This window comes from Mustela nigripes, chromosome 7, assembly GCF_022355385.1.
Source record: "Mustela nigripes isolate SB6536 chromosome 7, MUSNIG.SB6536, whole genome shotgun sequence".
Taxonomy (NCBI): domain Eukaryota; kingdom Metazoa; phylum Chordata; class Mammalia; order Carnivora; family Mustelidae; genus Mustela; species Mustela nigripes.
The window spans coordinates 72778570-72922748 of record NC_081563.1 but is presented as its reverse complement, the minus strand read 5'-3'; the positions used below and the strand labels follow the sequence as shown (position 1 = coordinate 72922748).

The following is a 144179-nucleotide window of genomic DNA, read 5'->3' as shown; positions in this document are numbered from 1 at the left end:
TACAAAATTATTTACCAAACATAGGCATTCGGGACTCATGTATTTATTCCTTAAGAATTATTCTCGTTTTTGGTAGGGTCTTTGCCTGGTTTGGGGATCAGGGTAATGCTGGCTTCATAGAGAGAATCTGGAAGTTTTCCTTCTGCTTCAATTTTTTGAAACAGCTTCAGGAGAATAGGTGTTATTTCTTCTTTGAAAGTTTGATAGAATTCCCCAGGGAATCCATCAGGTCCTGGGCTCTTGTTTTTTGGGAGGTTTTTGATCTTCAATCTCGTTACTAGATACCGGTCTATTCAGGTTGTCAATTTCTTCCTGGTTCAATTTTGGGAGTTTATAGTTTTCCAGGAATGCATCCATTTCATCTAGGTTGCTTAGCTTATTGGCATATAACTATTGATAATAACTTCTGCTGATTGTTTCTACTTCCTTGGTGTTAGTTGTGATCGCTCCCTTTTCATTCATAAAAATAGAACTTCCCTGTGACCCTGCAATTGCACTACTGGGTATTTACCCCAAAGATACAGATGTAGTGAAAAGAAGGGCCATCTGTACCCCAATGTTTATAGCAGCAATGGCCACGGTCGCCAAACTGTGGAAAGAACCAAGATGCCCTTCAACGGACAAATGGATAAGGAAGATGTGGTCCATATACACTATGAAGTATTATGCCTCCATCAGAAAGGACAAATACCCAACTTTTGTAGCAACATGGATGGGACTGGAAGAGATTATGCTGAGTGAAATAAGTCAAGCAGAGAGAGTCAATTACATATGGTTTCATTTATTTGTGGAGCATAACAAATAGCATGGAGGACATGGGGAGTTAGGAGAAGGGAGTTGGGGTAAATTGGAAGGGGAGGTGAACCATGAGAGACTATGGACTCTGAAAAACAATCTGAGGGTGTTGAAGGGGCAGGGGATGGGAGGTTGGGGTACCAGGTGGTGGGTATTATAGAGGGCACAGATTTCATGGAGCACTGGGTGTGGTGCAAAAATAACGAATTTTGTTATGCTGAAAATAAATAAAAAATAATTTTAAAAAGTTATTCTCGGGGCACCTGGGTGGCTCAGTTGTTAAGTGTCTGCCTTCGGCTCAGGTCATGATCCCAGGGTCTTGGGATCAAGCCCCAGAAGTGGGGGGGCCTCCTCCTCCATGGGAAGCCTGCTTCTCCTTCTTCCACTCCCCCTGCTTATGTTCCTCTCTCACTGTGTCTCTGTCTGTCAAATAAATTAATTCTTAAAAAAAAAAAAAAAAGTATTCTCACTATTGCATTCATCTAGCTCATACTAGTTCTGAAGGGGAAAGAAATATATGCCATTTTTAGAAAAATGACTTTTTACTTAAAAATGGGTTAAAACATCTAGTCTTTCCCTCAAGAATTTTGGGACATGCTGATTTGACAGGTTAAAAAAACAAACAAAAGCTAGAAATAAAGATCTCAAAAACTGTGCAAAAATTTAGATGTGAAACTGTTGAAAATCTTTAAGAATGAAAACAATTATTAATCTTAGTAACTGTTATTATGTATCATGAAATTATAGAGAACTGTTAAAAGCTGTCAACTAAAAATTGAAATAGCCATGTGCTACACATGTGTTTGATAGTTTGTGTTCCAAAAGTTTGTTTACAAATATATTCTTGGAGGAGGCATTTTTCAGTGAACTCAAGGCAAGTCGTGAAGCCTTATTTACCTCAGAATGTAGTGGATAAAAACAATCCTTTTTTAACTAAAGTGATTCTTATACAAAATTTTTGTAGAAGTGGATTTACTTCCTTATAGAACTTTCCTCAACCTTGAGATTTTGGTTCAAGTAAATACTTATAAATATCTTGTGGGGACAGTGTAATAAAAGCAGAAACCAGGAATTGGACAGAAAGGAGACCCTGCAAAGAATAGTAATGTATGGGAGATTTCAGAACCTGAAACACAATTATCTAATGGTTATGGATTTTTTTTTTTAAAGATTTTATTTACTGTAGAAGGGGCACAGAGGCATGGTGCTCCAGGCAGGGCTTGGTCCCAGGACCTCAAGACCATGGACCTGAGCCAAAACCAAAAGTTGATTGGCTCAACCAACTGAGCCACCCAGGCATTGGTGGTATAGGGGTGAGCATAGCTGCCTTCCAATTGAGCCACCCAGGTGCCCCTAGTGGTTGAAAAAATTTTTGTAAGTTTTTATTTACTTATTTATTTGAGAGAGTGCAGGGTGAGGGGGTGCTGGGCAGAGGGAGAGAATCCATGCTGAGAACAGTGCAGTCCAAGACTCCATCCCACAGCCTGAGCCCAAACCAAGCGTCCAACAGTTAGCTAACTAAGGCATACAGATGCCCCAGTTGTTGAGAATTCTTAAGTAGAAACTGCAGCCAGCATAAAGTAATCTGCATTATAACTAAATTTATATGATAATCTTGTATATCAGGAAAGGAGTTGGGAAAAAATTCCACATCCTTGGTAAACTGAGCACTCTTTCTTTCTTTCTTTCTTTCTTTTTTTTTTTCTTCTGTGCATTGACTTAGTATCCTTCCACATTACTGAATTGGGGTATGAGTACTAGCAGTTTAGGGGTGGAGACTTTCAGGTTTTCCATATAAAGTATCATGTCATCTGCAAAGAGAGAGTTTGACTTCTTCATTGACAATTTGAATACCTTTTATTTCTCTTTGTTGTCTGATTGCTGTTGCTAGGACTTCTAATACTATGTTGAACAAGAGTGGTGAGAGTGGGCATCCTTGTCTTGTTCCTGATCTCAACAGGAAGGCTGTGAGGTTTTTCCCATTGAGGATGATATTTGCTGTGGGTTTTTCATAGATAGATTTGATGAAGTTGAGGAATGTTCCCTCTATCCCTATACTTGAAGCGTTTTAATCAGGAACAGATGCTGGATTTTGTCAAATGCTTTTTATGCATCAATTGAGATGACCGTATGATTCTTCTCTCTTACTGATTTGTTCTATTACATTGATTGATTTGCGAATGTTGAATCATCCTTGAAACCCAGGGATGAATCCCACCTGGTCATGGTGGATAACCTTTTTTTTTTTTTTTTTTAAGATTTTTTTATTTATTTATTTGACAGAGAGAGATCACAAGTAGGCAGAGAGGCAGGCAGAGAGAGAGAGGAGGAAGCAGGCTCCCTGCTGAGCAGAGAGCCCGATGCGGGACTCGATCCCAGGACCCTGAGATCATGACCTGAGTCGAAGGCAGCGGCTTAACCCACTGAGCCACCCAGGCGCCCCGGTGGATAACCTTTTTAATGTGCTGTTGGATCCTATTTGCTAGGATCTTGTTGAGAATCTTAGCATCCATATTCATCAGGGATATTGGTCTGAAATTCTCCTTTTTGGTGGGGTCTTTTCCTGGTTTGGCGATGAGGGTAATGCTGGCTTCATAAAAAGAGTCTGTAAGTTTGCTTTCCACTTCAATTTTTTGAAACAGTTAACTGAGCAGTTTTTCAATGAGGTATTTCAATGCCTAATCCCAAGCATTGAGTTTTAATTGTTGGATATCCAGTGTGCACTAAGAAGTAAAAATAGACATCCCTCTTCCCCCAAAATGTAAAGGCAATTATGAATTGTGATGATTGTCATGAAAGAAAAGAATAGGGAGCTATGAAAACACAATATGTTATCTGGGGTTTTAAGAGAGGCTACCATGAAGAATATGATTTAAGCTGCGATCTGAAAGAAACAGGTATTGGAACTAAAAGCATAGCTTATTGTTGGGGCAAGGACAAAAGCAATCACTGAGATCCTGGGTTAAGAGAAAACAGGAGATTTGGGGTGGATTAAAAGGGCAACAGTGTGGCCACACAACAAAACAGCTGGTGCCAGGTCTTCCAAAGCCATGTGAGTCAAAGATTTGGGCTTCTGTTATAAGAACTTAGGGAAACCATTGAGGAGATAGGTAGTTTAAGAAATCATCCTCATACTTTGACTTGCATCAATAATTGACAGGACCAGACTTAAGCTCCTCTGTAAACAACCAGAAAATTAGACAGTATATGGCGGGGGAGCGGGGGGGAGTATGAAACATTTTCTGACAAGATCAGTAAGAGTGATATAACTCTAGCCAGATTAATTAATGGGAAAAAATGAGGACCCAAATTAGCAAAATCAGAGATGAAAGAAGACATAAGGACAGATTCTATAGATATTAAAAGTACAACAAAACATTAAGAACTTTATGCCAATAAATTCAACAATTTAGATGAAATTAACAAATTTCTTAAAAGACATAAATTACCAAACTTAAATCGAGAAGAAATAGAAATCTAAATAATCTTATACCTATCTGTAATTAAATTAATAGTTATTAGTAATTAAAACCTTACAACAAGATGCAACAGCAAAAGCACAAGCAATGAAAGAAAAAATTGGTAAGTTGGACTTAACTAAAATTAAAAACTTAGGTTCTGTGAAAGTTACTGTTAAGAAAATGGAAAGACGGAGTGCCTGGGTGGCTCAGCCATTGAGGGTCTGCCTTCGGCTCAGGTCATGATCCCAGGGTCCTAGGATCAAGCCCCACATTGGGCTCCCTGTTCTGCAGGAAGCCAGCTTCTCCCTCTCCCACTCCGCCTGGTTGTGTTCTCTCTCTATATATATATATCTTGGTGTCAAATAAATAAATAAATCTTAAAAAAGAAGAAGAAGAAGAAGAAGAAGAAGAAGAAGAAGAAGAAGAAGAAGAAGGAAAATGGAAAGACAAGCAACAGCCTGGAAGAAAGTATTTGTAAAACATCTATAATAAAGAACTGGTATCAAAAATACATAAAATACTCTTAAAAATTAACAATAAGAAAACAATTCAAAAATGAGCAAAATAGGGGTACCTGAACGGCTCAGTGGGTTAAAACCTCTGCCTTCGGTTCAAGTCATGATCTCAGGGTCCTGGGATGAAGCCCTGCATCAGGCTTTCTACTCAGTGGGGAGCCTGCTTCTCCCTCTCTCTCTGTCTTCTTCTCTGCCTATCAAATAAATAAATAAATTCAAAATATCTGGACACTTAAAGAAGATAAACAGATGGCAAATAAATATATTCAAAGACAGTTCAACATCATGTCATGAGGGAAATGAAAATAAAATTAAGGGGCACCTGGTGGCTCAGTCAGTTAAGCATCTGCCTTTGGCTCAGGTCATGATCTCAGGGTCCTGGGATTGGGCCCCATGTTGGGCTCCCAGCTCAGTGGGGGAATCTGCTTCTCCCTCTACCCCTGCTTGTGTGCTCTCTCTCTTGCTTCGATAAATAAATAAAATCTTAAAAAAAAATTGTGTAAAGGTTTTTCTGTGGACATATTTTCAACTCATTTGGGGAAATAAAATGGAAATTAATTGCTGGATCATACAGTACAAATGATTATTTTGTGGGAAGCCACTGACCTTTCTTCCAAAGTGGCAAGTGTCTTGCATTCCCAGAAGAAATGAATGAGTTCCTATTGTTCCACATTCTTGTCAGCATTTGGTGTTGTCAGTATTTTGCATTTTAGTCATTTTAGTAGGTGTATAGTGATATCTTAATGTTGTTGTTGTTTTTTTTAAGATTCTTTTTTATTTTTCATTTGAGAGAGAGGCAGAGACAGAGAGCACAAGCAGGGCTATACCCAAAAGAAGTAAAAGCAAGGTCTCAAAGAAATATATGTATACCATCTTCATAGCACCATTACAATAACATAAAGGAAGCACCTCAGGTGTCCACTGACAGATGAATGGCTAAACAAAATGTGGTATTATACATATAATGAAATATTATTCAGCCTTTAAAAGGAAGGAAATTTTGATAGGTAACACAGAAGAAACTTGAGGGTATTATTTTAAGTTACCATAACAGTGGATCCATGTCATTATACATGTGCTGAAACCCACAGAATGTACGAGATAAAGAGCGACCCCCTAGTGTGAACTATGCATTTCAGTTAATAATAACATATTGATATTGACAATTGTCACAAATACACCACACTAATGTAAGAGGTTCATAGTAGGAGAAACTTGGGGTAGGGAAAAATAGGGCTGGAAGCAAGTATATCAGAACTCTCTGTACTTTCTACTCTATTTCTCTGTAACCTAAAACTTCTCTAAAAAGTAAAGTCTATTAATTTAAAACAGAGTGAAAGAAAAACAAAACAACCCCCCTCCCCAGCTAACTGCCAGCTGCAAGAGCTCCCAATGGTCAAAACTGGAACCATTTAAGCAACAAAATACACAAAATAGTGTTGGTTTATAGCCCAAAATATAAAATAAATATCCATGAGTACACATTGTTACAAATAATGATTGAATAAATTAAGAAATGAGGGAAAAGAGACAAATGTCCCATACAGAAGGATTCCCAATAAATGGTGCAGATACTCCACTTATAAGGAGGGGGAACTTAACTTTTCCTTTTCCTAAGTGGGGGCTTCACACAATACTTCCTTCCAAAGTCCAAGTATGGTCCGGACTGGGAGTGGGGGAGGAGGTGGGTAACTTTGCAGTGGAGAAGCCTGACAATCACTACTTTAGCGCAGTGACCTTGGTCAATGTCAACTGTCAAAAATCGGTCTCCACAAATTTGCCTACTCTAGGTGCCTCCTAAAAGTGGAATCATACAGTACTTGTCTTCTTTTATCTGACTTATTTTAACTTGGAGTAATGTTTTCTAGGTTCTTACATGTGGTAGCATGTATCAGAATTCCATTTCTTTTTAAGCTTGAATAATATGCATTGTGTATATATGTATATATCCATACAATGATTTATATACCGTATTTTGTTTACTCATTCACCTGTTGATGAACATTTGGGTTTTTTCTATCTTTGGGTTCTTGAGAATGACAATGTTATGAACATTGGTGTACAGCTATCTCTTAAATCTCTGTGGTCAATTCTTTTGGGTATATACTTAGAAGTAGAATTGTTGGATCAGATGATCATAGCTTTAATATTTATTTATTTATTTATTCATTTATTTATTTAAAATAACCATCATACTATTTTTACAGTGGCTGAACATTTTGCATTCCCACCAGCAACACACAAATGTTCCAAATTTTCCATAATCCTCTCCAACATTTGTTCTTTTTTTTCCTTTTTTTCTTTTTATAATAACAGTAAAATCCTAATGGAGGTGAAGTAGGGTGTCTCACATTTTTTCATGTCTTGCAAACAGGCACACTGACAGTCTTTTCTTCTTGACTACATTTTTAAGGATGATTGTATGGTGAACAGCCATGGATGAATAGGGAGTGTGTCTCCTTCAAGAGCAGAGAACTGGTTTGGTTGCTGTCTGGTATAATAAAGAAAATGGCTCGCTTTGGCAAGGGTCAGACATATTTGCCTACATCTTTTATAAAATATTTGGGTTTCTCATGAAGCATCCACCTGGGCTGTTCTGCAGAGCTCCCAGACATAATGAGAACTCATGCGACTGTGAAGCTCATGTTGCTTGATGTGCTGTAAGCAATCAATTCCTTTGTCTCTGACGCAGGACTCTCTTATTTGTTGCAAGCATCCATGAAGATGTAGCAGACTAACCTATTAAAAATACTTTTAAAAGTTCACATCCTTCACAGTTCTTGACATTCTTCTGTCTGATAAAAGGTATCTATGGGGTCGCCCGGGTGGTTCAGTCATTAAGCGTCTGCCTTTGGCTCAGGTCATGCTCCCAGGGTCCTGGGATTGAGTTCCGCATTGGGCTCCTTTCTCAGCGGGAGCCTGCTCCTCTCTCTGCCTCTCTGCCTACTTGTGATCTCTCTCTCTCTCTCTCTCTCTGACAAATAAATAAATAAATCTTAAAAAAAAAAAAAAAGGTGTCTATGAAAACCCTACAGCTAATGCCATACTGAATGGTGAGGGGTTGACTTCTCCCCCCCACCTCCATTATGAATAAACCGAGGGTATCCCCTCTCACCACTTCTATTTAGTATTATCTAACCAGATGAGTAAGGCCAAAATAATAATAATAATAATAAAATAGAAGGAGAAGAAGGGGGATAACAAAAGGACATACTCCTTGGAAAGGAAGAAATCACTTTTATTTATAGACAACATGACTGTGTCAATAAAAAAAAAACAACCCTAAAGAATCTACAAAAGGCAACTAGAACTAATAAATAAATTTATCAAGACTTCAGGGTACTAAGTCAGTATTTTCAAAATCACTTATACTTCAATATATTAACAATAAACTTGGAACATGAAATTAAAAAAAGAATACCATTTGCAGAAGTATACAAAAAATGAAATACAGAGGACCAAATTTAAAAATCCAGTTGTTGCAAAATATGTGCCAGACCTGTGCAATGAAAACTATAAAACATTGCTGAAGAATATAAGAAGATCTAAATAAATGAACAGGTACACTGTGTATGAGGATTCAAAGACTTAAATATTTTTAAGATGTCACTTCTCTCCTGATTGATCCATACATTCAGTTCAGTCCCAACCAAAATGTAAAAGGCTTCTTTGAGGAAATTGGCAGGCTTAAAATTTATATGGAAATGCAAATGGCTTAGAATAGCTTAAATAATTGCCAAAAAAAAAAAAAAAAGGTTAAATGTCTTGTGCTACCTGATTTCAAAATTTATTATACAGCTATACTAATTAAACAGTATGGTATTTGACATAAGTTTAAATATAAAGATGGATGAAACAGCATAGTCTGGAAATAAAATCTACACATGCATGAGCAATTGATTTTTGCCAAATGTCCCACATTAACTCAAGGATTTAAGGGTAATTTTTTTTTTTTAACAAATGGTGTTGGAACCGCTGGATATACATGTGGGGAATGACAGACCTTGACTTTAACCTCTCAGAATACATAAAAATATACTGGAAATCAATTATAGACCTAAATGTTAAAATTAACATTGGAAGACTTTTAGAAGAAAACTGAAGAAAATCTTTTTGACCTCAGAGTAAGCAAAGATTTAATACACAAAGCATAATCCATAAGAGAAAAAAAGTACAAAGTGATCTTCATCAAAATTAAAAACTCCTACTCTTTAAAAGACACCATTAAGAAAATGAAAAGGCAAACAACACATTGGGGAAAAAATCTTCACAACACATATCTCTGATAAGCAGTTGTATATAGAAACATATAAAGAGCTTCTACAAGTCAATATCAAAGAGACACAAACCCAGTTCAGAAACAGTAAGATTGAGACAGACCATTGACCAAAGAAGTTATATGAATGGCTAATAAGAGCATGGAAAGATGCTCAACACCATTAGTCATCAGGGAAGAGTATACTGAAACCCCAATGAGTAGCTTCTACACATCCAAGGGTAAGTCTGAAATTAAGTGTTAAAAGACAATTAAAAGTCAATACCAATTTTTTTTTTTAATGTGGAGCAATCATGAATCTCATATATTGCTGGTGAGAATGGAAAATGGCACAATTACTTTGGAAAATGGTTTGGCAGTTTCTTAGGAAGTTAAGCATGCAGTTGTCATAGAGCCCAATGTATTAGTTTGCTGGGGCTACTATGATGAAATACCACTGACCCGGTGGCTTAAAAACCAGGAATCTATTTTCTCAGAGTTGTAGAGGCTAGATGCCCAAGATAAGGTGTCTGGCAGGTTTGGGTTTCTCCTGAGACTTTGTTTCTTGGCTTCAAGAAGGCTGTCTAGCTCTGCCTTCACGTGACCTTTCCTTTGTGATTGTGCACCCGTAGCATCTCTTTTGTGCCTCTTTTCTGTCCAAGTTCTTTCTTCTCATAAGGACAACCAGTCAGATTGAGTTAAGATCCACTCTTAATGGCCTAATTTTGACCTCAGTTCCTCTTTAAAGGCCCTATCTCAGAACAGTCACATTTTGAGATCCTGGGGGTTATGCCTTCAAGATCCAAATTTGGGGGAGGGGCTAGACAGATCAGTCCAGAACACCCAGCAATTCCACTCTCAGGTATTTGCCTGGGAGAAATGAAAGATTTGTGCTTTAATGTTCACAGCAGCCATATTCAAGATGACTCCAAAATGGAAACAATATAACTTCTATCTCCAGGGGAATAAATACATTATGGTGAATTCTGAGAAGACAGCCCTATTCAAAAGTAAAAAGAAACAAACTGCTGATGCTAGTAACAATGTAAATAAAATCAGTCTTAAAAGAATACCCACCATGGGACTCCATTTATGTGGAATTTTAGAATAGACAAATGGAATCTATAGAGACAGAAAGCAGATCAATCCACCGCCCAGGGCTGGGGTGTATGAATGTGGAGGGAGGTGAGGGCCAAGAACTGTCCACCTACAGAGAAGAGTCAAGCTCCTTGGGATTCAAATTTCTTTTTTACAAAACAAAAATAACGTGTCCTGTTTTGAACGACAGAATCAGGAAGATAATAAAAATGTGTTAGCAACAGATGAGAAGGTGAAATACATTTGACAGCTCTGTTACTGTCAGAGCTCAGAGCTGAATAAAAAACTTTGGTGTTGGCTCAGGTTGTGATTTCAGGGTCCTAGGATAAAGCTCTGCTTCAGGCTCCACACTGAGTGTGTAGTCTGTTTGGGATTCTCTCTCCCTTTGCCCCTCCCACTTGTGCTCTCTCTCTCTAAAAATAAACAAATAAATCTTTGGAAAACAAAAACAAGCAAATTAATGAAAATCTTGAAGTCAGACCAAGGGCTGCCACATAGACTCTGAGACACACTGGAGAGAGAGATATCTTAAAGAGTTTTTGGGGAGGTTTGGGGAGGTGTGGGGACCAGCTGCTAGAAGTTCAATGGTTCTTTTTATAAAATTAAATGTAGACCTACCTGAAGCTGATTTAGCAATCTGTGATGGGTCTGATCTGGAATATTCTAACAACTACTTACTGAGTGTTTTCTGCTCAACCGCATGGTGAGCACTAAGCCAAGCATTTGGATTTTGCTTGTTACCTCATTTACTCTTCACATGAACTCTCTGAACTTAATGAGGTAAATTTGTAGATGAAAAAAATCCACACTTTAAAAAAATCCTCCACTTTAAGGAGCTTAAAGTGCCAGTGTTTACATGCACCAGTAAATGGTTAAAAAACCAAGTCTGATTCTTAAATGTCTGCCTACGTCACCAGGTGTTACTGGCTCTGGTTTACAGGAATATCCAGGCACAAGAATGCTTGACCTTTTATTCTTTGATTCCACAAATCATCTCTGAGCACTTGTGAGATGCACATCACTGGGATAGGCCCCGGTGGTTTGGCAGTAGACAAAACAGATGGAAGTCTCTGCCCTCATGGACCTTACATTCTTGTGGGAGGAGACTGTCAAGACAAAAATTTGAAATTAAATTTCAGAAGTGGTAAGTGCTCTGAAAAGAACCAAGGCGAGGAATGGGAGGGAGAAGGGTGACAGCTGCTATTTTAGAAAGGGTGGACGGGAAAGATCACTCAACTAGGTAGCTTTGAGCAGAGGTTAGAGTTAGAGTGATGCGCAGAAGGGAGACAAACCAACACCCTGGGGAAGGGCCGTGCAGGTTGGGAACAGGGACGGCTGTGGAATAGGGAGAGGCTGCAGCCTTGGGATGTTTTTGCAGCCTTAGCAAGAGGCATAGATAGGTGTCTGGATTATTGTCCCCAAAGGAAAGGCTGGAGGAGATGACCTGAGCAGGGGCCTTGCCAGACAGAGCTCTGTGAATGCCAAGGTAGGAAATGAGTTTCTAAGGCTGGGGGTAATCGAATCATATGTGCATATTCAAAGAATCACCATTACACCTAGAGATTTGGAGATTGTTCACTGCAAATCTTAAATACACATTCTTAATCAAATACCTTCAGACAAAATACTGTCCCCTGTAACCAGATACTGTTACCCTTCAAGCCAAAATCTTCCAACCCCAAGAAGTGGATAGGAAGTTAAGAGAGAAGGGATCGTTTTCTCTAACCTGGTATATATACACTAGCAAGGTGTTTCAGAGGATAAAAACCTTACTGCTTTTTATTAGTGTAAAGGTCAGCATACATTATTGAAAAGTCTACTAAAATAAATATTTGTTACTTTTTAAAATGTAATTGGATCTAAGCCTTCCAAGTTTTTTAGGGCATTAAGGGAATAGAGAAGAATAATTTTATAATTAGCCCTCTGACAGGTTTCATTAAGTAATTCAAGCATTCCCTTTAAGATCTTGTTTATAGTATTAAATCTCTTAATATGTAGAGTAAAAGAAAGGATAACACTGAGGGCACCTAGCTGGCTCAGTCAGGTAAGCTCTGCCTTGGCTCAGGTCTTGATCCCAGGGGTCCTAGGATGGAGCCCCACGTGTTGGGCTCCCCGCTCAGTGGGGAGTCTGTTTCTTTCTCTGCTTCCCCCACCTCCACTCACCTTCTCTCTCACTCGAGCTCTCTCTCTTGAATAAATAAATAAAATCTTAAAAGAAAAAAGAAAATATAAAACTGAATCTTGATCAAATTATAGTAGTTCTATATCATCATAATTTACTGCTATGAAGCAAACACTTGAAGAAGACAGATGTTTGCTTTCTTTTCAAATGAGCAAGAACCAAGCCAGCAGCAGAACTTTCCTTCACGTGTATCAAGATTTCACTTTCTGCTTTCGTTTGCACACCAATCTCAATTCTTAAACGAAATTATTTATGAAATTGATTTTTCCTAAGTGTGTTTGATGATTATTCTGAGAATGTTTCCTTGTAACTTATTTCTGTGTCAATACTATCTTTCCTTTTTTTTAGATGAATTTTCCCCAGGAAATGTTTGGTCAGCTTTAATTCACTTTAAGAACAATGTTGGTTATTTGAATGAGAAATTACAATATAAATTTGCCGCCAGCTCTTGGGAGAGGCAGTGGTGTACTTACACATTTCAGCTGACATACTACAGGTTCCTTATCAGTGGAGGTAAAAGCAGGGCCATATATAATTTATTAGTACTCTCTCTCTCTCTCTCTAATTGCTTTCCAGTAGGAAGGAATTCGCTCTCTCCTGTTTCCCCGGGGGGATTGCCTTTGTTACAGCTCAACTATAAGCTTTATATGGAGTTGTAGCTTTCAAAATAGAGCATTAATTGAAAGCAATTATCCAATTATACCAGCTGTGACTATGCTGTATACTGAATATTTACCAGGAAAAGAACGCATTTAACAGATGATTTAATATAGCAGCCTGGCATAATGAATCTGCAACTGACACTTCAAACCCATAGCTAATGTTGTCAGTGGCTAAGATAGTCAAGAGAGCACAAGTAGCTCAAGTCAGTGCAAAAAAATAAAATAAAGACTATCAGGCTTGATTTTCAAAACCGTGCAAATGTGTGAGATGTGAATTTCAAAAGTAATCAAAGAACTTATATTTATTATCTACAATGCGTGAGATCTCTCTAACTGCTCGATTTTAAAAGCAGATGTGCATTCAACTTTAATCAAAAAAAAATTTTTTTTAACTCTTTTGATGCCTTATGTAGGTGCCCTGAAATCTTTGAGGACTGTCCTTAAAACCGATGCTTTGGAACCACTCTAGGTAATTCTTAGATAAGCACCCAGAAGAACCTGCCCTGTGTGAAATTCCACTCTGCAACCCACAGTGTGATAATGAGCTGTGGGATAGTCTTTTTCTGTCTGTAATCTATTCAGCTTCTCAAGTGCTCACCAAGTGCTAGGAGGGAAAAGGCTTTGGCTGGGCTGGCCGTTGATTAAATGGACTTGGGGATAATCCATATTACCAAGGAATATTTTTATGGGCAAAAAAATCCACGACTAACCCTTGCAAAAGGGGCTCTGTAAGAAATGAAGACAATGTTTCCCTAAATGTGTTAGCTCTATATTAAAGAAACAAAACAAAGGAACCACAACACTTTGCTACCAACTCTGGAGTCATCTTATTGGTGCTGTCTTGACAAAGGGATGCCGTTCCTCTATGTGCTATGATGTCACCTTTGTCCAATCATAACCTTCCTTATGAGAAGGGGGGAGAACTCTCTGGAGACAAGGTGAGTGACAGCAGCAGGCAATGTAGCAGTCACTAGGCAACAAGATCCAGCCTTTGGTGGAAGAGAATTCTAAAACATTTAACCCTCACGCTGTCAGGGCTTTCTGTTGCTGGCGTGGCAATAATCTGTGGACAAAAGGCCTAATACGAATACTACCACTTTTTTCTAAAGCTGTGCTCCTAAAGGCAATTTGAGGACACTTCCTACTTAGACCAAGGACATTATTCAGTTTGACAAGATTGGTCAAGGTAGATATGTTTACAATCTCCTTTTCACAAGGTTACAGTTTAAGACCTACATGATTATCTCCTCAGTAAGTTGGGACCAGTTAGTCGATTGTTCCCTGCAAGCTGGGCTGTCACACAGGCATGTAGTCTGTGCTCTGTGCAAAGTCCTATCATAACAGGGGAGTGAGTGGAGCCGAAATCAGCCTGTGCTCCATTTGTCAAGATGCACCCTCGTTCAGGCACAGCCTGTGCTTTATTCGTCAAGATGCACCCTCATTCAGGCAATCTTCAGAAAGGTCCTTTATCAAATGTGTTGACTTGATGAGGCTCCATGTTGTAATTTGTCTGCTGGGAGGGGTTGCTTTTCCCAGTTTGCACAAGGTTGCTGATGAGCTCTTGGGTGGGGGTGTGGCTACAAGTACCTCTTATTTTTCCAACTAGTCAGAAAGTTCTGCAAGATTGTCCGTCCTCTTTCACTTGAGTCTGTTAGAAAACTTAGCACAGGTGTGGACAGACCCAGGTGTGGCCCAGTTGTATTGTTTCCACACTGGATTTCTATCATTTCCTTCAGATGCTTTTGGTTTGTTTTGAGAAAAAAATTAGAATTTTTCTCATAAAGCTAATTTTTTATTGATTTGAAAGATCTAATAGTTTAACATTTTTTTTGTACCCCAACAGTTATGTAGTATAATGATTTCCTCAGGAAGAAAAATCCTTTTAATTATTTCTTTAGCCAGATAATAAATGACTAAGTACACAGTTTTTGGGTTGGTTTGAGGGGATGCAGTATAGTTTATTATTTAACTTTTTGTGTTTTGTTTTTGGTTTCGTTTGAGGACAGTCGATGCACAATGCTGCATTCGTTTCAGGTGTACAAAATAGTGATTCAACATCTCTATACGTTGTGCCATGCTCCCCACAAAAATAGCTAACTTCTGTCACCATACAACGCTATTACAATACTGTTGACTATACTCCCTATGCTGTACCTTTTATTCCTGTGCCAGAGGGGCAGAAGTGGACCGATGGGCCAGATGGGTGAAGGGGAGTGGGATACACAGTCTCCCAGTTTTAGAAGGAAGAAGTCATTGGAATAAAAGCTACAGCAGACACTTTGAGAGAGCTTCTTAAGGACATCGGGTACCGTGTTTTCTCTAACAGTGCTTGGCACGTAGTAAGTGCACACATATCTTCCCATGAATGAGTTAATTGTTTAATTAATTGATTAGCTAATGGTATTCACTTCTGGGGGGATTCCAACAGGAGAATTATATATGTTTAGATTGTCAGACATCTGGGGCGCCTGAATGGCTCAGATGGTTGGGCATCTGCCTTCGGCTCGGGTCATAATCCCAGGTTCCTGGAATCGAGCCCCGCATCCTGCTCCCTGCTCAGCGGAGAGTCTGCTTTCTTTTCTTCCTCTCTCCCCTTCTCGTGCTCTCTTTCTCTGTCAAATGAACAAGTAAAAATATTTTTTAAAAAAATCATCAGATACGTTCCATGTTATCTAGTACAACACTTATTTTGAAGTTCAGTACACCGAGACCCAAATAACTAACTAGTCAATATATCTAGTCAAAATCATGGGCAGGTTTCCATTTCCCTTTAATTAGGTCAATGAGGAGACTAATTTAGATGTTAAATAATTAAAAGAATAAAATAAATACACATCTATTAAAATACAAAAATGTTGATCTGTGTGCCACCTAAAATAGTATTAAGGTTTCAGTGATAATTGTAGCACTCTTTGGAAAATATTACATGTTTTTAGATGAGCAATGACATTAAATACAATGAAACTCTAAACAATGCTGTGGATTGCCCAAAAGAGGAAAAGTCAGGGCTGACTGCAGCTGATTTAAACTGATTCTAACAAACCCTTCATGTAATTATATTAGATATTACAGTCTTGTGTTCAAATTTAGCTACTGGTTTGAGCCTTGCTCCTAAATGGTGTACCTTGTACTGGTCTATAACCTCATCAGATTGGATTAGATGAACTCAGAAGGCCAGCATTCTATGAGCTAAAATCATCTGCATTCCTTATTACTCCACCAATTAGAAGAGCTCTGCATACAGGGAGATCTATATAATGTAATGGAAACAGTGACCACAGTAAATGTGAACATATTAAATTCCTTATTGGAGACTTTCAAATGATTTTTTTTAAAAGGGCAAAATTATGTATGTTAATGAGACATCCTTAATTTGATTTTTTTTTAAAGATTTTATTTATTTATTTGACAAACAGAGATCACAAGCAGGCAGAGAGGCAGGCAGAGAGAGAGGCAGAGAGAGAGGAGGAAGCAGGCTCCCCGATGAGCAGAGAGCCCAATGCGGGGCTCGATCCCAGAACGCTGAGATCATGACCTGAGCTGAAGGCAGAGGCTTTAACCCACTGAGCCACCCAGGCACCCCTGAATTTTATTTTATTATTTTTTTTAATGTAAGCTCCATGCCCAGTGTGGGGCTTGAATTCACAACCCTGAGTTTGAGAGTCATATGCTGTACTGACTGAACCAACCAGGTGTCCCAATAAAACATCCTTAAAAACAAAAACACTGGGGTTTCTGTGTGGCTCAGTCAGTTGAGCATCCAACTCTTGGTTTCAGCTCAGGTCTTTATTTCAGGATCATGAGTTCAAGCTCCATATTGAAAAACAAACACCACACAAACTAAAAATAAAGAGCTGGGGGTGCTTGGGTGGCTCAGTTGTTAAGCGTCTGCCTTCTGCTCAGGTCATGATACCAGGGTTCTGGGATCCAGCTCCACTTTCGGCTCTCTGCTTGAGATGGGGAGAGCCTGCTTCTCCCTCTCCTGCTGCTCCCCTGCGTGTGTTCACTCTCTTGCTGTGTCTCTCTCCATCAAATAAATAAATAAAATCTTAAAAATAAATAAAAATAAAGAGCTGGATGAACATATGAAACAAGAAAGAAAAAAGTGGCAAAATTAGTATCAGATAAGATAGAGTTTGAGGCAAAAAGGTAAGATAAAGGGGAATATTTTTTATTTACAAATGCATAGTTACACATACAGTTATAATTGCAATAGTTGCAAGTATTTGTGGACAAAATAAAGTAAAAATTGGTGGAAATATATAATTTGACAAAATCACAGCTATAATGAAAATTTTAATAAATATCACTCTGGATTTATACAATAGAAAGAACAAAATTGAGATAAAGTTTGGCTAAAATATAGTTAGAAAGCTTGAATTAATAGATACATGTAGGACTTCATATGCAACAAAAATCTTTTTCCTTATTAAGTAGGTATTTGAAAGGTAAGAATTATACAGTCATTTTCTGACCACAATGAAATAAAACGAGAATTATTAAGAAAAAACTTTCTTCACATCAAATTAAACTATTCAGAATTATTCATGCAAATTGAAATCAAAGAGGAAATCAAAACTGAAATTATAGATAATTGATACATTAATATGTGAAAATACACAGTAAAAGATGTATTCAGGGGAAAGTCATAAGATTAAATGCCTTTATTAATAAACATGAAATGTTGAAATATAGAAAGTAGAAAGAACAACAAAATAATATGAAGGCAAAAGCAAGAATTAATAAAAAAAATAAAAGCAGAATCTAATTTATTAGAAAAAATTAAAAATAGGTTTAATATATAAAAACAAGAGATTACTTTGAAGGTCAATAAAACAGAAACTTCTTGCAAGTCTGATTATAGAAATAAGTGAAACTACAAATATAAAACACTAGAAGTATAAAAGGGAGACAACTAGAGGCACAAAAAAATTTTTTATAAGAATACATGCAGTTTTATACCAGTTAATCTGGACATTTAGAGGGGTACCTGGCTAATTCAGTCAATAGAGCATATGACTCTTGTTCTTGGGGTAGTGAGTTCAAGCCCCACATTGGGCATGGAGCCTACTTAAAGAAAAAAAAATCTGAATATTTAGATAAAATGAAGAAAATTTAACAGGAAAATTGATAATCCAAAAAGACCAATGTACCAGAAATTAATAGAAAAGTTTATTGAACACCTCCCCACCTCCATTCTTCAAAAGAGTACCAGTCTGATGGTTTACCAGATGAATTTTACCAGTCTTTCAAGAAGCAGATAATTTCTTATTTCAGCTGTTTCAAACAATAGGGAAAGGAGAGAAGGAAACTGTCTTAATTATTTTACAAAGTTATAAAGCCCTGAAACCAAAACCAGCAAAATGTCACGAAACTGCCATAGATCAATCTTCAGAATAGTAATAAAACTGGTAAAATTTTACAAGGCTGATGTAACTCGAGATTGGCTTGGTGTTAATAGGTACAAACATTGGCATAACCTTTATGGAGAGCTCTCATTACAACTCAATGTTCCTATTTAATCTGGAAATTGAATTTTAAGGAATTTATTCCAAAAAAATAATAGGATAAGTGTACAAAGATGTATAAGTATTTTTAAAAGTTCATTACGACATAGTTTACAATTGAGGAAATTTGGAAATAACTCTAATGGCCATCAACTGGGAATGTTAAGATCAATTATATTGATTACAATAAAATACTATGAGATTTTCAATTGGGATCAAAGATATGTATTGTCTTGGAAAAACATCCGTGGTGTATTATTAAGTGCAAAAAGGAGATTATAGAACAGAATGTGTAGCACTTATTTTTTTTAATGTAAATTATATGTGTGCATAAATACATTCAAAGAAGTCTAAAGGATTCCTAAAAAAAATTTGAGAGGTTATCTCGTGAGTGTGAGTTTAATTGACAAGAAGCTACTTTATGTGGTTATGTATTGTTTGAACTTTGCTCTGAGTATAAAGAAGTAAACATAAGATCACCACTTTTGTAAACAGGTAAGTAGATAGGTAGGTAAGTAGGTAGGCAAGTAGGTAAAAAAAAAAAAAAAAAAAGAATATATAAATAGATAAATAAAGGTATTAGATAAAGTGTTCCTATCTTTCTTGCTCTTACCCCTTGAGATCAAATATAACTTTTGACTTTATAATTTCCACTATTATCATTATACCACTATCCTTGCTTTTTCTATTCCTTTTCTTGATTCTTCTTCTTAGGGACAGAAAGGAAGAAGAAATAGCTCATCTGATGGCTCAATTCTGAGACGTGATCCTCAAACTTCTTCCTGGAATTTCTTTCTGTTTCTTCAGTTTCCCAATTATTTTAAAGTCATTTAATACCCTGTAATACATACTTTTTGTTTCAGCCATTAGAATGGATTCTATTTCTTACAACAAAACCCTGAACAGTGCTGAGGGTTATTAACACACACAACAAAAATAATGGTTCGCAAGCTGGACTTCTTTTGTAGGTATGTTCACAGTTGCATCACCACAAACAATAACCGAAAAAACAAAATTGACTTATTTTACACTATGTGAAATTTGCTACACTAACAATGAATTTTCAGAGCTGGATGAACATGGTTGCTTGTTGGGATTGAGTTATGAGATTTGTAGAGTATGTGTATCCGTGGAAATTATGAAAACAGTAGTTAAAAAAATAATGTTAGCAGTCTTTCCTTGTGGAGAAAATTCACGGATCAGTTAGTTGTTCCTAGAGACATGAAAGAGTCCAACCAAGGATTCAGGAACTCTTTGGGTCTGTCATGAAACATAGGTGTATGAGGCAAAAAATGCCTTCCCAAAGACGTCTCTGTTCTGATCCCTGGAACCTGTTGTTACCATCAGATGAGAAAAAGTAATTAAGTTTGCTAATCAGCTGACATCAAACTATGATTATCCTGGGTTATCCAGGTGGGCCGAATGTAATTACCAGGTCTTTATACGGAAGAGGAAGACAGAAGAATCTGCGTCAGAATGGTGAGATGGGAGAAGGGCTTGCTGGTTGTTGGCTTTGCAGAAGGATGGGGGCCAGTGAGCCAAGGAATGCAGCAGTCTGTCCAAGGTGGAAAGGGCAAGGTAAGGGACTCTCCAGAGCTGCCAGCAGGTAAACAGCTCTGTCTGTGGATACTTTGATTTTAGCCCAGGGAGACCACTTTTTTTTTTTTTTTAATTTTATTTATTTGACTGAGATCACAAGTAGGCAAAGAGGCAGGCAGAGAGAGAGGGAGGAAACAGGCTCCCTGCTGCGCAGAGAAAACCCCCCCCCCCCAATGTGGGGCTTGATCCCAGGACCCTGAGATCATGATTTGAGCCGAATGCAGAGGCTTTAACCCACTGAGCCACCCAGGTGCCCGGGAGACCTCTTTTAAACTTATGAATCACCAGATAATAAATTAGTGTGAAGTCATTAAGTTTGTGGTAATTTGTTGTAACAGTGATGGAAATGAATAATAATAGATCATTTGATCTATCGGTAAGAAAACACCATTTTCTTTCTTTTTTCCTTTTTGAAGATTTTATTTATTTGAGAAAGAGCACAAGTAGGGTGAGCAGCAGAGGTGTGAGGGAGAAGCAGACTCCTCTCAGAGCAAGGAGCTCGATATGGGGCTCAATCCCAGGACCCACGGATTCATGACCTGAGCCCAAGACAGACCCTTACCCAAATGAACCACACAGGGGTCCCCAAAATGCATTTTTCTGTGGCTCAGTAGGTAAAGCGTTTGCCTTTGGCTCAGTTCATGGTCTCAGGGTCCTGGGATGGAGCCCCATATTGGGCTCTCTGCTCAGCAGGAAACTGCTTCCCCCTCTCTCTGCCTGCCTCTCTGCTACTTGTGATCTCTCTCTCTCTGTCAAATAAATAAATAAATACTCTTTTTCTTTTTTTTTAAATGCACTTTTTTTTTTTGACAGACAGAGATCACAAGTAGGCAGAGAGAGTAGAGGAAGCAGGCTCCCTGCTGAGCAGAGAGCCCAATGCGGGGCTTGATCCCAGGACCCTAAGATCATGACCTGAGCTAAAGGCAGAGGCTTAACCCACTGAGCCAACGAGGTGCCCCTAAAAATGCATTTTCTAAGACAGACCTCAAGAGTAGTCTGAAAGTATGGGACAGGATGACTTCCTTAGTGATACTCTAAGCATTTCCTCAGCAAAGACTAAATTGCATCTCATCTGTAATAATCTATTTCTGTGAGTCTGGCCTTTAAAACATATTACAGCATCAAGGAAAATTACTTGCATGTTGAACATCCTCAGTTTTTCCTGAATTTCTGAAATGAATAACTCCTGCATCAGCATCTTGCCCATTAACCAATGGCAGGGTGCAGATCCCCTCCCCTTGCCAGGTGGTAAATGTAACCCCAGTGCTGTCTGTCTGGATGTCCTTCAGTCACTCAGTTTTTCTGAGATCATCTTATTTTGGTAAAGTTGTTAGTGCTGAAGTAGAATTGGGCTCACTTCTTCGGAAATACCTGATGGGAAATCAACATCCTTGCAAAGACTTCCAGAGATGCCGAATCCACCATATGTTGTAAAGGAATGCTCTCGTTGCTAGAAATACCCATCTCCAAATTTCTACTGACCTTTCTTAATCTCCACTTTGCATTTTACCTCCCACAGCCGTCCCCTATTTTATATACCATGGGACCGAGCTAGATATTTTCTTTCCAACCCCTTCATTCTCCCAAATATTATCATGACTCAAGGCAATGGCCAGAGCAGTCTTTTTTAATAGTTTGGAGCAAAGGAGGGGTTGCACAGACAACCACTTAATGCTGAATATTAGAATTCCTGATCTTTAAATGCATATTGGCCCGTTTTCAAGACTGTGGAACATCTCCTCACTTTTGCTTGTCCTTCTGTGATTCAGGGTTTCCTCTCTTCTTCCTTGATCCTCTTTATTTTTAAAGCTTTATTTATTTAAGAGAGTGCACTGGTGGGGATGGCTCCACACCCTGCTCAGAGCCCGACATGGGGCTCGATCTCACAACCCTGAGGTTATGACCTGAGCCCAAATCAAGAGTTGGATGCTTACCCGATTGAGCCACCCAGGTGCTTCTCTTTTTCCTCTTTAATTCAAAAGCTCCCAAGCCCCAAACCTACTGCCCAGTTTTCCTGGAGAGTGGTTTTCCTATGTCTCTGCCCCTGTGGGGCCATGCAGCTACCCTAGAAGAGCCTTGTCTTTTTAACCATACTGTGCCAGGCAGGGGCATGCCAGGATAAGACCGATCTCTCTGGCTGAGAGGAACTCTTTTGTCAGCTTGCTGCAACACTTGTTTTCTCTCCCGTCCAAGTAATTTACAACTTTCTCATTTAAAATAAATGTCAATTTAGCCAACTATAAAATCCATCTGAATGTTTGAAGTAAAACAGTAAACTCAAATATCTTTATTGTATTGGAGGTCCTTTGCACCATATCTTCCACATTCTCCTGGGGCACGAGTACTGTTGCTTTCCTTTGCGTTCTGAGGTACACACGTGGAAGTTTAAGAAGCACTGGTCTTCAACTTCACTTTTTTCATAATAAAAATTTTCAAGCAAACACAAAAATAAGGCACAAAAAAAGAGGATAACGAATTTTCATATATTTATAACCCAGCTTCAATAATTATCAACATATGGCAAATCTTTTTTTTAAGGGATTTTATTTATTAGAGAGAGCACAAGCAAGGGGAGGAACAGGAAGAAGCAGACTCGCCACTGAGCAAGGAGCTTCATGTGGGGCTCAGTCCCTGAACCCTGAGATCATGACGTGAGCCAAGTCAGACATTTAACTGGTGCCCCTCATCATATGCTAATCTGGTCTCCGATATATCCCCATCATTCTCAGCTATACCACCCCCTCCCACACTGGATTATTTTTGAATGAATTGCATACATCCTATTCTATCCATAAATGATGTCATTATGTGTATCTAAAAGATAAGGACAATTATCAAGACAGTGTTCAAATGTCCCCAGGCGCCTCACAGAAGCCTTTTTACAGTTGAGAAGCGCTGGGTCCAAACCTTGTCCCTGTTACAATCCACAAATGCATGTACCTCTCAAGTGCTTGCATGAGAGTACTTGCCACTTGGTAAGGAAAAGGACACATTGTTTCTGGGCACCTGGGTGGCTCAGTGGTTAAGCGTCTGCCTTCCACTCAAGTTGTGATCTGGGTCCAATGGTTGAGCTCTCTGCTCACCGGGGAGTCTACTTCTGTCTCCCTCTCCCTCTGGCCCTCCCCAGTGCTTGTTCTCTCTCTCTCTCAAATAAATAAAATCTTAAAAAAAAAAAAAAAAAAGAGGGACGCCTGGGTGGTTTGGTCGGTTAGGTGACTGCCTTCGGCTCAGATCATGATCCCAGAGTCCTGAATTGGGCTCCTTGCTCAGCAGGAAGCCTGCTTCTGTCTGCTCTGCCTGCTGCTCCCCCTGCTTGTGCTCTCTCTGACAAATAAATAAATAAAATATTAAAAAAAAAAAAAAGAAAGATTGTTTCAAGACTAGTCCAGCTTTGGTTTTCTTTTCGTTTTTAGGTTTTTTCTTATTTCTGAAGTAAGACATCTCTAGAATGGTGTTCTGTTCTCCAGGCTAGTTGAATGGCATTTTTGGTTTGCTCCATAAGCGGGCTCATCCTTACAAGCAACTAACCAATGAACAACTTAATCCTATACAAGACCTTCTGGCCTGGGCCATCTGTCACTCAACAGCAGGGAAAGAACTTTGAACTCTTAGAAAATCTGTGCCTTTAGGAGGCAAAAAGCTGTGCAAAGATGGCCAATGGAACCAGCTGTCTTCAGAGAAGGCTGGCCACCAGGTTGAGGCTACTTTATCTCCTACAAAACTGGCCAGATGCAGCACATGGGAAGTCGAAGCAGCCCTGCTGAGTGGAACACACCCACTGTTTGCTGGGAGCTCCTGCAGATACTGTCACGTTAACGCTGTGTCTGTCATGACTAGCCCAACAATAGCACACAGCAGACTCTTGAGAAGGTGGAGAGGCTCCAAAGGCAGACCAATGCCCTCCTGCAACGGGGCAGGGATCCTGTGCACTGGAGGAATTGGGGGCTGGGGTGGAGGTGTGAGAGGTGGTAACAAGGGTGGGCAACTTGAATTGGGCAGGACCGGGGATCCGGGCATGGGGGTGCTCTGGGCTCCAGCTCTTTGGGGCGAGGCCCTTAGAGGTAAGATAGAGATGCTAAGAGGATGACCAAAAAGATCCAATGACAAAGTCTGCTTATTTTTAAAATGTACCCTGCTTTGGCTGAGCCTGCAACCAGATCCCCGTGGTCAGAATCCTGGAACATAAAGCCGCACAACCCGTACTTGCGTTATGTACTTTAACCTGTGGTGAAATGGGCTCTTGTGGGAAGCCCCCAGACCTGTCAGGATCAGGATTAGGGGTTTGGGAAGGTGGGTCAGATTAGGCAAGGTGAAGACTGGGATTCTAAGACAGACACACACAGGTAGTTAGTGGAGAGATGAACAGATTATGGTAGTGTGTCTGCCAATTCACTCAAATGAGATTAGTAATTAGTTAACTTACAGGCAGAATTAATAAGCTACAAGGATCATCCAAATTGTCCTCTGAGGACTAACTTTGTTCAAGGCTGTGCTCCCCCTTTACTCATCCTCACAAAGAGGTGCAGGTCCAGATGAGGACTGAGAGTCTACCCTCGCTGAATCAGGAGCAGTAGTTGGTTGGTAGGGGATCAACAGGCAAGCAATCTGCCACTAAATATATCAGGAGGAAAACACCAAGGTGAATCAGAAGCTTGATTTACAAGGGATTATGGCAGAGCTGTGGCTGAAGAGCTGTGCCTTCATCAGACAAGGACTAGGTCACAAGAAAACATGGAGTACAAAATGAAAGAAGAGAAAGCTTCCAGGCCTGTTCCACACTGAATCAGTCAGCCTCAGACCAGGGCTCCTGGTTGTCATGCTTTGGCCTTCGATGCTTGGATGTGGAGCATAGAATGGAGATGGTGGGAATGAACCCGTAGGCAGGAGTTCCAGAGGTTATAGGATGAAGGTAGAAGTCCTGCAAGGTCAGGAATTTCAGTGCATCAAATGATGTGAGTTCTCAAATGGCCTGTATGTTTCTTTCTTTTTTTTTTTTAAACATATAATGTATTATTTTCCCCAAGGGTACAGGTCTGTGAATCATCTACACATTTCACAGCACACACCATAGCACATACCCTCCCCAATGTCCATACCCCAACCACCCTATCCCTACCCCCTCCCAGCAACCCTCAATTTGTTTAATGAGATTAAGAGTCTCTTATGGTTTATCTCCCTCCTGATCCCATCTTGTTTCATTTTTTTCCCTCCCTACACCCCATGACCCCCTGCACTGCCTCTCAAATTCCTTAGAGAGATTATATGATAATTGTCTTTCTCTGATTGACTTATTTCACTCAGCATAATACCCTCTAGTTCCATCCATGTTGTTGCAAATGGCAAGATTTCATTTCTTTCTTTCTTTCTTTTTTTTTTTTTTAAGATTTTATTTATTTGACAGACAGATCACCAGTAGGCAGAGAGAGGAAGGGAAACAGGCTCCCTCTTGAGCAGAAAGCCCCATGCGGGGCTCGATCCCAGGACCCTGGGATCATGACCTGAGCTGAAGGCAGAGGGTTTAACCCACTGAACCACCCAGGCACCCCAAGATTTCATTTCTTTTGATGGCTACATAGTATTCCATTGCATATATATACACAACATCTTCTTTATCCATTCATATGTTGATAGATGGTTCTTTCCATAGTTGGCTATTCTGTACATTGCTGCTATAAACAGTCAGGTGCATGTGCCCCTTCAGATCACTACATTTGTATCTTTAGGGTAAATACCCAGTAGTGTGATTGCTGGGTCGTAGGGTAGCTCTATTTTCAATTTTTTGAGAAACCTCCATACTGCATCAGCTTGCATTCCAACCAACAGTATAGGAGGGTCCCCCTCTCTCCGCATCCTCGCCAACATCTGTCATTTCCTGACTGGTTAATTTTAGTTATTCTGACTGGTGTGAGGTGGTATCTTAATGTGGTTTTGATTTGTATTTCCCTGATGCCCAGTGATATTGAGCACTTTTTTCATGTGTCTGTTGGCCATTTGGATGTCTCCTTTGCAGAAATGTCTGTTCCTATCTTCTGCCCATTTCTTGATTGGATTATTTGTCCTTTCGGTGTTGAGTTTGCTAAGCTCTTTATATATTTTGGATACTATTCCTTTATCTGATGTTATTTGTGAATACCTTCTCCCATTCTGTCAGTTGTCTTTTGGTTTTTTTGACTGTTTACTTTGCTGTGCAAAAGCTCTTGATGAAGTCCCAATTGTTCATTTTTGCCCTTGCTTCCCTCACTTTTGGTGATATTTCTAGGAAAAAGTTGCTGCGGCTGAGGTCAAATAGGTTGCTGCTTGTGTTCTCAAGGATTTTGATGGATTCCTGTCTCACATTGAGATCTGTTATCCATTTTTGGGTCTATTTGTGTGTATGGTGTAAAGAAATGGTCCAGTTTCATTCTTCTGCATGTGGCTGTCCAATTTTCCCAACACCATTTGTTGAAGAGACTGTCTTTTTTCCACTGGACAGTCTTTCCTACTTTGTTGAAAATTAGTTGACCACAGAGTTGAGGGTCCATTCCTGTGTTCTATTCTGTTCCATTGATCTATGTGTCTGTTTTTGTGCCAGTACCATACTGTCTTGATGATGACAGCTTTGTGATAGAGCTTAAAGTCTAGAGTTGTGATGCTGCCAACTTTGGTTTTCTTTTTCAACATCCTTCTGGCTATTTGGGGTCTTTTCTGGTTCCACGTAAATTTTGGGATTATTTGTTCCATTTCTCTGAAAACAACTGATGGTATTTTGATAGGGATTGCATTAAATGTGTACATTGCTTTAGGTAGCATAGACATTTTCACAATATTTGTTCTTCCAATCCATGAGCATGGAACATTTTTCCATTTCTTAGTGTCTTCCTCAATTTCTTTCATGGGTACCTTATAGTTTTCTGAGTATAAATTCTTTGCCTCTTTGGTTAGGTTTATTCCTAGGTATCTTCTGGTTTTTGGGTGCAATTGTAAATGGGATCAACTCCTTAATTTCTCTTTCTTCTGTCTTGTTGCTGGTGTATAGATATGCAACTGATTTCTGTGCATTGATTTTATATCCTGACACTTTACTGAATTCCTGTCTGAGTTCTAGCAGTTTTGGAGTGGAGTCTTTTGGGTTTTCCACATAAAGTATCATATCATCTGCAAAGAGAGAGAGTTTGACTTCTTTGCTGATTCAGATGCCTTTTATTTCTTTTTGTTGTCTGATTGCTGAGACTAGGACTTCTAGTATTATGTTGAAAAGCATTGGTGATAGTGGACATCCCTGCCATTTCCTGACCTTAGGGGGAAAGCTCTGTTTTTTCCCATTGAGAATAATATTTGCTGTGGGGTTTGATGGCTTTGATATTGAGGTATGTATCCTCTATTCCTACACTTTGAAGAGTTTTGATCAAGGAAGGATGCTGTATTTTGTCAAATGCTTTTTCAACATCTATTGAGAATATCATATGGTTCTTGTTCTTTCTTTTATTAATGTATTTTATCACATTGATTGATTTGCAGATGTTGAACCAACCTTGCAGCCCAGGGATAAATGCCACTTGGTCGTGGTGAATAATCCTTTTCATGGACTGTTGGATATTATTGGCTAGCATTTTGGCGAGAATTTTTGTATCCATGTTCATCGTAATTCTCCTTTTTGATGGGGTCTTTGTCTGGTTTTGGGGTTCAGGTAATGCTGGCCTCATGAAATGAGTTTGGAAGTTTCCTTTCCATTTCTAATTTTTCGAATGGTTTCAGGAGAATAGGTATTAATTCTTTAACTGTTTGGTAGATTTTCCCTGGGAAGCCATTTGGCCCTGGGCTCTTGTTTGTTGGGAGATTTTTTTTTTTTTTTTTTTTTTTTTTTGGTGACTGTATATTTATTTATTTATTTTTAAATTTTTTAAAATTTATTTTCAGTGTAACAGTATTCATTGTTTTTGCACCACACCCAGTGCCAACTGCTTCAATCTCCTTACTGGTTATTGGTCTGTTCAGGTTTTCTATTTTGTCCTGGTTCAGTTTTGGTAGTTTATATATCTCTAGAATGCATCCATTACTTCAGGATTGTCAAATTTGCTAGTGAATGGTTGCTCATAATATGCTATTATCATTGTTTATATTTCTTTGGTGGTGTTGTTTGTGATCTCTCCTCTTTGATTCATGATTTTTATTAATTTGGTTCTTTTCTCTTTTCTTTTTGATAAGTCTTTATTAATTCTTTCTAAGAACCAGCTCCTAGTTTCATTGGTTTTTTTCTACTGTTCTTTTAGTTTCTATTTCATTGATTTCTGCTCTCATCTTAATTATTTCTCTTCTCCTGCTAGGTTTAGGCTTTTTTTGCTGTTCTTTTTCCAGCTCCTTTAGGTGTAGGGTTAGGTTGTATACTTGAGACCTGTCTTGTTTCTTTTGAAAGTCTTGTATTGCTATATGCTTTTCTCTCAGGACTGTCTTTGCTGTGTCCCAAAGATTTTGAACAGTTGTGCTTTCATTTGCATTTGTTTCCATGAATTTTTTTAGTTCTTTAATTTCCTGGCTGACCCATCCATTCTTTAACAGGATGCTCTTTAGTCTCCATGTATTTAAGTTCTTTCCAACTTTCCTCTTGTGATTGAGTTCTAACTTCAGACCACTGTGGTCTAAAAATATGTACGGAATGATCCCAATCTTTGTTACCAGTTGAGATCTAATTTGTGAATGAGGATGTAATCTATTCTGGAAAATGTTCTATGTGTACTAGAGAAGAATGTGTATTTTGTTGCTTTGGGATGGAATGTTCTAAATATATCTGTGATGTCCATCTGGTCCAGTCATTTAAAGCCTTTATTCCCTTATTGATTTTTTGCTTACATGATCTGTCCATTTTGGGGGGGGGGTGTGCTAAAGTCCCCTACTATTATTATATTAGTAGTTGATGTGTTTCTTTCATTTTGCTATAGATTGGTTTATATATTGGCTGCTCCCATGTTATGGGCATAGATATTTAAAATTGTTAGATCTTCTTGTTGGACAGACCCTTTAAGTATGATGTGGTGTCCTTCCTCATCTCTTACAATGGTCTTTGGCTTAAAATCTAATTTATCTGATATAAGGATGGCCATCCCAGCTTTCTTTTGATGTCCATTAGCATGGGAAATTGTTTTCCACCCCCCCATGTTAAATTTGAAGGTATCTTTGGGTCTAAAATGAGTTTCTTGCAGACAGCATATCAATGGGTCTTGTTTTTGTTTGTTTGTTTTTTAAATCCATTCTGATACTGCATGTTTTCTGATTGGGGCTTTTTAGCCCATTTACATTCAGGGTAACTATTGAAAGATATGAATTTGCTGCCATTTTATTGCCTGTAAGGTGACTGTTACCATATATTGTCTCTGTTCCTTTCAGGTCTGTTACTTTGAGGCTCTCTCTTTGCTTAGAGGACCACTTCCGACATTTCCTGTAGGGCTGGTTTGGTGTTTGGAAATTCTTTTAATTTTTGTTTGTCCTGGAAGGTTTTTATCCCTCCTTCTATTTTCAATGACAGCCTAGCTGGATATAGTATTCTTGGCTGCATATTTTTCTCATTTGGCGCTTTGAATATATCATGCCAGTCTATGGCCAGCCAGGTCTCTGTGGATAGAAGTATATGTTACAGACCTCTTGTATGTTATAAACCTCTTGTTCCAAGCTGCTTTCAGGATTTTCTCTGAGTCACTGATACTTGTAAGTTTTATTATTAGATGATGGGGTGTGGACCTATTTTTACTGATTTTTGAGGAGGATTCTCTGTGCCTCCTGGACTTTGATGCTTGTTCCCTTTGCCAAATTAAGGAAATTCTCTCCTATAAATTGCTCCAATATATCTTCTGCCCCCTCTCTCTTTCTTCTTCTTCTGGGATCCCAATTATTGTAATATTGTTTCTTCTTATGGTATCACTTATCTCTTGAATTCTCCCCTCATGGTCCAGTAGTTGTCTCTCTTTTTCTCAGCTTCTTTATTCTCCATCATTTGGTCTTCTATATCATTAATTCTCTCTTCTGCCTCATTTATCCTAATATAAGAGCCTCCATTTTTTAATTGTACCTCATTAATAGCTTATTTAAAAAATTTCAACAAGGGACACCTGGGTGGCTCAGTTGGTTAAGCAGCTGCTTTTGGCTCAGGTCATGATCCCAGTGTCCTGGGATCGAGTCCCAGGGCTCTTAGCTTGGCAGGAAGCCTGCTTCTCCCTCTGCCTCTGCCTCCTGCTCTGTCTGCCTGTGCTTGCTTGCGCTGTCTCTCTCTCTCTCTCTGACAAGAAAATAAATAAAATCCTAAAATAAATAAATAAATAAATAAATAAATAGAAAATAAAAATTTCAACAAGGTTAGATTTTAGTTCTTTTAGTTCCCCAGAAAAGGATTTTATTTCTCCAGAAAGGGATTCTCTAATATCTTCCATGCTTTTTTCAAGCCAGCTAGAACCTTGATAATCGTCATTCTGAATTTGTTTTTTGTTTTTTTTTAAGATTTCATTTATTTATTTGACAGAGATCACAAGTAGGTAGAGAGGCAGGCAGAGAGAAAGGAAGGGAAGCAGGCTCCCTGCTGAGCAGAGAGCCCTATGCAGGGCTCGATCCCAGGACCCTGGGATCATGACCCAAGCTGAAAGCAGAGGCTTTAACCCTCTGAGCCACCTAGGCGCCCCGATATTTGTCATTCTGAACTCTAGTTCTGGCATATTACTAATGTCCATATTGATTAGGTCCCTACCTATTGATACTGCCTCTTGTTCTTTTGTTTTTTTCCTTTCTTCTTCTTCTTCTTCTTCTTTTTTTTTTTTTTGTGATGAGTTTTTCTACCTTGTCATTTTATCCAGATAAAAGTAGATGAATGAGAGAACAAAATACTAAAAGGGTAGCAATGATCCCAGAAAAATATCCACTACCCAAGCCAGAAGAGACCCAAAACCAGGGGGAGAAGATAGGGGACAAAAAAGGAAAGAAAAAAAAATCTATTAGACTGGTGACTAGAACAGAGCCACACACTTGATTTTGGATGTATTTTTGTCTGTTAGAAGAAACTACCTCCCAAAATTTTAAAGAAAGAGAAACTTACATATATAAAAAAATAAGGGTAACATGATGAAGGGATGAAGTATGACTGTAAAGATGAAACTTAAAAAGATTCTTAAAAAGGAATTGATAAGGGGCGCCTGGGTGGCTCAGTGGGTTAAGCCGCTGCCTTCGGCTCAGGTCATGATCCCAGAGTCCTGGGATCGAGTCCCGCATCGGGCTCTCTGCTCAGCAGGGAGCCTGCTTCCTCCTCTCTCTGCCTGCCTCTCTGCCTACTTGTGATCTCTCTCTGTCAAATAAATAAAATCTTTAAAAAAAAAAAAAAAAAAAAAAAGGGAATTGAAAAAAGGTGGTTTAAAAAAAAAAAAAAAGAGAGGAAAGAATGTGATCAGGCTGGAGACTAGAACAAAGCCATGTGCTAGATTTAGGGTATATTTTGATATATTAGAAGAAATTGTATCCCAAAATTTTTAAAAAATAGTTTTATTTTGTATTTATTTATTTATTTTTTAAAAGATTTTATTTATTTATTTGACAGAAAGAGACACAATGAGAGAGGAAGCACAAGCAGTGGGAGTGGGAGAAGGAGAAGCAGACTTCCCGTGGAGCAGGAATCTGATGCAGGGTTCAATCCCAGGACCCCAGGATCATGAGCTGAGCCAAAGGCAGACACTTAAGGACTGAGACACTTAGGCATCCCTGTATCCCAAAATTTTAAAGAAAAAAAAAACCCTATATGTATACAAAAAAGTAAGGTTAAATATGACTATAAAAATGGAAATTTTAAAAGATTTTTTAAAAAGGTATTGATAAGATGAAATAGTTTTAAAATGTCAAAATAGGAAAGGAAAAATTTTAAAAATGGAATGAGAAAAAAATAAAATTAAAAAAATTTAAATTTGAAAGATTGAAGGATTATGGGAAAAAAGCCATGAATTCTATGTGTTGCTTTCCCCTAGCTTTGGAGTTCTGCCGTTCTCACTGATCAGTAAACTTGGTCTTGGCTGGGTGTTCTTGCTGATCTTCTGGGGGAGGGGCCTATTTGTGAGATTCTCAGTTGTCTTTGCCCAAGGCAGAATTGCACTGCCTTTGCCTGGGGCAAGTCTAAGTAATCTGCACAGTTTCGGTCTTGGGAGTTTTGTTCCCTGAACGCTTTCTGTACAGCTTTGTAGATGGAAGTGAAAATGGTGGCCTCCCCATCTCCAGTTCCATAGGAACCGAGCGCTCAGTGCCCTGCTGTTCAGAGAGCCCTCAGAGAAAAGTAGTTAATCCCTCCTGTCTTCCTCACCTCCAGCCGCAGTTCGTGCCTACCCAGCCTGTGACCGAGAATTTCTATCCCTGCTGCATGGTCCGTTTGGAGTCTCCAAGCCCAGCAGATTCCTACCACGTACTCCTGCACCATTCCTCCCCAAGGAGTAAGGTGAGTCTCCCCAGATCTGCTACTTGTGGGGACCCTGCTCAAAGTGCAGTGTCCTGACTGTGCCTTATATCACAGTTTAAGGTAACCCTGAGCTGAGAGCCCACTGCTCTGCTCTGTCTCTGCAGGTGGCTTCCCTCTTTCAATACCTGGGAGCTCTGTCACACTCAACAACCCTGGTCTTTCTGGGACCCCATGGGTTCTGAGGGCACACTGTCACCATGAGGGCTCCACTCCCTACCCCCAGCCTCTGGAGTGACATCCCTCAGTCATAGGAAGGAGACCTCCCCCGTGATCTCTCTTCCCGTATATTGCTTCAGATTCACTACTTTGCATGTCCTACCTTCTAGAAACTGGTTGATTTTTCTGTTCCTAGAATTGCTGTTCTTCTTCTCTTCTGTCTCCTTTTGAGCTTGTAAGTGTTCAGAATGGTTTGATAACTATCTAGCTGAACTCCTGGGACCAGATGATATTTAGATCTACTCCTCTGCCATCCTGCTCCTCCTCAAATGGCCTGTATATTTCTTAGACAAGTCCAGTTGCTGAACGGAGCTTTGTTCTCTGGATGATGCTTTTTGTGGCACATGGGAGGGTGCTGCACAGCTCTGGCCTCTTCCAGGGGCTGGCTTCCAAGTAACATTCAGATATCAGGAGATTTTATTTCCTCTCTGACCCCAGAACTCTACCTACATGTCCCTGGCATGTGCTTCCTTAGCCTGTGGACATGGCATTATCACAGTGTGATGTAGTGGCCCATTTCCTGGTCCGCGTGCTCCCCTGGTTGAATTTAACTGTTGTGAATTGGTGTACCCAATGGGTCTGAATGTGATGTTCTTTGTATAGCTGTATAGTGTTGAGATTACTTATAAAATACCTAATGAAACTTTTCACCCTTGAATAGCCAAAGAAAGTATTATGTGGAAAACAACTGACAAATTGTCTAACTTGGTTTGGTGTGAAGCAACACTCAATGTTCAAACCAATCCCAAGGGGAACCTGGACAACCCAAACACCATGACAGGATAGGACTGCCAAAGGGGAGATTTATTTATTTATTTATTTTAAAGATTATATTTATTTGACACAGAGAGAGAGAGATCACAACTAGGCAGAGAGGCAGACAAAGAGAGGGCATGAAGCAGGCTTCCTGCTGAGCAGAGCCCGACGTGAGACTCGATCCCAGGACCCTGAGATCATGACCTGAGCTGAAGGCAGAGGCTAAATCTTTACACTGAGCCACCCAGGTGCCCAAAGCTACGTTTTTTTTTTTTTTTTAAGGTTTTATTTATTTTGTGGATATAGAGAGACACAGTGAGAGAGGGAACAGAAGCAGGGGGAGTGGGAGAGGGAGAAGCAGGCTTCCCACTGATCAGGGAGTCCCATGCAGGGCTTGATCCCTGGACCCTGGGATCATGACCTGAGGCAAAGACAGACACTTCACAACTGAGCCACCCAGGCACCCCCAAAGGGGAAATTTATAGCTAAATGCCTATATTAGTTAAGAAGGAAGATCTCAAATCAATTACCTAAACTTTCACTTTAAGAAAGTAAGAGAGGAAAAAGGAACTAAGCCCAACAGAAGCAGAAGATAAAATCATAAAGATTTGAGTGGAAATAAAGTAGAAATCCAATAGAAAAATGTAACAAATGAAACACTGCTTTTTTTTGAAAAGATCAAGAAAATAGACAGACTTATAGCTTGACTGGCCAAGACTGGGAAAAAAAAAAAAGAAAAGACACAAATTATTGAAATCAGGAATAAAATAGGAACATTATTACCAACTTTACAGAAATGAAAAGAATTATAAGGAAATACTTGAACAACAGTATGCCAATAAATTAGTTAACCCAGATGAAATGGAAACTTCCTTAGAGAGACATGAATTACTGAAACTCACTCAAGAAGAAAACAGAAAGGGGTCCCTGGGTGGCTCAGATGGTTAAGCATCTGCTTTTGGCTCAGGTCATGATCCCAGTGTCCTGGGATCAAGCCCCACATCAAGCTCCCTGCTCAGCCAGAAGTCTGATTTTTCCTCTCCCTCTTCCTCCTACTCTATTTGTATGTTCTCTCTCTCTCCCTCTGGCAAATGAATAAATACAATCTTTTTTAAAAAAGAGAAGAATATAGAAAATAAATGTGTGTACATTAACATTTTTTTGGGGGGAGAATATTTTTTAGAGCAGTTTTAGGTTAACAGCAAAATAGAGAGGAAGGGCCAGAGACTTCCCACATACCCTCTGTCCCTACACATGCTTCCCCTATCATTGACATTCCCCCAGAGTGGGACATTTGTGAGAACTGATGAGCTTACACTAACATGTCATAATCACCCAAAATATGTAGTTTATGTTATCAGTCTTGGAGTTGTACATTCTCTAGGGTTGGACAAATTAATAGCGATATGTATCCATCATGATACTATCATGCAGAGTATCTTCACTGTCCCCAAATCCTCTGTGGTCTGCTTAATAATCTCTTTATTTCACACTGACCTTCAGTAACATTGATTTTTTTTTTTTTTACAATTTATTTATTTGAGAGAGAGAGAGAGAGCTGGAGGAGAAGCAGAGAGAGAGAGGGAGAGAATCCTCAAGCAGACTCCCTTTTGAGTGTAGAACCCAATGGGGTTTCCATCCCAGGACCCTGGGATCATGACCCGAGCTGAAGGCAGAGGCTTTAACCCATTAAACCACCAGGCGTCCCCTTGATTAGATTTTTAGAGCTACCCACAGACTTTAAGGGTAGGGCAAGGGGAAGAAAAAGGTAGATTCTTTCTCAGTAGCCTCTTTACTTGTATTTCTCACGTTCTCACTACCCAAGTGTAGACATCCAGGGCTTGCCCCTGTCCTGCCTCTTCTGGGTCAAGTCATACGGGCTTGGGAATTTATGTATCCCCAGCGTATTGGCAGTGGCTCTCCACTCAAACAAAGTTCCAGGGGTTTGGTTATTCTGTTTTTATTTCTCTTGATCTTTTTGCAGCTTCTCTAGAGTCTCATGGTTCATGGCCCTTGCCAGGCAGGCCAACAAGCTTGATGAGGAAACATTGTTATCTCTGAGTTCACCATCCCCACCCATCTCTACTGTAAAACTGCCAGCCTTCCTTCACGGGAGCCATGCAGTGACCAATGGCACCTTGGCCTCCCTACCATGGGCTGCCCCACACCCTTGCAGGTGATGAACTTGAAAGGTACTGGTACTCTCTATCAGGCAAACATGTTCTCGTTGTCCAGAGAGCATTGGACTGTCAGGTGCAGCCTTTGGAGGTAGAGGTAACCTGTGGAGGTAACCACCACCCAGTGCCAAGATGGCAAAACTGCCTTCTGTGAACTCAGGAGCTTTAGTAGAAGGTCACCAATGGCACTCAAGTATTGAGGTTCTCGTCTTCCTTTTGGCACGGTGGTGTCCTTTCAACAAATCTAAGCATGGGCTTTTGAGGAATGGAAGCATCCTCAAAAATTGGGAGCAGGAGCAGCAGCATTAGGCCAGTGCTGCTGGGCAGGGCTGCCCCCAGATCAGACAGCGGTGCTCACAGGAATGGTGCCCTGGCATAAGCCAGCAGCCACTGCATGGCCACGTGGGTCAGAGTGGCTGCAGCCGCCTCCACCATGGAAGAGGGTGGTGCCCCTAGATCCACACTGGCATCCCCCCAAGACTGCTGGTATTACGGTGATTTAATATGCATTTTCTGGGGTGCCTGGGTGGCTCAGTCAGTTAAGCAGTTGCCTTAGGCGCAGGTCATGATCCCTGGGTCCTGGGATTGAGCCCCATGTGGGGCTCCCTGCTCTGCAGGGAACTTGCTTCTCCTCTCCCCTGCTCGTGTTCTCTCTCTCGTTCTCAAATAAATAAATAAAATTTAAAAAAAAATGAATTGCTATTCTCTTTAAAAAATAATAATTTGCATTTCCCGATGACCTATGGATGTTGAGCATCTTTTCATATGCTTCTTTGCTACCTTCTTAGATGAGGTATCTCTTAAGGTCTTTGGCCCATTTTTTTAATCAGTTGTTTTCTTACTGAGTCTTAAAAATTTTCTGTGTATTTTGGATAATAGTCCTTTATCAGGGGTGTCTTTTGCCATTGTTTTCTCTCTCTCTGTGGCTGGTCTTCTCATTCTCTTGAAGTCGTCTTTTGCAGAGCAGACGGTGTTCATTTTAGTGAAGTCCAGCTTGTCAGTTATTTCTTTCACTGATCACGGCTTTGGGGTTGTATCCAAAAGTCATCACGGTCCCCAAGGCCACCCACATCCTCTCCTGTGTTTTCTTCTAGCAGCTTTACAGTTTTGTGTTTCACATTTAGACCTGTGACCCATTTTGAGTTTATTTTTTGTGAAGGGTGTGGTATCTGTGTCTAGATTGTTTTGTTTTGTTTCACACATGGAAGAATATTTTCCTTTTAAGAAGAGTTTTTCTTTTAAAATGTGTTCAGTGCTGGTACAGACAAGCACTGATAGCACAAAAGAAGAAAACAACCCTTTGACCCGAAGATAATGGATACGGTTTTGCTGTGAAACCTTCAGACATGTGCATGTCTGCAGGAATATCATAGGAGGTTAAAATGGGGCTCCTTGTGCACACTTCTGTCTGAAGCCCTAAAAGTCGATTACACTACAATAAGTAGCCAAGGACCCCATGTCCCAAATATCCTAATTAAGGTGTTATGACTTCTATTCAACGGACACAGGGGAAACTGAGAGATTATGAAACAGGCTCTGCCAGCTTGGAGCAATCCCCCTCTAGTCTCACAGTGAGGTCTGAAGAGCAGTGAGAGAAAATTCTGCCAAGAACATTGTTGATGGGCTGGATCCCATGCCACCTCCCAGTGGGAGAGGAGGGCGGTCCCTAACCCCAAGGCAAGTGAGGGACCCTTGAGGATCAGAGAACAGTGAGAATGTGTGCCTCCTAGAGTTTGGGGATTGGTACCTGCCTTTTGCCAAGAGATGCCCACAGGTGAGAGACTGTAGCTGTGCCTCAGTCTGCCCAACAACAAGGAGAAAGAAGGACTGCCCTCCTCAGTGGAGGGCAAAGATGTATAATCTTTACCAGAGGCCATGGGACTCTGAGGAGGGAGCCGGCCTGGGTTGCTGGAAAGGGGAACCACACTACAGGACTCCTGAGTGGGAGGACAAAGGGCCCAAAGGAGAAAGTCAGCATAAGGGAGAATGCTGGAGACCACATGGGCTGAGAAAAGAATGGGATGCTTCCAGCTATGAGAGGGACAACATTGTCCACAGAAAATCTTGGGAGCAGCCTGCAAAAGCACCTGTCAGATAAAAGAGGCTGCAAAGGTCTGTGTGGCCAACCACAGGAGCCAATGATGGTCTAGGACTCTGCCTGCTATTGAAGGCTGCCCTTCCCCAATCTCACCTCAGGCTCCACCTCCCTACCCCCACCCCCCACCACGGAGGGGTCAAAGGCAAAGGGAAGAGGAGCAGCTCTGAGAAGAAACCCTTCCACGATTCTGAGCTCATAGCAGTTCAGCCTGAAGGAGAAGACTCCCCTTCGAATAGAGAGAAGTTCAGATTGGACTAGATGTTTTAATTCTCAAAGTAAGACTGCCTACCTGACTGCAAGAGACCGGAAATACTGAGAACTGCCCGAGATTTCATCCACGGTCCTCAGAAGGACAAATCCGCAGATCGGGTTTCACGGAAATGTGGGAGAAGAAAACAGTTGCTTTATTATTGCACTTGTGCCTGTGTTGGTCAACAAAATGGTAATGAATATAAAAATTATTTTTAAACAAGCATTGGGTCATATTAGGATCTTATATCAATAAAATGACTAATGTATGTAAAGCTCCTAAGTGCCTTAGTTTGTTATCTACTAAGTGCCTTAGTGTGTTATTGACTATTATCATCATCATTATTAATGATTTTGTAACCAACCTTTTTTCATTTAATGATCTATCCTAAATGTATTTTCATGTCAATAAATACAATTAAAGTGCACAGTCAGAATGTGAGATCCACACTGTCTGTTTATGCAGTAATGTATCCTCCTATTTACAACAGGGCCTGGCATATAGTAAGTAATTGATACATAATTGTTAAATGAATAATTTCAAATGGATGCCGTGTTGTTGTGTGGAATGTACTGTAGTCACTGATCTTTTATTATTGGTTAGAAAACATTGCAAATAGCCACATCTAGGTGCTTTCATGGTTATAAATCAGCCTCTAAAAATACCCTTGTTTTGTACCTTTGTGTATGTCCTTAATAATTTTCTTGGTATAGTGTAAACCTGGCGATTCACAGACCTGTACCCGTGGGGATAAAAATACATGTCTATAAAAAATAAATAAATAAATAAATAAATAAATAAAATAAAATAAAAATAATTTTCTTGGTATAATTTCCTAGAAGAAGAATTGCAGGGTCAAAGGGTATAAACGTTTCATCAAAACTGAAAATTCCTGCCAAATTGCCCTCTGGTGGGATTTTGAGGCTAAGGAAGAACTAGGAATTTCCAAGTATAGAGATGATGATTATTTTTTTTTTATCTTTGCATATCTCTAGATATTTCCCAGTTCCAAGAGTTTTGACATGGCTTCAATGCAAGAAGGTTTTCTGCAAGGTTGAAAATAAAAACATATTTCAAGAACTTATTCTAGGGCATAGTTGACTGAGTGAAATGGAAGGAAAAATAGAACATTTGGTAATAGAAGTGTGGTGAGTAACTCCTGAGCCCAGTCAGCTTCGAAGAGCATGGATTCATCTCCAAGCATCACAAAGAAGATAACAGGTCAAAATGTCACTATTTATTGAGCACCTAAGTATGGCACTGCACTAACCACTTTGGAGTGTAGTGGCCTGTGGCTGCCATCCTCCCACTGCTCCCCATGTCCAGGCTGTCAGCTCTCCAGGGAAGAGCCATTGTTGGCTTCAACTTGCATCCCTGGCATGCAGCAGGAGAAAGGCTGTAGATGTAATAATACATGTTTGTAAGATGGAACAAAACTCTTCTAGGAAAATTCCAGGGGGGTTGGCACAAACTCTGGAAAACAAACACACATACATTCATTCGAATGATGAATATCAAATGTGAGAAACCAAACCACTGTCATCTTGAGCTCTCACACTGGAAGCTCTGGCAGATTTGGGGTCTTGAGCCCCTTCTCAGATTGGTCCGCTGTCGCCAAATTTGTTCAGCACAAGCATCTAGTCAGAACTGATCATTGTGGAGAGCCTGGGTAGCTCAATGGGTTAAAGCCTTGGCCTTCATCTCAGGTCATTGTCCCAGGGTCCTGGGATTGAGCCCCGCATTGGGCTCTCTGCTCCGAGGAGAGCCTGCTTCCTCCTTTCTCTATCTGCCTACTTGTGATCTCTGTCAAATAAATAAAAATTAAAAAAAAAAAAAGAACTGCTCATTGTAATGAGTCTTCACTGTGCTCCCTTGGGTGAAATGGCAGATGAGAATGGAAGCCATCAGAAGCTTGAGACCTTGAGCCAAAGAACTCAAAACGTTGAAAGCCTCTTGTAGGATCTGTGTGTTGAATCTGCCTTTGGGGTTTTGGCAGGTTCCCTGGATCTTGTTGGTGGGTGAGAGAAACAGTATGCCAGGTGTTGTTGACTGTCTACCCAATGTCTGTTCACTCCGGCTTCTTTACTATAGAACCCAATATTATTATTAGAGACAGCAAAGCATCTAACTAAAAAATTTTATTTCCAGGCCTGCTTTGAGCATGGATAAAAAGGGAGTTGTTGGATGGGACTTCCAGAAACATTCCTAAAGGAGATTTATCCATCTTCCTGACTTCCTCTCTTCTTTCTTCTTCATACCCAGATCATAGACACAAATAGCTGGAGCTCCAGCAGCCACTTTGCAGCCATGAACTTGAGGTTGAAAATCAATACTAGGGATGTAAAGCAGAAAGAATAGGAGACTTGAACAAAGCAGCCCAACATTGCCTGCTTTCAGCTTTAGTTTACTTGAGAGAGAAACAAACCCCTATTTGTTTAACTACTGTCACTTAAGGACCCTGTTACTAGAGGCTGAAGGTAATTGCTAAGGGAATGATGACCTATGGGGTGAAGGGCCCAGTAGCACCCACAGGAGCATTTTGCAAATTTTGGCGAGGTGGGGTATATTTTTTGTTGCCACAGTATATGGCACTGCTTGTGTTTAGCTGACAGGAGTCTGAGATGTCTTGTCCCAGATATTCATGTAGATTTAAAACAACAGTGAAATGTTTATAATGACCTGTGCCTTCAGCATAATTATATTTTACGAATAAATTGAATGTATTTTTTGCATGGCTTCAGACACACCTAATTTTCCAGGAAGGTGACTGCCATGTAAAACAAAAATTTGGGGGGCTCCTGGGTTGCTCAGTTGGTTAAGCGTCTGCCTTCAGCTCATGTCATGTTCTCACTTTCCTGGGACTGAGCCCCACGTCAGGCTCCCTGCTCAGCAGAGAGTCTGCTTCTCCCTGGTCTGTGTTCTCTTTCTCTCTCAAATGGATAGGCAAAAATCTCCAAAAAAAAATTTTTTTTAACTCTTTTTTGGAACTCTACAAAGATTTGCTCACTATTTGAAAAATTATGTCACCAATGACAACACTAGTTGTATGCAGTGCAACTCACTGTACTGATTTAAGTTTATGAATAATTACAGCACCGGCTCCTTTGTTTTATCTTCTGTTGTAGTTGGGCCTGAGCAGTTCCATGTCGAAATACATATTACTTTATTACAAATCACCAGCCTTTTATTTCTTCTTTGAATCCTTCCTGTCAAGGCATTATGCTGATTTTATTTTTGAGAAAGTATGTACAGGTAGGTTATCTTATATGTATATTATATATTATATTATTATTATATTGTTATATTATATGTATATTCCACATCAGGATCATAAAATGTGTCCCATTAAGCAGGGAGGAGGGCATTGGTCTTGACAGTACCTGTCGTCCTAACCAATGCGACTCATATATACTCAGCCTCTATCTGCCTTGTTTGCTTTAGTGCGAAGAGGCAGAAAGAACTGGCAGTAGAGTGAGTTTTTGGGGTCTGCCCGTCAAGCAAAAAAGATGTTTTTTGTTTTGTTCTGCTTTTTTACATTTATCTGTGGCAAGCCTGGCTTTAGGCATAAGAGCAGAAGACACATCATGAGCAATGCCGTTTGAGAGCTGATCATCTCCGGGAGAGCAGAGTGTTAATCCATGATCCACCACCGACAACTCTGTACACATTAGTTTTTCAGAGGACACAGAATTAGGACAGAACTCTGTGTTGACAGAGGGGGAGGGAGAGTAAGACACAGTTCTGGAACTCCAGGGACTGAGAAAGGAGAGAGAGGGGAGGTAAAGAAACGACAGCGGCCATCTGGGGGTAGGGGAAGGGTGCCAGGGGAAACAGCACGGCCAGGACCGCTGAGGGGACCTGTAGCCAGCATGGCCAGCCCATCATTCGCCTCAGTCACCCCTCCAGAGCGACTGAATTAACCACATCTCACACTCCTTAATTGGAGCAGATAATTGGCGAGCTGGCTTTGTGCACAGGAAGTGTGTGCAGTTAGATTTGGCAGAGTGGAACAGGAAGAATGGGGACCACCTGATTTTGTCTTGTGCCAAGGAGGGCGACACAAAGCGGCAGTGTCTCCTATGGAGCTTGGCCCGGACAAAGCCGGGGGACAGAGAGCTCTGTGCAAACTGGTGGGTGAATAGGGTCTTCCTGGGAAGATTGCTAGAGCAGATGACAGTCAGGAGCTCTAGGACTGGTGATTAAGCTGTGATTAGGCTGCTTTGTGACCTTGGGAAAGTGACTTAACCTCTCTGTGTCTGTTTCCTCAGCTGTAAAACAATTGAGGAAATGAAAATCCCCCTTAAAATCCCGTCACTCCATTCCATCTGATCCTCAGATGTGGCTTGAATGTCTTCTCTGTGGGTAGAACTGTGCCAACTGTGCAGGGGGCTATGCCTGCTTCCTTGACACCCGGGCACTCCCCCCTTACCCCTCCTCATTTCCTTCCCCACACCTGCCCACAGCAGTATGGAGGGTGTGAAACAAACAAATATGAACAATCCTTGTGTGTCTGTGGGGGATTAAATCTTTACCTTCTCCCCAGATAAATCTCAACCTACTTTTACTTCAGGCTGGGAGATATCTTGGTCTAACCTCCTGACCCAGCCCTTGGTGGGCTCTTCTCTCAGATATGCCCTAATGGGCACGGACTTAAGGGGGCTGTTGCCAGGACAACAGAAACCAAACACTGGTGGATGTTTCTGAGGATGTGGTAAGTGAGGTATTCACCTGATGACCATCCCATGACTGTCAGGCTTGTTTTCTAGCTACTTTTTGGAATCTTCATTCTTAGAAAACCCTTTGTTACGAAATATGCTCAGGACTGGAAAGGAAACGAGGTTCAGTCAGCGATACCCTCAGTGTGAACTCTGGAATAGCATTTCCTTTTGAAAGATTCATCCTCATTTTGCTCCTGGCTTCGTGCTGGTGTGTGATGACTGTGTTTCCTGGGGATTTCCAACCTGAGCAGTCATCAGCCCAGGCCCAAGGACAGAGGACACCCACCCTGAGGACAGAGATGGCTGTATTGCTTGCATGACCACTTCTGTCCCACAGTGGAAGACAAAGGGAATCAAGAGGCTGTGCTTGTGTGACCCTGGGTGAGTCTCTTTACTTCCCTGGATATCAGCGCAGCAACTGAGGCATTTAATAACTTCTATTCTTGGGGGAAAGTTGAGGGCAAGTTACTGAAGCATGCTGAATACCCGTTTGTAACAGACATTATTATTTTTATTGTTTTGCTTTTTGCTTAAATTTTATTTGTCAAGGTCTAACAATTATACAAGTGACCAAATGATTTTATAAAATCATAACATTTTGGTAAAATCATGTGGTCTTAAGTTATTCTTGAATAATATTACCATTCATTATAAGTGTTTAAATGCAGAAATGTGTCAGTATTTTTCTTATTAAGCTTGGTCATCACATGTAACTGAGTCTGAATTACAGACAGAATAATCTCATAAAAGGGGTAAAGTATAGGAGTGCCTTGCTGGCTCATTTGGAAGAGCATGTGATTCTTGATCTTGGGGTTGTGAGTGCCAACCCTACACTGGGTATAGAGATTAAATAAATAAAATTTAAAAAAAAACTGGTGAAGTGTAAAAAAATATGGCATAGCTATAAAAATCACTCAACATCTACAAAGAGAAAATGAATCAGAAAGTCTCATGTCAATCCCACAACTAACCTGTAACGGATTTATTAATCAGAGAATCCAAAATAACATTTTCCTCACCGGACTGTTATGAGGATTCAATGAGAATATCAAGTTACTGGTGCCCAACAGGTATCTAATAAGTGATAGTTATTAATATGTTTCTACCCTCAAAACAGACACAGCTACACATAGGCACACGAGCGTGTATGCACGCACACATGTTCTCTCTTCTGGTTCTTTTATAGACAGCCCAATTAGTGGAGATGGATGGATATTCTCTTTAGAGTGTGAGCACAAGAGGTAGTCATTTATTTTTTGCTTTTTGGGGTGTGGGCCATTATCAGAGATGAGTAAATATTCCTTAGTGTCCCTGAGAATCCAGCCCTGGCTAGGTTAGCTCCTGAACTCACACTTCCAGGCTAACTGGGGCACGACCCTTATAAGTAGGAAAAACAATCCAAGATGGCACTTGAATAAGTAACAGCTGGATTTTGCAGCATAGGTGGCGTTCAGACTTCACGATCTGTCTAGAACAGTTCATGGTTCTGTGGCTACAAGCCCTATGCACAAAGGCTTTGTGGAAGAGGTACATGTATTTTTTGGCCTTGGGGGAGAAGAGAAGCCACTTGTGGGGTAGGAACCAATGTGAAGGGCAAAAGAAATCTGCTTTCTCTGGCTGAGGTGGACTATGAGGCCAATGACAGAGGTTTCTGGTGTTATAAAAATGGTGTCTTGGGATGGTCCTGCATCACTCTGGTAAGAGACCAATTTGGGCTCCTTGAGTCATGTGTTGTGGGCCAGTCACTAGTACCGGGTTCCTTCTGCTTCCATCACATACACTTCAAGGCGTTACTTCATTTGAAAGGTTCAGATGTTATAGATAACCACATGGATTTTCAACAGCAAAGTAGTGGGTCAAGTTTATCGGTTGTTGTGTTCTGTCTACTCCCCTTTCCTCTGTCTATCCTAGTGGAATACTATTGGCTTCTTCTCCTGCCTGGAAATGAGGGCTTGGTCTAAGGGAGGGCTCCAAGCTCTGTCATTTACATGGTAAAGTGAATCAATATGGCTCATCAATAGGTATATTCAGGCTTCCAGGGAGGTGCACAAATGTTCATTATACAGCTTGAAGAACCTTTCTATGGGTACAGCCGTGTAAACACCCCCAGACTGAGAGTGAGAACACTTCCAGATCTTTCACAGGGGCATGAACATTTGAACCATATTCTTATATTACGAATGTATTTGTCCTTTGGAAAAGACATTTAACTTGGGAAATAAGTGGGGGGAGGGGAGGAGATTATAAGGATAAGACTCACATCAGTCCCCTGATTAGTTATTGAGCAAACATGGACAGAGTGCGCACTGTGTTCTGTGATCCATGTACATTCAAGGTTGGCTTTGGAACCAGTTCTATGACCCTCAGACTCTCCTCTTCTTCTCTTTAGCTTCACTGCAACTGTCCTGATGAGACTCTCTCTGTCTCTCCTAGACCAGTGATATGGCTTCCTAACTGGTCTCACTGCCTCCAGCTTCTCTAGTTGTTTTTTAATTTATGAACCTATTCATGTACTTCTCTGCTAAAAGCCTATTAGTGGATCTCCACTAATGGCTCCACCAGGAGCCAGTGGGTCCTGGCTCCTCTCTGTGGTACTCCTGGTCAGGAACCTCTTTTCCAGCCCTGTTTGCTGCCTCTGCCCTCATAGCCACATGATCTTGCTTCTCTTTCCCAAATACATGCCTTTCACATGCTATTCCCTTTGCCTGGAATGCCTTTCCTCACATTCTCCCCCAAATCTTCCACATAACCTCAGAGCCATCCTGTCTTACTTTCTTCCTCTCATACCCCCTCTCCATTCTGCCATGAAATCCAGGTGGATTTCAATGGACTTCTGAATACTGCCAGAATCTGTGTAGGACTTGCTATCTCCACCACCGCTAATCTCTGAGACCCGCCGTCACCACGATCAGGTCGCTAGCTCCCTGAATGGCGCCTTGGCTTCTGTCCTTGCCCTCCCACCCACCCATTGCCTCCTCTCAACACAGCAGCTAGAGTGACCTTCTTAAAATGCATGTCAGATCATGTCACACCTTTGCTTCAAACTGCCCAAAGCAAGAGTGGGTGCAATGGCGTGTCCCAGTCACCAAGAGGCATTCCTGCACATACCCTCCCTCCCTGCTCCGTTGTGTTGTATTCGTAGCTTGGAATTGGCCATGGTGGGAGTATTTATACCACAGGAACTGGCAAATGCTTAAAGAACAGGCCTTTTTTTTTTTAGACCCAATCTGCCAGCACACCACTGCTCCGATGGTTACCCATTTCTCTCAGGGTTAAGAGCCATAGTTGTCATGATTGCCTGCAAAGCCTCTGCAGTCTGGCCTTGCCTCCTGCATCGCTCCAGCCTCACTGGCCTCCCTGCCCTCCCTCACACAGGCCAGCACCCTAGTGGCTGTGTATGCCTTCTCTTTCTAGAAGTCCTTGCTCAAATGTCACCTCCTCAATGAGGCTTCCCTGACTTCTTCAACATGACTTTTAACCCCCACATGAGCTGTCCTATTTCCCCCACAGCATTCTAACTGTTCTAGAATTTACTTGTTCTTATGTTTACAGTCTGTACCTCCGCTGCACCCTCCCCACCAATAGGATGCCATCCCCATGAGGGCAGGGATTTTGGACTGTTTTCTTCACTGATGGGATCCCGTGCCTGGCACCCAGAAGGCACTCAGAAAGAATTTCCTGGCGGACTGGCGGACTGGCTGACTGAATCTCCAAATGCTTACCTCCTCTGCAATAAACCTTCCTGAAACTTGGCACTTTCCTCCTTTCCATCCACAAAAGGTCCTGATTCTTGTCCTCTATGTTATGCTTGCAGCTCCTGAAGTTCTTCTGTGGCATCGTGATGATTTTCTTATGACTGGCTCCCCCACCGGACAGCTGTCTGGGCTCTTCAAAGACACCCCCAACACCTCCACCTCGCATGACCCCCATTGCTAGCTGTTTAGTGAATGCATGAATGTACATGTGAATGGTAAGTAGAATATGATTCTCACACAGGTTAGTCTTCTCCTCTGGAGGCCCCCTCATGATGGCGCTGCTGGGAAAGCCTGAGGCAGGGAAGGATGGGGAATGATCCTTGGTGAGGTGGGGGTGGGGGTGGGGAGGGAAGCAGCCCTGAGTGGGGGGGCCAGAAGGGAGTCTTTTCTCTTCTGAGCTCTGAGCAAACTGGTTATTATTTCTTTCTATTACACTCCTCACACCCTCCCTCTTCTCGGCTGTTTCTTTCACCTTTCAGACCTCTGAACTTTGATCCAGGCCAGGGTGAGCTTCAGGTACAGGGAGAGAAGACAGCTGCCTCTGTGGTGTGATCTGGGGGCTTCAAGAAGTTTCTTCACTCTGGTGCCACCTTCCTCGGATCTTCCTTTTCTTTCTGTTTTATTGAGATACACTTAAGACACAGCAGTAAGTTAAAGATGTACAGCATAATGAGTTGACTTACATATATTATGAAATGATCACCACAATTAGTTAAAATTTATTATCTCATATAGAGGCAAAAAAAAAAAAAAAGGTTTGAATGTTTTTCTAGTGCTGAGAACTTTTAGGATTTATACTTTCATCAACTGTCCAACATACACAACAGTGTTTGCCAAAATCATGGAGTCACACATTATATCCCTGGTACTTATTGATCTTATGACTGCAAGTTTGTGTCTTTCGACCACCTTCTCCAAAGACCACCCCCACACCTCCTTCCTGGGTTAACCACAAATCTCATCTCTTTTTCTCTGAGTTTGGGGTTTCACTTTTGTCTCTTTTTAAAATTCCAGATGTAAGTGAAGAGGCCTAGAACCTAGAACCTACTGGTGTCTCAGCAAATGGCTACACAGAAACAAGGTCCAGGAGAATCGGCTCCCAGGGTTTCTAGAGCACACGGCAGTTTCAGGCAGCTGCCAGCCTGGGGTCTTCTCCACCCAGAGTTTCTGAAGGCTGCATTTCGGTGGCCTCAGAGCTGAGAGGAAGGGAGCCAGGGACAGGGAGGGGTGGGGAGGAAGGCTTGTCTGTCCCAGTGAAGCCCCGTCCACCAAGGCCAGCTCCACTTCTGTTCTCACTGCCCAGCCTCCCAAGGACAATGAAGGGGCTGCGCTGTGGGGAGAGGGGTGACTTGTCTCCTTTCCCAGCCATCAAATGAGGAAGCAGGGTCCACACCCTAACTCTCAGCCTCAAGGGAGTACAGGATGTCCTAACACGTCCTGTAGAACGACTTAGTAATTTTCCAGTTACTAATTTGCCTTACCTGTTCTGTTCAAACAGGCTAATTGTTTCCTCAAAAAGACTCAAGTGTAGTGGGATGAGGTCACCAGAGACATGCCTAAACAATTACAAACTCTGGTCGTGGGCGCGCCAAGAGACTGGTAACCAGCTCCTCAGACAATGTTGGTCTGATGTTATCTTTTCTAAAGCAAATTCGGTGAGGATGCGCCTCCTGGTGGTAAGATGCGATTCTGCCAGGCAGGAAGACCCCCAAAGTGATTCCTTCCCCGGATAGAACAACTGGGCGTAGGTGCTGCTTTTGGAACGTTCTCTGTAAAGAACATTACTGTTATTTCTCAGTAACTATTTATTGATTGAAATATGAAATAAATGTGATTAATATAATCCATCCATAATTGTGATCTCGGAAGGTGTGAATTTTAATCAAAGCAAAAAATCTGCAAAGGCAGAAAACAGGGAAAATTGATCTATGGTCTGATAAGGAAAGAGAATATAATTTTGAAAACTTCCATATACTTTCTGGCTTTTATATTGTGGGTATTATATTCTCTATTGACTTAGAACAATTCCATTTTTTTATTACAAAAAAATTCAAATATACCAAAAAATAGAACAGTAAATCCCCATATAGTCACTACCTAGGTTCCAGAGCTGTCATGATTTTGTCATGCTCACTTTTTATGACCCATTAAATGTTTCACCCTTAGATATTATAGCCCCGACATCATGTTACATTACCATAAATATTTCAGTATGCATTTCTTTTTTTTCCCCTAAGATTTTATTTATTTGTCAGAGAGAAAGAGAGAGAGGAGAAGCAGGGGGAGTAGCAGGCTCCCCACTGAGCAGGGAGCCTGATGCAGGACTCAATCTGAGGACCTTGGGATCATGACCTGAGCTGAAGGCAGCCGTCTGACAGAGTCACCCAGGCGTCCCTCAGTATGCATTTCTTAAAACTGGGTATTTTCTTACGCGTTTCTTAAAACTGGGCACTTTCTTACATGACCACTTGCCATTTTTACATCTAAAAATTCATAATCCCTTGGAATCATCGACATGCTCATGTAGTCCACATTCCATAAATATAAAACTTTTTGCAGTTGTTTGTGAATCTAAGAAGTCCACACATCACGTTTGTTGTTTGGTTCTCTCTCTCTTTGTCCCTCTTTTCTTTCTCTCTCTCAACTTCCCTCCCTCATTCCCTCCTACTTAATTTCTCCTTATGTAGAAGGAAATATACAAGTATTAAGCACATAGTTCAAAGAGTCTGGATAAATGCATACACCTGGCAGCCTACATCCTTATCATGAAAGAGAATGTTTCCCTCACCTTAGAAACTTTCCTCCTGTACCTTCACAGACAACTCTCCCTTCACCCCCAGCCACTGCTCTGACTTCTCTCACTGTGGATGGGTTTTGCCTGTTCCTTGTTGTATGCAGCTACTTGTCCTCAGCATATTTTGGGGGTTCATCCCTGCTGTTGCATGGTTTTTTTTTTTTTTTTTTACTGTGAGTTATATTCCATCATCCGCATGTACCACAATCTGCTTGTGCACATTCTTGTTGCTGGACATTGGGAGAGTTTCCAATCTGGGCTCCTGGGGAAAAAGCTGCTAAGAATATTTTTGTATGCGTCTTTTTGTAGACATGTGTTTTCATTTCTCTTGGGTAAATACCCCAGAGTAGAATAACTTGTCACAATGAATGTGTATGTTTAACTTTGTAAGAAAACCCTACATGTCTTCTCCTGAGCACACCCTCTTTATCACTTTCCAGTTGTCAGGTGGTTGGCATTCTGCATACGGCCAACAGCTTCCCTGAGGTGTCCCCTAACTTGTCCCTGTTACCTCTGGGTTGCCTATAAACCAGAAGTCTGATTTAAAACCCAGGTGTGATTCAGTTTAAGTATGTGGGCAAGGATGCTTCAGAAGTGATGTTGTGTACTCCGTCCCACCTCTCACCTGAGAGAGGTGAGATGTATATTTCCTTCTACATGCAGGGAGTACCTGCATGACACAGTTAGCTCTCTCTTCATTCAGACACTGAGATGGATCAGTAAATCCGGCGGTGGGGACCCCCTGAGCCCCCCTGTGTATACTTACCCCCAGCAACCCTTCGTCTAATAGTATCAAATGATCTTTGCCTTGAATTTTTGTCAGGAATTGCAAAATGTTGATTTTTTAAAAATTCTATCAACCTTTCACATATATCACATGGGATTCTGCAAAAAGGAACCTTTCTTCCTCAACTTTCTCTCATGGTTGTAGAGGAAAGGCAGGAAAAACACTTAACTATATGTCTTCAGTTTGCTTGTGAAAATTTTTAGTTTGGCTTATTGATTGTTAGAAACTTTTAAAAAGACTCCAACAAGAAAAGCTATCCCAATCAAGGATTACTCAAATGTAAGAATTCCCTCACTTTGCTTGAAGTAAAAGACACATAATATAGAGGAACACTGACATGTCAATGGACCTAGAGATATTGTGAGCTAAAGAGTAATATTTGTTAGGTCACCAGGGCTGCTCGGTGTGTTAAGTGGCCAACTCTTGGTTTCCAGTCAGGTCATGATCTCAGGCTTCTGAGATCAAGCCCTGCATTGGGCTTCCTGCTGAGCTCGGAGTCTGCCAGAGGATTCTCTGTCTTTCTCCTTTTCTCTCTCTCTATCCGCTACCACTTACATGTGTGCATGCTCTCTTTCTAAAATAAGTAAATACGTCTTTTTAAAAAAAGAGTAATAATTATAATGATAATAGTTACTAACATTTATGGAACATTTCCTACTGATTTAGTGAACTGCTAATGAAATTTAACTCATTTTCATAATAATTAGTAACCGAGAAAATAAGAGTCCTAGTCATTATGTAACCCAAAGGGCCTTATTCTGGTTATGTTTAACTTTTTTTCTTTTTTTTAAGATTGATTTATTTGTTTGAGAGAGAGTGCAAGCGCACATATGGGCAGAACGAGAGGGAGAGAGAATCTCAACCAGACTCCCTGCAGAATGTGGAGACTGATGTGGGGCTGATCCTACAACCCATGAGATCACGGCCTGAGCAAAATCACAAGGTGGATGCTCAAATGTCTGAGTCATCCAGGTGCCCCGATTTGCTTTGATCAATAGTATATGACAGATGTAATATACAAATTCCAGAGTGGGGACCTTAAGGAACCTTGAGATTTTGCCATCACTCTCTTGGAACCTCTCTGTGCTGCAGAGAAGTTCACAAGCTTACTAGCTCACTAAGAGGCCACAAGGAAAAGAACTGAGGAGCCCAGTCAACAACTGAGGAGCCCAGTCAACAGCCAACGCCAACTGCCTGTTAAGCAAATGAGACATTTGGACTCTCTATCCAACACTGCTCTGTCAAGATGACTGCAGCTGTAAGAGTGGTCTTAGGAGAAACCTACAGAATTGTGAGAAATAATAAAGCATTACTGTTTTAAGTCACCAAGTTTGGGGGTCTTTTGTTATGCAGCAATAGATAACTGTTACATGAAGTGGAATGGTCACAGGAACAAGATCATGTAAAGGCTTACTAACATGGTAAAGAGTCTGAGTTTTGTTCTACGTGCTCTGGGGAGTCATGAGGGTTTTAAGAAGAGTGGTATGTTTAAAAAGATCACTCTGGGGGTGCCTGGGTGATTCAGTTAAGACAATTAGGCGTCCAACTCCTTTTTTTTTTTTTTAAGATTTTTATTTAATTGTTCGAGAGAAAGAGAGAGAGAGAGAGAGAGAGAGAGAGATAGCAGGAGCACAGGGGAAAAGGAGAAGCAGGTTTCCTGATGAGCAGGGAGCCTGACATGGGGCCCAATCCCAGGGCCCTGGGGTCATGACCTGAGCCAAAGGCAGATGCTTAACCAACTGAACCACTCAGGCATCCCTAAGTGTCCCACTCTTGATCTTAGCTTGGGTCTTGATCTCAGGGTCAGGAGTTCAAGCCCTGCATTGAGACTACTTAAAAAAAAAAATCATTCTGGTGCTGTGTGGAGAAAAGATTGTAGCTGGGTAAGAACGGAAGTAGGGAGATGAGCTGGGAGGCTTTTCTGGGCATCCAGACAAGAGACGAAAAATAAGTGGAGAAATTTGGGTCCTGCTAATGGATTGGCTTGGAAAGGAAATAGTGAATAACAATCTTCTTTCTTGAAATGCAGGGTTACATAAATATATGTACTATGTATATGGCAAGTCAGGATTTTTTTTTTTTTCTTTTCTATCTCATTGGTGGAGAGGGGGAGTTCTTGGCAAGCAAAAGTAAAGAGACAGAGACTTGGTAGCCTGACAAGCACTGAAGTTATGTTTTGGGATGCAGTCAACATTAGCAAATTTTTTCTTAAATAAAAGAAAAAAATAGATTGCCCTGTATGTGCTCTGCTCTGAAGAATCTGACAAGCCAAAGACTCCCCTGAGCTCATGGAATGGAGTGCTGGCCCCAGGAAGATGAACCTCTGTAATAGAACCAAGTTTGGTGGAGGGGAAAGTGTGGGAACCTGGGGAAGGCAGTAGAGGAAGGAGAGGAGAGGAAGACACCCAGGTGGGGGGGAGGGCAAAACTGGAAACCCATCCAAGACAAAGTCTAACTGGGAGAAATGCAATGAGAAAAGTAAAGAAATGCTCTGTGTATGCAGGAGTGTGGTGAGACTACTTTCCTTCTGGTGATGGACTGCTTCCCAAGCCCCCTCCAGGTGCTGCAAGCACATCTGGAGCTTAGCCGGATGTATGTGTATTCCCAGCCATCACTGAATGTGAACGGCTGAATGAGATATGGTTCTTGTCTTTAAATTTTGCCGTTTAGTTGAGGGCACATGTCTTAAAATATGGTGTAATAACAATATAAAGAAAATAAATGCTTACCTTTTCCTGGATTGGGCTGGTTGGCTCTTGCTATCCCATCTTTTTGATATTCTTTTTTTTTTTTTTTTAAGTAGGCTCCATGCCTAGCATGGAGTCCAAGTGGGGCGTAAACTCATGACCTTGAGATCAAGACCTGATCTGAGATCAAGAGTCAGACACTCAGGTGCCTGGATGTCTCGTTGGCTGAGTGACTGCTTTCAGCTCATATAATGATCCTGGAGTCCCATGATCCAGTCCCACAGTGGGCTTCCTGCTCTGACCTTCCCCCTCTCATGCTCACTCTCTCTCATTCTCTCTGTCTCTCAAATAAATAAATAAAATCTTAAAAAAAAAAAAAAAAGAGTCAGACACTTAACTGACTGAGCCACCCAGGCAACCCCCACCTATCTTTCTGATACTCTTATATCTGGAGATCTTCAGTGCTCAATTCAGCAGCAAATATACATCTGGAGATATTCATATTTCTCTAAGCTCTTCCACATAGATGAACCTTTCTTACAATTTTGCTCCCCACCCCCACTACAATTCAGCATCATGAGTGTGGGTCCAGCTCAGCTCCAATGCCCACCTGGTCTCAGAGCATCCAATTCTAGGGATTCTTGTCCAGTGCCTGAGATTTATGGACCTGAAGAACATTATGCATCTTTGCAAATGTCTTCTGCTGAGACACCCTACATGGAGACCATCTCTCCTCTTTCTTCTTCTATGGATCTGCTTTTCAGGACAGCCCTGATTCTTCAACCAGTCCCAGAGTAAAACTAAGATCCACTTCTGTAGAGGAGAGCACTGTGAAGAAGGAAGATACCGACCAGTGAAGAAACAGAAGATCAGAACTGCCCTCCCTCAGACCCAGCTACATGTACTCAGTGAGAGATTTCATGGACAGAAATACCTCAGTCTCCTACAGATGCAAGAACATTCCAACATTCTGAACCAATCAGGTTAAGACCTGGTTCCAGAACCAGAGAATGAAGTGTAAGAACAGCAACTGGCCAGAGAATAGCAACAGTGTGACTCAGAGCAACTCAACAGCTACAGAACATCCAGGCTTCTCTTCCTGTCACCAGAGATAGCTGATGAACCCTTCTGGAAACCATCCTATATGGAGGATCAGACCTGGTATAACCCCAATTGGAGCAACCGTTCCTGGAACAGTGAGACCTGGTGTCCCCACACCTGGAATAACCAAGCCTGGAACAATCAGCTCCACAGTTGTGGAGAGGAATCTGTGTAGCCCTGGATCCAGTTCCAGCAAAATCCTGTCAATGGTTTGGAGTCCATCTCAGAAACTGCTGGGGAAAGCTACAGTGTAATGCTGCAAACCACTAACTGAAGTATCCAGCAAATAATGCATTTATTCCCAAATTACTCTATGAACACACAGCATGAAGATATGTGATGATGAGTATATTATTCAATCTTGGTTTGGGGAGTGGCTGTATTAGTTCTCCTAAGCTTTGTTTTGTAGGGTCCTATATCTCTGCTTTGATATTGTTTCTCATTGTACTGATTGTGTCGAAAGAGGGGGTATTATTGGAGTCTGATAAAAGGAGTTTCAGTAGCGTTGGCTGCTGTGGGCAGCATGACAAAAGATGTTTCTGGCTATAGATAACTAGATATAATACTAATTTGGATATCTCTAGGCTCTAAAATCTAACCTCAAGAATAGGAAGTAAAAATACAAAGATGTGTGCTGAAAGATGATTTGCATTTTCTGAGATTGTAAGGCTTTACTTGTTAATAACCTCAGTTGTTACCATGAAGAGTTAAGTTATACTGTGCTTTGTCGATTTCCTCTGTCCTTTGTGTTGTTTTACTACAATTCCTAATTTGTTCAATATTCTAGTATTTGTAGGAAGATGTTTTGTATTTTAATTTATCATGATAATAGTACCAGTTTGGCCTGTTGGTTTATAGGCTTAAGTACAAATAAATAAAATGCCCACTTAAAAGATATAGAAAATAAATACCAATAGTGGTCCAGATTTTTAAAATGCTAATGGTCTTAAAAAAGATAACTGAGGAAGAGAAAAAAGAGTTCGTGTTGTGAAGTATTTGTCCAGATGGTGGGGAGCAGGGAAGCCATTTAGAGTAAGAGGAGAGGTGCACACACACATGGGAGAATGTTGAGGAGGTTGACTGAAAATCAGAAGCAGTGAAGCAGAGTGTGGGAAAGGAGGTTGGAGCCCAAGGATTCAGGTGTTTTCCTATTTCCACCTAATCTATGAAGCTAGCAATCTGGGGCAACAGAGAGGGTCACCTAGAGTCAGGGAGGACACTTGGAGGCCATTTTTAGGTAGACTAGTTGTTTTAACTGAGGCCTGCTGATTTGTAGAGCTACAGAGAAAGGCAGTCCAAACATGTCCCAATACAGCCACTTATAGAGTCAGAGAAGCTTGTGCCCTTACTCTCTATCCTTCTGTGTGACACTGGCAAGGAATAAGAGGGTGAAATTTGCTGTAGAGTATGCAAATAAACAATGGGCAAGGGTAAAGCATCTTTAAAAATGATTCCAGTAAGCACATGAAAGGATGTTCAACATCACCGTCATTAGGAAAATGCAAATCAAAACCACATGTCATATACTTCATACCCGTTAGGGTGGCTATTATTTTAAAAATATTTATTTATGCATGAATGGATAAGTAAGATGTGGTATATTATTCAGCCTTAAAATAGAATGAAATTCCGACACATGCTACCACATGGATGAAACATGAAGATCATACGCTAAGTAAAGTAAGCCAGACACCAAAGGACAAAGACTGTAGAATTACACTTACATGAGATACTAGAGTAGTCAAATTCATAGAAAAAGAAAATAGACTGGTGGTTGCCAAGGGCTGGGGGGAGTGGGGAATGTGCAGTTACGGTTTAACAATACAGAGTTTCAGTTTGGAAAGATGCTGAAGTTCTGGAGCTGCATGGTGATGATGGTTGCAGAAAAATATGAGTGTACTTAACGCCACTGAATGTGCACCTGAAAAATTGTTAAAATGGTAAATTTTGCGTCATGCATGTTATAGTACTACTACTACTATTACACACACACACACACACACACACACACACACACACACCGAGGATGCCCATACTGCACAATTCAGGAGTGGACTTTCAAAAATGTGAAAGTTAAATCTTTACTCTCCACCTCTTCTACCTCACCTCATCCCTTGCTCAAAAGGCCAAACTTAAAAGCTAGTACATGGGATGCCTGGCTGGCTCAGTTGGTAGAGCATGTGACTTATGATTTCAGGGGCAAGAGTTCAAGCCCCATGTTGGGCATAAACTTAAAAAACAAAACAAAACAACTCAGTACATCCAGTACATTGTGTCCTCCCATTTCTGGTCTTATCACCCACTGTCCCTCAGTATACATCTTTTGTTTTATAGCCATTGTATGGGTGAATGCTCCAGAGAAAGAGCAAAATCAGAATATCCAGGCAAAAGAGTGGAGTAAGAAAAGGCTCCATGTTTAAGCAAATGCAACTCAACACCAAAGACTAATAGATTAACAACATCTAGTAGATTAACAAGATGATCAAGATTAACATTTTGCTCACATTGCCCTTGATGTGATATATGATATATTAAGAATAGCACTTTACCTCTTTGGTCTGCTTTCCAAAAATCTAATCCCAACCTAATCGTAAGAAAACATTAGACAAATCCTAATGGAGGCACACTCAACAAAACAATTGACCAATACTCCTCAAGACTATCCAGATCATCAAGAATAAGGAAACTCAGAGAAACTGTTACAGTCAAGAGGACCAGAAAAAGGACATCAGGAGAGGGTAGCTACAGTTGTGGAGAGCAGAGCATGATGGATAGACTTGCTGAATTACAATGTCCTACACCTGAAACTAATGTAACATTGTGTCAGCTAGACTTCAATTTTTTTTTTCCTAAAGATTTTATTTATTTATCTGACAGAGAGAGATCACAAGTAGGCAGAGAGAGAGAGGAGGAAGCAGGCTCCCTGCTGAGCAGAGAGCCCGATGCGGGACTCGATCCGAGGACCCTGAGATCATGACCTGAGCCGAAGGCAGCGGCTTAACCCACTGAGCCACCCAGGCGCCCCTAGACTTCAATTTTAAAAAGATACTCATTTGAGGGGTGCCTGGGTGGTTCATAGGGCTTCTCCCTTCAGCTCAGGTCATGATCCCAGAGTCTGGGGATCAAGCTCCACATTGGGCTCTCTGCTTAGTGGGGAGCCTGCTTCTCCCTCTCCAGTCCTCTGTGCTTGTGTTCCCTCTTGCTATCTCTCTCTGTCAAATAAATAAATAAAATATAAAAAAAAATAAAAAAGGTATGTATCTGAATTTGAAAACTGTCTTGCTAAAAGAGTAAATAAAAAGTTATAGTATGAGGGTCACTAGGGGGGTTAGTCTGTTAACTCTTTGCCTTCAGCTCAGGTCAAGATCTCTGGGTCCTGGAATTGAGGGATCCAGCCCGGTGTTGGGTTCCCTGCTCCCACCTCTCCTTTCGATTTCAGCTCAGTTCCTATTTCAGGGTCTTGAGATAGAGCCCTGCTTCGGGCTCTGTGCTCAGCATGGAGTCTGCCTAAGAATGTCCCTTTCCCTCTGCCCCTCCTGCTTGTGCACTCTCTCTCTCTCAAGTAAATAAATATATATTTTAAAAATAATAATATGACATATGGGATTTGTTTCAAATTAATCAAGTGGGAGAACATGGATGGGGCTGTAGGCCAGAGTGTATCATTGCCAAAGCTAGGTTATGGGTACATGGGGGTTCATTATATTATTCTCTCTTCTTTTGTATGTGTTTTAAAAATTGTCCATAATAACAAACTACAAACTTAAAAAGTATGTACTAGGTTAATTTATAGAAATCTGGTGCTGTTCATGACTATATCCTCCTATAAGATAGGGAGGCAGAGAAAACCAGTCTTAAGGGAAAAAAACAATAATGACGTCAAGACACAGGGGAGCAGAGGTAAAGTAAAGCATGAGCAGTAAAATATTTCTGTTCCTGCTTCCCCCTTGTACCTCCTTGACCCCAGACTTTGCCCTTGGATTATGTAAAAAAAAAAACCTGAATTCTTAGCCCAGCCCCTGCCTCTTTCCTTTACACAACTCGAGTGGTATCTATTTCATGAAGTCACAAGTCCAAACAAACACCAAGTTGTATAATGCACCCTTTGGCATCTTCACCCCTAATCTAAGACTCATTCACCTGATTCTTTTTATTTTTTTAATTAGTTAAAAAATTTTTAATTTAAATTCAGTTGACTAATATATAATGTATTATTGGTTTCATAGGTAGAGGTCAGTGATTCATCAGTCTTTCATAATTACAGTGGTCATTACATCACCTGTCCTCTTTAATGTCTATCTTAATCTATCCTTAATGTCTACCCAGTTCATCCATCCGCCTCACCCTCTTCCCCTCCAGCAGCCCTCAGTTTGTTTTCTAAGATTAAGAACCTCTTATGGTTTGTCTCCCTCTCTGATTTTGTCTTGTTTTATTTTTTCCTCTCTTCCCCAATGATCCTCTGTTTTGTTTCTTAAATTCCACGTATGAGTGAGATTATATAATGGTCTTTCTCTAATTGGCTTATTTTTGCTTAGCATAATACCCTCCAATTCCATTCATGTTATTGCAAATGGCAAGATTTCATTTCTTTTGATTGCTGAGTAATATTCCATTGTGTGTGTGTGTGTGTGTGTGTGTGTGTGTGTGTATCACATCTTCTTTCATTCATTTGTTAATGGACATTTGGGTTCTTTCCATAGGTTGGCTATTGTGGTCATTGCTGCTAGAAACATTGGGATGCAGGTGCCCTTCGGATCACTGCATTTGTATCTTTGGGGTAAATACCCAGTAGTGCAATTGCTGGGTTGTAGGGTAGTTCTATTTTCAACTTTTTGAGGAACCTCGGTGCTATTTTCCAGAGTGGCTGCACCAGCTTGCATTCCCACCAAGAGTGTAGGAGGGTTCCCCTTTCCACATCCTCACCAACATCTGTTGTTTCCTGACTTGTTAATTTTAGCCATTCTGACTAGTGTGAAGTGGTATCTTATTGTTCACCCTTCTGATTCTTTAAGCTATAGCAAAGGTTTTCTTATATGTGGGCACTTAGCCTGACTTACAGAAAATACAGCCTATGGTAGAGATGAAGGACTTGGGTTCTAGTTATGATTCTGCCAGTGTTTACCACATGACTTTGGACTAGCTATGTCAGGGCTCTGTGTTTATTCTGTCATTCTTCTGTCTTGTTGTGACTGAGGGAGGCGAAGCATTAGAGCACAGCCAAAGAAAGGAGTTGCAAAACTTCAAAGTCCAGAATTCCTATTTTTAGTAGAGCAAATCATCAGATTCTGCCTCACTGAGCACTCATTACAAAACCTGAACTTTGGAGCTAATTGCTCAAAAGAAAATCAAGTAGAGGAAAGTTCTTTTCTTTCTCCACCTTCCTCCACCCCTTCTTTAATTTTACTGTAGAGTGAGATGCATTTTCTCACTAGATTAAAAATATAAATAACACAAGGACAATATACCATTAACAAAAGACCCAAAGGTTGCCTTCTTTAGTCCTTTCCTTATATCCACCCACACAAATGTTCTTTGTTGTCCATTATCTCAGTAGTCAGGCATTCTTCTGACCAGCCATGGGTATTGTGAAACTAGACCAGAGAAAATTGTTACTTCGTTATCTTAATGCCTGTGTGGGGAGATGCAGGTGGGGCTAGCTGGTCTTCCAATGCCACTGTAGGAGCTGCTACCTGCAGCAGGTTATTATGAAGTAAAATGTATGATTTCAAAAGATGGCGCTTTGAAGATTGAAAGAAGTTCTTGATTTTCAGATATACACTAAGATGGGAAACATACGACTCTATTGCACCAAGAAATAATGCACACCCAGAGACTGACAATATCTTCTAAGTAACCCCATGTCATAATTGGCCACTGTATGACCAAGGGAAGTTCCACATTGTTCTCAATCTATATACATTACATTTGATTCCCCTTATTTGGCAATAGTTATATTCTCAAATTGCCATAAACAATGAATTAGCAATTAATGGAAATACAGGGTTAGGTTTCTGCAAGCCTCTGTCACAACATTTTCATCAATGAATCAATAACTTTATTTTAGGTGTGTTTCTTTAAAGACCACTGTTTAAATATATAATTTTTTATCATCCACATTGAACTAAGGGCCAACATCTCTGTTCTCCATTATTATCCTTTCATGATGTTTAAGGAAGTCCCAAGTCTTGTTTTAAGCCAGATCTTTTATTGTTCAGGATGGAGTTTGAATAGCACAAACCAAAACTTTTTCTTGCTTATGCTATGTGACCATAACTGACTCATGGTATGTTTAGAGGTGCAGAGAAAATGGAACCTTTCCTTTCTCTATGGCAGATCTGGTCTTCTCACAATCTCTTCTCCACTGGAAGGGTAAAGACTATTTCATCAGTAATTTCCCAGTCTCTTCAGTCAAAACGGCTGTCTTGTTTTGTTTTATTTATTTATTTATTTTGGTTTACAATAGTCCCTCCTACAATAGTCCCTCCTTTCAGGAAATAATCATTTATTCTAAGTTTTGGCCCCTCTCTCTCACCTCCCAAGATGACTTCTGGGTGTGCAGAGAGCACACTATGCCATTAAGATTGGGGCAGGGGACTGTGGATCTGCATCAGGAGGTCCTCAGTGTTGCTTTCTGGCCTTTACTGGTCTGTGTAGTCCTGTGTCCCTTGATTATCCTGGTGACATCTGCCATAGAAGTCTTCATGTGGGGAAAGAGTGATCTAGTCTCTAGGTTTGGTCAGGGCCTAGGGGGTTTTCCACTTGACCTGTCTGTTTAGGTCAGAACTTATAGACCCAAAGGTGGGCATCTCACCCAAGCTGTCGAGACCTTCCCTAGGATTTTTCAAAACTGGAGCTAAGCAGCCTAGTTTCTCTTGGAAGGCAGATTTGTGAGATGGGAGCCTCAGGACCAGTGTGCTTCATGGTTTTGCTACCTCACAGGAGTAAAGTAAGATAAGGGGAAGGAGCACATGCTGAGAGTGTGAGAGTTGCAAAAACAGATCCTGGGGGGAAAAAACCCCAACAACAGATCCCTGGCCTAAGTTATACTTCAGGGCCTGTGCTCCTCTTTTTCCTGTTGTTCTCTGAACTATTCACATACCTTTCTAGCAAATTCCCCCCGGGCCTAAGTTAGTTTGAGTTCAATTTGTCATACTTGCAACTGAAAAAAAAAAAAGATTTTTTTTTTTTTTAAAGATTTTATTTATTTATCAGAGAGAGAGAGAGGGGGAGAGAGCGAGCACAGGCAGACAGAATGGCAGGCAGAGGCAGAGGGAGAAGCAGGCTCCCTGCTGAGCAAGGAGCCCAATGTGGGACTTGATCCTTGATCCCAGGACGATGGGATCATGACCTGAGCCGAAGGCAGCTGCTTAACCAACTGAGCCACCCAGGCGTCCCTGAAAAAAAAAAAAAAATCTTAAAACACTTACATTTTTAAATGATTTAATGATCATCATAACACTTTCATATTTACAGTAATTCAAAGCAACCTTCATTTACACTATTTCTCATAAGTATGTTATCTTTACAGGCTGGGAACTATTGCTGGTAAGCGTATGAGATAATTGAGTTAAAAAAGAAAAATTTGCTATTGTGAAATGGAACACTCATAGAAAAAGTCCACAAAACAAAAATGTACCTGGTAAGGGGTTAGTTATCATCAAGTTAACACAGAAACAACTCTGCCATCACCCCCAATCCCCATCTTATGTCCCCTTCTAATCAGGTTTCTCACTTTTGTAGTTATCACTTCCTTATTTTTCTTTCTAGTTACATTACCCCAGCACACATCCCAGAACCATATAATTGAATCTGCCATTTTTTGAACATTATGTAAATGAAGTAATACAATATAATTTTGGGGGGTTCTGGCTTTCATTCTGGATTATATCTTAATGTTCATCCAGTAGTTAGCTGTAGCTATAGTTCAGCTTTTAAAATTGCTGTTTAATATTCTATAATATGAATGTACAACCATTTATCTAATCTGTTGACAGATTTTTTTGGCTCTTATGAATAATAGTGGTATGAATATTCTTGGTGAATGCATGTACACTGTCTTTTTTTTTTTTTTTTTTGAGGGTATACCTCAGAGTAGAATTGCTAGATCATAAATATGTACGTTTTCAGGTGAGTAAATAATACCAAAATCTTTTCCTAAGTGATTTTTACAGTTTATATGTCTACCAGCATTTTCTAAGAGTTTCTCCTGTTCTATATCCTCACTAACACTTCACAGTCTCTTTAACTTTAGCTACTTGTGTGGGTGTGCATGTTATCTCACTGTGGTTTTAATTTCACTTCCTCCTAATTGCTAATGAAACTGAACACCCTTTTTCATGTTTAATGGATATTTGTACATCTTCTTTTTTGAAATGTCTGTTGAAGTCTCTTGCCTATTTTTCTTTTTGATTGCATTTCTCTGTTAATTTCTAAGAGCTCTTTATATATTTGAATAAAAGACTAAGAGAACTTGTTGGGTATAAATGTTGTAAGCATCTTCTTCCACTCAATGGTGTTGCCTTTTCACTCACTTAATGGTGCTGAGGGAGAGAATCTTTAATGTATTCAGACTTATCAACCAGAATTTGGAAACAGTGCTTCTGAGAGAGTAACTAGACCAAGCAGTGCAAAGTAAATTTCTCAATTCAGTAAAATGAACTCACACAGGCTCTCTAGCCAAAGTTGCACATTCTTTCTTTGTAATATTGTTTCTGAGGTGAAATTTTATTTTTAAATGGTTGAAAATTCCATTACCTTACAAACCAGAAAATGCACTTACAATATTTAATTCCGCTGCTTGTTGGTGTCATGGAAACTAATAATAATAATTTAAAAGTATTGTTCTGAAAGTTGGCTGGACAGTAGGGCTTGGCTATTAGCAAATTAAAAAAAATAAACATTTTTTAAAGTTTATAATCCTATTATACATTACTATCGCTGAAAAATGCATACAAGTTCAGCTTTTCACTATTAAAATCCAAGGCTCATTCATAGCCAAACAAGAAACAAGGATGGCACGATTTTTTTAATCATGGAAAATTTCAACTATCCTAAAATGCTAATATAACTAAGATCCCTATACCTACTAGGTAAGTAATGTTAACATCCCGTCACATTTACTTTAAAAAATTAACTCGTTTAAGGTCCTTTGTTTTGCCCTTTCTTTCCCTTTGTTTTTCGCACTAGAGGTGACCACTATCCAGAATTTGATGTTTTTCTGTCCAGTTCTGTTTTTTCTGTTTTTCCTACATGTTCACGTGTTCATGAACAATGCAAATATTGTTTCCTATTTTTAAATGTATCTTTTCATTCTATTGTGTGCTGCAATTTGCTAAGCAATTGCTCGTATGTATGTTGATACAAATATACACAGACATACAGATCTAGGTCATTTGTTTTAACTGCTATGTTATAATTCACGGTAAACATACACTGTAATTTTATTTATTCATTCCTCTATCAATGAACATTTTAATGTTACAATACAGGCAATAATACCTAGGACAACATCGAATATACAACAGAAACCCAACAAATATTTGTTGAATGGAGGCAAGCTTTTAATTAAATAAAAGCGTATAAAATATATCAGGCTGACTGTTTTCTGCTTCAATTCTCCAGTTATTTGTTGTCATTATACACCCTATCGGCATGCATGGCAGGAGACATTTCCTGAAAATTTCTAACGGCTTTTTACTCAATCCACTGAAAAAGGCTCCGATGTGGTATGCGTATGGGGGCTGGGGTGTGTGGATAGAGTGGGTAGAGAATGGACACAAAGAAACTTCAATGTCAAAAAATAACAGTGGTTTTTATGGTCTGGAGTAGGGGAGGGGGGCAGTAGCAAGCATTATAAATCTGGGGCAGGTCTGAGACTTTACAATGCAGGGCATGTCCGGTGCTACCGTATCCGAATAACGAGACAGAGGAATATAAAGGTCTTTCTTCCCGTGTACATTTCTGAAAGCTATAACCATCAAACGCCAGACGGTTGCCATGGGAACCAGCAGGGGGAGGGGGAGAGAATATCCGCCAGAATTCTTGATGCGCTTAGAATGTTTCTTCTTCCGGTCCTCTGCTCTTCGCAACCACCGCCTCTCTCCTCGGTTCCCGCTCCCCGCCCCATTCTGTGGGCTCTCATCATTCTCTTCCTTTCTTGATTCTCTCCCTTCCCATTCTAGGTCGCCATCTTGACCCATGCGTCAAGATGGCGCCCCTGGTCCCAAGGAAGAGCCCTGGAGCTCCACCGAGGCTGCGCACGCACGTGCTCAGGGGCGGGAGGGTGGAGCGGTGACGTCCAGACGCTGCTCCGCCCCCGGTAGTCTCCCCGCCCCTGGTCCCACTCCGCCTTCCTCCCACCGGGCGAACCCGGAAGTGGAGGAGGAGGCGCGGCGGTGGCGGCGGCGGTGGCCGAGCGGGCAGGCGCTGGCGGAGCCCAACCCGGGAGCGTGTCTGGGGTTGGGGGCGGGGGGCGGGGCTGAGCGCCCTGGGCAGCCAGGCCCGGACTGGGCAGGGGAGGCCATGGCCTCCGCAGAGTTGCAGGGGAAGTACCAGAAGCTGGCTCTGGAGTACTCGAAGGTATCCATCGTGGGCGGGGAGTAGGGGGTCCCCGGCCCTGCGGCCTCGGGTTGCCTTGGCAGCTACTCGTCGGGATGGAGGGGAACGGCGAAGGGGGCACGCGAGCGTGCCCCTCCTTTCTGCCTTCTCTGTCCACCATTACCATGCCTCCACCTGCAGCTCCCAGGAGATGGGGCCCGGCCGTGTCTGGGTCCCTGTGCGTGTCTGCGGGAAGGAGCAGGAGTTTGATTCCTCCTTCTCACTAAACTAGCGGGCTTGGTACTGGGATGTCCGAATGCTGGCTTCTGCCTCTGGTGCTGGTCGGGAGGGGAAGGGAAGGGTAAGGACCAACCCCTCTACTGCTGCTTCCTCAATTTTCCTAGCCCAGTGATGGGAAAGATCAAGCTTGCTTTCTTCTCACAGGGACGAGGTGAGGATGAAGAGATCTGTGTGTCCCCAGTCTGTCACCTCGGGAGAAAAGCCATTCGTGTAAACTGTTTCACTGGGGATGGGTGGTTACGAATGTATTTAGTGCGTTGGCAAGATGTTGTCTGGAGATGATTTTGAAAGCTTGAGTGCTAGGACTGTGTCCTCCAGGGTGCTGGGCAAGAACACCCAGGTGCTCAATACATGTTGAATTAAGCAAATAGGGACCTGCCCCTTTGTCGTATTCATGGCATCGTCTTTTGGAACCCTTTTCTTGGAAAAGGGCGGCGCTGCTTCTAAAGTGTTGCTGCCTTAATATTCTGATGAAGTTATAAAAGAATCTCACAGCCTGGTAAATTGATTCAATAGTCAGTAAGCTTAGTTATCAGTGATCTGGTATCATGGGAGTGCTGGGAAGACCTAGCCTCCTTTTGACCATTTGGAAAAACAATTCGGACACATTTTTTTTTTTTCCTTTAACACATATTCAGCAAGATAAAATGAACTGTTGTTTGAAAAATAAAACCTTTGCCTAAGCATATACACTTACGTCTTTTCACCATCAACTGGGAGCCTTTTGAGATACTAACTATACTTATTCCCACGCTGTGACCATTGGCAAAACTTCTTCTGTTTACATTTGGAATTGTCTTAACAGCCTGTAGCACAGTGTCCATGATGGTAAGTTTTCAGCCTTTGAAGAAATATTTTGTTTGAAAGGGTCAGAATTGTTCAGAACAAATCCACATGATGAAGGAGAGTGGATGGAGAATGGCAGTACTCAAAGGTGGCTCCACTGTTTTGGGTGAAAATGTTTTATGAGTATAGAGTAAGGGGATTGATTTTCTTCTCCAGAGAACAGACAGTCTCAGAAGGCAATTCCAAATGGCAAAAGAAAGTTTTAAAAATGTTTTAAGCATGACTGCAGTGCTGGAATAATTGTATAGCCTTCCAAAAGTATTAAAAACTTTGAAAGATTTTATTTATTTCTTTTTTGGGTATATGTGCTTTTTTGTTCAATAGACGTTTATTATGTGCCTCCTGTGAATAGTCAGCCAGGGTCTGTTGAGTGAGGCAGAGTTCCAGGTTAAGGAGAATCCTTTCATAGAATGTTCAGATATTGTGCGTAAATATGATACAGTACGACAATTGTTAGTTCAGTGGGAACATGGAAGAGATGGAGGTTAAGAGTAAAAGTTACTCAGGTTGGGAAATAGGGAAGAGAGAGGGTTGGTAGCATTCCAGGCAAGGGGAACAGGCCCTGTTTCCAGTCATGAAAGCATAATAAGGTACACGGCGAGAGAGGTGAAGTATGATTGGAGAGTTCATTTCAACCTGATCATCATAAAGGGTTGTGGATGTCAAATAAGTTTGAACTTTATCTTTTGAATAATAGATGTCAGAAGTTTTATTTTGTTTTTTAAAGATTTTATTTATTTGACAGAGATCACAACTAGGCAGAGAGGCAGGCAGAGAGAGGGGGGAAAGCAGGCTCCCTGCTGAGCAGAGAGCCCAATCCTGGGCTCGGTCCCAGGACCCTGGGATCATGACCTGAGCCGAAGGCAGAGGCTTAACCCACTGAGCCATCCAGGCGCTCCGATGTCAGAAGTTTTTAATCAGGATAATGACATTACTTGTAGGAGGGGAACTGCTAACTACTTGCAGGATGGATTGAAATAGGGAAAGATGGGTGAAAAGAAGACCAGACCATAGGCTGTTGGAATAGTTTTGGGGAGTGTAATACAGGACTAAATAAAATTAGTGACTGTTAAGATGGAGAGGGGGCCTAGATTTATTACCTAGGGTAAAAGTACCTTTTTAGTTACTTCTTTTTTAAAAAAATTCATTTGTAAAGAATTTATTTATTTTTGAGAGCTAGAGTGTGGAGAATTGGGAGGGGCCCAGAGGATGGGAGAAAGAATCTGAAGCAGGCCCGCACTGAATCCAGGGCCCCAGGCAGTTTGATCCCATGACCACGAGATGACGACCTGGGCAGAAACCAAGAGTTGGTTGCTCAGCCAACAGGGCCACCAAGGTGCCCCTAATTACCTCTGTTTTGAGTGCCTGCTTTGTACATAGCACTAAACTTAAGAAGAATATAGTGTATGAGGGTCTCATCCTTGTGTCTTATTCATTCTCTGGGATGTGGTGAGTGAAGGGAGACGGAAGGGTTGACCCTGCGGTTCTGAGATGAAGGAACAGCACTGCCACTGACAGGAATGCGAGCCAGTGTAGAGCAAAGGGATGTATTAAAGGTTAGATGCAATTACAGAATTAAAGAATTTTAAGTATTGCAAGGCACATTAAAATTACCTTGTTCACATAGTAGCCTGAGGTGTTGTTGGGGTAACTGCTGAACATTTCTAGTGAAGATGAACTGGCTAAAAGTCAGGCCAAAGGCCAGAGCTTTTGGAATACTAACTGTGACAACAAGTAGTTGAACTACAGGAGTTAATCAGAGTGGAACCCTTTAGGTAGACTCTTTGGGGAACACCTATGGAAAGGTGTGAAGGAAGGAGGAGATGCTAAGGAGACTGTAGGAGGTCTGCCAGGCTTGAAGTTACTTATCTGTCAGATTGGGCTAGATCATTTTTCATCCTTTTAATTGCAATGGGATGGAAATTTCAGAACATAAGAGAACAGAGATTGGTCAAAAATTTCATGTGCTGCTTATTCTCTGTCAGTTCTAGTGCTGAGCAATTTCTAGTTAAAATCTGTGCTACCTTCAGCCCTGAGCCTGTGGAAGGGACACGCTAGCTTTGCATTACCTTCCCTGGTGCAGAAATTGTGGGGTAATATTGACATTTTCCTTATTTAAGATACAAAGACAGAAGAGTTCCTCCTAAACAGTAAAAGGAGGCTACATATCTAGACAGTAGCAAGCGTGATCCCTAAACAAAGGACATTTGCAGACTTCCGTTGTTCTGATTTAATGCAGATCTCAGTCTGTTTTCCAGGAAGGAGCTCATATCTTGCTTAAGAACTATGGTCATAGGGGTGCCTGGGTGGCTCAGTGGGTTAAGCCCCTCTGCCTTCGGCTCAGGTCCTGATCTCAGGGTCCTGGGATTGAGCCCCGCATAGGGCTCTCTGCTCAGCAGGAAGCCTGCTTCCCTTCCTCTCTCTCTCTCTGTCTGCCTCTCTTGCCTACTTGTGATCTCTGTCTGTCAAATAAATAAATAAAATCTTAAAAACAAAAAAAAAAAACTATGGTTATAATATTCTTTCCTCCCCAGAAGGAAAAAAATGGCCTGAGGAGCTCCCATTTAAGAGACTGAAAGTTTAGTTAGATAAAAGATGGGTCATGGGAGTCCAGAGCAGATGAGAATTTCTGAGGCATACATACTGGTAAAATGTAAAGCGTTATGGAAAAGCCAGTAAAACAGAGATTAAGACCCTAGTAGTTTGGGCAATTTGGAGGTCATTGGAGGCTTTTGAAACTTCAGGTTTAATAAAGTTAATAAAGGTGTATGTAGTTGGTTTTCAGAGGTTTATGAAGATAATTGGTAAGCAATGCAAGCTGCTTCTTTGTGATGCAAAGGCAAGCTAATCAAGACCTTAGTTACTACACTGTAGATTAAGAATCAAAGATTGCTTCTTACCTGCTGTCAGTTTCATGGTCTGGTCCGCTTCTGATGCTCTCATATATTTCATAGGGTGGAGAGGCTAAGAGCTCTGAGTCCTGGCTCTATTTGATTTCAGCCTGCTTTCTTTGCAGTAGCTCCTGCACCCCTGCCTGGCATCATGTTATGTGTGTAAGCAGGTTTCAGGTTCTTTTTTCTTAGTGTTTGTGTTACTCTGGGCCACTGGTTCTCAAAGTGTGGCCCCTGGATCAGCATCATCAGTATCTGGGAACTAGTTAGAAGTATACATTCTCAGGCCAACCTGGGAATCACTAAATCTGAAGCTGGTGGACAAACCCAGCAGTCTGTGTGTCACAAACCTCTGCAGTGATTTGGATGCACACCAGAGTTTGAGAACTGTTGCTGAAGGCATGGTATCAGTACATTAGCTTTTGTTCAGTTAATCTTTTCAAAGCTCTTTCGGAGGCAGTAAAAACAAGTGGGAAAGTCATACATCCAGTGTTTCTCTGAACAGTTTACTTTGCAATTGATTCTTCTTTTGGTGATGATGGAGATTGACTTTGGGAGCTTTTTGGATCTACACTCTTAGGAAATAGCTATTCATATTGGTGAAGGGTTGGTTTTGACTTGGTGTGTTTGCTTTCTAGATAGTGGAGCTTGGTGGAACCTGGTTAATTGTCCCTTCCTGTAAGAGAAATTGACTCAGGAGCTGGATTAAAAAAGAGTATCATTTGGATTAAAATCTAGTATCAGCCTCCCCCCCCCACCCATAATTTGTAGAGTTTAACTACTAAAGTTTGATTGGAAAACAGTATTGTGTTCAATGTTATTCAGTGGAATTTCCCATGAGAATGAAAATGTTCTGTATCAACAAACCACTGGCTGTGCAGTACTTTTGAGCATTTCCAAAGTGGCTAGTGCAACTAGTGGACAGAATGTTAGATTTTATTTAAATTTAAATTTAAATAGGCACATGTGGCTTTTGGCTCCTGGTTAGAAAGTGCTAGCTTAGCCCCTAGATCAGTGCATCACAGACACAAAGTGTCTCTGTGACTCGCCTGAAGACCTTGTTGAACGGCAGACTCTGGTTCAGTAGGTCTGGGGTGGGGCCTGAGAGTCTGCTCCCAGGTGATGCTGTTGCAGCTGTCTGCAGACCACACTTTGAATAGTCAGGCCTTAGAAAAGCTAGGGTGTTCGTCCTACTCTTCTCTTAAGTCATCCAGATACTGGTGAGGCACATAGACTGCAGGGGTTGGGGTGGGGTGTTGTCCTAATGAATTGCCCTGCATGGGAGCAGGAACAGGAGAAAGGGTTCCATTTGAGGGCAGGTCTGAGAGAAGAAGGTTTGCTTCCTGCCTCCCTGATGGAATAACTCCAGCCACAACTGAGAGCCTACAGGTATTTCTCCAAATGATTGGAACCATGTGGTCCTACTGGACACCAAGAATCCTCAAAAAACCTGAGCCTAAATCGCTGAAGACCACTCTATAGACTACTCTACATAAGTGTGGTTCCAGAACAGTCAGGCTTATCACAAAGCTATTGCTCTAGGGACAGAGAGTGGGGGAGTCACCTAGGATCTCTCCTGCCGCGTTGACAATCTGTGATGGGATAACGGGTCCAAGATTAGAGATTTATTACCTTCAGTCACAGACTGTTGGAAGAGTTTGTAGGGAAAGAGATGAATCACATATACATATTTTCTCATCTAATCCCCAACAGTCTTCTGTGTTAGAACCAGTTTTACATGACTGTTTCCTACAATGGACATTTTGACATTTTACAGGTTTTACAACCCTATAAAACAAACTATTAAACATAGAAGCTTTTCTTCATTACAAAGTAATTTGTGCCTTACACATCCCTAAGCCCATCCTAAACCTCACCCAAAGCCCAATTCGAAGCTTCAAAATAGTGAAATCATCTACAGGTCTCCGTTTCAGAGTCTCTGACATGAAACGCCTTCCGGTTCTACCATTTTCAGTATTCCGAAGTGCTGGGAATACTGCTTGGCCTTTCTACCTACTTGCTTGTACCTCCTCCCAGACGGGGGAAAACGACCTATAAGCTCTGCAGTACCAGGGATTAGTGGCTGGAGTTACCCTGTCACTGATGCAGGAAACAAACTTTGGGGAACGGTCAGAGAGGCACTGTTAGAGTAATGAAGCTTTATAGTTGTGTGATGCATTACCTTCACAAGCCCGTTATATACAGTATTTAATTTGATTAGTTAATGAAGCATTTATCGAGTATCTTCTCTGTCTGTGGCTTTGATCTTTATCTGTGGGCAGGAAATACAGGGAAGTGGGCAGGAAATACAGGGAAGTGGGCTGTAGTCTCTATCATGAGCTCCAGTTTTATTGGTAGATGGGAAATGAGCACCGAAGTCAAACATAAATTAGTAAATGTAAAATTTACTTTTTTTCTGAACCTGTAGAACAGAGGTGCTCCAACCTTTTCTGTAAAGAGACTGTTAGTAAATACTCAAGGCTTAGCCGTACATTTTCTGTTGCAATTCCTTGTCTCTGTCATTGTAGCTTAAAAGCAGCCATAGACAATATGGAAATGAGTGTGGTTTTGTTCCAGTAAAACTTTAAATTAGGTAGGGGCGACTGACTCTTGGTTTTTGCTCAGGTCAAGTTATGATCTCAGGGTTGCGAGATCAAACCCTGCGCCAGGCTCCATGCCCAGCCCAGAGTCCCTCTCTCCCTGCCACACCCCCCCACCGCCCTGACCCCTGTGCGCTTCCTCTCAAATAAAGAAATCTTTAAAAAAATTTTTTTTAAATTAGGTAGCAGGCCAGTATAGGCCATGGGCCCGCAGGGAATTTAAATAGTAGTAAGTACTGCTAGTTATCTTGTATTGTCCCTTTTAAATTTAATCTCTTGGCAAACCACTTCTTTCACTTCTTTCTCTCCTCCATATCCTTTAGTACAATGCCTTACCCCAGGCAAGTTATAATGTTATCTGTTATCCCTTTGATTCTAGTCTAGTAATAAAAGTTGTTTCCATTCCTGGGGCACTTTAAGATTTAGAAAGTGCTTGGACATAGCTTTCTTATCTGGTTCTCACAACAATGTCAGAAGAAGGAAGATAGGATAGATGTATTCACCCGTGTTATAGACCATGTAACTGAGGCTCAGAATGGTTAGTGAATTTTTCAAGTTTAAATTGTCTAATAAATGGCAGAGCAAGATTTGGGTCTTCTTTCTTCTGTGGTAGTGAACTGTATCTTTAACTTTCTAAAAATAGGAGAAGCTCACTTTTTAAATCTGTCTTTCGCTCAAGCTGTTGAATATTCTGCAGTATTTCTCCTTTTATTAGATTCTTAGCTAAATCTTCTGTTGAGAGTTACACATACTCAGTTTAAGGTTTAGTATTTAAGTATTCCTATTCTTTTGGCACAGAGGAGGGTCATTTCTGTTCTCAGGAGACAGATCTGAGTTAGAATTAGTAGCAGATTTTTTTTTTTTTTTTTTTTTTTTTTTTAAGCTCACAGATAAAGTCATTCCCTTTGTTCAGTTTCTAAGAGCAGAACCTGGTCGGTCTTTCTTTCTTTTTCTTCCTTTCTTTCTTTCTTTCTTTTTTAAGATTTTATTTATTTGTATGACAGAAAGAGAGAGACATCACAAGTAGGCAGAGCAGCAGACAGAGAGAGCAGGGGAGGCAGGCTCCCTGTTGAGCAGAGAGCCCGATGCGGGGCTCCCTCCCAGGACCCTGAGACCATGAACTGAGCCGAAGGCAGAGGCTTAACCCATTGAGCCACCCAGGCACTCCCCAGAACCTGGTCTTTCATGGCCTCTATCCTGAACCTTCAGAATATAAGTCTGTAGTATTGCTTTGGCTACGTAGGACTTGGATATTTCTACTTGCATGCTCAGTGTTATCCTTGCAGAGAACTTTCCTCTTCCTACAGAAGTGGATGTTATCTTTTGAAATGCTGCAAGTGGTAGTTGGATACATATATACATACATACATTTCATTTAGCTGTAAAATTCTTGATTTAAAATAAATCAAGAATTTGTTTTATTTATTTGCTTTATTTAAAATAAAGTTATACCTTAATTAAAAAAAAAAAAAAGCCCACATCCTACCTCTTCAAAGACTTTTCCAACCTCTCCAGCCTATTTCTTTTCTCATTTATACATAGCTTTAGAAAATAGTAACCAATATTGTCTAATGGCATTATGACTTTGGAGTCAAATCTGCTGGGGTCTGAATCTCAGCATTGCCACTTAACTTCTCTGTACCTCAGTTTGTTCTTCTGTAAAGACACAATTACAGGGGCGCCTGGGTGGCTCAGTGGGTTAAGCCACTGCCTTCGGCTCAGGTCATGATCTCAGGGTCCTGGGATCGAGTCCCGCATCAGGCTCTCTGCTCAGCAGGGAGCCTGCTTCCCTCTCTCTCTCTCTCTGCCTGCCTCTCTACCTACTTGTGATTTCTCTCTGTCAAATAAATAAATAAAATCTTTAAAAAAAAAAAAAAGACACAATTACAGTGCCTACTTCCTAGCATTGTAAAAATTAATGACATAATACATGGAAAGCACTTAGGACAGTATCTGGTATATGATGAGCTTTCAAATGTTAACTGCTGTTACCAACTTCTGGATTGAGTCTTCTTCGTTGCTTTCATACATACACTGCCTTCGCTGATGCTTCATTACAAGTCTACCATTTCTGAGACTATTGTGGGGGATGATACTTACATGACTAATATTAGGTGCAGTGTCCTGCTGGGTATGTTTAATTTTATAGAGTTCTTATTTTATAATTAGTCTGATTGTATGTATTTTACAAATAAATGTGTGCCAGAGTTTCAAGGAAAATGGCACACATGGTACCATATTATTTATTATATTAGTTTTATTAGTTTATTGTATTAATACTCAGTATTAGTTTTTTGTACTAGTTTTTATTTAAGGAGGAGACTTGGTTTTACAGAAAGAACCATATTCTTGTTGGAAGTCAAGAGATCTGTATTTCAGTATTGATTTGGCCACTGATTATTATTATGTCATTGGGCAGCTCAGCCTCTGTGCTAATCTGAAAAATGGCGGAATGATGATATCTACTATCCTCTTCCCTGCTAATATTTTTATTCTCATACACATGTGAGAACATAGTTACTCAGTGTAATCATTCCTGTGAAGTAACGATAAGTGTTTTCCTTGCTACAGGTGATTGCTTTATATTAAAATTAACTATTCCTTCTTCTTTTTTCAGCTTCGGGCTCAGAATCAGGTCCTGAAAAAAGGTGTTGTGGATGAACAAGCAAATTCAGCTGCTTTAAAGGTATGAAGCAGGATATTTGTATTGTGAGGGTTAAGTTAGTGTTTGGTGATACTCAAAGCAAGGAAGTCAGCTAGTTTTCTGTGTTATAAAGTCCCAACCATGACACTGATTCACTAGGGTTAGGAGAAGGTAATAAAGTCTTTTGTGTTTAACTTTTTTACTTCCTTAGGTATGAATGTGGTACACTTTGATTTCCTTAGCTAAATATCACAAAAAAGAATTATATGACTTTATCTCCTGTGTTTCCTCACAGCCTTTCTTTAGCTAAATTCATGGGGATTAATGGAGTTTCTTATCTGTCTTCATCACTAGACAGCACTCTGAGGGGGCCCATGTCATATTCATATTTATATGCTCAGCATTCAGCAGATGGTTGTCCCCTAATGAGTGAATTTGAAAGTGGGAATCATTTAGTGCATTAATCTTGCTTTTGGATTGAGCTATTTAATAGTAATAACCTGTGTAAATCAGGTTACTCTGTTTGAGTGATACATTTTATCATCAACATTTACTAACTGAGAGGAGAAATACGATGGGAATTGAAGAAATTTGTTTCTACTTTATACGGTAGGCATGTCATAAATACTGCTTGTGGTATTTTAAAATTAACTCTAGGATATACATTTCGTCTTGGCCTGTTTCCATTAAATATACTGTTTATGTCATTCTTCACCCTCTGCCTTGCTCCCTGTTGAGACAAAAGGGATTAGGATTCCCTTTAATCATATCTCTTTCTGGAATAGCCCCTAACCAGTGACCTATCCAGGGTGATCCCACTCAGGTAACCCAGAAATATGTCCTTTTACTTAGTCAGTGTTGCACCCCCACCCCCAGAGAACTGTGTCTTGAAAGTGCCCCCAACTCCGGTGCTGTTGCCCAGACTTGGGGCTGAGGCAGCTCAGAACACCGTGCCCATACTTCCAAACCTCCTAGTGCCCAAACCAAGATTATTAAAAATAAGCTTATTTAGAGTCAGGATTTGTTAGTCAAGTTATTATTTAGCCTAAATCATTGAAGAAATAACCATTATCTCTTAACGATGTTTAAAACCTATGACTGGGAAAAGTATTTCCTAGTGTGTCTTAGTAGCCCACTCTGGGCATGTTATAGCTATATAGGAAAAGTATTTCCTACTGTGTCTTAGTAGCCCACTCTGGACATGTTATTACCATTTGCTGGTTGTGTTTTATTAACTCTGCAATGGCGGCAATGGTGGTAACATTGGTGACGGCAGGTTCTATTTATTGAGCTCTCATTTTGTCAGGTATTGTGCCAAGCACAATTATATCCACTCTTGTCAGTTGGTCTTCACATTCAGTCAGTCTGTGAGGGCAGATAACATTATCATTGTCCCTACTGCAGAAACTAGGTTTTACAGAGAGGTTGAGATAGCTGTCTTCTGAAAATGGTGATTGGTTAATGGACTTGGAGCATTAGTCAGCTGGGATGAATTAAAAGGATGTAAAGAAATTACTCTTTGTTTTATTATTAGTTGAAGTGGTCATTACAGTTCTAGTAAGAGTGGCAATTAGCTGGTTTGGTCAATGGGAAGGTTGGGATATCTTCTGTTAAAACAGGCTTTTGATAGATTGGGTTTGTCTCTTCAGTGAGTTGTTGGACATAGTAAGCATTCATTGATTTGGATTTCTTTAATTTGAAATACATGATGATTTGGATATAGGCTGGGTTTATATTTACTGTTCAGCTCCAAGCAAAAATTAAGGGCTTCTAAAAAACAATAGAAAAGAAAACTTTCTCTACTTAATGGAAAAATTTTTCTATCCTGGCTGCTCTCAACGTGTGGATAATGTCAGTGGCTTGCTGACACCAGTCTTTGCCTTTTTTTTTTTTTTTTTAAAGATTTTATTTATTTATTTGACAGAGAGAGATCACAGTAGGCAGAGAGGCAGGCAGAGAGAGAGGAAGGGAAGCAGGCCCCCTGCTGAGCAGAGAGCCCGATGCGGGACTTGATCCCAGGACCCTGAGATCATGACCTGAGCCGAAGGCAGCGGCTTAACCCACTGAGCCACCCAGGCGCCCCAGTCTTTGCCTTTTAGGTTGCTTTTCAATATACTTCTATCACTTTGTCATTAAAGCTTGACCTCATCTTAGCTTTGCAGTGGTTTTTCAGTGAAAGTAATATAACTACACTTCTTTAAATATACAATAGTATATAGTCATCTGGTTTGATTATCAGTGAACACAAAGTTCTCACAATATCGTAAGTAAAATATAGGAAGAATAATATATTTTTTTAAAATAGAGCAAAACTAAGTTTTGCTACTAGTTTTCCACTTTCTTACTTCATTATAGTGTAAACGGTACAAAATGGGCAATAGAAGATATATTGTTTAGATTTTAGATCTTGTTTCTATTTTTACTTAAAACTTTTAGGTGAATTGATGTAACATCTAAAAATATTTGTTAGGATAATACTGATTTTTATCTTTGATAAATCAGAATAGTTTAAAGTAAAATTAAGTGTGGTGCAAGGATTTCATTTGACTGACTTAAATCGAGGGAGGATTTATTGAAAAAAATGAATGCAAATAAATTGTTTCCCATTCTTAGTGAAGGGCATCATCAATAAATAGGGAGTTTCTCTTTCATAATTGAAGTTTATAAAATTATCGCCTCAGGCATTGTGCCTCCTCACTGCCAGACATATAACAACATTATGGGACAACGCAGAGTTGTAGATATTTTACTTTAAGTTGGTGACTGTCTGTTGCTTCAATGTATATGGTTTTTATTTAGTTATTTATTTATTTTTAAAAGATTTAATTTATTTATTTGACAGAGATCACAAGTAGGCAGAGAGGCAGGTGGGGTGGGAGGTGGGGAGCAGGCTCCCCACTGAGCCGAAAGCCCCATGTGGGGCTCGATCCCAGGACCCTGGGATCATGACCTGAGCCAAAGGCAGAAGCTTTAACCCACTGAGCCACCCAGGCACCCCTGTATATGGTTTTTAAATTTTATTTTTAAATTTACTTGGTTTGGCCAAAAAAAAAGAAAAATGCTTTTGTCACAAAACAGAGCTAAAAACATGGGAACTGGCACGATAAACATACAATGTGAATTCCCTAAAGCAAGAGGTTTTATCATATTTTAGTGAAACAAAAATAATTTCTTTTTATTTTTTGAAACCTTAAGGCTAAATTATAAGGAGTGGTCTGTTTTCACTTTGATGTAGGAACAACTGAAAATGAAAGATCAATCATTGAGAAAACTGCAGCAGGAAATGGACAGTTTGACATTTCGAAACCTGCAGCTTGCCAAGAGGGTAGAACTACTTCAAGATGAATTGGCTCTAAGTGAACCCCGAGGCAAGAAAAACAAGGTAGGTCAAATAAAGGCAAGTTAGGGAGGCCTTGTCTGCTAGGAGCAGACATCTACAAGCCATCTGGGTTTTAACAGAACACTTCCCCTGAACATTTCCTACTGTTCCATAACTATGCCTGGATATTGGGTTAAGGAAGAAGACACTATTATCATATGTAGTAATATTAGGGCATTTTTATATGTGAGTGACTTTTGAATAATTTCTTTAGGAGCAAACATGCAAGTATTAGATTTAGTGTCTGAGAAAAGTGGAAGGACTATCTCATACTGGTCAAAATTACTGGTATCTTTCAGTTATACTGAGTTGCCCTTCAGTTGCCCTTAACTCAAGGTAGGGCAAATAAAATGAGAAACAGTTTTGAAGTGTAATAGCTCATGTGAAAATAGCAATTGAAATACTCATTCCTTAGGCTTTGTAAGTTTGCTGCAAATATTTCTTAGTATTTATTTCTATGAGGCTGATTTAGTATTCTTATCAGGTCATGTAAAAATAACTTTTCCCATTATGGTTGATATAGAGAGACATGATTCTCACTCCATAAGACGGATGGTTTGGTACTTTAGAACATTCTGTGATTAAGAAGTTGTGTTTTTTTTTAAGTGTGGGGGTAGTGATTGAATCTTTAAGTCTCGTGTGTTGGGGCGCCAGGGTGGCTCAGTGGGTTAAGCCGCTGCCTTCGGCTCGGGTCATGATCTCAGGGTCCTGGGATCGAGTCCCGCATCGGACTCTCTGCTCAGCGGGGAGCCTGCTTCCCCCTCACTCTCTCTGCCTGCCTCTCCATCTACTTGTGATCTCTCTCTGTCAAATAAATAAATAAAATCTTAAAAAAAAAAAAAAAGATTTATTAAGTCTCGTGTGTATATAGAGCAGCACCTGGCAAATGTGTGGATTGAAGCAGTAAAAAGTAGAAGGTAGGAGGGAAGAAGAAGGCACGTAGTAACTCTGAAGTAGCACTGTATAGAGGGAAGAGCACAGGCCTTCCTGTGCTCTTCCAGGGGGGTTTAAGCCCAGGCTTGAGTTCTTTGTCTGCCATTTTAGCCTGCAACCTCAGGTTCTTCATCAGCAACATGGGGATGATACTCTGTTGAGTATTAAATGGGATCCTGTAAAGGTGGCTAGGACAGTATTTGCCATATAATAGGCAATCAGTGTTATTCTGTGTTAGCACCTTTTCATATACATGTCCCCTATATGAAAGAGTTCTTTCTAGAGTGCTAATTTTCAAAGAAGTGGGGAACAGAGAGGGCAAAAACAGGTATGTATTAGAATCATTTGGGGAATTTTGTCAAAATACATGTGCTCTCGAAATTCCGAGAACCTGAGGAATGAATAGCCATACGTACTTCAAACATGCTCCCCAGGTTAGTGAGATCCTCCCCCACTCCTGTTTTCACAGAGGCTTGGGTATATCACTTCTGAATTAATGCTAATTAAAGTTTTCCAAATTTGGGAGCTCTAATGACCCAAAATGCCCAGAATATGCTGTTCAGCTGTCTTCCTTGTGCAGCTCTCTTGTCCCAAACATGTTGGAGATTTAATGTTTTTATTTATTTATTTACTTAATTACTTATTTATTATGTATTTATTTACTTATTTTAAATATTTATTTATTTGATAGATCACAAGTAGGCAGAGCAGCAGGCAGGGTGGGGAGGAAGTAGGCTCCCTGCTGAGCAGAGAGCCCTATGCGGGGCTCGCTCCCAGTACCCTGAGACCATGACCTGAGCCGAAGGCAGAGGCCCTACCCACTGAGTCACCAGGTGCCCCTATTTTTTTTTTTTAAAGATTTATTTGAGAGAGAAAACACTCATACAACCCGGGGAAGGGGGAAGGGGTAAAGGGAGAGGGTGAGAGAGAATCTTAAGCAGACTCTGTGCTGAGCACAGTACCCGAAGTCGGCTTTGATCTCATGACCTGATATCATGGCCTGAACTGAAGTCAAGAGTCGGCTGCTTAACTGATTGAGCCACCCAGGCACCCCTGTTTTGTTTCATTTTTAATATAGCTACTCCATTTTCAGAGGGTTTTCTAATCATTGGTTCATACTGTATCAGTAAGTAACTTCATTTTAAGTGAGGAGTGAGGGCACAAGAAAGGCAGAGAAGGGTGGTGACTGATGTCTGAACACAGTTTCATTGTTAGTCCATCCTTGGAATAGTCTCCGCTCTTGTATTCTATGAAAACAAATGTTCATTATTTTCTCTCTTAAATAGTGCTATTCTTCTGTCTAGAAAAAAATTAATATTGGTAAAAAAGTAAAAGGAAGGTTCTTTTTATTATTTTTGAGCTTTTTCCTTCTGTTTATAGTATCTTTTTTTAACATGGTTACTTTTTTAAAAAAATTAGAAATTTATGTCAACTTTTGTATGAATTTATCATTGTGAATTCTAATTAATTTGTTACAATTTCTTAAAGGAGTTTAACAACTCAGACTCATGGAATTGCTAAAACTGATTTCCCAAACCAAAAGATCAACTTGAAACAGTATATATTTTTTATTTTTCTAAATTTAAATTCAATTGATTACATATAATGTATTTTTATTTTTTTAAATTAAATTAAAATTTTTTTCATTGTTCCAAAATTCATTGTTTATGCACCACACCCAGTGTTCCATGCAATCCATGCCCTTCTTATTACACACCACCAGGCTCACCCAACCCCCTACACCCCTCACCTCTAAGACCCTCAGTTTGCTTCTCAGAGTCCACAGTCTCTCATGGTTTGTCTCCCCCTCTGATTTTCCCCAACTCACTTCTCCTCTCCATCTCCCAATGTAACATATAATGTATTATTAGTTTCAGAGGTAGAGGTCAGTAATTTATCAGTATTATTTAATACCCAGTGCTCATTATATCACATGTCCTTCTTAATTTCCATCTCCCAGCCCCCTCCTCTTCAGCAACCCTCAGTTTGTTCCCTATGATTAAGAGTGTCTTATGGTTTGTCTCCCTCTCTGATTGAAATGATATTTTTTAGCATATTTTTATGGCTAGCTTTCTGAGCCTGCTGTGTCTTCCAATAGAACTACTCCTGAATTCATCTGCAAAGATTAATGAGCCTTATCAGTTTATTCTCTTTCTTTTTTAAGCTTTTCTGCCCATTCCAATATTTGTAGTTCTTACTTGTTTCAAATAGGAGAAGTTAAATGATGGATTGTATACCTTTTGCAGGATTGTTTGAGAATGTGCACACGTAGAAGAGACAAGCTACTAAGGTGATAGAGAATCTGTGTACCTTAAGATGTTTCTCTAAAGGATGAAAGTTATGTGGACATAACTTATTCTTTCCATCAGAAAAGTGGAGAATCTTCTTCTCAGTTGAGTCAAGAGCAGAAGAGTGTCTTTGATGAAGATCTGCAAAAGAAGATAGAAGAGAATGAGCGGTTGCATATACAAGTGAGAACATCTTTCTGTTTTCCCCCATGAATTAAAAATGTGTTGTATGATCTAGAATGTGGAAAAACCAATGCAGGATAGAATGTTTTGTGTATGTGTTGCAGTGTCTCCTGCAGTTGTTAGGTATATAAGTCACTGTTGTTATTGATTCATTTCTTAAAATCTCATTCCTATCTGAATCTGGATGTGTATTTTCAAGTATGCATTTGTTTAGAGGACTATAGAATAACTCAGCTAACAGTATAGAAATATAGTAGGCACTGTTCATTTTATCTAGAAAATGATTAGTTGGATCATTTAGATAGGGGCTTATCAGTAAGTAGTGTTTGTTTTTAAAATTCTTACTGTTTAGTTGGTTTATATTTGTTCACATGTGTGTTCGGGTGCACACCGTGTTGGTTTGTATGCCTTCCCCCAGGACAGGTTCTTACTCATGGCGGGAGCTCAAATATTTATGAAATGTTGAATAATCAGTGTTTGCCTCCCAACATCTAGCATATTTAAGAGTCATAGTGTAATATCTTGGACTGTGCCTCCTAAATTTTTTGTGAAATGGTGAGCATAGTCAACTGGTAGAATATAAATACACATTAATTCTCAGTTTAACGTTTTACAAATGGTAAAAAAATGAAAAAAAGAAACCTTTTGAACTGCATTTTCTGTTAAGTATTCATAATTCTTTTTTTTTTTTTTTTAGATTTTATTTACTTATTTGACAGAGACAGAGATCACAGGGAGGCAGAGAGGCGGGGGGGTGGGGAACAGACTCCCTGCTGAGCAGAGAGCCCAATACGAGGCTTGATCCCAGGATCCTGGGATCATGACCTGTGCTGAAGGCAGAGACTTAACCCACTGAGCCACCCAGGTGCCCCAAGCATTCATAATTCTTAATTAGCACTGGATTCTTATTTATTTATTTTTTAAAAAATATTTTATTTATTTATTTGACAGACAGAGATCACAAGTAGGCAGAGAGGCAGGCAGAGAGAGAGGAATGGAAGCAGGTTCCCCGCTGAGCAGAGAGCCAGAAGACGTGAGCTTGATCCCAGGACCCTGAGATCATGACCTGAGCTAAAGGCAGAGGCTTTAACCCACTGAGCCACCCAGGTGCCCCAGCACTGGATTCTTATTAAGGAAAAGAGTTTAACCTGTTTTAGGGATAACATCTATTTGAATTTTGATTATTTAAGTTAGCATATCAGAAGAGCTATGCCCTGGTCAGTTGAATTCTCTGTGTGCCAGAAGTTGTTTGAAAGAAATCCTTGAGCCTGAGAGGAAGGAAGTGTAGGCTTCGGCATCGATCTCCTGTGTTCATATCTCATTTCTACAATAGGCAGGTTGAAGCTTTGGTTTCCCATGTGGAAAGGAGGATAACAATAACACCGCCTCTGACATTCTGTGAGGATTCTGTGAGATCATACCTGTGCAGTGGGTGTTGCGTAGTGAACATATGGAACCATGTCAAAATTGCTCAATGAGCAGTTACTGCTGTTGTTTTTCTCTCCATTTTGTATATTTGGATATTGTGAGCAGAGGAGATGATATTTTCTTTTCAGTTTTTTGAAGCTGACGAGCAGCACAAGCATGTGGAAGCAGAACTGAGGAGTCGGCTGGCCACCCTGGAGATGGAGACGGCTCAGCACCAAGCTGTGGTCGATGGCCTGACGCGGAAGTACATGGAAACTATCGAGAAACTGCAGAATGACAAGGCCAAACTAGAAGTAAGCCCCACTGCTGGGGAGAGCACGTTAGGAGATAGGGTTTTTGTGAATCTTCTGTGTACTTTATGGAATGCACAGGGGGAGGCTGTTGCCTGTGGTGTCTCCTAAGTGTGCCCTTATCTATCGCCTGAGCCATCTGCTTTTCTTTTTCTTCTAAAATTCAGGTAAAATCTCAGACTCTAGAAAAGGAGGCCAAGGAATGTCGGCTTCGAACAGAAGAATGGTATGTGGAAACATGAATTCCAAGGGGCCCCGAAGTAAGAATCGGAAGACCTGAGTTTTGGTCTGGCGGCTTCTCCCTCTGAATTGCACACTTGAAGTGAGCAAGGAGCATGTTATCTCCAGGGTCCTCCTCAGTTCTGTTATCTCTAAGGCCTGACACACTCTTGGTCAGATGGCTTGTGTGTGAGTTCTCAGCCTGCAGATGGTGTCCTAGGGCTCCCATACAGAGGACTGGGTGCTTTCTGTTTCAGGCTACCCTGAAGAGAGCTTTCTGAGAGTTCCAGGCAGGAAAATTGACTCCTTTTCACTGTGCCAGACTTTTAGTGGTATATTTTGAATAAAATGGAGGCTATGGGATCTAATTTGGAGATACCTAAATCTTAAAATTCGAATATGATGAATTGATGGGTGGTAAAAGCATACTCCAGCATTTAGTTGATAAATGACATAATATTTTAGGTTTCAGTAGAATCAGTCACGTGAATTTCTTCAGTTTAATAGAATTGGTAGAATTACATGGCATGGTTTAAATGTATACCCATGCTCATAATTGAATTAAAACAAAAACTACCAGATTTCATCTCATATAATACTTAAAAAAGAACTTTGCTATGATACTTGAGCAAACACTTATGTCAGGCACATAAGAAAGATAAAATCTGTGATTTTGAAATGGCTTTAAGATTACTTTGTACTTGGGGAAATAAACTGACAGGATTGTATTAGATACTGGGACTGTGATAAATTCTGAAAGTCTTAACAGAAGTCTCAGGGGCTTCAGAATTGAGGATTACTATTTTCCTTATCTTCATCTTTTAATAACTATCCACCACCAAGAGTATCCCGGTGTCAGGCATGAGTCTCTGGAAGCTTAATACCAGCCGTTGTGGTAACAAGGAAGTGAGGATCCCCTGTCTGACTGGTGATCATGTGGTTTGTGTTTTTTTTCTTTCAGTCAATTACAGTTAAAGAATCTTCATGACGATTTGTCAGGTAGATTAGAGGAATCCTTATCAATCATCACGGAAAAAGTACCTTTTAATGATACAAGTAGGTATTCCATTATTTGCAACTTTGAACCTCTCTCTGTGGTAATGAACTAATTAAAGAAGTTTTTAATCTATTTGGCAAAAAACTTCATTGGCTCAACAGAAGGTTGCTTTCTTTTTGTTTTTTTTTTTGATTGGCTATGGCCCTCCTATATCATAGGGAAGCTGAATCCAAAGTCAGCCTTCTTAGAAAAAGCTCAAATCCACATTTTTTTTTTTATTGCACATATTGAGCATATCCCTAGGTTAAAAACCAACCTGCACGTATAGTACCTGAAAGTTTGTATAAGAAAATCTGTTCATGGTGGGGAGAGTGGGAAAAGGGTGGTGGGAGATGGATCTTCTCAGCCTGGTATCTCCCGCATGGTTGGTGGTCCCGACTGATAGTTAGGGAGCTGACTTGGGTAAGTCCGGCTTCCTATTCATCCTGAGAACAGTCTGGTAATCTCTGTACCCAAGAGCAAGAAAAAGAACTTAAAAAAAAAATCAACTTACATGTGTAATAGATGCCAGTTTTGTAAATTTAGAGAAAAATAAATCTTGAACGTTAAAAACAAAGAATATGTTTTATTTTATTGGTTGGAATTTCGAAGCTTATATTCAGATAAGTACAGATTTCCTTTTTTACATTCAGATGATTAAAATTTTTTACTTCCTCTAAATTTTTCTTCCGGAAGACCTAAGAAAAGAGGAAAGAAAAGACACCAAAGAGAAACAGTTTGATCTAACACTGAAATCAGCATATGTCATTGTTATATCAAAGCTTAAGTTCCTCTGAAAAATAACACCTAGATTAATGTAATTAAGTTTCTAGATTAATGTAAATAGAGCTACCATACTTTGATTCACTAGACTTGAAATCTTGGCATTTCATTTTCCCTTTAATCCTTTTATCAATTAATCATCAGGTTCTAATAATTTCCTTCTGGATCTCTTTTGGAGTTATCTTTCCTTTTCCAGTACTAGTTGTCACCCTGCCTTAGATCCTTATCATAGCAGTGTGGGTTACTTTTAGTTCTGCAAAATTTAAAGATCATGTGCTGAGTGCCTAGATGGATAGGGAGCACAAGGGATATAGAAATTTCTAAGACAAAAAGCTCTACCCTAAAGGAATTTCTAGTCCAGGAGTGGAGAGATAATGTATAGACATGTCTAAAATGTCAGCTAACCTGTTCAATAAAGAGACTGTTTAGGTTTCAGAGGAAGGACAGTTTACTGCTGGAGGGGTTGTCTGGGGCAGTCTTTTGGAAGTGTGCTTTGAGCAGGGCCTGTATGTGTGAGTAGGTTTTATTGGGTAGAGATTCAGGAAAACAAACCAGGGAATTAAGTGGAGTGTGGTACATGGAACACAAGGTACTTTTGTGGTCTGAAGAGCAGTAATTAGCTAAGTGTTACAGGAGGCTAGAATGGGTGGAGGTAGGCAAGTTCTCAAAGGGTGAGTGGGGCTAGACCCTAGAGTTGTGGGCCAAGGAGTTGGGACTCAGTTCACAAGATGGTGGAGGGATTGAAGCCTTTGATCCAGGGAATGTCATGATGAGATCTGTACACTCACAGAATTAGCCTGACAAGAGTGTAGACTGTGCTAGAATGGGGAAAGGAGACCAAGACTGTTGTGATGCTAGTCCTGGTGTGCTGTTACGAAAGCTGGAGACTGAGCTGTCAAGGAGATGGATGTAAGCAGGCAAGGGAGCCGAGGAGGCAGTGTTGGTGGGGGAAGATGTGGTGCCATTGACAGAAATCAGAGAGGCAGATGAGGGGCAGGTTTATGGGAAAGATGATGAGGTTAACTTTGTTGTTTAATATTCTAACAGATACGTCAGTGTACATCTGTCTTTCTATTGGGGTACACATTTCTAAGTAAAAGCCTAGACCGCGGAAAGAGATTGGAGTTGACCCCGCTGGGATGGATGGGCGTTGAGAGTGGTGGGAATGAGGTACAAATTGCAGAGAGGCCCGCACAACGTCCTTGGGGAGTTCTCCCTCACAGGCGTCAGGAAGGAGAGGGACTGAGGTGGTGGGGGTGGTGAGGAGCTCGGGAAGTGAGGTGACGTGGAAGCTGGGGAAGGGAGTGTTCAGCCTGGGTGGGGCTGGGCAGTTCTAGCAGTGCTGTGGGGAGCTCAGAGAGGGTGAGGTGGCAGTAAAGGCAGCTGCTTTGGTGACTTCGTGCATGGTAGAGGTGGATGGCAGATGGATAGCATGAGGGTTAGAGATGGATGGGTGCTGAGAAATAGGCAGAGACATGCTGGTCTTTGAGCAGGTGGGAAAGGATGGGAGCCCAGTGGAGGATTCAGTATGAAAAGGAGAAGAAGTTACTGTGGACATAGAATTTTAAAAGCTATAACAAATGCTTTTTTTGAAGTTAATTTTGAAGGTCTAGGGAGAAGGAGGGATGGTTGATGGATTAGGGCCTGAGAGACCAGAAGGAGCTATTGCTGGGGACCCAAGGGGAAGGTTAGCTGAGGACAGGATATGGGAAACCATGGACTCTGAGGTGGAGGGTAGGAAATTTAAGAAGCCCTTGTACTTTGACTCTGGTCTTCCTGGCATTGTAGGATGATGCCGCCCTAACCGTGGGGCAGGGGAGGAGAGGAAGAATGGTATCAGGGGCTTAAAATGGAGAATGTTTGGAGCTGATGCCTTGGGAAGGGGCACAGCAATGAAGTCATGGATTGTGGAGTAGCCTTGAAGCCCCCTTAAGTTTGGTAAATTAGGATGTCATGCACCTTGCTCTCCTTTTATGTTAGCAAGAGCATTCTTGGAAAAGATGGACCGGTCTGGGAACGATAACAAGTAAAGCTCAGAGAAGACTGATAGGCAAGTAGACTGACTGTGAATGGGAGGCCAAACCCTTGGTAGAAATGGGGCCGTAAGAGAGAACTAGCTGAGAGCAGCATAGGGACTTTCAGAGTTGGATTTTGGCACCAGTTTCTTTCTGACTTAGGACCAGGCAGAGGAGGGGAGGTTTGAGGGGTTGAAGTGGTGTGTAGACATTGGTAGAGATGGAGGAGGGGACTGAAGTTTGAGGCCAGGTGTTGGGAAGCTATCAGAGGTTGGGGGCAGAGTCGGGTAGAGAGGAGGACTGTGATAAAACAAGGAAGCCAACCCAGAAGAGTTAGAATTGAGTCATTGGGATCAGCAGTAGCAAGCCGTGGTAGACTGTTGAATATGGTAGTGTCATGAAAACCGTGGTATTTTTCGACGATTGTTATGGCAGCTGTGTGCAGGGATATTTTAGAAGGGAGCATGACTGAACATGGTAAGAACGTCATGGGCCTTTCCAAGTAATCCTGATAGGCCTCAAGTTTTCAAAATGATTTCTTAGAAACTCAGGGTTTGTTTGTTTATCCTAAAAATTTGGGGGCCCCTGGCTAGCTCAGTGTGTAGAGCATGTGATTTGCTCTCTGCGTCGTGAGCTCAAGCCCCACACTGGGCATGGAGCCTACTGAAAAAAAATTGTAGGTATTACTTTATCTGAGAAACAACTGGTTCTATATAAATTCCATTATTCTCTCATACTATGATTGTGGCTTTAATCATTTCAAATTCTTATGTAAAGCTGATTTTGCTTCAGGGCATTCATTATTTTTCAGTTACGCTATTTTTCTGTAAATGTAAATGACTTAATGTGGATCCAATTTTGTTTTGTAGAATATAGTCAGTATAACGCTCTGAATGTTCCACTCCACAATAGGAGACATCAGGTAATGATGATGTTTTTATTTTCAGCGATGTGTATGTCAGATTTCTCAGATACAAGAATTTATTGTTTGGGCTTGTGTTTAGTGCACTAAACCAAAAGAAGTATACTAAATGTATATTTTCTTATACATTTTTTAAAAAATTATGTAACTTGCTATTTATTGAATTCATAAGTAATACAGTTTTTTGCTTTCATCTGATACCATTAGAACTGAATTACAGGATGCACTTACTTTGTGAGCCATATCTTTCTTATAGGTTGGTGGGCCTTGCACTTAACATGGTCTAGGTTAAGTGGAGGAAGTCTGCTTGCCCAAACTGATGGTTTTCTGATTTCCTTAGATGGGAATATTAAAATCCAAGTGGGAGCAAATGAATTTAAAGTCAGGATTAATTATACTAGAATTTAAATGTTTTCTCTAAAACCAGACTTATGAAAGTTGCTTGAGAAGAGTAATTGGATAGTTGACTTGATATACTTTTCACTTTAAAGCTGAAGATGCGGGACATTGCTGGGCAGGCCCTGGCTTTTGTTCAAGATCTGGTGACGGCTCTTCTGAACTTTCACACCTATACAGAACAGAGGATTCAGATTTTTCCTATTGATTCTGCCATTGAGCCTATATCTCCTTTGAATCAGAAGGTAAATTTAACTCCGTATACCTGTTATCTGCCCTGAACAAGTAGGAAGACATGTTCTTTCTTTTCAGACCACTGCTGTGCATCAGCCAAGTTTTTGGGGGGACATGGAAGAAAACCAGAATTCACGAGTCTTTGACCTTAAGATAAAATGTGGCAAGCATGGAAATTTTTAAGAAATTAAATACTGGGGAAGTGTGGTTGGTAAGGCCAGTAGGGATATAAAGTTGTCAAGGAGGGGAGATTGCTGTTGGTGGTAGTGTCTGGCAAAAAGTCTTTGGGGATTGGAATGGGCTTTGACAAATGAGCAAGATTTGAAGAGGAGAGAAATAGGATAGGTGTTTTTTTCCTTCAGAAGAGGGCAAGACATGAGCAAAGTCACAGAGTAGGAAGGTGTAACAAAGTGGGTTGGGGTGGGGAGGGAGTGGAAAGCAAACTGTTCTGGCAAGAGTGTGAAGTCTTTGAAGTGCAGCGAGAGGTCAAGTTGCAAAGGAAAAAACATGGCTGCAGACTCTGGAAGCCCCCTAAGGTCGGTCCAAGGCACAGACTCGCTTTGTATGTAGGATGGGGGACTATTACAGTTTTTTGATCAGGGTGTGACGTAATGGGAAGTGCCATTTTATTGTTGGAAAACCTAATTTGCTGGCATTTTCTCCCTCCCTGTTTGTACTCACTATATAACTTTTGTCACTGGGTATGTTTAAAAGCAAAATATATAGATATAGATATAGATATAGATATAGATATAGATATAGATATATGGATATATGGATATATGGATATATGGTATAGTTGACCTTTCCTGCTGGGGTATGGAGTGGGAGTGAAACTGCTTCTCTGGTTGAACTTTGGGGCATTTTCAGGGTGTGTGAAGTTTAAATAAGGAATAAGAAGAGGGTTGACTGTCATTCCCTTTAGTCCGTGTGCTTTTTTGGGGCCTGGCAAATTTTGCTCCTTTCTTTCCTTTTTTCTCTCCAGCTAGTTCTACAAAAGGATTTCAAGTACCTTGCAAGACCACGTTTAACTGAAAAGGCAAAAATAAATAGCGTATTAGTTCTGTATTGCTGTGTAATAGATTACACTAAAACTTAGTCATTTAAAACAACAGACATTTATTATCGCACATAGTTTCTGTGGATCAAGAATTAAGGAAAAAAGTATCTGCATAACTGGGGGACTTCTGGCTCATGATCTTTCATAAGCTTTCAGTCAACCTGACTGAGGCTGTTGTATTCATCTCAAGACTTGACTAGGGTGGGGCATTTGCTTCCCAGGTGGCTCACTTACACAGCTGGTGAGTTAGTATTGGTTGTTGGCTGGGAGCCTTGGTTTCTCATTGAGTACACTTCTCCATAGGACTGCTGGAGTGTGTCAAGGCAGAGGTTAATTTCCCCTAGAATAAGTGATCTAAGAGAGTAAAGCCACAATGCCTTTTTATGACTTAGTACTGAATACTATCCCTGCTACCATGTTGTCTTGGTCACAGAGACCAGCCCTGAAAGAGTGTGCAAGGGTACTACACAAAGTCAGGAACAGCCAAGGCAGGGATCACTGGGGCCATCTTGAAGGCTGGGTCCCACAGGGAAGAAATTGAGGGATCTTGCCATCGATTTATGCTCTAAGTGTCCCATAATGTGGCATTCTGAAATGAATGCCACTTTTCCTACTTAGCTGATCGCTTGTTTTTGCATTATTATGCAGTGTTTTCAAGGTTTGAATAGTGTTTATGTCCATGTATCCAGTAAGTACCTAGTAGTAGAGCAAAAGCTATGCTCTGGAGTCAGACGACTGGGGTCCAGCCACTTTCTGTGTCCCCTTGGGCAATTTATTTAACCTTTCTGTGCTTCAGTTTCCTGATATTTAGAATGGAGGATAGAGTACATACCTCACAGGTATGTGTATTTGAGGATTAAGTAGATAATACATGTGAAGTACTAAGATTAGTGCCTGGCACATAGTAAGCACTCAATAAAGGTTAGTTCTTATTATCATTATACCTTACCCATAGTAAGCCTTCAAGAAGTGCTTGGTTTTCATCAGTTTTGATTGGACTCTCTGCCTCTATTGAAATTCATAAACAAACTTTGGGCCTTTGAAATGCTTTTTAATTTCACTGTGGGGAAAAGTTTTCAGCTGACTTGGAAAAGTTATATTTTCTTTTATACTTCCTATAATATCAAAAAATATATTTTACCCAATACTGGTTCTTTATCCCTTTCTGGAGTTTTATTTTAGTTTGTTGCCACATTATGCCCACACAGTGAGCATCAAATATGTTAATTTTGCCTGAAACACTTCATCACTTTGAAAAATTCATGTATTTCTCAATACTTTACCTTTGGCCTATGAAAGGTTCTGTGTGGTTTTTCTAATAAGTCTTATTATTGAATAGGTCTCAATTATTCCGAAATTCAGAAACCACTTGTTAAAAGATGACCAGAGGTTTAGACTTGTTCATAGAATCACAAAGTAGACATCTATGATTGAAGGCCAGAGAGATCAAGTGAGTTGCGTAGGGCCAGATACCTATAGTTTGTAGTATGGCCAGTGGAATCACATTTCTGCATAATGAGATCTTATATTTCTATACTGAGAAATAAAAATTTGAACCATTATACAGTATTTTGATATTTGAGATATTTGAGATATTTCACAAGTGGAAAATAACTTTTTGCTTTTAAATTGTCTAAATCCCTATAGGATTTTTTTTTTCTGAATTTATTCTTCATACTGAATTAGTTCTTTATAAATACTAAGGTATTGGTGATAGTTATAAAAGTTTTTTACATCCTCATGTTGGTGGTAATTATATTCCTAGAATTTGTTAACCTTGAACATTGTACACAGTAAAAATAAGAAGCTGTCCTCAATAGATTTGTTGTGTTTTTTTTTAAATGAGGCACATAACATAAAAATCTTTCATACAGTTTTGACTTTTCTTTTCTCTTCTTTTCTGAGACCTCTCTAGAGAAGCAGGTGTTTGGGGAAAGGCCTGTTGGTGTGGGTTGTAATGCAGTGTTTCCTTGGTGTGTCCTCCCATATTTGGTTGTTAATGATGTCATCCCTCTTCAAGTTACTTCTTTTGGAATGAGATGGGGACTTGGGGAATTGTATTTGGGACTGTTAGAGGTGAGCATCTCTATTTTGTAAAGGCCAAACCTTTTCCTAGAAAAACTTTTTAAGAAAAAGTTTCCAAGAGAATTTATGTTTATAACTCCATTTATAAATCTGTGGATACTTGTTGTATTTTAGTGATGTAACTCACAGTTCTTTCCCTTCTGTGTAGTTCTCACAATACCTTCATGAAAATGCGTCCTATGTCCGCCCTCTTGAGGAAGGAATGCTTCATTTATTTGAAAGTATTACTGAGGATACTGTGACTGTCCTGGTAATTTTCTTCTGTTTTACTTCTGGAAGTGGAAGCTCCTCTTTGTCAAATAACACTATTAACCATGAAATTATTTTTCTTTTCCAGGAGACAACTGTGAAATTGAAAACTTTTTCAGAGCATCTAACCTCTTATATATGTTTTCTTAAGAAGATTCTTCCTTATCAGTTGAAAAGGTACTTACCCTTGAGGCCAGAAAGCTCGGGGAGTTGTGGGGTGTCCCCTGACCTGTACTGGCGTTAAAAGCGACGTGTGCCCCTTGTGAGCTGCCTGATCGTTCTGTACCCCAGCCAATTTGGACTTCTGTGAGAAAGGGTCATTTAATGGCTTGAGCGGCATAAACTTAAATTTAAGAAAATGGAATTGTAGTGCACCAGTTAGGATTTTTTGAGTAGTTCTATAACGTGGTTACTGCTCTAACCATATAATGCTGTGAATCAGTATTTTCAGTGATTGTCAATAACACATTTACTGAAAGAAATCTTTCAATTTTATCCTTTTTGCCGTAAACACCTAGATGGGGGTTATAGTAATTAGCTTCTACAATTGGATCAATAATCATTAGGTTTCTTTGAAGTGATATTTTCTTGTCTTTATTATTGGTGATTTATTTAAATAAGTTATAAGCTAAAAACTTTATCTGCGCCAGCCCTCATAGAAGATATCATTTGATAACCTTAAATATTCTTTGTTAAGCATTTCTGGAAGGAAAAGAGAAAATAATCCATATAACTGGAAATTTGATAATATTGCTTGTATGTTCTGATACTTTTGGTCTAAAATTATCAAGACCCTTAATTCATCTGAATCTTTTCATCCTAAGATTTAGCCTTTAAAAAAAATTTTAAAATAATACAACTGGAATGTAAGAGAAGTAAGAACATATGTGTATTATAATATATTGTAAGATAAGATTTAGAAAATATATAGATGAGTAACATAGATATTGAAAATGTGCAATAGGGACGCCTGGGTGGCTCAGTTGGTTGGACGACTGCCCTCGGCTCAGGTCATGATTCCGGAGTCCCGGGATCAAGACCTGCATCGGGCTCCCAGCTCCACGGGGACTCAGCTTCTCTCTCTGACCTTCTCCTCGCTCATGTTCTCTCTCACTGTCTCTCTCTCAAATAAAAAATAAAATCTTTAAAAAAAAAAAAAGAAAAGAAAATGTGCAAGTAATTATGGTTCATAAATCTTGATAAAGCTAAAAAGTGATAGGTTTTACCTTTTCAAAAATGTAAACTTTCATTATTTAAAAAATTTATTATGTGTTAAAAGCCATTTTATTTCCTAATTCTAACCTGACAAGGTATTTTGCTAACCAAATTTTATGATTTGTGGATATGACAGAATTTTAGGAATCAGAGAATTAGGACTTAAACTAATAATTATGAATTACAATTTCATTCAGATTAATAGAGTTTATAGTTCAATGTAAAGTTTTTGAAAATTCACTTTAGAAGTTTAACCACTAAATTGAATATATCTTATTGATTTGGCTTATGTTTAAGAAGAATCTATTTGAGAACCATTGCAAAGGTAGTTTTTGCTACTTGAAACAGTTATGCATTTTTATTTTACCTTAATTTATTTTTTTCACTGTTACATTTTTAGAAACATTGGATAAGTCCTTTCTTAATTTTATATTCCTATTCTTGGGATGTTTTGTCCTTTGCCTCATCACGTATTTATGTTTTTAGACAACTTTTCATCATTGGTTTAAAAACCACTTTAATTGACAAGGTGACATGTCCTTTTTAGTAGTAAGTGGGCTTAGTATTGAATGAATAGCTGTCTGCTCTAAAGTAGAGAAAGAGAAGGAAGAGGATATGATTACCATTCCTGTGCTAATAACGTTCCTAGCTTTTTGCTTGATTTCCGGCATATTTTTAATAAACACTGTTAAGAGTCCATGTGTTTTTTTGACCTTATAATTATTTCCCCAAGTAACCCTTTAAAATAGAAAATGAAATAATGTATTATATTTTATGACTATTAGCCATTGATTTTTTTTTAAAAGATTTTATTTATTTATTTGACAGGTGGAGATCACAAGTAGGCAGAGAAGCAGGCAGAGAGAGAGGAGGAAGCAGGCTCCCCACTGAGCAGAGAGCCCAATGTGGGGCTCTATCCCAGGACTGTGGGATCATGACCTGAATCGAAGGCAGAGGCTTTAACCCACTGAGCCACCCTAGTGTCCCTAACCATTGATTTTTAGATTTGAGTGTATAGATTGATTTTTTTCCATCTGTTTGGCTTTTACAAATATATATACTAATAAGGTTTCTTTAGGAATTCAATGTATGAAATATTTTTCTTGGTAAGTTTTTTCTTCTTTCTTTCTTTTTTAAAGATTTTATTTATTTATTTGAGAGAGAGAGAGCACAAGTAGGCAGAGAGGCAGGCAGAGGGAGAAGGGGAAGCAGACTCCCCACTGAGCAGAGAGCCCGATGTGGGGCTCAATCCCAGGACCCTGAGATCATGACCTGAGCTGAAGGCAGAGGCCTAACCCACTGAGCCACCCAGGCGTCCCTTTTTCTTTCTTTTTTAATAAAGTAAGTTCTGTGTCTAGTGTGGGGTTTGAGCTCATGATCCTGAGATCAAGCATCCCATGCTCTATTTACTGAGCCACCTAGGCACTGTTACTCAAAAAAAAATTTATTTCCCTCAAAGTATTTTTAAGGGAAATAGTTTTGTGCTGCTCTAAGGATGGAAAGACAATGGCCATCTGCCTTTGTTTGTTTGCTTTTTTTCTGTTTGGATCTCTGTTAGTCATTTGCAGCAAACAGGTGTATGTATTGTGGTCTAGAAAATGGAATCTTATAAATGAGATCAGTTTTATTTTTTTCTTGGAAAGTTTCTCTTTGGATATAGTTGTTTGAGAATTCAGGTGATTTAGTACAGCTGTTTAGAAATCATTCGGATGCTCACTTTTGAAAAATCTGTTCATTCCTAGTTTAGAAGAAGAATGTGAATCTTCTCTTTGCACATCTGCATTGAGAGCCAGGAACCTAGAGCTGTCTCAGGATATGAAAAAGATGACAGCTGTGTTTGAGAAGCTGGAGACTTATATCCATCTTCTTGCCTTGCCAAGTAAGTTTTTGGTTGTTCATGGTTCAACTTGAAGAGCTTAGAGTAGAAGAAGATGGAGAAGGGAGTTGTTTAGTTTCTTTGAATAGAAGAGTATAGGATCTGGAGTCAGAAAAACTTGAATTCAAATCTTCCAGCCCCTTTCACATTTATGATCTTCAGCAAATCACTTTACTTCTCTGTACCTGTTTTCCCCCATTTTTATAATGGAGGTAAAATAATTATTAAGTTAAATTAAGAATATACAATATTAGGCATTGAAGACATGCATTAAATATTAATTCCCTTCCTCTCCATCTTTTTTTTTTTAAATGGAGAGGGGCAAAGCATAAGAATTATAGCAACTTTCCAACAAGTAGCATAGGGTAAGGATGTTTGGAAGTAAAAATGTCTTTTGTTTTGTTTTGCTGTAACTTGGAAAGAGTATTTTCAGGTAATAGAATGGATCTTGATTTTAAGAATGCTGTGATTTTTCTGGTACTGTCATTTGTTTTCCTGTAACAGATTTAATGTGGTATAATTTATATACCATTTAATCTACATTTAAAGTATAATGTTCAATGGTTTTTAGTATATTCACAGATATGTGCACCATCACACATCAATGCTAATTTTAAAATATTTTCATCACTTTAAGAAGAAATCCTATATAGTTTAGCTATTACCTCATTCCCCTATTCTGTCTCTCCCTGGCACGAAGCAACTTCTGATGTACTTTCTGTCTATAGATTTGCCTAATCTGAACATTTTGTATAAATGGAATCATATAATATGTGGTCTTTTATGACTGCTTTTTTTCACTCAGCCCAATGTTCTCAAGATTCATCCATTTCTTTTTATTGTAGAATAATACTCCATTATATATCCCACCACATTTTATTTACCCCTCAGTTGATGGATAGTTTGTGTAGTTTCAGCCTTTTGGCTATTATGAATAATGATGCTGTAGATAATTGTGAACAAGTGTTTGAGTGAGCATAGCCTTCATTTCTCATAGGAGTGGAATTGCTGGATTATATGAAAACTATGTTTAACTATTGGTAGAACTGCCATACTGTTTTCCAAGGTGGCTTCCCACTAGCAAAGTATGAGTGTTCTGATTCTCCACATCCTCACCAGCATTTATTATTATCCCACTTTTTGGTTTTACACATCCTAGTGTTACCTGACTTTCTGAATTGGTTTCTCATTACATTTTTGATTTGTATTTCCCTGATGTCTAATGATGTCAAGCATCTTTTCATGTCTTTATTGGCTTTTTGCATATCTTCTTTGGAAATAGGTTTATTCAGATCCTTTATTTCTCAGTTGGGTTATCTCTTTATTATTGAGTTTTAAGGTAGGTTATCTCTTTATTATTGAGTTTTATACATTCTAGATCAAATCCCTTTTTGGGTACATGATTGACAGTATTTTCTTCCATTTTGTGGATTATCTTTTCACTTTTTTGATGGTGTCCATTCCATAATGAAAGTTTGTTATTTTGGTGAAGTCCAATTTGTCTTTATTTTATTGCTCATGCTTTTGGTATCATATCTAGGAATATGTTGTCAAATGTGGGGTCATAAAAACTATCCCCTATGTTTTCTTCTAAGAGTGTATAGTTTTAACCCTATGTTTAGGCCTTTGATCCATTCTGAGTTAATTTTTGTATCTGGTGTGAGGTATCTTTTGCATGTGTTTATCCAGTTTTCTCAACACCATTTATTGAAAAGACTACTCTTTCCCTATTGAATTGCCTTGGCACACTTGTTAAGAATCAGTTGATCATAGATGTATGGATTTATTTCTAGACACTCAGATTTATTCCAGTGATCTATGCATCCTCTGCCAATACTATACTGTCTTGATGACTTTTGCTCTGTAGTTAGTTTTGAGATCAAGAAGTGAAAGTTCTTCTACTTTGTTCTTCATTTTCAAGATTATTTGGCTGTTACTGTTCTCTTAACAATTCCATATGAATTTTAGAATCAGCTGGTTAGTTTCTATGAAAAAATCAGCTGGGATTCTGATACTTTATTGAATCTGCAGATCAGTTTGGGGAGTTTCTGTGTTTCCCTAAAAGATACATGAAATTCCACCTCAGTATCTCTATTTGTAACTTTATTTGGAAATAGGATCTCTGCAGATGAAATCAAAATAAGGTGGGGTTCTACTAGTTTAGGGAGAGCCTTATTAGTCCAGTGACTGCTATCCTTCCATCATTGTAAGGAGAGATTTGGAGACATACGGAGTCATAGGAGAGACTCGGGGAGGCCATATGAAGATAGAGGCAAGAATTGGAATAATTCTGCCACAAGCCATGGAATGTGTGGGGCCAACGGAACCTGGGAGAGGCAAGAAATTCTCCTTATTATTATTTTCCTTATTAATTATTATTATTATTATTGTTACTCCTTATTAATTATTATTCTCCTCTGGAGTCTTTGGAGGAAGTGTGGCCCTGTCAGCACTTTGATTTCAGACTTTTGGCTTCCAGAACTGTAAGAAAAGTATCTTCTGTTGTTTTAAACCACCACCTTTGTGGTCTTACGTTGTAGCAGCCCTGGCAATGTGGGAGCATTGCCATCTTAACGATGTTAAATTTCTAGTTCATGAACATGGTATATTTTTCCACCTAGGTAGACCTTCTTTGATTTTATTTTGTAGTTTTTCAGATTAAGCACGCTGATGTTGTTTCTCAGGGCTGTTCAGCATTCAGCATGCACGTAGTCGCCCTGGGGTGACAGTGGTTTTGCCAGGGACCTTTCCCTGTTTTGTTTCTTGATCTCACCAGGGATAAGCTCCACTGATTGCTGGCTGACTCATGTCTTGTTTTTAACAATGCCTTGGGGGCATAAATTGCTCCACTGTTGATCCAGTTGAATTTGGGCTTCTTTATGGCTATGTTTTTTGAGATCAGTGTTTGAGGTTTGTTATGACCTCAGGAGGGCTCTTCTTAGCTGTTTTCTTCCCCTCTGGTAAACCAGCCAGCCTGTAGTTTTAACTCACATCTTTAATGCATCTACTAGTTTCCTGTTAACTGCTTTCCCACAAGCTCCGATTTTTTGAGAACACATTTAGACTTGAACTTCTCCATACTCTATTGAGAGTGAAATCAATTCCTTTGGGAACAGATTCAGAATTTTCTGTTTTAAGGCCTGTGCCTCCCTTGGGCTAAATCTCTGAGCCATGGTTGTGGTGCTGGAGATGGGGACAATGCTGTACTTCTGAGTAATACTCTTGATTTAGTGGCTGAGCGCTGGTGGAGCTGAGGTAGGGCCACAGCCTCCAGTCTCCCTGGCTTGCCCTTTCTGTGCGGATAAAATGAGCTAGGCAAGGGTATGGAGAACCCCAGTTTCTCAGCAGTGCTGGGCTCATGGTAGAGCCTCCATCCCACAAATTGGGGCTGCGTGGAAGAACTACCACCTCTCTGTCATACTCAGCCTGAACTTAGCTTTAACAGGTAGGTGGGGACAAGAGGAGAAATGCAGTCCTCCAGTTATAGGAGAGTTATATTCTTGGCCTCACCATTCTGGAGTGGGATTTCCAGCTCACTGAGCTGATGAGGGGATGGGGGAATGGATCTTTGTTCAAATACCACAGATTCTGGCTGTTCTTAGAGTTGTTAAAGACTTTTTCTTTTTTTTCCTTTGTTTTTAAAAGATTCTCTTGATAAATGTTTCTTCATTTACTGTATCTACTTAGGGTTATTTCCAGAGTCTTAAATAGTTGTTTTTAGAATAATTTTCAGGGGTGCCTGGTGGCCCAGTCAGTTAAGCATCTGCCTTCTACTCAGGTCATGATCTCAGGCTGGGATCGAGCCCCATGTCGGGTTCTCTGCTCAGCAGGGAGTCTTCTTCTCCCTACCCACCTCCTCCACTCCTCCACCCCTCTCATGCTCTCTTTCTCGATCTCAAATAAATAAATAAATAAATAAAACCTTTTAAAATAAAATAATACAATTTTCACCAGTTTTGGGGGAGCATTGGTCTGTGGAGCTGCTCATGCGGTCATATCAGAAGTAGAAGTCTGAATAATGATGTTTTTAGTGAGGTTCAACAAATAACATGTAGGGAAAGAAGAGATTGAGAAATGTGCTCTGTAGTAATAAGGTTGAAATTCACTAACCTTTTTTTTTAAGATTATTTATTTATTTATTTGACAGAGAGAGAGAGATCACAAATAGGTAGAGAGGCAGGCAGAGAGAGAAGGGGGAAGCAGGCTCCCTGCTGAGCAGAGAGGCTGATGTGGGGCTCAATCCCAGGACCCTGAGATCATGACCTGAGCCAAAGGCAGAGGCTTAACCCCCTGAGCCACCCAGGCACCTCACAAACTTTTATTTCAAAAAGGATCATAAAATATGTAATCCTACTTAACAATTTAATCTTGATTCTTAACTATTAAAAATATTTGTGGATGTGGATAATGCAAATCAGTCAGTTGTGGCTGTATTTATCACCGTTATATCTGACTGTGTCTGCAAGGATTTCAGGACCCATTATTTCCAGCACATCACAGGCAGTCTTTATTCTCTCTGTTCCCAAAAGTGGAAGAGGGTGGGCTGTCAATTTTGCAGGCGAGTAAGTCTTCTAGGGAAATGGCTTAGGCTTGTGATTTTGGTTTCCTAGGTACAGAGCCAGACGGACTCCTTCGGACAAACTACGGTTCTGTCTTAACAAACGTTGGTGCTGCTCTGCATGGATTTCATGATGTTGTGAAAGGTGAGGCTTGAAAAGTACATCAGTGAGCTAAAAACCTGCATCTTATTCTCAGCTCTGACCAAGTGAGATTTAAACAAATACTGCCAAGGCTAATAGACCCCAGAAAAAGGCTTAGTAGCATTTGGCTTCTGTTGAAGTGCACAGCTCACTGCCGTCTGCTTTTTCCATCTGCTTCATTTCTGAAGGTAAACAAAGTGCTGAAGAGAAACCCTTGTGCACAGTGCTTTAGCCAAAAATGCATTGCACTGATTGCAGGCAGGTGTATGAATTTTATCAAGCCAGACATGCTTATTGAGGGGCATTTAGCAAAATACTTTGCATGTGTTAGAGCCCAAGCATGAAGGAGTTGAGGAAATCGGGGTTTAAAGTTCCAAGAAAGAATGTACTAACTTTTCACCATCCTTTGCATTTTTATGTTTAACGTGCCCATTTTAAGCCCTGTTTTGCTCAGGGGAACCTTGAGAAGTGAAGGTTTGCTTTTAAGCTTTGGCTGGTGTTTAATTGCTGTAGACTAAGAATAAGTTGGCTGAAGGACATTTCATATGCTTCTTTTTTTTTTTTTTTTAAAGATTTTATTTATTTATTTGATAGAGAGACAGTGAGAGCTTCTCCCCATGGAGCTGGGAGCCCGATGTGGGACTCGATCCCGGGACTCCAGGATCATGACCTGACGGCAGTTGTCCAACCAACTGAGCCACCCAGGCGCCCACATTTCATATGCTTCTTAGCTAACTGATTCTGAGTTGACTTTTTAATCTATAGGTGTGTGTGGCTTCTCGGTTTTTTCTTTCTTTTCCTTTTGAAGACAGTTGGTGCAGGGGAAGGAGGAAAGGACAGAAGCAGTTATCAGAAATAGCCCAGATTAATAATAGCCTCGATTATTCATTGTGGTGTGGAGGTAACGATTGCGGGCCTGTTACTAGTTTCACAGAAAATAATTTTAAAAACTTACGAGTGTTGGAAAGCACGTACAAGTTGGGTATATTCAGGTCCTTCTGTAGATTGGCATGTAACCTCTGGCACTGGGAACCATTCATTCTTAGTACCAACAGTCTCACCTAGCACCACCTTACCATTCAGTAAGGTGAATTTCACCACCCCCTTAGTGCCTCTGCTTGTTTCTGTCCTTGCAGACATAATGTAAAGAGAGAATACTGGGCAATAGGAAGGGTGGTTGGCAAGATTATGGGGTCCAGTTGCTAGGTTTACAGTTCAAATTTGTCTTCTTACCTAGCTTGGAAGACAGCTGTGTATCTCTCAGGGAGACTCAGAGTGAACATCAACTGGCATTAACAGAAGAAGCTTTGTGATTTCAAGAACTCTCAAACCTCTTCCCTTCCTGCTTTGCCCTGAATAATTGCTTGATCTGACGTAGGAGGCAGGCAGGCAAGTGTCAGTGTAAAAAGAGAGCTAGAGATTTATAAACATGCCTATCCTACATGGATTTAAAATAGGTATGAATTAATCTTTTAACAAGGGAATTCTAAGTGAGAACTGTTGATTTTTAGTCTCAGGTCTAAAGCAGGTAGACTCATAGGAATCATAAAAAGAAACCCCAGGGTGCCTGGGTGGCTCAATTGGTTAAGTGTCAGCCTTCAACTCAGGTCATGATGGGATGGAGTCCCACATCAGGCTTCTTGCTCAGTGGGGAGCCTGCTTCTCCCTCTGCCTGCTGCTTCCCTTGCTTTTGCTCTCTCTGTCAAATGAATAAATAATCTTAAATCTTTAAAAAAAGGGAAAAAAATCTGGCCTAGGACACATGGTTTCTTTGTTCTTTTGGATTTAAAAATTAATGCTAAGGAACACCCTAAATAATTGAAATATTTGGACTCAGTAAAGAATTGGTTCAGGAGAATTATTGCTGTCAAACTACAGTGGCCCTGTTCCAGTGGAAACCATGTTAGTGTTCATAGTACTATATGACTTTTATAAGTATCTCAGTCATCTACCAATCACCTAAAAGTACCTGCTAGCCGAGTCGTATTAAGCTTTGTGTACTAAGTAAAATAGTGACTACAACTTTCTGTAGTGTGTAGCAAGAGAATGTCTGTGTTAGAGGCTAGTAAATTCAGTATATAAAAATGTTCAGTGGGGTGCCTGGGTGTCTCGGTTAAGCAGATGACTCTTGATTTCGACTCAGGGCTTGATCTCAGGGTCCTGGGATCAAGCCCTTTGTTGGGCTCTGTGCTCAGTGGGGAGTCTGTTTGAGTAGTCTCTCTGTTCCTCTTCTGTGCACTCCCGCTCTCTCTCTAAAGTAAATAATTAAAAAGTTGTGTTCCACTTGAATTTTTATTCACTTTTTTATATTTTTATATAGAATTTTTATATAGAGGATAATCATTTATTTTTTAAAAATATAAACATAATAGTAATGTGCCAATATTGGTTTCTGTGCTGTGAGAACTGTACCATAGTAATGTAAGGTGTTAATAGTAGGGAAAACTGGCTAAAGGGTATACAGAAAGTCTCTGTAACCTTTCTGTGAATCTGAAACTATCTTAAATTACAGTTTACATATATATGTATATATCTATATTAAATAAAACAATTCTCCAGTTTTAAAATTTTAGTAAAAATATTTTTATTCATAAGATAGTGATTTTGTGTTAAAATATTATGATCATATCAGGTTAAATCTGAAATGCCATTTCTTTCTAACTAGTCTTATTTCTTTTTAGTTATCCATATCTAAAATCAACTAGATTCCTTGATTCTGAATAAGTACAATTCTCTGCATACACACCTGTTATAAAAATTAATTTTCGTATTTTGTGATTTATTTTTGGCTTTGTTGGTAATGATAGTTCATGCTGTTGTACCTGAAGTATTCTAAAAAAGGCGGAGGAGAATGAATTGTGAACACTTTATTATTTAAAAATATCATTACCTTTCCTCATAAATCAGTGTTGTCTTAAGAATTCTCCCATTATCCCTTATTTCCGGGACAAAATCATTTTTTTCTCAGAGACCCAGAAAACCCCAAGCTTAGTAGTTTGGCCAGTTTCACCTACTGCAATTTCTTTTAACTTTTTTTTATATCTAAGTCTCTCTCCTGTGCTTTCCTGACTACAGGCTTTGTTGTAATATTCTGGGAATGGGAGCAGTGGCTTGTGAAGTCAGACATGGGAGGGTTCAATCCTGGTTTGGCTGTGTAGACCCTTGTCCGTGTCAGTTAGGGTATGTACTAACAAACTAGCTACGGTCCAGTAAGGATTGTGGGACATCGTGCCTCTGTTGGTCATTCTGTTCCAACCTCATGGTTAGCCTATAGGAGTGCGAGATAAATTCTCATCTGTGCCTGCCTAGACTATCAAAACAGCATTTTTAACTGGTAAGTACTGGTTAGGGTCATTTACCGAGCACTAGAAGAAGGGCAAACTCTTGAGGAGGGATCATCAGCCACAAGCTGGTGGTGGGAATAGAGACCCCAGGATGGTATTAAGAGACTCTCACTTGTCTCTATTCTTTCCACGTGATTTTGTGACCTAAGTAATATTCAGGACAATCCTGATAGAGTTGGGACTATTTTTTTGTTGTTGTTATTATTCAGATTTACTGCATAAGTCTCTAAGAGTAGATATGAAAAGTTAACGGGCTGGTTGTGTGCAACTTGTTTATGGATAGTAAGAGTTTTCATTTGATTGCTTTTATAGATATTTCTAAACATTACAGTCAGAAAGCTACAATAGAGCATGAACTTCCAACAGCAACACAGAAGCTTATTACAACTAATGACTGTATTCTGTCATCATTAGTAGCATTAACAAATGGAGCAGGAAAGGTAAGTTTATAATTTATAGCTTATCTGGTTTATAGTGTCATTAAATTTAATTTAAATTTTGTGTAAGCTCTTTTTTTTTCCTTGAATGACATAGGAAAATTAATCTGTATAAAAGGATTTTGGAATATCAGACTTTTTTGTAAAATAAAGTTGTCTTCCTTTTCCTTCTCCCTACCCAATATTTAAAACAATATGGGAGAGACTGTTCAGCCCTTGTGATGAGTAAGTAGATCACTCACAGTTTTTTTTTTTAGGGAGATATTGATGATCAGTATACATCTTTGTGTATATCAAATGTCTCCTTTACAGAAATTGGGAGCATATATAAAAAGAAAAAAGAACCAGTAAAACTTTTGTTAAGACTTTTTCGCTCCTAGTTTTTTGTCACATTGCTACTTCTGGGGATTTTTTTTTTTTAAGATTTTATTTATTTATTTGACAGATAGAGATCACATGTAGGCAGAGAGGCAGGCAGAGAGACAGAGAGGAGGAAGCAGGCTCCCTCCTGAGCAGAGAGCCTGATGTGGGGCTCGATCCCAGGATCCTGGGATCATGACCTGAGCCAAAGGCAGAGACTTTAACCCACTGAGCCACCCAGGTGCTCCTGTGATTTGATTTCTTAACAAGTACTTTTAAGGTGACTTTAACACGTGTCTTTTTATAGAACCATTAATATTAGATAATGATTATTTGGATAATTAAACACTTAATTATTATCATAAACTGACCAAAATGCATTTTTTAAAAAAATTCTATCTTGGATGTTCTGATTTCAGCAGTTGTTATATTCTCAATACTGCTTTACTGATTCAGATTTCCTTGAGAACTACCCATATATGTATAACTGGAAGGACTGTATTCAGACCTGTCTTAGCCCATTTATTTCAGTGGATGCATCCTAACTTCTCAAGGAAATTTCTCTGTGTTTATATGGCAATATTTTTCTGACTAGTTGTGGGGTTTTTTTTTAAATTTTTTTTCTTAATTCACATATAATGTATTATTAGCCCCAGGGGTACAGGTCTGTGCATTGTCAGGCTTACATACTTCTGAATGGTTGAGTTTTATAGAAACATTTTTTTTTTTTTTTTAGGTAATTAAGTGAATCAGAATGATCACAGATCAGATTATATATTCAGTGTCATCTTTTCCAGACTCAGACTGGTCTTTGTGACACTTTGTTAGAGCTTGGGGCCATCATTAAAAGGTTTAAAACATTTAGGTTCTGTCATCAAAACATTTAGGTTCTGTCAGCTCACGGATCTGTGCCTACAGAGTTCCTCAGCCAGAAGACCATCCCTGCGGCCACTTCTTGAACACTTGAATCTACAGGCATGCCATAGCTTCTGAAGATAATTCTAGCTTTGATTTAAGTATGGAAGATTTTGGAAAAAAAAACTTTGGCATTTTAGAGGAGTCTCCACATTTTTCAACTTTTATGAAAACTCTGAAATATTTAATACCTGGGTCCTTCACAGCTAATATTAGATTGGCTTTACCTGAAACATTAAAATGTCTCAAGGACAGGTCTACAATCTTCATTCTGAGATTTTGTAAATGGTTCTTAACTGAAATAAGTATCTGAACTAATGTTAGTTGGTGAGAGCTTAATACTTAGCTAATGTGATTCGATTAAACTAAAATTTATAGTTTATAATTTTTAAAAGCCCAGTAAGAAAATGTAACGATATATGCATATTGAAGAACATTTAGAAAGTGTAGAAGTATTAGAAAGAGGAAAGAAAATAAACGTCACCGTATACTGCAATGACCTAAAATGCAAACCCTGGGTATGTGATTTTCCATGTCCTTTACAGGTGATATAAGTCTTAAGACCTTTAGAATCCTTTATTTTCTTGAATACGACCTAGAATAGAATTTCATTTGATACAGTAAAATGATGAAAAATAAAACCTTTCAGACCATTAGTGATTCACTGCTTACTTTTTGGTCAGTTTATGCCGAGGCTTAGGATGTTTGTTCTATAAGTCACTTCTTATTTATCAAAATAGGATATGCTTTAATGTAACCAACACTTTAATTTTTCTGGCTAATAACCTTCTCAGACATTTTTATTTATATCACCATTTCATATAGCACTGTAGATTCAAAGTCATGGCTCAGTCATGGATCTTCATGGCTGCTTACACAGATTTAATACAAGTTAAATCTATTAATAACAGGGTTTACTAAATTGCTAGTCTTTATTATATGTGTAAATCACAAATTGAGATTTACAGAATTAAGTTTAAGTAAAGTGAATATATTCCAAGATGCTGTGTCATGTCTCTTGTTGGAATTTGAAAAATTCAAAGTTAAAATATGAATAGAATGTATAAATCCAAACATGGATATTTTGAGAATAGTAGCAGAAATTAATGAGTTAAATAGCTCATAGACATGTACAGAGTAAACCAGACTTAGTCTTGGTTTTCAGGAAGAATAGAAGTTGTTTACATTAAGACCTGTCAGTAGTCTGGTCTCAATCTTTTTACCGATATTGTCTTTTTATTACAAGTCATCGCCCTAGGTATTCTCCTCAAATAAATAAATGTGGGCCTTGGGGCAGGTGTTGAAATTTCATTTCCATTCTCAGCACCTTTAACTCTGCTCTAAACACTATGAGATATATATGTTAGATATATTATTGGAAAACAAAATCTGTCTTCTCGTCACTCTTGATTTAGATCGCATCTTTCTTCAGCAACAACGTGGACTGCTTCAATGCATCTCTGAGCTACGGGCCCAAGGCAGCGAGTGGCTTCATTAGTCCTCTTTCAGCTGAATGCATGCTGCAGTACAAGAGAAAAGCTGCAGCCTACATGAAGGCTCTGAGAAAGGTTTGTGAGCTGCTGTTGAATTTGCATCAGAGGAAAAATCAGGAATCATTCTAGAGAATGGCAAGAGTCTGCACAGTTTATGTTGTTTAGATTTTACACAAGTGGGGGCACAGGTGGTTGGTGGGTACTGGGGGAGGTCTTTGGGAAGGAGAAGGTGACAGAGACCCAAACTTCAGTTAACATGTGATCTCTGCATAGCCCATGTTGGACTCATGTCCCCAGGTGCCTGCTAGGAGTATCTAGAATGAGGCAGCCAGGCAGCTAGTAAGTATCCAACCTCAGAAATCTCAAAACTTATAGAAACATAAAAAAATGGAAGCATATTTATAATTGTTTCCTGAATATAAAAATACAGGGTCACTGCAAAAAAGAAATTAGAAGACACCTGATGTGATGAACACTGCATGTTATATGGAGCTGATAAATTATTGAACACTACACCTGAAACTAATGATATACTATGTGTTGGCTAATTGAATTTAAATAACTTAAGAACATTGGGGAGGGTATGTGCTATGGTGAGTGCTGTGAAGTGTGTAAGCCTGACTATTCACAGACCTGTACCCCTGGGGCAAATAATACATTATATGTTAATTTAAAAAAAATTAAAAAAAATAAATAACTTAAGAAAAAAAAGAAATCAGATGATACAGTAGTATACATGAAGAAGAAACTTATAGTTGCATCAAATCCCACCACCCAGATGTAGCTACCATTAACTTTGTTAGAGTATCTCCATATCCAAAAAAATTTTAGTGCATGTGTGCATACACACAGGAAACACACATGTATATGCTATAGAAAGCAAAGTGTATCTGAATATATACAGTTTTATTTATTTATTTATTTGAGTGGGAAGAGAGAGTGCATGAGCATGGGGGAGAGCCAAAGGGGGATAGGGAAGGGGAGAAGCAGACTCCCTGCTGGGCAGGGAGCCCAACCCCAGGCTCAATCCCAGGACCCTGAAATCATGATCTGAGCGAGAGCCACACACTTAACCTACTAAGCCACATGGGTTCCCCATATACACTGTTTTAGAATCTTTTTTTCCTCATAGTGAATTGGATTTTTATATATTGTGATTTTATAAATTGTGATTTTTATATATTAAATAATATATGTCTATAACTATAAATTGTTATAGTATTTCATTCTGTAAATGTGTCATAACTTAATTAGCCAATGCATTGCTTGTGGATATTTAGGTTGTTTTCTATTTTTCACCATTACATGTGGAGTTACAGTAGATATTCTTGCTCCTGCAACTTTGTGCATTTGGTTTTTACCTTTTCCCCTTGTTTTTTATTTTAGTTAACACATAATGCATAATAAACACATTCTTATATTATATTAGAACATTACAGATTAAGTACAGTCCCTAATTTTACTTTCTCTCCAGAGGTGACTGTAGTATTTAGTTTGGTGTATAACCTTCCAAAATCTTGGAGCATTTACATACATCTATATAAACTTAAAGACACTATACAATAATAGAGTTTTCTTTCTTTTTTTAAACCTAAATGCATGTTTCATTGTTCAATTGTGCAACTTGATTTTTTCATTTAAAATATTTTAGGGGTGCTTGGCTGGCTCAGCTGGAAGAGCATTCAATTCTAAATCACAGGGTCATGGGTTTGAGCATGGGTTTGAGTGTAGAGATTACTAAAAAAAATAAAATTAAAAAAAATTAAGGGACACCTTGGTGACTCAGTGGGTTAAGCCTCTGTCTTCGGCTTAGGTCATGATCTCAGAGTTGTGGGATGGAGCCCCGCCTGGGGCTCTCTGCTCAGCAGGGAGCCTGCTACCCTGCTCTTCTTCTGCCTGCCTCTCTGCCTACTTGTGATCTCTCTGTCGAATAAATAAATAAAATCTTTTTAAAAAATTAAAATGTTTCAGATATATAGAATTGGTAGATCACTATGTTGTACACCTGGAACTAATGTAAGATTGTTCATCAGTTATACTTTAAAAGAAATGAAAAAAAAAGGAAAAAAAGAGTATGTTTTAGAGATGTATATCATTACATATGGTGACTGCTATATTCCTTTTAAATACAGCAGAGAAGTCTATAATATGGTGGTTCTGTGGCTGATTTAGGTATTCCCTATTGGTGGGCATTTAGGTTCATTCCAGTTTTTTACTGTTATGATAATACTGCAGTGGGTAACTTTGTAAATGCCTCGGGCATATGTATGGAATATTGAGTAGTAGAATGTTCTAGATCATGTGGTTTGCACATTTTGGATTTTAATATTTATTGCAAATTTCCGTTGAGAGTAGCTGTACTGTTTTATATTTCTAGCAATGTATAAGGCTACCTATCTCCCTATATTTGTCTACTTACTTATATCTTTAAGATTAATTTTCCAGGGGCGCCTGGGTGGCTCAGTGGGTTAAGCCGCTGCCTTTGGCTCAGGTCATGATCTCAGGGTCTTGGGATCGAGTCCCTCATCGGGCTCTCTGCTCAGCAGGGAGCCTGCTTCCCCTCTCTCTCTCTCTGCCTGCCTCTCTGTCTACTGTGATCTCTCTCTGTCAAATAAATAAATAAAATCTTTAAAAAAATAAAAATTAAAAAAAAGATTAATTTTCCAAAATGGAATTGCTTAGTCAAAGTCTGTGAATCTTTCAAATTTTGGCACATTTCTTCCAGACTATACTTAAGAAGGTTACCTATTTATAGTTTACCAGCAGTAGAAGTATAAATTTAACCCATGAATTTAATATTTATCCATCTCAGAGACAAGAGCTTTTTTACTGTTATTTTAATTTGCATTTCTTTGCTTATTGAAGTGGAACGTCCTTTCATAAAGTTATTGTTTGTATTCATTCTGCCAGTTCTCTGTTCATTGTTGACCTATTTTTAGATAGGTGTTCCTAATTAGGGTTGAAAGAGTTCTCTATTATAGTAAGAATTTTATTTTATTTTTTATAGTAAAATTATTAATCCTTTGTCTTTGTTGGAAATATTTTCCTCCCAGTTTGCTGTTGTATTTTTTTTTTTTTTTTTAATTTGACAGACAGAGATCACAAGTAGTAGGCAGAGAGGCAGGCAGAGAGAGAAGCTGGGGAAGCAGGCTCCCTGCTGAGCAGACAGCCTGACTCAGGACTCGATCCCAAGACCCTGAGATCATGACCTGAGCCGAAGGCAGCGGCTTAACCCACTGAGCCACCCAGGCGCCCCTGTTGTATTTCTTTTTAATAGAAATTTTAATTTTTATATCAGTGAACCAGTCTTTTTCTTTATGGTGGTGATTCTCAGCTAGGGGCACTTTTCTTTCTTTCTTTCTTTCTTTTTTTTTTTTTTTTAAAGATTTTATTTATTTATTTATTTGACAGAGAGAGACAGGGAGAGAGGGAACACAAGCAAGTGGAGTGGGAGAGGGAGAAGCAGGCTTCCCGCTGAGCAGGAAGCTCAATGCTATGAGGGGCTCCATTCCATGACCCTGGGATCCCGACCTGAGTCACCCACCTGGGTGGCTCAGTTGGTTAAGCATCGGCCTTTGGCTCAGGTCATGATCCGGGAGTCTCAGGATCGAGTCCCACATCAGCTCCCTGCTCAGTGGGAAGCCTGCTTCTCCCTCTCCCTCTGCCCCTCCCCTGCTCAGCCTCATGCATGTGCTTTCTCTCCAACAAATAAAACTAATCTTAAAAAAAAAAAAATAAGAGAAAAACAACTGAGTCGCCCAGGCGCCCCTAGGGGTACTTTTCAGGATTACGGAAATGTTCACTTATATTTTCTTCCATTATTTTCATGGCCTAAATTTTTAAATTCAAATCTTTAATCTATCTTGGATTCATTCTGATATAAGTGTAAAACGGGGAATCTAAGTAGTTATTTTTCTAATTTATTGACTGGTTGTCCTTAAAGCATTTATCCAGTCTGTCCTTTCTCCACTGACTTAGAAAAAATGCACCATTTATCACATAATATATTTTTGTCTATGCTTTTGTCTGTTTCTAGATTTTTTATCATCTTTCTTTATCTGTCTGTTTTGTTTGTTTTCCAAAGTTTTATTGGGGATTTAATTGGCATACAAAAACTGTATATTTGAAATATATAGTTTGATAGGTTTTGGCATATGTCTCCACCCTTGAAATCATGGTCAAGACAGTGCCCCTTAGTAATCTTTACTACTGCCTCTCTGCCCCATCTCCTGACAGTCTGCTTTCCAAAAAAAAAAAAATTGAGATGTAAGTGACAATACAATGTTATATAGTTTCAGGTGTACAACATAGTTATTCAACATTTATATACATTACAATGGGATCACCAAAATATGTCAAGCTACAGTTTGTCACCATACAATGTTGTTACTTACTATTTATATTCCTTACTGTGTGTTTGTATCCCTGTATCTTATTTATTTTATAACTGAAAGTTTGTACCTTTTAATCTCCTTTCCCTATTTTGCCCATCGTCCCCCACTGCCCTTCTACCTGGCAACCATCTGATTTTTCTCTGTATCTCAGTCTGTTTCTGTTTTTTGTTTTTGTTTTTTAATTTGTTTTGTTGTTTGGATTTCACATATGAGTGAAATCATATGGTATTCAGTACAAGTGCTTACGATGTTAGTGTAGATTATAACTGGAATGACAGGCCCCTCTTCTTTATTTTTCTTAAAAAAGTTCCTTGTCGGGGTGCCTGGGTGGCTTAGTGGGTTAAAGCCTCTGCATTTGGCTCAGGTCATGATCCTGAGGTCCTGGAATCGAGCCCTGCATCGGGCTCTCTGCTCAGTGGGGAGCCTGCTTCCCTTCCTCTCTCTCTGCCTACTTGTGATCTCTGTCAAATAAATAAAATCTTTAAAAAAAAAAAAGTTCCTTGTCATATTAGTAAAGGAAATTATGTTGGCATATATCTGAATGGCATATATACTGAACCCCATTTAGCATTCTCATTTGTGTAGGTAGGATCAGGGAATAATATGATCTTTTGCTTGAATTCTTATGCTTTTTCCATAGCCCCTCTTGGAGTCTGTGCCTTATGAAGAAGCACTGGCCAACCGCCGGGTCCTACTTAGCTCTACAGAAAGTCGAGAAGGCCTTGCACAACAGGTATGGTGCCTGGCGAATCATGCTGCTTGTTGAAACAGGATAAATGTTGAATCCCCTGGAGAAGGCTTTCAGAACAATTTAAAAGGCTGTATAAGTAAACATGTAAAATTAATGGTTTAACACATGCTAAAAAGCACTATAAACATAATTCATTGGAGAACGTTTCTTGATACTCTAAATAAGTCATCTTGATTCAGTTGGTGGTGTAATTGCCACTAAAGTAAGACCAACACACTTGGGATACGGTGATTGTTTTTCTTTAGGCACTAGATTTAAATGTCGGGAATAATAAGGCAAAAAAAGGGGGAGGAGCAAGAGACTCAGTGAGTTATTTTTATTTCCTACATGATCAGTAAGGAAAAATTTCCCATATTCAGTCAGTCGGTCAGTCGAATTTGGGGGCTGGGTGGCAGTGGGAGGGACTGACTTTTCCAGAAGTTGGTGCACACTGACACTGGTGTAGCTTTTGCCAGAGATTTATTCCCCTCAACAATAGGCTTGCTTTAAGTTTTGGAGGTATTTATCTTAAAAGAGAGTGCAAATAAAGTCACCTGAGACTTTATTTATCTGTGCTGACACGTGTCATTTGTCTTTTCGACATTAGTATGCCAGGATGTTGAAACTGGAAATTTAATTTAGAGACTAATTCCTGAAAAACAAAATTCCTGGGATAAACAATAAAATGGAGAACACTTTAAAAATTGATTTTCAGTTTTCTTCTTATTTTACGTAAGGAAAGTAAAGGCTCAAAGAAATTAGGCAGCTTTTACCCAGAATAGCTAGTAAGTGGGGAGAGCTATCTGTTTATTTTCCCACTCTGCCATTGACCAGCTGCAGGCTAGTCTGATAAGCTCTCTGGGCGTCACTTCCTGCCTCTCTGCAGTGAGGATAATATCTGTCTTTCAGGGTCATGTAAGGATTAATTGAGCCAAAGGGAGGCAGTGTGATACAGTGAAAAGAATCATAGTTATGAGCCAGACAGATGGAGTCCCAAATCCTTGCTCTGCCGTTTGCTAGCTTAGCAGGTGGTTCAGCTGCTGGGAGCTTTAGTTCTGCTCTGTGAGAAATGAGAATTGAAGGACTGTGAGGCTTCAGTAGAATAATGGCAGGAAAGTACTGTGAACAGTGTCTGCTACATGGTAATTGCTCAACCATGATAGTTGGTAAAGCATTTGGAATTCACTGTAAGCTTGCTTTTATTTTCATGCTTTTATTTGTCCTGAGAATTAGTTTTTTAAACTTCTTGTTAAATGGAGTATAACATAGTTTAAAAAAGTAAACAAATAATTAATGTATAGTTGATCCTTGAACATTGTGGGGGTTAGAGGCATTGACATCCCATGCCCATGCAGTCAAAAATCCGTGTATAACTTCTTACTCTCTAAAAACTGAACTACTAATAGCCTACTGTTGACTAGAAGCCTTACTAAGGGCATAAACAGCTGATTAACACATGTTTTGTATATTATGTATATTATATACCACATTCTTAAAGCAAGCTAGAGAAAAGGTGTTATTAAGAAAATCTTAAGGAAGGGACTTCTGGGTGGCTCAGTCAGTTGAGCGGCTGCCTTCGGCTTGGGTCACAGTCCCAAGGTCCTGTGATTGAGCCCCAAATTGGGATCCCTGTTGCGGGGGTGGGGGGGGTCTGCTTTTCCCTCTCCCTCTGCCTGCTGTCTACTTGTGCTGTCTGTCAAATAAATAAATAAAGTCTTAAAAAAAAAAAAAGTACTATATTACGTATGTTGAAACAAATCTTTGTGTAAGTGGATCCACGTAATTCAAACCTGGGTTGTTCAAGGGTCAACTGTATAGCCCAATGAATTTTCGCTAGTTACTTATGTAATTAGCACCTAGATAAAATTTTTTAAAAAGAACATTTCTTTATGTAAGGTATACCTTTAAAAAAAATTGCCAGAAGCCTTCCTCATGCCCCTTCCCAGTTATTATTCTCCTTGCCCCCAAAGAGAACCATCATCCTATGTTATAATACAGTAGATTAGTGAAAGTTTCAATAAATGGACTTTTCATTAAATGAGGTTTTATAATATATATTCTTTCAGGTCTGGCTTCTTTAGTCCAGCATATCTGTAATGCTCATCATGTTATAAATAATTGTAATCTGTCCATTTTCACTGTTGTTCAGTACTCTACTGTGTGAATAGGCATTATTCTTTTTTATAATCTAGGAGTATTTGGGTAGTTTCAGGTGTTTGACTATCCTGGTGCTGCTGTGAGCATCCTTACACGTGTCTTCTGATAAATATGCACACTGTTCTATTGCAGATACACCTGGAAGTAGATTTGCTGGGGCAGAGGATAAGATGTCAGCTTTAAAGATCCAGCCAAACAGTTTTTCAAAGTGTCTGTCCCAAATTCTAGTCCTCCCAGCATTAGATGGCAGTTCCAGCTGCTCCACAAACATGCCCACCTTTGTATTTTCTCTTTTTTTAATTGTAGTATGTGGGTGGTTTTAAATTGCTTTTTCTTGATAGTGATATTGAGTACCTTTTTTTATGTTTTTAGTCTTGTTCAATGTCCAAGTCTTTTTTTTTTTTCCTGTTTTTCTCCTGGGTTGCCTATCTTTTTCTTACTAATTTGTAGAAGTTCTTTATATATTCTAGATACTAATCCTCTGTTAGATACATGCTTTGCAGATGCCTTCCATCTTATGGCTTTTCTCACCCTCTTAATATCTTCTGAAGAACAGAGATTTTTAATTTTACTTTCCACTCTCTCAGTTTCTGGTTGTGCTTTTTGTGTCTTGTGCAGTATTTCCTTTTCCTTGTTTAACAATCAGGCTTTTTTGTTTTTACTTCTGGGAGGTAGTTTGGGTTGAAGTTTTGTGAAGCCTTTCTTGAGCCACTAAGTTTTATCTGCATCGTCCTCTAAGGTGCAGAACTCTATTGCTTTTCAAGGTTCAGCAGAGTTTGGAAAAGATCTCTAAACTGGAGCAGGAAAAAGAACACTGGATGTTGGAAGCACAGTTAGCCAAAATCAAGCTGGAGAAAGAAAACCAGCGGATTGCGGATAAGCTGAGGAGTACGAGCAGTGGGCAGGGGCTCGGGTTGGCCCAGGAAAATGCCACTGGGGTGAATGCGGCAGGCCGGGAAGAAGCCTCAGCCAAGGCTGTGCTGGAGCCTGCTCACAGCACCAGTCTGGTAAGTATCTTCTTCTTTTTTAATGCCAACCGGTAAGGGCTTAATGTAGTGTTTGATGTTAACCATCTAAATTATATGCCAGTGACGGGCCCCTCAGTGGTTTAGTTGGTGAAGCATCCAAATCTTGATTTTGACTCAGGCCATGATCTCAGGGTTGTGGGATCGAGCCTCACATCAGGCTCTGTACCCAGTGGGGAGCCTGCTTGAGATTCTTTCTCTTCTCTCTGTCTGTCCCTCACCACCCCCACCCCTTAAATAAATAAGTAAATGAATAAATAAATAAATAACATGTCCATATAAAACAGGTATAATCTACATGTCCTAGGAAGAGCAAGTGGTGAGCAGGATGCCTCCTTCAAAAAGCTATTGGCTTTTGCATGAGACTTGCCCATGGTGAGGACTGTATTCCTGGAAAAGGTCTAGAAAGTAAAATTTTAAGGTGATTCTGTTTTCCATAGAAATATTTGTAATATGGGGTTATGTTTCTGACCAAGGTCTTGAATGTCTTCCTTTTCATAGAAATGGCCACAAATACCATTTTAAACCAATTACATAGTTCCTAGAAAGCTTTATGATGTATATATAAAATACATAAACCCATCAGGTTATCTTACAGCCTTTTCTTTCTTTCTCTTTCTTAAGATTTTATTTTTAATTTATTTGACAGAGAGAGAGAGAGCGAGCACGCGCGCTAGCACACGAGCAGGGGGAGGAGAGGGAGAAGCAGACTCCCTGCTGAGCAAGGAGCCAATCCCAGGACCCTGGGATCATGACCTGAGCCTCGAAGGCAGACACTTAAACAACTGAGCCACCTAGGTGCCCCTCCAGTCTTATATTTCTTGCCTTATTTTTAACTGCAGTGATTTAGAAGGTGAAGAAACATCAATATTGGAGCTATTAATTACTTCAAGTAACTTCAAAGTTACTTTAAGAAAAGTTTTCTAATTGTAGTACTCTGCCTACAGTAAAAAAAAAAAATTAGAAAATCAAGGAAAGAAGAAATCAGAGGGGAAAAACCCCTCATAATCAGAAACATGCCTTATTAGGTACATTTATACAAGTCTTTCTTGAAGATCTTGGGGTGAGCCATGGTACTTCTTGAAAGTCCTAAGGCTTTTGACATTACCATCCCCCACCCACGCCGTAGCTCACTGATGCAGTGAAAGGGCAAGTTATGGTCCTTTTCAGATTTACTTTGCATCCTATTCAGGGCACTCCTGATAATGAAACATACAAACCAGCTTTTATTTCAAGATGTATATAGACCCTATTGCATCTTAATAGTGTCAGAAACTCAGTTTATTAATAATTTTCCTGGATGTGGTACTGGTATTATGATTACTTAGGAGAATATCCTAATTTTGGGAGATAAATGCCAAAGTACTTAGGTCAGGTATCCTAATACATGCAATTTACTTTCCAACTATTCAGGGAAAAAATATAGATATAGATGGATAAACCAAATATAGCAAAATGTTAGTTATTAAGTATTGGTGGTAGATATATTGATGTTTCTTAAACTTTTTCCTCAACTTTCTGTATATTTGAAACTTTTCTTAATAAAATATGGGGGAGGAATTAAAATTTTTAGAAAAGCAAAAATACATAAACCAAACTTCTCAGGGTTTTGACTGGTGTAGACACTATGCTCACAGGATGATCCTATGGTGACCTCCTGATCCCAGGTCTCAGTCCCAGACACGGGTCCTGCACGTTGCCTCTGGCGAGGGCAAGCAGACTCTCTAGAAGCACATTCAACACACAGCAGGATGTTGACATCTGTTCAGGTACTATTTGGGAAAGTGCAACCCCACCACCACTCATCTTTGGATTTCCCTTCAGAGACTGTCTCATTGTTCAGGTCAGACTTTTTTCCCTCTGGTTGGATTTTTTTCTTTCTACCCCCTCTCTTTCTGCTTCCTTGCATTGGTTTCTTCCCTCAGCTTTCACTTGTACTAGTAGTAGAGTTGCTGGTGGCCAGGAGTAAGTAACTGTTGGACCTGACTAGACCTGGAAGAGTGCTCATACAACAGTGATGACTGTAGTGATTGTGGGCCATCCATGGTGCTGTGGACTTTGAGTACATTAACTTAGGCAGTCCTCACACAGATCCTGTAAGATTGTAGGTACTATCATATCTCTATTTTGTAGATGAGACTGGGGGACAGAGAGGTAAAATAACTCAACTGAAGTCACACATCTGGTAAGTAATGGAACTAGGATGGAATCCAAGGTATCTGGGGCCATATTAGCCCCCCTCACCCCCACAGCCATGGCCTTGTGTTCCTGTTGGTGTCAGAAAACATATCAGCTGACATAAACTCATTTATTTACTGGTTGCCTTTCTTGAAATGCTGGGAGTTGGCAGCATTGTGTGTTTGAGTCCTTAATGTCAGTTGCTCAAAGTTGAGGACTGTATTTATTTGAACATCTTCAATGGCAAGCATGATTCTTAGGTATGTAAGTGAGAAGGATTTCCAAAGACATGGCGAACCTATAGTGTGGAGCAGTATTGGGCCATGAGTGTTGATGGCGTTATTTGTGTTTGATGAGTTTGGAAGTCACTGTTATCTTAACTAGTCTGTTCAGTTTGTATGTGTGTACATGGCTTTGATTTTTCTTCTGTTTGCATCTCTTAAGGGTCTGTTTCCTCCCACCCACCTCATAAGGTGCTATCAGAGTAATTTTCCTGGAGTATATTACTGATTATGTACTCTCTTGTTTCTAGACTTCTGGTAGCTCCCTGTTATCTATAAAATATAATCCACTCACTTGTTTGGCATTCGAGATCTGTGGATACCTTTTCCAGACTACCTTTCTTTCCCTGTCTTCTACATTTTCTTGTAGAAAATGCCAAACTGAGCTCTTCACTGATAACATTCTTTGCATTTTTGCTTCCCTGTCTTTGTTCAAGGTGTTTCTTTTGATACCTGTTCATCCAAAACCTGTATCACCTGTATACTCACATGTTTTTGTCATCCAACTCCTCTTTCCTTCTCCTTGATTTTCTTGAATTCAGAATTCTACCCATGATTTCCAGTATAGTTGAGGTGCCATAGTTTCCATGAACCCCAGTTTTGGGTATTGCCTATGATGGACAGGATTAGAGAACCAAGACACAATGAGCCTCCTTTCCTTTTTCACAGTTGGTCTTTGTTGCTTTCAATCTAAGGGAGCACAGGCATGGGTAGACATCTGTGGAGTGCTGTGGAGTCACAGAGGAGGCCACTGGAGGGCTCGGGGGAGAGGGGGTGGCACAAAAGAGGTAACATGAATGGGTTTCAAAAGTCAATAGGAGTTCAAGGCAAGAGAAGAGTATTTCAGGCCAGGAGACAGGTATCACCACATAACCCTCCTTCTGTCCTGTATGAGGCAGATTCCTGCCAAAAACAGCCTGAGACCATTGAGATGAAAAAGTGATGGTGTTTTCTACCTTCTTGATATTGCTCCTTTTCAACCTTTCTTTTCGTTCTTATTTAATTTTTATTTTATGCCCTTGTTTTCACCCACCCTTAGTGGATTTCACTGAATGAAGTGTGTAGCTCTCTGTGTCCCTCCTTTCTCTCATTTTCCTTTTGGGTGTCAGGAACAAGTCTGTGCCCATTTTAAAATTAACTGACTAAAGAAGCTCATCTTACAGGCCTCCAGAAAATTAGTTTGGTTCCAGCATCTTGGGATTGAAAAGTTATATCAGATAGATACATTATTTCTAACCCTATGGCACTGCAATGGTTGAATGCATAGTATTTGTCATTAAAATATCTGATGGTATAATTTGAGCTTTCAGTCACCTGCCAGTTTATCATGATAAAATATGGCAGTAATCTCAAGAAAGGAAAAGTGCAGAATAATACAAATTTCTTGTTCTTGCTGGAATTAAAAAGCATTAGTAGAATTTGAAATATATGTTTTATGTATAAAGAGAGTACATGCATACTGTAGATAATTAAAAAACCACAGAAGGTTAAAAGAAGAGAAAAGTTGACTTGCTGCTGAATACCCAAACAACTACCGTTAACATTTTTCCTACAAAATTTCACACATGGCTGATATTTTGGTATATAAAATTTCAAACCTTTTAGGGTAATGTGAATACACAAACATTTATGCTATTATTAGAAATCTGTATAAACTTAGTGGTTGATTGTATAGTATTCTACATAAAATATACCTTAGTTTACCTATAAGTGGACATTGTTTATAATTTTTACAGTTTTAAATAGCATCTGCTTGGATGCATAAGATGCTTTCTGCATCTTAGGTGATGTCTTTGAGATGTATTCTCAGGGTTGGAACTTACTAGGTTATAAGGTTTTTCAAACTTACAAATGTTTTAGAGTTTCTTGACCTTTTAATGCCAAATTGTTTTCTAAAAAGGCTGTATTAGTTTACATTCCCATTAACATCATATGAGAAAATGTTGAAATTATGAACATTAAGTTTTCCTTAATGAATGATCCCATTCATTAGTGGGTCCATGTGCTGTAACATATTCTCAAACCGTAACCCAGGAGTCAGGGAATAAGGCGAGGAGGCAGAATATAGATGCGTGCTCAGAGTTCCTTTTGCCAAATGTAGTCATATTTAAATATATAAAATTAAATGATTGGCATGTTACCATAAACAGTTTTTAACTAAAAGAGAGACTAATTGCTACTTCTGCTTCAGTGAGTAGAAAATTATGATTCTTTAAAAAAAAAAAGTCTTATAAATGATCCTTTTTACAGCTAGGTGGGCATGACATTCATTAGCGTGTACTCAGTTTATACACAGTTCAGTGTTCAGAGTAATACTCTTGAGGAGATGATTTAGAATCTGTGAAAACTGTTCATCAGGTGTCCTCTATGAGTGTATCAGAATCCACTGAAACCGAGTTTCCATGGTTCCTTAAGTTACTGTGCCCAAGCACATGCCTTTCCACTTTGGACAATAACCTGAAACCATTATTCATGACTATCTGTTATTGAAATCTTAATCCACAAAAGCAATCTTTAAAAAACTTGGCAGAACCCTAACATGTCTGAAATTACATTTTCTTTTTCCTTAATTTAAATCTGAAATGAATACTTACTAATGTCAAAACATTACATCAAAAGTGTATTTCTTCTTTCTCCTTTTGAACTTTCAGCAGAGTATTATTTGTGTTTTCTCTTTGGAATGTTCAGTTGTTATGGTCACCATAAAACTGTCTTTACTCCTCCTTGGCTGCTGCTTTGGAAATAGGCATAGAAATGAGAAGATGAGTCAGAACTATTCTTCCTCTTTCTTTTCCCAGTCAGTTTGTTGGGTTTCAGTGAAAAGGACTACAGCATTTCAAAAGGAAATAGTGATCATTATCCATTACTGCCTCATGATGGAAATAGGGAACGCAATTAGCTTTCTATAGGTACAGCCTCCTGGTAATAGAAGACCAGGCAGGACATCTTCTAGGTCTGCACTCCCAGTGCACTTAAAAACAGTGTGAACTGAGAAGAGAAAATATTACAAGTGTTGGAGCTATTGTGTTGGAAGTCAAAACAGTCTGTTCTAAAGCTTTTTTCCTCTTATGTTCTAGATTGGGGTTTTAACCAGGACATCTGACAATGAGGTAATGTGTGCTTGGCATCACGTTTGTTTGTAAATATTTGGCTGTGTGTTTGTTCACAAAATCCTGCAAAAGTCAGCTTTGTCAAATTGTGTTCTGACAGTTCTAGCAAATGTGGAGTCAGTGTTTTTCTCCTCCATCCATGGGTCCATGTTGCTTTTCTTACTGGTTCTATTTTAACTGTCACCAACAAATTATAGCCTGTTTTTGTAATCGCCTCGTTGAATGACTTGGCTTGGCAGTTTGACAAGGTGTGGTGGGAGCCTGGCCATCAGCTTGGCTGGCATCCTGTGTGAGGCGTCAGGCCTCCCAGTGGGCAGGCTGGGGAGCAGGGCTTTTCAGGGCCTTGACCAACAGTGTGCTTGCAAATTCTTTCCAGCCGTCAAGTGAGTGAATCCAGGTCAGATTTGGCTTTTGAGTTTGGAAATATTATAAAATTTTATAATATATAATATAATATAACTTAAAATGTAACTTTATAAATATACTCTCAAGGAACACTGAAGTTCTTCAGCATTCCACTCAATGTGGCAAGCTGATAAATATAGTTCCAGTAGATTGGTAAGTTATTTGATTTCCTTATTGCCCTTTAGTTTAGGTAATCTTGAACTCTCTCTCTCTCTCTCTCTATATATATATATATTTTTTAATTTTTACTTCTGTATATATTTTTAAACTAAACTTCATAGTGCACCATTGCTAGAGTAATAAACTATAAGAAACATTGGTCTGGGACAAGGGCTGTCAACTGTTCATTATAGAAATAGTTTAATTGGTTAATGTGTTTAAGAATATTAGAGCTGTCTTAACATAATTTGGGGGAAGGAAAGAATGTTTGGCTTTTAGGGGTGCCAGTAAATGCTCCTTTTCCCCTGCCTTCTTTCACTGAGAGGAGGACATAGGTGTCAGAAGGATGGAGATTTTGAAAGCCAGCTTTATGGCTCATCACAGTGGGATGGAGGGACATGGCCACAGAGGTAGTGGGCCTCCTAGTACTTCACTGTTGCTCTGTTCTTTTGAAGCCATAGCCTTGTTCTGATATGAGCAGGATGCTGAATAAAAGAAATTTGGAATATACATTTACCTGGTTTGTCTGAAGTTTCTTTGAGGGGTAGGGAAACTGACTTCCTATCAGATTTAACAAGAAAATGTACAAATGTTGCCTTTTTTTTTCTTCTAGAGTGATGGTCGTCTTTTCTAGAAGTGCTTCATTTCACTGGCATTTGTTTATTTAACTCTGTGTGTTCTGTTTAGGTTCCAGATGTGGAATCTCGTGAAGACTTAATTAAAAATCACTACATGGCCAGGATAGTGGAACTGACTTCTCAACTGCAGCTGGCTGACAGTAAGTCAGTGCACTTTTACGCTGAGGTGAGTGGAGAGTGGATTAGATTTGGTGGTTTTTCTCAATCTGGGCAGGAATTAGGGCACTGCCCAAGTCTCCTGCTGTTTACTGGAAGAAAGATGTCTGTGTCTGTGCATCCATGTGAATTTGGTTGGAATTCATATTGATTGGGCTATATCCAAACAAAAATCTTCATTTCAACAAATACAGGACTGATTTGTCCTTTCCAGGTTACTGAAAGATAGTTGAGACACTTCTAGGTCACCTTTCCTTTGGTCACATCACAGATATTTGGAGTATTACTATTAGTGATTCTTTGTTTGAGAGAGTTATAGGCAGGTACACATTCACAGGTCAAGGAAAATTCATGCAGAGAAATTAAAAAGCAAAATACACCTTCTTCTTTTTTAAATACTCTTTAATTTCTAAGTGGTAGAAATGAGTTCCTATGAATGATGAAATAAAAAAATGTAATCTTTTAAAATCTTTGTTATGTAATTTGTTAAAAAAGATTTTATTTATTTATTTATTTGATACAGAGAGAGAGATCACAAGGAGACAGAGAGGCAGGCGGGGGGTAGGGAAGCAGGCTCCCCGCTGAGCAGAGAGCCTGATTTGGGGCTCAATCCCAGGACCCTGAGACCACAACCCAAGCTTAAGGCAGAGGCCTAACCAATGAGCCACCCAGGCGCCCCAATCTTACTTTTTGTTATATTTTCTTCTTAACCAAATAATTCATTTTCTTAGGAGAATTAGAAAAACACTATGTAAGACACTCAATAAAATCATACACAGTTTGTTAATTACAAAGGAGAAAATGAAGGAGAAAGTACAGAAATCAGAGTATGAGACAAATGGTAAGACAGAATGGCTGTCGCTCAACATGTTAGAATACCCATAAGGTATCTGATTTAAAACTTTAAAAGATCAGTTACAGATGGCAGATGGAGAATTATATTGCCTTAAATTGTTAAAGAAATTGGGAAAGAAAAGGCAGCACCCTTTATTGGGACCGACTTGGTGATTTTCTCCTGCACTGCAGACACAGAGAGGTTGATAGAGCCCAGTTGCTTGGAAGTAGAGAGGGGCCTTGCTACATTTTCCCTGAAATAAATGATGTGTCTAGTTCCGTGTTGCTCACAAGCTGCCATTACCTACCTGTTTGGTAACAGCTGGTTGGGCTATAGAGAATGGGCAGCACAGCAAGCTGACTGACTTACAGTGAAGCCGCCATAGTGTGGAGCTCCTGAGCCCGGGAATTGTGTTCTTGTCTGGGTCCCTAACTGCCTTCTCAATTAGTGTCTCACACTTGATTGCCACCGCAGTGAAGACCCATATCTTGCAAAACTCTCTCCCTCTTTTTCAGGTGTGGTGTTGAGCACATGGTAGATGTTTGGCTAATAGATGGTGGTTGATTTGACTGGCAGAGCTTTCCTTAAATTCTCTTATGAGGAATGAAATGAGTAGTTGGGGAATATCTGAGGCTCTTTTATTTCCAAGAGATTTGCTTATCTTGGTAAATGTGCTGCAAGAATTTCTACATTGTCCTAGTTTTTCCTTGTTTATAAACAGGAAGTGGTGACCCCTCCATGTGACTTTATGGGAACAGTTAGTCTGAGCATCTGAATGTCGACACAGCATTCAGATGTGTCTCAGCAGGTCCTCCTTGTCAGTCGCATGCGTGGCCTTATCAGAAGTTTAGTGAGCCTTTTAATGGCACATCGTCTTTGAACAATAGTGAGAAACAGAATTTTTCTTCTTTCTTCTTGATCAGGTCTGTCTCTGGAGAGCATAGCTTTGGTAGAACCCCAAAGAAAGCAGCTGGGATCTTTGCATTCCTGACCTCACTTTGTTCTCCCCTAGAGCCTAATCTGTAGCCTGGGGCTGTAAAGCTTTTATTGTTCTGTAACCCTGTCTCTAATAGAGGACTAAAACACAAGAAAAGTGCGTTAGGATTCATCTTGCATGGTCAGATGCCACTCACAACTTTTGAAATAACCAATTCTGTTCACATCCAATGTGAGGATAAATGAATTCTGGGTAAATGTATAAAAACTTCTTAAGGGGGGATGCCTGGGTGGCTCAGTGGGTTAAAGCCTCTGCCTTTGGCTCAGGTCATGATCCCAGAGTCCTAGGATCGAGCCCCACATCGGGCTCTCTGCTCAGCAGGGAGCCTATTTCCTCTTCTCTCTCTCTGCCTGCCTCTCTGCCTACTTTTGATCTCTGTCTGTCAAATAAATAAATAAAAATCTTTAAAAAAAAAAACCATAAACAAAACAAAACAAAAACTTCTTAAGGGGCGCCTGGCTGGCTCAGTCAGTAGAATATGCGACTCTTGATCTTGGGGTTGTGAGTTCAAGCCCCACGTTGGTTGTAGAGAGTTCTTAATAATTAAATCCTTTAAAAAAAAAAAAAAACAAACTTAAGTTTTTTGTAACCACTGGTCATCAGGCTAGAGCTAGGAGAAACCCTGATAAGCTTGAGTTAGTAGACATTTTTTCTTATTAAAGTGGTGAGAGGGGGACCATATCTTATGTGTACTCCAGTGTGTGGTACAGGCCTGAAGTGAATTTGGTTTGGGGAAATGCCCCCTGAAGTAACAGGGTGTTTTCTGATTTAATAGTGCCGAGCACTCTCAAAGAGACTGGCCTTGGCTGAAAAGTCTAAAGACGCACTGACAGAAGACATGAAAGTAGCCGGTCAGAACATCAGCAGACTTCAGGTGGGTTCAGAAGTGTTTCCTACACGGGGTTAATACCGTTTTCACTGGAAGTTCTGGGGCCGCAGAGTCAGCATTTCCTTTCCAAAGTAGTGGTGTTCACCCTCTAGACATACATTTTTCTAACTACTTTATTTCTAACTCATTTTAAAGTAATATCTTACTTATGTCAGGCAAAAAGTTATATATTGCTTATTTCTCTAACTTGATTTTATTTTAAATAGCTTTGTAGTCAGCATTTCCTAAAATGATACTTATGTACCCACCCCTGGCGTCCCTCCCACCCTTAATCCCTGTCATGGTGGGCTGTACTCTTGTTCTGTACATGTGACTCTGTTCCTTCTCTTTACTGTTTCATAAAATGGACCAAACTCAAAGCTTGGGCTGTAAAATATTCTTCCTTACTCACTAGTTTGTTTTAAAGCCTTATTTCCAGAAAGCCTCTATTAAATATAAACATGATGTAGGCGGAGAAAAAACACATTAGCACAGTAACACCTGCTTCCTCCTAGTTTCAGATTAGTTTATCCGATTAGCTAGGGGCACAGGATTAGATTTTAAGGGGCTGGAGAGAGCAGATAGATGGGAAGACAGACACAGGTGCTTCTCCCAGGGAGGGTCCTGGCCTAAGGGCTGAGGGCGATGAGCTAGTAGGTACTGGGCTAGTGGGAATGTGCCCCAAGACAGACTTGCCCATCTTACCCAAGGCTCTGGAAAACCCGAAGGGATTTGGAAACATAATGTAGCCCTTTTGGTTTTTTTATGATGGTTTTATACCTGATATAGAAGGACAGTCTTTTTGCACAGAGATTCAGAGCATATTTTGAAGGCTGAAAAGAAAACCTTTCCCCCCATTTGTTTTAATTTTGTGTTCGTATCAGGCCAGTGGCTTGTTCTTCATGTTAATTGATCAGACAGGCCATCTTGATAGGTTGCTTTTCTCAAATTCCTTCTATAAATTAAAAAAACTTTAGAGTGATGTGACTTTTGATTTTTCTTTTTTTCTCTCTGCTCCTTTGCCTTTTAGGACGAGCTGACAACTACCAAGAGGAGTTACGAAGATCAGTTAAGTATGATGAGTGACCACCTGTGCAGCATGAACGAGACATTGTCTAAACAGAGAGAAGAGATTGACACACTGAAGATGTCCAGTAAGGTAGGGGAGGAGCGGGGGGCGGGGGAGTCTCTCTGTAATATAATATTTAATATGTAATGTATTTAATATAAGGTATTTCATTGCTGTGCATTTCAGGAGCAAAGGTGAAGAGACTCAAAGTGTTTTTAAATGGTTTTTCTTCATATCATTTGTCCTCTTATTTAAACATGAAATTCAGTTTCTTTGACTGGGTTATAAGTTGAGAGAAGGTCTGACCTCTAAGGCCTAATACTATGTCCTTTGATTTTTGGCACCTTTGGCATTTCTGCTACTGTTTTATCATCTAGGGCAACTTTTAGGAAGATTTTGATGGGGATTCTTCTTCTTCTTCTTTTTTTTTAACATAGGAGTCTAAAATGGTGCTGTTGAAGAATCATCTTGTTTAGCAGATTTATTTTCATATACATCCATATAACCTAGGAATGTCTTGTTCTTTTCCAGAAATTTCTTTTGATTTCATTTCCCATAAAGCCACAGCTCATCCAGGCTGGGGTCAGTAGGTAATGGTAGTTACCTGTATGTTGAAGTGCGTGTCTGCATAGCCCATGTCTCTTGTTGTAGCGTAGTATGTGCTCTTTTACCAGGACAGGTGGGCTTTAGGAAGCCAGGGACTAGGTTCCATGCATCATCTCAAATGCTTTGCACATTTTGTAACTCAGACAATATGTACCAGTGCCAGTGGGGATTTATTGTCTCTAACCTGTGCTCTTTGAACTCTGCTGTTGCCTTTCATTGACCTAGCAGCCACGTATTGAGTTCCTTCTAGGTGCTGGGACTGGGACAGAAATAGAGCTAAATACACTATAGCTTGATTTTAGCATTGGCTAGTGGTGGTGAGGGCAGCATTCTGCTCAGTTGCTGTCTCCTGGAAGATCTGTCTTGCGAGTGCATTGGAATCCACATTGTGTGATACTTTTGTTCCCTATAGTTTCGTGATCTTCATTGGCCTTTCGCTACTTTGGAGAGAGCAGGAGAGGGTGATAACTTTCCTGGGGCATCTTGTGGTGATTGTAGCCAGACAGTGTGGTTTTGATGATGGTTCTCCAGTTATTTGTGCTTCAGGAAATGAGATTGGAGGTGATGAGTGGGGAAGTCGGTCCTCTTGAATTTCGCCTCCTGCAACCGCTGTGGCCTTTTTCTCGATGTCCCAGCGGTTCCCAGAAAGCTAGTTCACAGGTTATATTCCTCGTCACGGTAGAAAGCACATTATATTAGTTTGAATATTAGGAGAAAGGCTGTTTTAGCATCTAATGTTTGGAAAGAAGGAACAGTGCTTATGGGGAAGCTTTTCAGACCCTAGAGCTGCAGAAGCCGTTTTGTTCTGAATTGAGAAGATTTTGTATCGAGTCCAGCAAAGTTCATTGTTCCAAAGGAATTTGTATTGCAGCTACTTTAGAAGTTAGGGAATTTTCAAGTCCTCTCAGAACTTTGTAATTGAGTCCTTAAAATATTTGTCATTAATTAAACACAGAGCTCGTTTATTTTATTAACTTTTTTATGATCATTCTGTGATTGCTGTATTTTGTGCTCTCCCTTGCCCAGTTTGTTAGTAATTTAGATTGTTGGGGCATCATCTTATGGCAGAGTTGACCTGGTCTCCGTTGGAGGCCAAGTGTATCTTGGAAACATTTGTTGGCTATCATCTTGTTATTAAAGCTTGTGTTCTGCAAGCATTAAGCACACACATGACAAAAATGTATTTGTACCTAATAGTTAAGTATAGGAGTCGAGTTAACAGTGTTTTCTTAAAAAATGAACTTTTCCAGGGCGCCTGGGTGGCTCAGTGGGTTAAGCCGCTGCCTTCGGCTCAGGTCATGATCTCAGGGTCCTGGGATCGAGTCCCACATCGGGCTCTCTGCTCAGCAGGGAGCCTGCTTCCCTCCCTCTCTCTCTCTCTGCCTGCCTCTCCATCTACTTGTGATTTCTCTCTGTCAAATAAATAAATAAAAATCTTAAAAAAAAAAAATGAACTTTTCCAGAAAGAAGAGAGTTATTATATAAAGCTGGAAAGTCCAACTGTCAACCTGGGTGGGGCCTGGGAATGAGTGAAGACATCTGCCCTTAGCTCATTTTCAGCCAGGATCTGAGCTTCCTTTTTCAGATCACTGCCACTGGGTGTTAGTTGGCACGTACTCAAAATTAGTATCATTAAGACCTATTTAGAAGGTATTTATTAAGCAGTAAAGAAACCTGTTTAGGCTAAACATTTTTATTCAGAGTCTGAAATCAGTAAATTCCCTGTCTTTGGAACAAAATGAATATTTGAGGTTTGTTTTCTTCCTTTGTTGCCAATCTTCAGCCTCAGGGGGATAGGGTCCATGGAAATAGAGAGTGGGGGAGTTGAAAGTAACAGACTGCTTTTTGATTAAAAGTTAGCAATGCAGGGTTATCAGCTGTTCTTAGAAGCTAAAGTTTTCCAAAGTGAAGTATGGCCTTCCTGACCATAAATGAGGAGTTACTTTTCTAGACGTCTGTGTTCTTATTGTTGATCTTTTTCTTTGCACAGGGAAATTCTAAAAAGAACAAGAGTCGATAGTTTACACATAGATGGTTGGCGACTTCTTTCCAAAGCTGCTACTGTTGCACGGAGCTACAGGACCCAGACCCCTCGTCCAGTGTCGGGCCGCCTTCAGGAAGCTGGGGTGTTTTTGGACCTAGTAAACTAGTCAGTGTTGTAAATGGCCTTGAAACATTTAAAATATATTTGTAACCAGTAAGGCAAATACAGAATGTAATGTTGACAGTAAAATGGAGAACAATACATGTACCATGGATATTATAGGTTTCCTTACGCTGTTTTTACTGTGCACTTTTTAAAATTAGGTTTTAATTTCAGTATGTAAGAACAACAAATATTTTGTATATTTTCAAACTCAATTATATGGTAATGGATTTGGTATCTATGGAATAGATCTATGTTTCTGGATAAAATGCTTAAATTGTCCAACTGTCATTACTTCTTGCTATAATTGGGAGCAGTCTCTGGATTCTTTTTGAAGACTTATTCAGATTTTCTCTCTCTCTCAGAGGGGGTGGGTCTTGCAGACTTAACTTCAGATCTTGTAGGTTTATTATCATTGTCTTCAGCTCTTCAGTACCTTCTCTGTGTTGGAATAATAGCTTAAAGAAATTGATGTCAATAAATTCGTACTTCTATCAAACTTCCAGGCTATGAAAATTTGATAAGGGAAACTGAAACCTATTAACGTATCTTTTATAAAAGTTACAAAATCCCCATGGACTTAGATATAACCTAATACCCCAGATTGTCACAATTATCTGATCAGTCCTTTATTAAGGCTTTGAGAATTGCCTTAACAGGTACTGCAATCGTATTTCATGCTCCCCTTGGTTTAGTTTGTCGACATTGTATGATTTCAGTGTCAACCTCAGGGGCATTTCTCCCAGCATTCCCTAAATATATCGCTCCTTTCTTCTCAGCTGCTTATACCAGCCCCCCATTCCACCCCATATTCAAGTCCCCAGATTTGCTCAGGTGTTCCTAAACCCCTTCTTCCTGCCTCTCTACCTGCTGCATCTCCTTTGAGCCTCCTCGCTAGCCAGTTGCTGGTTGCGCTCCAGAATGCTTTATTCCACTCTGAGAGCTCATCACCAGCTTCCCTCTGTGCTCAGCACAAAGGCCAACTTTTTGGACTCTGCCCCATGACCTCTGCTGCCTGCTGAGAGAGACCCAGTCCTCATAGTAATGAGTGTTGGGATCCTGCCTTGGGGACGCTGAGTGAATTAACTCAGTCCCATTCTGCTCTGCTTTTCCAGGCTCAGCCCCTTATCCCTTTCTGTTCTTGTGACCTGCTCATTTCCAGTCCTTTTACAGTGGAACCGGCTGTTTTCACTGCAGCTGAGCCTGGGCCCCCAAGCACTGTGAGGAAAAGATAAATGACCATCTGATTAGCTCCTTATAAACTTAGGCTTTCCAGCTCCAAGCCAGGCCTTCAGTGTTCTGTGACAGTCCTTGTGGCATTTCTAGTCTGTTTCTATGCCTCCTTTGGAGGGTTTGGGCCACAGAAGTCCTTCCGGTGACTGCCTTATCCCTCTCCTTGCCACTGCAGCCCACCTCTCAAAAGGCATGTCTCTTCTCTCTAGGCCTTTTAGGGCATGGAAAGTGCAAAGTGAGAGGTGATTCTAGTCTAGGAACAGAATTAGGACTTAGATATTGCCTGAAGTCCATGTAGGAGTGAAACAAAAAAGGAAAAAAGTCTTTAATCATGCACTGCTTCATTGGGAAGATGGAGTTTTCATAACTTCCTGAAATGACACATCCTACTTTTTCCTCATGATGTTATACTACTGCCTGCTCATTGTTGAAAATTTGGAAAATGAGGAAAAGTATCAAGAGCGTACATTTCAGTAGAGATTCAGCTATTAACATTTGTTTATCCCTGCTTTTTTCATGGATGTGTTAAGATGTATGTTTTTAATCAAAATTGGGATTATATGAAATTCCAAGTGAAGAAAAAAATGTTCTTTAATAGAAAGGGGATAGTGGTTGGTTAGCCCGCTGCACAACTCAAGGGGGCACTGTCCACCTAAGCAGCCCTAGCTAGGATAAGACCCTCCAGGCACAGCTTGGGAAACTGAAGCACAGCCTGTGCTTGTTCTTTCATTTTAAACACCATCCCTCATTATGTCATATTGCAAGCAATACTGTTCACCTTTCAGGCTGATAAAACTGGATTCTCCAGTGCTTTTGGTTAAGAAACTAAGTCTACCGTAAGTTAAACTAACAGATACTTTTAATAACGTGACCACTTTCCAAATTCAAAACAAAAACAGCATTAAACCTGGAAGTTGCTTCTAGCTTTTATAAGCCTTCAAACTCCTCTGTAATTTTAACATATGAAGAGAGCAACTTAGTTCGTGATGGCTAGAAAACCATCTGGCAGAGCCACCCTGACGAGAAGGTGTCTGTTCTGTGCTCAGCTAAGGGCCATGTCCTCGGACACCATGGTGATAAATGGAAAGCTTGTCAGTAGATGGTTGCCTGTGCCTTCAGTTTTTAAGCAGTTTAGTAATTAGCTCCAAATTAGGAAATTAACTGGCAATGAAAGCATTAGAGCAGGAAAACCCATTATAGCTCTCCCAGATCTTTGAAAGAAAAGGCTATTGAGCTTCAGAATAACTGTTTTCCTAAGGAGAGGATTAGAAGAATTGACTCCTGGTGGAAACAGGCTGGGGGCTGTTGTCTTGTTTGTGGGCACAGGGGTCTCAAAGGCACCTCCCCAACTTTGAACCTTTGTTTTACCAGAAGCTTTAACCTGAACTCAACCCCACTGCTCCCTAAACACTAGTGGAATAGCTGAGTGGTGACATACGGTAGGTCCAGGAATAGAAACCAAACAGTTCAGTAAATTAACAAAGAACAAAATGTCACTCAGGGCTTGCTCAGATGCTAAGGAAGATTGACGCTCTCTTTAGCTTTCTTATATTTCTTCAGAACACCTGTTCTGTTAAACTCTCCACATACCTCATGGAGTCATCATACTGCGTGTGGTCTCCCTGAGCAGCTACAGATGCCGTGAGGCACAAGCCATGCTTTTATCCGTACTTTCCCACAGTGCCTAGCAGCATGTTTTGTAGCAGGTGGCCCATAAATACTAATTGGATACATTTCAGGAAGCAGGCTGAGGGACTGGCCAACTTTATAGCTCAAGCCACAGCTAAGAGTGTCCCATCCCCAGAATGAAGGATCCCAGCTTTGGGGCATTCATTCTGACATAAGTGATTATTCCCGTGACTATCATTGACTTTGATTGGCATTCTCAGTGAAGATGTGTTTATCTCTGGAAATTTCTATTCAAAGAGTATTCGGGTTTCCTCATGGAAAAAGTTGTTTAAAAATCTTGTGTTCTTCAAACATCAGGTCACAATGCATGATGTATGTAAAATGGTGATTCCCACCCCCACCATTTCATTTTTACTTTTGTTGAAGCCATCCACAGAGTAATATTTTTTTGAATACAGTTTTCCAAAAGCCCTCCCTCTCTCTTGAATGAATGTTGTAATATAAAGAGATTTGTAAAGTTTTTTAGAGAGGAATGTTTTTATCAAGCTTTTAGGGCTTAGCTTGTCCTAAATCTGAAATCCTGACTTTTCCCAACCATGCCCCTGCTGGCAATTCTGCAAACTGGTTTGAATTTATATTAATGAATCCTGACTGTTTCAGCTGATTTGAGTTTTGTGGAATTCCAAGTTAATCTACTAGGTCATATCTGCACACACTTTGGGGACCCTTTGTTAAACAGCATGGAAGTTTTCAATGATTTCTGTGAAAAGGCTGCCAGGAAAAGAAAAACTGTTGATAAAAAGGAGAATGGGGAGAGGGGGCCCCTGGGTGGCTCAGTGAGTTAAAGCCTCTGCCTTCGGCTCAGGTCATAGGGTCATGGTTCTGAGGTCCTGGGATCTAGCCCCACATCACTTTGGGTTCCCTGCTCAGTGGGGTGCCTGCTTCCTCCCCTCTCTATCTGCCTGTCTCTTTGCCTACTTGTGATCTCTCTGTCAAGTAAATAAATTTTTAAAAAAATCTTTAAAAAACAAAAGGAGAATGAGTTAGTCTGAGAATTTACTTGTTACAGAGCAAGGAAAAGAACAGAAAGTAGAGTAAAATGGGCTAACAGCTGGTGATGGAGGGCTGTGGTGGCTTAGCTAGTGAGGCCAGAATGAGCACCAGATTTGGATACAAAGGGGTAATGCCAGAAAGGAGTCTTTGGAAACAAGTGGTGGAGTTATGAGAAAGAAATTTACATGTGTGAAAGTGGCCCCTCTTGGGGCAACCGCTGAGTCACACAGAAAGGGGAGGGATAGTCCCTTGTGAAAAGATAAGCAGTTTCAACAAACTATATTGGTCTTTAGAAAATCATGGGCTTGTAACACGTCAAAATTTCCAAAGAGATTTCTTTCGCCACGTGGGCAACCTACTAATCAAAGCCATACTACACTTACTCACAGGTGGTTGAATTAAAAAGGTGCACTCAGAACTCTAAATGCAGTGACGATTGCCATTTGTCTAGTGTATTGTTTTCTGTATGAGTCCTTTCTCAAACTGTTACCTGGGCATTTCCTGAGATGGGCTGGCCTCTGTAGAGGGCCTCTTGGCTTGCTCACGGGACAGGAGGTTCAATGTGGAGACTCAGCCAGAATGCTTAGGGTCAAGGCACCTTTTTCTTCCCTTCCTCTGCTTCCCTCTCCCTTTGTTCTTGCTCTGTACCTCTCTCAGCTCCTTACCAGAAGGCTGACTTGGGGTCATTACCTGTCTGGTTCCACAGAAGACTCTGAAAAGCTGCCCATCAGTTGACTTCCTGTTCTCTCTCTTGCCCTTCTTCAACCCTTGACCATCACTGAGACAGTAACTGGAGGAACTAGGGAAAAGAGGAGGACCCAGTCCCTTTTTCTGTTCGTTTTAAGCCTAAACACAACTAGAAATTTTATCTGAGGATAAAAGAATCCCAAATAGAACCCAGTGGTATGACTTCAGGCACCCTTGTGCCCTGTCTGAATGTGGCTTCAGGCTGGTGGTTGAATAGGACACTGACCAAGGAACTCCACCCAAGGTCAAAAACAAGCCTAAATGAGCACTTACAAGAGAATCCCATTGCTATGCAAAGGAAAGCAGGTGTCATTGGGGTTCCCTCACTCCGTCCCTACCACCCAGGTGTGGCACTTCAGGTTCACATGTTCACCGGGACCCCTCCGGTTCTTTCTTCCCAGATACTTCAGTCACTATGCTTCAGTTGCCATTTTGAGTTCACAGGATTTACTGCTACCCACTCTGTTCTAGGCTCTGGGAAGAAAAAAGTGAATAGGACACCACCTGAATCAAAATATTCCTTTGCTTGGGTGCCTGGGTGGCTCAGTGGGTTAAAGCCTCTGCCTTCAGCTCAGGTCATGATCCCAGGATCCTTGGATCGAGTTCCACATCGGGCTCTCGGCTCAGTGGGGAGCCTGCTTCCTCCTCTCTCTCTGCCTGACTCTGCCTATTTGTGATCTCTGTCAAATAAATAAATAAAATCTTTTGAAAAAAAATATTCCTTTGCTTTAAAATGTTCACAGGTTTCCTATTTTCTGCTGGTTCCACCTTCCCATCCGAACAGTTTCCACCTCCTCTAAGCTTTCCAGTCTTGCCAGTCTCTTAAGCACTAGGCCCAGGGCCTGGAATGGCCTCTTTTCTCTCCATCGAGTCTGTTCAAACCCAGTCCAAGCCTCCCATTCTGGGCTTGGACATCCCTCCAGGATAAAAGGCACAGGAAGATCTCCTGTCATTCTGACTGGCTTCCAGTGAGTCAGCCCCACTTAATGCAAGAGGCTGAGATGCCAAAGGACTTGCTTTGGAGTCAACTAGCAGGTGATGGAGTAGGGACTAGAAGCACCCTCCAACCACTCCTGGGAGGACAGCTCTCCTCTTCTGTACTCTGCAGGAAGCACACAGGAAGCATCTGTCAGTAGTTACCTCCTGCCTCATCCACACAGCCTGGCCCTTCAAAGGCCATCCAGTGGCCTCCTCCTAGGTACTGCCTCACCCAGGAAGCTGAGGTTCTGTCTGTACCTTTCATCTTACCTTGACCAGGGCTGGTCCCACCTGAAGGGAAAAGAGGAGGCACTCAGTAGAGGCTTCAAAAGTGATTATTTGGTTCTAATTACAAGAGAAAAACCAAACAAAATAAAAAAACCTCTCAATGAAGCAATGAAGAAAGCATGACCAGAGATTCCCCTATAGCCGACACCCCCCCCCCCCCCCCCCCCCCCCCCCCCCCCCCCCCGCAATCATCCCACCATCCCACCACCCAGAGATAATGACAAAGGCCCAGAAGGTGCAGGTTGGCGTCAGATCTGCCAAGCGTCCCTACTTCAAGGCGGGTGTCCTATACTCATATACTGTATGTAGCTCAAATAAATTCCTCCCCACCAACTTCTGCGGTAGGGAGCATGCTCTCCCTGTCCTGTGGGCCCGAGACTCAAGGGAAGGAAGACGTGCCAGAGAGAAGAGAATGTTGAATCAGACATCAGAAGGACTTGGTGGGGAATCCGGGGCAGTAAAGAGGGAGTGAGGAGAGAAGGGGGACCGGCAGGGAACGAGGCGGGGGTGGGGCAGCGACCGGAGTATTTGCGGAGTGGCCGCCCCCTCCCCGCTCGGCCACTCCTGCTGGCTCCGGGCCCTCCACGCCCCATCCTCCCTGCTTCTCCGCCACCCCCTCCTCCTCCCCCTCCTCCCCCTCCTCCTCCCTCTCCTCCTCCGGTGCGGATGGCGGCGGCCAGAGTCGGAGCCCCAGCTGCGCTGCCCGTGAGTGACCAGCCCCAGGGGACAGTCGGGGAGGCATGGGGATCCCCCTTTCTAGGGTGGGGCCACCCCGACTTGGCTGGGAAAGTTTGCGGGCGGGAAGCTCAGGGGCCCCGGGTCGCGGGCATCTCCCGGGCTCGCTGGGCGCCCTCAGCTGGCGCCCCATCTCCCTCCCTCCGCCCCTGTCGCCCCCAGAGGTGTCCACGCGGGCCCGGGCCGGGCTTCCTCTCCGCACCGCTGCCCTGCGGCCGCTGGGACCTGGGTCCAGCTCTAAAAAGAGATAGAAAACTCAAACAGCAAAGAAAGGAACCCAGACAGGCTTCCGAGGGCGGGGGCCGGGGGCTCGCACAAACCCGCGCGCGGTCCGGGCCTCCCCGACCTGAGTCACCCTCCCTCGGGGGCTCTGGATCCCCCCCACCTCGGGACTCCCACCTGCCTTGTTCCTGGCTTGGTTCTTCGCGCTGCTGCCCCTCCTCCGCCCCTTCCCTGCGAGGCTCTGGTCCCCCAGCCTCCGGCCACAGCTGGTGTCTCCATCGCGGCTGTCCCCTGTAGCTCTAGTAGGCGATGACCCCAGACGGGGGGCCGCAGCCGCGGGAGCCCCCCACACTTGCCCCAACATTTCCTGTAGGAATTAAGTTCACTGGAATTTGGTGTTGGGTCCCCGGGACTTAGAAACTCTATCTTGTGGGTCCAAGAGGAAATTAAAATATATCCCTCCTTAGGATTTTACTGTTTCTGTCGGTCGGTTGGACAGTTTCGGGTTTTTTGTTTGTTTGTTTGCTTTTTAGCCTTTCCAACTCTCCTTTCTTCCTATAACAATGTCACTTTATGTACTTAGCCTTTCTAATTCCGAAAAAAAATTAAAACCCAGGAAAAAATTAAAAGAGGAGATTTTTAGAAAAGGAGTGCTGGCTAAAAATAGTGAGCAGAACCTGATCTTTAGAAAATAAGAACTTCATTCCACACTTAAGTGTTGTGGGAGATGGGAGTTCAGCTCGGCTTGTTTTCAGACTGTCCCACACAGACTGTGGGCCTCCCCCAGGCCAGAAGTTATAATTTGCCTGACAGAAACCTCCGTGTTTGTTGGCATTCCCCAGCCTGGTGTGGCGCCCTGCATGTCTCTCCCACTCTCCAGCGGGCTCTCCATTTCTCTCTCACCTCCCCCACTCCCACTTTCTCATAAACAGTTGCAAAGTCAAGGCAGTGGAAGAGGCTAAAATGAGCAGGACCACAAAGAAAAAAACAACCTCCCTTATTTCATTCCTGAGGCTGTTGCTTTAGCTTGCTTATGATTGGGTGGAAGAATGTTTGGTTCATTTGTGTGGTTTTAGGTCGGTTCTCATTATGGTTGAATCAGTGTTTCCATGACAGGCTTAGTTCTCTGGGTGTTTAGAAGGAGCTTGTTAATTCTCAGATGGGTCTGGACAGATCAAGTCTGGAATCTGGAGGGTTTTTGTTTGGTTCTGTTTTAGGAATAGAACTCAGTTGATATGGCCAGCCTCCGCCCACTCCCTCAGAACTGGAGGAGCATGGGAGGGAGCCCAGTTGAGGTTTGTGTCCATATGACTAAGAAGTAAGAGTTTTCCTGAGAAGTGAGATGTGTGAGCAGGATCACAAGGGGTATTGAACTTTTATTGTAGGGAGAAAGCTCTCCTCAACAACTTTAGCCATTCCTGTTTCCTGGATGAGCACTAAATGTGCTTGTAACAAATGTGTTAGATCAGGTGCTGAGCAACCTGTCAAAACAGGGCAAGGTATTAAAACTATTTGAAAATAAAGATTTCTTTCTTTCTTTTTTTTTAGATTTTTATTTATTTACTTGAAAGATAGAACTCCAGCATGGGTGGCAGGGGAGGGGGGAGCAGGAGGAGAGTGAAAGGGACAAGCAGACTCTCCACTGAGCATGGAACCTGGCTGTGGTCCATCCCAGGACCTGAGATCCTGACCTGAACTGAAGTCAGCTGCTTACTGAGTTACCCTGAACCCTAGAAATAAAGTTTTCTTAAAAAAAAATTTTTTTTATTTTAATTGGAAATAAAGGAGTTTAGTTTTAAAAGGATGTAATTCATTTTTCTCCATTGATTGAGTTTGACAGTTCTCCATTAGGATTTGTTAGTAAGGTTTTGTGATGGTCTCAAAACGTCATTGATAAGGAACTGTTGTTGACTTTCATTCCAGTAGAAAGCCTGTATGTTTTGAACTGGTTTGGCCCAATTGCTTAGAAAAACAATGCACTCAGATAAACATCTTTTGTCTCTTCCTCTTCCTGAGATTTTTTAAATAGAGTATTTAATGCTCTAGAAGTCGGCCTTATGCTGTGGGGAAAAAAATTGCCTTTCAGCCTTGTTTAGCTTTTGTGCCGCTTCAGGGAATCTTGTGGAACTGGGTGGTTTGCCGTGTAGCTCAGTAGGCTAATCTGCGTGAGGCCTATGTTGCAGGCCAGTAAGGGGAAGGCCATCTGCGTGCTAAGAAGGAGCTGCATCCCCAGTTAGCCAATAGGAAACAGCCATTTGTCATCTGGAGAGGTAGAGGGGTTGCAAATACGTGAAGTGTGAAGTCTGCAGAGTAGAAGGAGGGCAGGGGTTGTTAAGAAGTAAAATAATCCAAACGATGAGCCTTTTAAAATCATATTGTACAAGAATACTGAATTACATAGAACATGCTTTGGGTATGGTGTTAAGTTTTGAAAGCAGGTTATGATATAGAAAGCACTGTAATCTCATTCTTTGCAAATACATCCAGAAAATACTGGAATTAGACACATCCAAGTGGATGGTAGAATTAGAGGTGCTTTTGAGGGTTTTTTTTGTGCTTGCCAGTATTTGTCAGATTTTTTGCAGTAGGAATAGCTAACATTTATTGAGTATAAAGCACTTGCCTAAGGTGTTTCATTTTAAAACTCTGTGAGGTAATGCTGTTCTTACTCTCATTAAACAATTATTCTTATGCAACTAAAATCAGAGATGTAACTCGCCAGGGTCATATAGCCACTACATGCTAGAATCCGATCTTGAATTCAGATCGGTGCCCAAAGTCTATACATCTCAATCACTACTGTCTACCGTCTCCCAGCCATGTACTCTTCATAGGATTTTAATTATAAGGGGGAAAAAAAGCATATAGAAAAGGGAAGGCAGGGCGCCTGGGTGGCTCAGTGGGTTAAGCCGCTGCCTTCGGCTCAGGTCATGATCTCAGGGTCCTGGGATCGAGTCCCGCATCGGGCTCTCTGCTCAGCAGGGAGCCTGCTTCCCTCTCTCTCTCTCTGCCTGCCTCTCCATCTACTTGTGATTTCTCTCTGTCAAATAAATAAATAAAATCTTTAAAAAAAAAAAAAAAAGAAAGAAAAGGGAAGGCAAAGTATTTGTGCTTTAGTGAAAACTGATATTTTGGTTAACTGTAAAATGTCTCTGTCTTCCCTTTTTTCTGTCCTTCATTATCACTTCTCTTTGGAAGTCCTTGGGAATTGCTCCGGACTTAGCCAGCAGAAGCTCGCCTGCCCTTGGGAGCCAACTGTACCCACAAAAGCTATCCCAAATTCACTGGAAGCTTCCCAGGCAGCCTGGAGTTCTAGGAACCCCATGGGGTTCAGGGCATTCCTGGTAGAAGGCAGAATTTTTAAAGTAGATCAGGCAAATGATGTCTTCAGAGCTCTACCAGTATGGGCTTTCATTGTTCTTGGCATTGTCAGGGGAGTGTGATGGGTAAGAAGATCCAGGGGAAGTTCTCAGGCTCCTGTTTGCCTATGTGTTACATGAATGTCAGGGTGGATAGGTCGAGGATTTACCGTGGAACAGGAAAGAAAGAGCACAACTATTACCTCTTGGTGCTTATTTTTATAAAGCACAATAAGCTTTTTTTTTTTTTTTTTTTAAGATTTCATATATTTATTTGACAGAGAGAGAGAGAGAGAGTGAACGAGCTCACAGGCAGGGGGAGCAGCACAGGGAGAGGGAGCTCTCCACTGAGCAGGGAGCCTGACTGAGCCTGGGATCAAGACTTGAGCCAAAGGCAGGTGGGTCATGAGCCCCACAATAAACTACTTTGTGGAAGCTTGGCTATGTGGGTGATCTCATGCATTGGCAAAATGAATTGGTTTAGTGGAGGTGGAAATATTCAGTGTAAATGATTCTAGGGGTAGTCTGGGAAAAAATGCCCACATTCTGTAACAGCATATACCCTCACAGCAGCCATCCCCCCAGAGGTCATCTTATCCATCCTCCTCCTGGAAAATACCTAAAGATCTCCAGAAACTTGGACTTTTTTTTTTTAAACACATGGTCATTCAAAGAACACACCTTAAGTAGGAGGCTTTATCTCTTCTCTTCTTTATGGAAGAGATTCTAGAAGGCTGATGCTTCTAAATAATTGTTGGAAAAAATAATGGAAGAGTCAAGGACTTCTTTCTTAGATTATCATACTTGGACCCATGTCCCAGATCTTGGATCCGCTTCACTACATGGGGAAGGTGTTTCTGGTCTCAGGATCAGGAATGGCTCTTGCGAGCAACTTGGCTGTTTCGTCTTGTGGATGCTGTGAGTCCTTTAATAGACCACTTCTCCTTTCTTTTTGGCCCATAGGAAGCACAGAGCCAACTTAGTGGCCTGCTTTTAGCATGTCTATAGGGTATCATTAGACACCTTGTATTTTCTGCCTGTACTCTTTCTGCAGTTCCACTTTTTTCATCTACGTTATAGGCACCCCTCAGAAATACTGCAGATTTGGTCCTGGACCACTGCAGCAAAGTGAATATTGCAGGGGCTCCTGGGTGGCTCAGCTGGTTCAGCATCCGACTTTTGGTTTCAGCTCAGGTCATGATCCCAGCTCAGATCCTGGGATCGAGCCCTGCATTGGGCTCTGCACTCCGAGTGGAGTCTGCTTAAGATTCTCTTCTCCCTCTGCCTCTCCCTCCATGCTCTCTCTTTCTCTCTCAAAATCCTAAATATAATCTTTAAAAAAAAATGGAGATGGCAGTAAAGGGAGTCAGATGAATTTTTTGGCTTTCCAGTGCATAAAAATGTTATGTTTACACTATACTGTACTTTATTAAGATACAAACCATTACTTCTAAAAAAACAATGTACAAATCTTAATTAAGAAAATTCTTTATTGCTAAAAAATGCTAACCATCATCTGAGCTTTCAATGTGTAGTAATCATTAATCACAGATCTCCATAACAAATGTAATTTTAACAAAAAGTTTGAGGGGCACCTGCATGACTCAGTTGGTTGAGCATCCAACTCGGTTTTAGGTCAGGCCATGATCTCATGGGTTGTGGGACTGAGTCCCACATTTTAGTCCCCTGCTTAGCAGGGAGTCTGCTTGAAAATTCTCTCCCTCTGTTCCTCCCCTCACTCTCGCTGTCTGTCAAATAAATGAATAAATCTTAAAAAAATAATAATGAAAAAGTTTGAAATATTGTGAGAATTACCAAAATGTGACACAAGGACATGTGAGCAAAAATGGTGCCGACAGACTTGTTTCATGCTGGGTTGCTGCCAACCTTCAATCTGTAAAAATGCAGTATTTGCAAGGTGAAATAAAATGAGGAACACCGGTGCATTGTTTTGTTTTATTTATTCAGTGCAGTTGGGAGACTTCTATTTTGGACATCCCACTTCCTTCTGAGTTCGTTTTTCTTCATGTGAATTTTGAAGTTCCTTCTTGAAAGGGCTTTGGTAAACTTGAAAGTATTGATATTCCTGAAGATGTCTTTATTTTGCTCTTACAAAGGAGAGTTTGAGTGTAGAATTTTTTAGACTCATGATGATTTCCCCTGAGTACTTGGAAGATATTACACCATTGTCTTCTTGCATCTGTTGCTACTCCTACAAGTACCAAATAACCTTGGGCAAGTTACCTAATTTCTCTTAGTCTCCTTGTCTATTAAGTAGGTAACAGTATCCACTTCAAGGATAATTGGGAAGAGATAATGTATGAAAATGTTAGAATAGTGCCTGGCATACAAGGAATCACACAGTAATTGCTAGTGCTGACAATTACTTTTATATTTTTTTCAAAAATTTCTTGGCTTTTTTGGAAGCCAAGTTCATATAAATGTTAATTTGTCTAGTTGGACACAAAGACAAAATCATGTTGGGATTTTTTAAATTGAAATTGCATTCACATTATATTCCAGGGAACTGATACCTTTACAGTATTAGGTCTTCCCATTTTCTCCTTTTATTTAGGTGGATGGTGACTTGTGATTTTCCCCTATAAATGTCTTCAACAACTTCTGCACTTGTTTCCTGTAGGTTTTGTTGATATATATATTTTTAAAGATTTTATTTATTTCTTTGACAGACAGAGATCACAAGTAGGCAGAGAGGCAGGCAGAGAGAGAGGGGGAAGCAGGCTCCCTGCTGAGCAGAGAGCCCGACACAGGACTCGATCCCAGGACCCTGAGATCATGACCTGAGTCGAAGGCAGAGGCTCAACCCATTGAGCCACCCAGGCGCCCAGGTTTTGTTGATATTTTAGATGGTATCTTTTTTCTTACTATATTTTCAAATTGGTTATTTGCTGGCTCACAGTCTTATATCTAGCATCCCATCTGACTTCTCTCATTAGTTCTAAGAGTCTATTTCTAAATATTACGGAGTTTTCTCGGTAGACAGTCACAAAATCATTCTAATTTGTCTTTTCTTTTTCATTCCTTATGATACCTTATGATCTTCTTCTCGTCTTACTGTATTGGGTAGACTCTCCAGTACAATGTTCAATAGTAACATTGATAGCTGACAATCCAGCATTCTAATTCATTTCCGTGTTGAAAGAAAGACTTTGTGGAGAGGTTTCTGTTCCCTTTGATCATGGAGATGGTGTTCTTCCTCTGTTGGGCATGTGTGTTTACTTGTGTCTCTAACAGTGCAGACAGATTTATACTGAATGATTCTTTCTATGGAATGTTGTTTGATATCAGCAGAGCCTATTTATAGGAAATGTTTAAGGAAATCTATATCAGCATATCTTTCCCATATGCTCCCAACAAAACCTGTTCATTTAAAGAAGCTAAATCAGGGGCGCCCAGGTGGCTCAGTGGGTTAAAGAAACTAAATCAACAAACATCCTTGGCCTTGCCCCCTGGTCCATCAGCCCTTTGTGATAGTGGAAAAGAAGTGGACTCCGGAGTCAGGCAGATCTGGGTTTGAGTTTAAGCTTTGCTACTAACTAGATGTGTGGCTATCTTAGTGTGTTTGGGCTGCTATAACAAAAGTTGATTTCTCGGTTCTGGAGATTTGCAGTCCAAGGTGAGGAGGCCAATGTGGTTCTGGTGAAGACCCTTTTCTGGGTGGCAGAAAACCTTCTTCTTACTATGTGCTCACATGGTAGGAGGGCTGAAAGAGCCCTCCGCAACCTCTTCTTCTGAGGGCACTGATACCATTCAAGAGAACTCTATCCTCTTGAACCATTACCTCCCAAAGGCCTCATCTTTTGATCCTATTACCTTGGGATCAGGATTTCAATATTTGAATTTTGGGAGGGAACACAAACTTTCAGACCATAGCAGTGGCCTTAGGCACGTTCCTTAACATCTCTGAGGCTGTTTCCTTCTCTATAGAACAGTGATAACAGGAACCGCCTTCAAAAGTTGTTCTGAAAAATAAATGAGATAACAGGAAATAATAGGGACCAAGTGGCTGCCATAAGTTGAAGCTCACAGGTGGTGGTCTCCTGTCATTTCCCATCGGCTGCTCTATTTCTTTCAAATCAGGATTGTCCTTCAGACTAATTGGAAAATCTTCTGGGGAGAGGCCATCCGTATACCTCCTAATAACTTGTGTTTTCTTGATAATCAGTGTAGATTTCTCTTGGGTAAATTCCTTAATACCTTGAATCATCAATTTGATTTTGCTTCTGTACCAAGAGTTGTCCTCCCAGCCTGCTGATGGACCTTACTATTATTGAATATCTGTGTTGTTCCTTTTGAGCCATGCCCTCCTAACCACAAGTATCTCTCTTTGCTTTATTACTAGTGTTCCTGTCCTTCTGAAGATAAAAACTCTTTATTTTCTTATTGAAGATAACATTTTATTTTATTAAAGATTTTTACTTATTTATTTGACACAGAGAGATTACAATTAGGCAGAGAGGCAGGCACAGAGAGAGAGGTTCCTTGCAGGCTCCAAGCAGGCTCCTTGCTGAGCAGAGAGCCCGATGCGGGGCTCCATCCCCAAACCCTGGGATCATGATCTGAGGTGAAGGTAGAGGCTTCACCCACTGAGCCACCCAGGTGTCCCAAAGATAACATTTTAAACGCAGAAACCCCAGAGAGAGTATATAAGAAGTGAATAACAAAATGTCTTCTGGGACTATGTTTTCCCAGGAGGGATCATGAAGTTCCTGAGCAATTAAAGTGTCATTGGGGGTGGGGGAATTGATAAGGAAGAGGCATCCACAGTGGGCAGAAGAACAGAAATACCCTTCAGAGTTTCACAAGACCTAAAATCTGCCTTTTTACAGCGGCATTTATCTGGGCCCTGAGGAGTTTGTACTTGGCCCAGAGCTTTTCTGCAAGTGTCTTATCAGGAATAATAATGATAGCAATGACTGTTCTTAAGTACAGGAAAAGAGCATCATGAAAACAAAACATAACTGGAATTATGGGGATGTGCTTCCATAGAACTATTTGGAGCACAAAAATAACTTTTCCATTGTGGACCTAAGCCAAGAGTTTCATGGAAGCAACATTGAGCATCTAATTTAAAACAGCATGTCCCAGAAACTCAGACAGGACTGTCACACTGGCCTCTGTGCATCCCTTGGAGAGTGTTTTTCCCTAGCTCAGGGTGACTCATATTCAGGGCCAATTTGGAGGCGCTAGAAGATGGTAATTGATGCTACAAACCTTGCTTTTCTTGACCTCAGTTTCCCGTTAATACCAACACAGAGAAATGTTTCAGTCTCACATCTTTCCAGCTGAAAACCCCTTGTGCAGCTCCAGGCCTGTTGCTTGTTTGTGGCCTGAAGCAAAGCCTCGTAAATTTTGTGAACATACGCCTGGTGGCTGTGGGTTCCTTCAGTGGAAGGTGCCTGGTCATGGTCATTGTAAGTAGCACAGGGGCTACTTCCCAGGTGCTCCTGATTTTCAGAAAATTATCTTCGGGAACAACAACAGCAGCAAAATAGGGGTTCAGGCGTTCCTGGGAACTGGGCAATAATGTCAGAATCCTCCAGTTCCAAGAAGGCTCAGACTTGCCTAGATGAGTGTTTTTCCTCCCATAAGGAAAGAACTTGTTATTTTAGGCTTCCAATCTCATCTTCTTTATCATTCTTTTGACTCTAAACTCCTAGCGGCAATGGCTCTGTAGCGCACGTGATGGGGTTTACCCGGGTTTAAACAGCCCCAGCTTGTCAGGATCTGCCTGCTTCCACCCACACAGCCCCTTCTCCTGCCAGATGTTCTCCGTAACTGCTCACACGTGCCCATCGGCAGGCACACGTGGGCTTCAGCCAGCCGCGGGCCAGTCGCCCTGCGGTACACAGCACCGCTGTGGCCTGCGTGTTGCCCGTCTGGCCAGTGGGGGCGCCTTCCTGGAGTCCCAGGAGAGAGCATGGCTGGGGCTACCCCAAGGGCTCTCAGCCTCCTGGAGAATCTCACTGCCTGAGACAGGTGCCTGCTCCTTTATGGGCTTCCTAGCTGGTCTGAGCTCTTTGCCTTCCATTCTTGTGAAGACCTGTTTGGGGTTTTTTTGTTGTGTGTGTGTGTGTGTGTGTTTTTTTTTTTTTAAAGATTTTCTTTATTTGACAGAGAGGGAGAGAGAGCAAGAGAGCGAGCGCGCATGAGCACAGGGAGCTGCAGAGGGAGAGGGAGAAGCAGGCTCCCTTCCCCCGCCCCAGCAGGGAGCCCGATGCAGGGCTCAATCTCAGGACCCTGGAATCATGACCTGAGCTGAAGTCAGACCCTTTACTGACTGAGCCAGGAGGTGCCCCTGTAGTGTTGTTGTTGTTTTTAATACCATCCCTCTTAGAGCTTTTCTGCTTGTCTGTTTCTGACCTGTTGCTTGCTTGGACTTGACTCTTGTGTGCTTCTGAGCCCCCACCCCCTGCTGATGTACGACGGGCATGCCGGCAGCCACCACTTACTGTTTGAGGCTCCTGCACATCAAGACTGGTCACGGAGCTACAGCTCACATCGCTTTTCCGCAAGGCCGCAGTGGAGAATGGTGACGATGATGTCATTCTACAAAGCTTTGGGCAACTGGCCCTCGTGCCATGGGAGACGGACATGAAAGGCAATCTCTTCTCTCCTCTCATATTTCAGACTTTAAAA

General features: G+C 40.5%; 2 protein-coding genes, 1 long non-coding RNA gene, 1 other non-coding gene and 1 pseudogene across 5 annotated transcripts in view; all 5 read left to right on the top strand.

Moving 5' to 3' along the window:
- Positions 1 to 42802: 42802 nt before the first annotated feature.
- On the top strand, positions 42803 to 51401 carry LOC132022571 (uncharacterized). 2 transcript variants are annotated; one of them, XR_009405629.1, is made up of 4 exons: positions 42803 to 43121; positions 46555 to 46710; positions 46975 to 47141; positions 47510 to 48505. It is a non-coding gene; the product is annotated as an uncharacterized LOC132022571 (long non-coding RNA). The 2 variants fall into 2 exon arrangements; XR_009405628.1 differs by lacking the exons at positions 46975 to 47141; positions 47510 to 48505 and adding an exon at positions 50869 to 51401 and having other exon boundaries at positions 42819 to 43121.
- Positions 51402 to 53339: 1938 nt separating this feature from the next.
- LOC132022570 (homeobox protein NANOG-like) lies at positions 53340 to 54743 on the top strand (annotated as a pseudogene).
- A 1274-nt stretch (positions 54744 to 56017) lies between these two features.
- On the top strand, positions 56018 to 56090 carry TRNAI-UAU (transfer RNA isoleucine (anticodon UAU)). Its single transcript has one exon. It is a non-coding gene; the product is annotated as a tRNA-Ile (tRNA).
- An 8129-nt stretch (positions 56091 to 64219) lies between these two features.
- Positions 64220 to 127774, top strand: PPP1R21 (protein phosphatase 1 regulatory subunit 21). Its single transcript, XM_059406111.1, has 22 exons — positions 64220 to 64442; positions 73655 to 73723; positions 76917 to 77063; positions 80363 to 80464; positions 82021 to 82185; positions 82350 to 82408; positions 83363 to 83457; positions 87105 to 87157; positions 87649 to 87798; positions 91081 to 91182; positions 91270 to 91358; positions 94139 to 94275; positions 98883 to 98975; positions 102629 to 102756; positions 105444 to 105596; positions 110556 to 110648; positions 113567 to 113809; positions 119364 to 119396; positions 120648 to 120764; positions 123362 to 123460; positions 124485 to 124613; positions 127120 to 127774. The coding sequence occupies exons 1-22, from the start codon at positions 64386 to 64388 to the stop codon at positions 127147 to 127149; spliced, it is 2343 nt and encodes a 780-aa protein (XP_059262094.1). The 5' UTR covers positions 64220 to 64385; the 3' UTR covers positions 127150 to 127774.
- A 5658-nt stretch (positions 127775 to 133432) lies between these two features.
- The window catches only part of STON1 (stonin 1), a 46618-nt gene continuing 35871 nt past the window's right edge, over positions 133433 to 144179 (top strand). Inside the window, exon 1 of the mRNA XM_059406108.1 lies at positions 133433 to 133908. The gene's annotated coding sequence lies outside the window, so the exon portion shown is untranslated. The remainder of the gene's footprint in view (positions 133909 to 144179) is intronic.

Bases quoted from the DNA above. Each gene is read 5' to 3' on its own strand.
- PPP1R21 (XM_059406111.1), top strand. From the start codon at position 64,386: ATGGCCTCCGCAGAGTTGCAGGGGAAGTACCAGAAGCTGGCTCTGGAG. The intron at 119,397-120,647 runs GTAATGTGTGCT...TGTTCTGTTTAG, and splicing joins CCAGGACATCTGACAATGAG to GTTCCAGATGTGGAATCTCG. The intron at 120,765-123,361 runs GTGAGTGGAGAG...CTGATTTAATAG, and splicing joins CAGTGCACTTTTACGCTGAG to TGCCGAGCACTCTCAAAGAG.